The sequence below is a fragment of the Tachypleus tridentatus genome, chromosome 7, assembly GCF_004210375.1.
Source record: "Tachypleus tridentatus isolate NWPU-2018 chromosome 7, ASM421037v1, whole genome shotgun sequence".
Classification (NCBI taxonomy): Eukaryota; Metazoa; Arthropoda; class Merostomata; order Xiphosura; family Limulidae; genus Tachypleus; species Tachypleus tridentatus.
In genome coordinates, this window is record NC_134831.1 from 168,527,972 (window position 1) to 168,658,796 (window position 130,825).

Consider the following 130,825-nt stretch of genomic DNA (forward strand, 5'->3'; position numbering starts at 1 on the left):
CACAGAGAAGAAAACCTAAGACAAAGAATGTTCAGGTAAATAATCTATATTCCATTGTTTTGGGACTTTTACTGTTATATAGTGTTAGTTTAAAACTTGTCATTTAATATATAATTCGTATTATTATGATACTGTTATACAAGAAAAAATATAAAGTAGTTAATTTAGTGAATCAATTTAAGCAACAGTTTTAGTAGTTCCTCACTGGACTAACAAACGAACTGACAAAATGATAATATTATAAACACCTATATATGTAAAGAAAGAATAATAATAGTGTGACAATTAGGTATGGTTGATTTATGTATTCTATAAATTCTATGTACGATATTATAAACATATGCATCAATAAATCTGGATTGTGAGAAAAAATTAAAAACTTAAATTTGTACCAACTTAATAACAGAAATATGTTATTTAATACTTTTATTTTTGTTTGAGTCTTGTTATTTTCTTTCTATGAGTGTGTGACCGCCATAACGTCAAGAGGAAAGAACCTAGAAATTTGAAATTTGCACCCATTCTAAGTGGACCCTGAGAGTGTTCACCTGAGTATTATTATTTATGTTACGCATATGCGTGAATGCATGCGCATCTTTTTTAATGAGATCAACTAACGAATATCCGCACGGAAAAGAAGTGGTTCTTTATATTTCAAATAGAAATCACAAACAGACAGACAGACACGCACACGTCTGCGTGCGCACGTACTTGTCTGTTTATGTCAGTTGAAGTTAAGTTGGAAACATTAGAATAAAGAAGTTAATGTGAAGCAGGCTGAAAATACTAGAGTTCAGGTTTTGATAACGTCATTCGTTCTGCAGTAGTTTTCTTCTAAGATCTCATAACAAAATTAATAAGTTACGTAAGAAATTTCGATTGATATATACTCAAAATAGTATTAAACAGTCTTTATTTATACCCTACTTTACATTTATATAAGTTTTATTAGATTTACATGTGTCTTGTGTTGACACATTCTAATTTTTTAAACAAATTGTACACTCTTTATGTGTGTATTTATAACATCTAGATATGCCTGGCGTTGCCAGCTTCTAATTCCCTAGCAAAGTAACCAGTGAATACTAATGAAATTCTCACATTTAGTCGTGTCCATCGTTAAAAACTGATAATTCCGTAGTAAAGTGATTTATCAGTCAACACTGACGGAATTATTTCGTAGAGACATGTCCATCATGCACCGCTTCTGGTTTTGAACTACTGTGACGAAGCAGTATTGATGTAACTGCTTCGTAAAGCTCTGTCCATCGTGCACTGGACCATCGAGTCAAAGTAACTAGATAATACTGATGCAACTGTCTCAACATCGAGTCAAAGTAACTAAATAATACTGATGCAATTGTCTCAACATCGTGTCAAAGTGACTAGCGAATACTGAGTTAACTGTCTCAACATCGAATTAAAGTGACTAGAGAATACTGATGAAACTGTCTCGTTGAGAAATGTCCACTGCGCACTGCTCCTGGTTGCGCAATAAAGTTATTTGAATTTTCTTCTTGACCAGGTTTCGACGGAGTATCTTAACTTCGTCCTGAACGAGATATCTGAGCTGTTTAAAAGATAAATATTATTCAACTTTACTTAACTGTATCGCACATAAAATATTTATATAAAAATATTAAATGATATTAATTAGACACAATGTAAAATAAAATTAGTACAGATATATTACAGGATTTTAGTTTGGTTTTGTGTTACATTGGTCGCACTATCACTGTTCAGTAAAGAGCCAAATTATATGCAAGATATGGAAAATCTAGTTATTAGAGAATGTGTTTTACTGTGTTTATCATAATCGACTACAATATTAATAATGATGTATTAATGGTTCAGATACATCATAAAAGGCCTAGTTATTAGATAATGTGTTCACTGTGTTTGTTAGAATTGACTATAATATCAAAAAGGAGCATCAAAACAAACTGTTTATTTTTACCGCTAACAAGAACACATAACAGCAAACAATAATGTTTGTTGCTAACATAAACTCACTAAAATAAATTGTTTCTTCTTGCTCACTAAAAATAATATAATGCAACAAACATCTTCTTGACCGCTAACATTAGCACACTACAACAAATAGTATCGTATTTACCGCTAACATTAACACTCTACAACTAACAATATCGTCTTGACCAATAATCTTAGCACACTACAACGAACTGTATCTTTTTTTACCGTTAACTTTAGCACACTATAACAAGCAATATCATCTTGACTTTTAACAGAAACACGCTATAATAAACAATATCTTGACCGCTAACATTTGCATGTTACAACAAACAATATCATCTTGACTTCTAACATAAACACTGCAACAAACATCTTCTTGACCGCTAACAGAAACACACTACAATAAACAATATCTTCTTGACCGCTTACAAAAACACGCTACAACGAACAATACTGAAGGTGCCCAGTCTCTGCACATAAAATTATTGTTAAGTGTGGAAATTGACCATGAGTTTTGATAAAGAGTGGAAGTAAAATGGTGTAAATATTACATCTTTGCTATCACGCAAACATTTGTTTATATTTCACTCGATTTCCTACAAAATAATTTTCTAAAATATATTTTCAGTTTGGCTACTTACTTTAATTTCCGCTTTGTGACGGAAGTTGGTAGATTCTACTCGACTTTTAAGGTCTTCAATTTCTTGAAGAAGTCGAGCTATTGCTATTTTCGCACTTAGCTGTATAAAAAACATATACAAGTTTTAATCCTTTTTAATTCACATTTATCTCAGCACAGTCAGAGTTATGCTTTATTAACCTACAAATCTTTGAGTCTTAAATGAACTAACAAAACTGTTAAAGTAACTATTAGAGCATTAAATTTCCTGTGTGTGTTTTTCTTATAGCAAGGCCACACCTGGTTATCTGCTGTGTCCACCGAGGAGAATCGAATCCCTGATGTTAGCGTTGTAACTCCGTAGACTTACTGCTGTCCCAGCAGGGGACATATAATTTCCTAAACTTTTTTTTGAGACTAAACAATTTACTTCATTTCAGGCGTGGCCTACTATATATCATACTAGTACCATGAATCCAAGGATTCAAGGTATGAGTCCCACTGCTGCAAAAATAAGCGCTTAGCGCTTTGAGTCGGCGAGAGCGTCATAAGGATTCCTTTCAAATCGTACTATTTGATTAGAGTAGCCCAACAGTTGCCCGTGAGTGAGTTTGAATAGCTGCCTTTTCAGCCTGTTAATTCAATGTTAGAGAATACTCTTCCCTTCGTTTAACTTTGTATCTGATGACGAAACAAATTTTCTCATTAACTCTTTTCCATTAGAGAAAAGCCAATAGGATGCTCAAATGTTTACACTGTAGCAAAATAGCTACTTTTCAACTTCTTATCTATGGTTAATATAGTAATACGTTAACCTTGTAAAATCTATGAATAAAATTTCTATTTATATATAGTCTTTCACGGCCGAAAGAAACATTACACCTTGTGTAATTTTTTAATAATTACCACAGCATTAACTTTTAGACGTACAGATAGATAATCTCAATTTATTTCTGTTTTGATAATAAAATGAAAATATATACCTTCAACGAATAAAAACATATATTTCCAGTTTCAATATATTCTACAAAACGTTGTGGACAATCTAAATAAACTGAAATATTTAGAAAAATACCAAGATAGGGATCACACGGGAATTTCACAAAAATTCTAATAGAACAAAAACCATCTTAGGAAGCAACCACGTTCTTGAAACAACACTCAAGACCTTCCATGTCAATGACTAGGGCTAATGACTAATAGCAAAAAATGCTGATTTTTTGGTTGTTAGAAATAACCCATAATTCTTCCATTCATTCTTTTTATTAGTTTTGTTCCACGAGCCAATAGACGAAACGACTAAAAATATTTTATTCAAACCTACTAAAAACCTCGACACAGGTCAAAGGACTATTTCTATGCTGATTTTTAAAAGAGTTTGTTCGTAGTTAAGCGCAAAGCTACAAAATGGGCTAACTGCGACCTGCCAACCACGGGTCTCAAAACTAGGTTTCTGGCGTTGCAAGTCCGCAGATACACCGCTGTGCCACTTTAAAGAAGCGTAATAACCATCGACGAAAATAAAAATTAACAAGCGGATGTTATGTTCGATACGAAAATAAACTAGAAATGTATTTTAAAGATAGCTGGTATGGGTTTAAAACTTTAATTAAAACAGAGTACAGAACAACGTTTCGACCTTCTTAGTTCATCTTCAGGTTAACAAATAAGAGTTTGCAACTAATATTAGAGACAAGAGGATACAAAATTGTAGGGGGCGTTGCAGTTAAATGTTAAATTATTAATTTATATAGAAATGTATTTTGCTCACCTTTTTCGAAGGCAGTTCAGCTTTTCCTGTTAAAACATTGTTCCATATCCCAACTTCTAATTTCGCCAGAAGATCTCGATGGAATTTTTCTAACAAGTTTCTGTTTTTCGTACACTCACGTTCTAACTCAGTAGTTTTCTTACGTTCTTTCAAGTACTTCTCCTTCCAGATGCTTTTATCTGGAAATATAAATATCGTATTTAATGTGCTAAATAATAAAATATAAAATTCGTTTAATTCTTCTGTTTTGCTAATATGAAATTACGAATAAAATGTGAATTTCATTTCAACATTATAATAATAATAGAGATAACGGAAGGCGAGTGTATAGAGAAGTATTGTATTTTAAAAGTTCTCGAGGTTAGGTTTAACGTAAATAGTTAGCTATTAAATGTATCCTTACGCATCTTCGTCCTACCTGGGCTATTTTTCTGCCGGACAAATAGACGCTCCGACCGAAGTTGATGTGGAATCAAGTATTTCTGATCCACTGGAACAGACAGACAAAACATGAAAACTGCTGAATTAGGGGATTCATAATTCCTAAACACTTTTATTACAAAACTGTGAGTGACTAACATGAAAACTGCTGAGCTAAGGATTTTATAAACGCTACACACCACTATAACAAACTTGTGAGTGACTAAAATGAAAACTGCTGAGCTAAGGATTTTATAAACGCTACACACCACTATAACAAACTTGTGAGTGACTAAAATGAAAACTGCTGAGCTAAGGATTTTATAAACGCTACACACCACTATAACAAACTTGTGAGTGACTAAAATGAAAACTGCTGAACTAAAGATTTTATAAGTTGTAGACAAGTTAGAGTGAAAGAAATTGAAGTCATATTTTAATTTGACATTCAACTACTCGAACTGTTTATTTGTGTGAAGTTTGACATTTGCTGAAAACAGGATATATTACCATTAGTGTGCAGTAGTTACGTACGAACTATACTGGGTACACTGTGATACTTTGTTTGTTTGTTTTGGAATTTCGCACAAAGCTACTCGAGGGCTATCTGTTCTAGCCGTCCCTAATTTAGCAGTGTAAGACTAGAGGGAAGGCAGCTAGTCATCACCACCCACCGCCAACTCTTGGGCTACTCTTTTACCAACGAAAAGTGGGATTGACCGTCACATTATAACGCCCCCACGGCTGAAAGGGCGAGCATGTTTAGCGCGACGCGGGCGCGAACCCGCGACCCTCGGATTGCGAGTCGCACGCCTTACGCGCTTGGCCATGCCAGGCCTTCACTGTGATACATCAAAGTCAGTATATAAACGGCAACACTTAGAGAGTAACACTATTCCTGTTTAGAAAACGAGAAAACGTTTCAGGTAAGAAGAATGTTATGATTAAAATATAACTCTTAGAGTAGCTGTATTATAATATAATTACTTATGGCTTCAGGTTTACGTAGGGTTGAGTACGTTATATTAAAAAAAATGTTTGAAGCTCAAATACAGCTTCACAATCCATACTGTCATATCCGTTCACACTCTATCTGCCGTTATACATTTCAAGAATAATCGTGCAGCTTACTTTTCACTTCCCAAAGTTTTATCATAAGGTTGTCGTGTCCCAAACATACCACTTCTGCCAGCATGCTTTCAATAATACATCTAACGTACGAGGATGACGGTTTTTCGGTATTTGTTTGAAGAGCCTGATTGCACAAAAATCGGATGTCGTGATTTGATAGACACGTTTTCGTTTATAATAAAAATAATATCGATTTGATTCTCCAGATGCTTGAAGTATGGCTCGTTTATAGACGAAGATCCTTCTTGACTGTGCTGAATATTATTAACACCACTGTTGCCTAAGGCACGTGGAAGGCTTTTGAAACTGACTGTTATGCTTACAGGTTTTTAGCTTAAAAAAAACGCCGCAGTTTTACTTAAAATAGTTTGGGTACGACCTGTTACATATTTATTCTGAATGGTCCTGGTAGCTTAATCTGATACATATTTTTTATTTTCGAATGTCACAAGTAGACACATTTGAATTTGTGAATGATTTTACATCGAAGATAGCTGTTGCATTCCTTTCTAAAACGGTAAGTTTTCAGTTTCATCATATCATGTATGTAAATCAACTAACATCAAAACATAGTTGTTATACCTTTCACTTCACCATGATTTGAAATCCTCTGTACTTATGAGGATAAACTGTTAACTTGTTTATTTGAAACGGTTGTACTAGAACGTAGTCAACCCTGAAAGGCTTAAACATAGTTTTGTTTTTAAGGTCACTCTTCTGACATTTACCTGCCTTCTGTCAAAATTAATTATTTTGTTACAAAACTAGTACTTCTTATCAAGTTTAACATTAACTTCAACCGAAAAAAGTGTTTCAGTTAAACTTTCATCAACATAACTGGAGTAGAAAAAGGAGAAGAGATAAATAATAAGTTACAACGATCACGAAACATGACAAAAATTTTGTTTCTTTATTTGAATGTGATGAAGTTTGCTGCCTGTTCTTTTACATTAACAAGACTTTGTATGAAATAAATAACACCTAGAAGTTCCTGGCTTTACTTTATATAAATACTTTGAATATATGTGAAAAACATCTGTATTTTACTCATTATTTCTGGAAGTGTTGCGTGACTTAGGTTAAGTAAAGAGAAGAAGTAAAAAGGTAAATGCTGGGGTTTCTCTAAAAGGCCCTCTTCTGTCTACTTATGCAACTATTTTCTAGAATTTAACAACACGTTTCCGAAAAATTCAGGAACGTTTTTTTTCAAGGATTATATTTTTACTTTAACGCGCTTTACTGATCATTACTTACTTACATACTATCTTATATTCACAAATACGAAAGTCTCAAAATATTCCCTAATGAATTTTTGTGAAATAACATCATAAATTAAGCTCTCTGAAGAATAACATATTTAAAAGAACTATGTGTAGTGTAAAAAGACCAAAGTAATTTAATAAATTTAGTATCGTTATCCAGGAAAGCTTATAAATAGTAAATATATAAACCTATGATAATTATTGTTATGTAAAGCAGTGATTCACAAATATTTAGCTCGTACCCTCGTTTTTTCTGTAAAACACCCCTCGAAAAACACAACAAAAATATTGTTAAACTCATTTAAACTATGATATATATATATAAAACCATTGATGACAACGATAAACTTAACGAAAGGCAAATGGTTCTTGTTTCTTCTTCCCCCACCAAAAAGGAGGAGGAGCAACCCACAACTTAAGAACCACTGATATAAAGTATGGAAATTAGGCCTGTATGAAACTAAGTTTAAGCCTTAACTTTTATGATTCATTTACAACTAGCATTTCCACTAGGCCTAATACAACACATTTTAGTGATTAGAATCTAATTTAAGAAAATAACATACGTCAACTTAACCTGAAAATAATAATTTTTTTTTCTTGGAATAACCCCACTACGTCTTGTATGCCAAGCAAATGGTACACCAACCTATCTAAAGGGTTTACCCCAAAAGCTAGACCCAATGAGGCATTTTCTAACAAATCACAACCATATGTAAATTTTGGGATTTTCCACTAATTACAAGGATAGCAAAAGAGATTTAGTTAAATCACCAAGTTAAGTGGAACGTCTGTCAATTAAACTTATTCACTTGGGACTTGGAAACTAAAGTAATAAAACTGGATAAAAGTCGTAAAATAGAATACCAAACCCTCTCATTATACCAACAGAATCGATCATAAATTTTTCATTACCAAGATAACTTTAATATTATTCCAATTTATCTATTCGTGAATTTTGTGCATATTTTAAGAAAATTTTTTATTATAAATCAGTCAAGTAATTTTATTCTTTCATCGTGTGATTTCCCCACTAATGGTATTAATGATGTCCCACCTCATAAGGTTTAAGGCTTAGCTTCCAACTACTGATTTAACCTGCTTTGCTGATTATAACTATTACTTTTTATAATTCAGTTTTAAAAGTGACATTTTTACAATAAAGTCACATTATTTCGTGTTATAAGAAAATCGAGATTTTTGATGTTTTAATTATACTACTCCTTATTATGTAGATCCAACTAACCTGTTACTAGGAGTATACTCTTTATTTTGTTACTGGCGTCACTTTTTAAGAGAATACCTAAGATATCACTGCAAAACACTTCCTTAGCTCTTGACTGAATGTGTGAATTAATTAATTAATTAATTTGAACTTACACTGATACTTCAAAACTGTGTCTCTGGTGAGGTCAAAACTTGATGTAGCTTCCAGTTTACCCTTGAACTTGAAGGTCGATCTGTCACCACGAGTTCTGATCCGTCTTTCACTCAGTAACATATCACTATCAGAGAGAGATCGTCTCAACTGTAAGTTACCTGTAGTGATCACGTCATTAACTGGTCTTGTAGAGCTATTTAATTCAACGTGATTGTAGGTACTCTGAAGAAAATTTATTTTACTGTCTTCATTGCCATTTTTCTGCTTTTCAGCTATAGTCTCACGAGTTTTCTCTTTCATATCTCTGAAACCTGTGTTATACTTTCTAAGAGTTCCTTGTCGATATCTGTTGTATGTTTTTTCTGCCGAATTATTCTCAGTATTGGGACCACTTTTTCCTCGACAAAAGGCCTTCAATATATTTTGTTCATTCAACACATATTGTTTATCTGTTTCGACGATTCCATTCGAGTCTCTGGTTCTTGTTTCCTCAGATATTTTAATAGTACAGTCATTAGCACGTGCAACTGATGTTGTTGTTAAGCCTATGTTAAGGTGGCAGTCAATGCAAGTCTTAGGGCTGGATGTTTCGTTTTCTATCGCTTCGTTGTACTTGTCTATACGCTGCGTCAGTTTAGTGTGTTTGTGTTTTGATGTTAATTTTGTGTCCAACACACTGTATTGTTTTGTTATACTTTCTTGGATATTTGTAATGTCTTTGGTAGACGTGACTGCATCGCATAATTCACTAACATTCTTTAAGTGTCCAACAACTGTCATGATGCCCCTGTTTGATGGATAACGTGGAGTAGAGCATTGCGTTAATAATTCATTTGTATTCACTGGACCATATGTGTTATAAGAAACGTTCTGTATATTGATTATATGATTTTTCATATCTTTAAGATTTTTTTTGTTTTCCATTAGTGGTTCTGATATGTTTACATTGTTACCTGTTACTGGTTCTGCTATGATCAATTTGTTTCTTTTTTTTGGCTCTGATATGCTTACATTATTTTCCACTGTTGGTTCTGATGTGCCTACTTTGCTTCCAGTTACTGATTCTAATTTGTTTTCAGTTGCTGGTTCTCTTGTATTCACTATGTTTCCTGTCTCAGTTTCTCCTGTTTTAAGTTTGTATAATATTGCTGATTCTCCTATGTTCACTTTGTTTTCTGTTGCGGATTCGTCTTTGTTCACTTTGTTAACTGCTTCTGGTTCTCCTATTTTCAATGTATTTTTTATTGCTGATTCTTCTACGTCCATATTCTTTCCTGTTGTTGGTTCTCCTGTGCCTAATTTGTTTTCATTTACTGGTTCTGATGCATAAATTTGGTTTTCTATTGCTACTTTTCCTGTGTTTTCTTTGTTTCCTGCTTCTGATTGTCCTGTTACTAGTTTTCCTATGTCTTCTTGGTTTACTTTTGTTGGTTCTCCTACATTCATAAAATTTCCTGTTCCTGGATTTCCTGTGCCCAGTTTGTTTCCCCTTACTAGCTGTGATGCATTAATTTTGTTTCCTATTACTGGTTTTCCTGTGCTGAATTTATGTTCTGTTAATGGTTCTTCTGTGTTCTGTTTGTTTACTGTTGCTGATTCTTCTACGTTCACATTCTTTCCTCTTGTTAGTTCTCCTGTGCTAAATTTGTTTCCTTTTACTGGTTCTGGTGCATTTATTTTGTTTCCCTTTACTGCTTTTAGTGTGTTAAATTTTTTTCCTGTTGCTGGTTCTTCTATGCTATTGTTGTTTCCTAATACTTGTTCTTCTGTATTAAATGTACTTTCTATTGCTAGTTCTCGTGTGTTCAGCTTGTTTCCCCTTACTAATTGTGATGTGTTCATCTTGTTTCCTGTTGCTAGTTCTACTGAGCTCACTTTATTGCCAGTTGCTGGTTTTGGTGCAATAATTTTGTTTCCTGTTGCTGGTTCCACTGAGCTCACCTCATTGCCAGCTGCTGGTTTCAATGCAGCCATTATGTTTCCTGTTGCTGGTCCTTCTGAGCTCACTTTATTGCCAGTTGCTGGTTTTGGTGCAATACTTTTGTTTCCTATTGCTGGTTCTACCGAGCTCACCTCATTGCCAATTGTTGGTTTCGATGCAATCATCATGTTTCCTGTTACTGGTTCTTCCGTGTTCACACTTTTTCTTGTTGCCGAGTCTCCTGTGCTCATCCTGTTTCCCATTGTTGGTTTTGGTGTAGTAATTTTATTTCTTATTGATGGTTCTTCTGTGCTCAGTTTGTTTGCTATTGCTTGTTCTGCTGTACTCACCTTGTTTCTCTTGGTTGGTTTTTGTTTATCTTTTGTTGTTGATCCCATTGTGTTTATTTTACCCATTGCTGTTTTTTGTGTGGTCACTTTGTTTTCCGTTACTGACTCTCCAGTGCTTACTTTGTTTTCCGTTACTGGCTCTCCAGTGCTCACTTTGTTTCCTATTACTAATTTTAATGTGCCCATGGTCACATCAATAGGAGATTTCCTACAGGAATCTTTGCTTGTAATAGAATCAGATTTTACAACAGAAACATGACTAATTTTATCATTAATCTTACTTTCATAAATACAATTTTCTCGAAGCTTTTTGGTATATTTTTGCGTTAAGCCATTTCTTTCGATTTCTGTTTTTAAGCCGATATTCAGATGGCTATACATAATCCCATCTTTTTGCCTTTCTTCTCCGTTAAGAAGATCATTTTGAATTCGAGATTCTCTACTATTTACTAATTCACAGTTTAATTTCTTCACATCTGTATCATTACCTTTTACGCTTAGCTCGTATTCCATGATTTTATTGTTTTGGTGAAAGTTTTTTTGTTTCGTACGTTCACTTAATGCAGTAAGATTTTCTTCCTCATGCGTAGTTTCTCTTGTAGATTCACTGAGCATGTTAAAGCTTTCAGGATAACCAACTGTTGTTGCAAAACCTTTCCACTCCTCTACATCATTTCTTTTTCCTACATAATTGGAAGACGATTCATCTATTTTTACCCATGTTTCACAGTCCTGGTGTTCAGCCAGTCTTTTCCTATCATCTTTGATTAATGAAAAAGGTACGAGATGACCTTTATTGACCAGAGTTGTTTTCTTATTTTCCTCTCCAATATCAGACAACTGGACCACATGTATATTGTTATTATTGTTTACTATATCTTTCACAAAATATGGGATGTATTTATTAAATTTCCTCTTCGCAGGAAGTAAGAAACTGTTGTAAGATTTTCTGTTCACTTCAGTATCAGTTAACTCTGCCAGATGTGGACTGTTGTCACTGTGAACTACATCTCTCACAGGGAGTGGGATGTTCTTGCAAGGTTTTCGGTTCACTTCAGTATCAGTTAACTCTACCAGATGTGGACTGCTGTCACTGTGAATTACATCTCTCACAGCGAGTGAGATGTTCTTGCAAGGTTTTCGGTTCACTTCAGTATCAGTTAACTCTGCCTGATGTGGATTGCTGTCACTGTGAACTACATCTCTCACAGAGAGTGGGATGTTCTTGTAAGGTTTCCTGTTCTCTTCAGTATCACTTAACTCTGCTAGATGTGGACTGCTGTCACTATGAATTACATCTCGCACAGCGAGTGGGATGTTCTTGCAAGGTTTTCGATTCACTTCAGTATCAGTTAACTCTGCCTGATGTGGATTGTTGTCACTGTGAACTACGTCTCTCACAAGGAGTGGAATGTTCTTGTAAGGTTTCCTTTTCTCTTCAGTATCAGTTAACTCTGCTAGATGTGGACTGCTGTCACTGTAAATTACATCTCTCATAGGGAGTGAGATGTTCTTGTAAGGTTTCCTGTTCACTTTATTGGTATCAGTTAACTCTACCAGATGTGGACTGCTGTCACTGTGAATTACATCTCTCACAGCGAGTGGGATGTTCTTGCAAGGTTTTCGATTAACTTCAGTATCAGTTAACTCTGCCTGATGTGGATTGTTGTCACTGTGAACTACGTCTCTCACAAGGAGTGGGATGTTCTTGTAAGGTTTCCTTTTCTCTTCAGTATCAGTTAACTCTGCTAGATGTGGACTGCTGTCACTGTAAATTACATCTCTCATAGGGAGTGAGATGTTCTTGTAAGGTTTCCTGTTCACTTTATTGGTATCAGTTAATTCGGATTGATGTGGATTGCTGTCACTGTGAACTACATCTCTCATAGGGAGTGGGATTTTCTTGCAAGGTTTTCGGTTCACTTCAGTATCAGTTAACTCTGTCAGATGTGGACTGCTGTCACTGTGAACTACATCTCTCATAGGGAGTGGGATGTTCTTGTAAGGTTTCCAGTTCTCTTCAGTATCACTTAACTCTGCTAGATGTGGACTGCTGTCACTATGAATTACATCTCTCACAGGGAGTGGGATGTTCTTGCAAGGTTTTCGGTTCACTTCAGTATCAGTTAACTCTGCCTGATGTGGATTGTTGTCACTGTGAACTACGTCTCTCACAAGGAGTGGGATGTTCTTGTAAGGTTTCCTTTTCTCTTCAGTATTAGTTAACTCTGCTAGATGTGGACTGCTGTCACTGTAAATTACATCTCTCATAGGGAGTGGGATGTTCTTGTAAGGTTTCCAGTTCTCTTCAGTATCACTTAACTCTGCTAGATGTGGACTGCTGTCACTATGAATTACATATCTCACAGGGAGTGGGATGTTCTTGCAAGGTTTTCGGTTCACTTTATTAGTATCAGTTAATTCGGATTGATGTGGACTGCTGTCACTGTGAACTACATCTCTCACAGGGAGTGGGCATTTCTTGCAAGGTTTTCGGTTCACTTCAGTATCAACTAACTCTGCCAGATGTGGACTGCTGCCACTGTGAACTACATCTCTCACAGGGAGTGAGATGTTCTTGCAAGGTTTTCGGTTCACTTCAGTATCAGTTAATTCAGGATGACGTGGACTGTTGTCACTGTGAACTACATCTCTCACAGGGAGTGGGATGTGCTTGCAAGGTTTTCGGTTCACTTCAGTATCAGTTAATTCGGGCTGATGTGGACTGTTGTCTCTGCAAACTACATCTCTCACAGAAAATGGGATGTTCTTGTAAGGTTTCCTGTTCATTTCAGTATCAGTTAAGCCTGCGTGGTATAAGCTGTTGTCACTGCTTACAACGTATCTTTTTTGTTTGTTCTTTTCAGCAATATTTTGAAAATGTGAAAATTTTGGTGCTACAGTTAAGATATTATTGGTCAGTGAGTATTTGCCATTGGCCCACTCTAGCTGAATTGCTGTGTTGAAATCTCCTTTTATGAGAAAAGGTCTTTGAATGTTCACAGCTTTATCAGTTTGTCTCAAAATGTTTTGAAAATTTTCTATATCTCTTTCGTTTTCAATATACAAAGAAAAAACATTTTTATACTGGTCACTTCCTTTTTCTATTTTATCAGACTGATGCACGTGCATATTATCTATTTCTCTAAGATGAGCGAGGTTTTCGCAATAAGGATGTTTGTTTAGTTGAGTTTTTCTTCTACAAATTTCCTTTTTTCTGCAAGCTGTAGTTAAACGATCTATTTGTTCGCTAGTTGCTACTAATACTTCCTGATTGCTAAACTGCGGGAAGATTAATTGGCCAGACTCGATGTGCTGTATTTCATCTGAATCACCACTAGTACGGGTTAACAACTTTACATTATTAGCAAGTTGTACTATTTTGGGTAATCCTGATAACTTGACTGATTCGCTATTGCTTTCAGTAAATTTGTGACAACCTCGATTGCGGCCAGAGTTAGGCTTAACATTGTCAAAAATATATCCGATTCGGGCACAATTAGGCTTGGCTTGGAAAGTGGTATGTGCAGTTCGATAAAAGCTGGATTTGTTTTGAGTAGGGGAATTTTTAATTACTCCAGTATTAGGCCTACTTCTTCTCTCAACTGGGCTGTTTCTGTACTCATCAGTAGTATTAGGCCTAATTCTTCCCTGGACTGACCTATTTTTATATTCACCAGAAGCATTAGGCCTACTTCTTTTTTGTACTGCGTTGTTTCTATCTCCAACAGAAAATGGGCGCTTTAAACGGCCAATAGGAACAGGAAGTCGGGATTTGTAGGATGATTTAAATTTATTTGTGCAACTTTTTGCTGACTTCTTTCTCATTAATGCTAAATATCCCTGCCCGGAAACTCGAGTCTCAGTTAGCTGCTTTATTACCTTGGACAACGTTCCACACTTACTTTGTAACTCTATATTATACTCTAGAAGTTCCTCGAGTGGATTTTGGGATAAATTTCCATCTTCCGTTATTTTCTTAAAATAGCTTGTGTTCTGTCCACCCCTAAAAGAACCGAAACATTAGAAATTAACTTGTTCAATGAAAATTAATAACTTAGGTATTATAGTTCCTACAGTCAGGTATACGTCATGAAGAAATAAAATTATTTTATTCAGTTTGTTAAAATATGAAACATTTTAATATTTAATTTATATGAATTTTCTTTAAAATAATTTTAAGAATATGACATAATTTTCCTTTCCTTAAACGTCAATTATTTTTGACAAATTATTTTCTTTTTCTGTGTGTTTAACGATACTTCAGAGACCATTAATTTACAATTATGTAAAAAAATATTGTATTACCCAGTTTTTTTGAAAGAAATTTTGTACGAGATTGTGCATGGTAGAAGTGTTAGAACTAACGTATAACTATTTTGGGTATCTCTTGGTCTAAGCTGACACATTATGTCAGTCATCCAAATACATATATACGCATCTTTATTAACAAACGTATATGTATATATACGATGGTCAACAAATAATTGGGAAATATGAAAATGTTTTGTGAGTAAGAAACTCTATATTTAAAGATAACAACACTAATGTAATTGATCAAAAGTGATCATAGAGTCTTTCTCTTGTTTTAATTTTTGGTTGTAAACTCTCTGGCCTTTATATCTGTTTGATATCCCTGTGGCATAGAGTACATGAGGGACTGACTGTAGGCAGGGATGAGTTCATGATGCCACTCAGGAAGTTAGGCTTCTTGCAGTCACAAGGACCTTCTTAGTTTCTTCTCTAACATTTTTACCCATTACCTCCCAGTAGTTTCAGATACGGTTCAGATGTGGGCTGTTGCCTGGCCAGTGTAGAATCTTGATCCTTTTCTTTCAAAGTTAGTTATTCACCTGTAGTAATGAAATAAAACCTGAGATGTCTTTTCAATACACACACAGTGAAATTTCCTCTTTATTTTCACACTAGTTACATCGATTGCAAGAATATTATCAACCTTTTCAGCCCTGTGATATGGACCAGAGTTATCTCGGAATGTATATTACTCAGCTCCATCGAAGTGATACCAAATTGCTGGATTTTACCACGACCAGAAGATCTTGATCTACTTTTTAGTATTGACTGGCCCATACCCTGGCCACAGTAGCATCCTCATATCACCTGACCCCACAGATGCTCCACAGCTGCGTTTAAACATGTTGAATGAAACTCTTCTTCATATCAACATTGTACAAAGTGCTTCTCACCAGACTCATGTAGGTTGCACTTTGATTCATCTGAGATCAGTTTGTTCCACATTTCTTCAGTCCAGTCAACATTTTTTTCCCAGCTGATCTTCGTTTTTCTTATCTGCTTGGTGAGGAAGAGTTCCTATCTTGGTTGTATTGTTGGAATACTGGGTGAACAAAGGTGAAACCGGACATTGCATGCAGTGAGGGTGACTCCTGAAGCTTCCTGCCGTGATCTTTTTTAGGGATCTGTGGATAACAGTTGACACTTCAACAGACTCGTGAGTGTTGGAACACAATCATCAACTGTTGTATAAGCGTTCTTCCCACATCTTCCCTCCAGTCTCTGTATATCTCTTCACCCAGTAGCTAACACTAGATTACTTTAATTCCTCTAACAATATGCTTTCCCATAGAATTAACTCTAAACCATTAACTGTTTTAGAATCACACTCATGTTGTAGTAAATAGACTTTTAAACTGGTTTGTTTGTTTGTTTTTGGAATTTCGCACAAAGCTACTCGAGGGCTATCTGTGCTAGCCGTCCCTAATTTAGCAGTGTAAGACTAGAGGGAAGGCAGCTAGTCATCACCACCAACCGCCAACTCTTGGGCTACTCTTTTACCAACGAATAGTGGGATTGACCGTCACATTATACGCCCCCACGGCTGGGAGGGCGAGCATGTTTAGCGCGACGCGGGCGCGAACCCGCGACCCTCGGATTACGAGTCGCATGCCTTACGCGCTTGGCCATGCCAGGCCCAACTATTTAAACTGGTTCTCGGTAGGAACTTTTATTTATATCCAACGACTGACACAATAGCCAGGTAGCCTATAAGTCAGCTGATATAATAATCAGACAGTATTGCATCATCCATGAAACATATCTACACCCACATGCATTAAGGCTATAAATCAGACGATAATTCCGAAGAAATGTGGGAAAAATATTGGGTGATGCAATAGGTATTACTACATGTTATAAAATAACATAAACATAACCATAACCAGTGACAGTTATTTCGCTACAAGTTTCTGAACCTCCTTTGTTGTCCAGTCCAATGAATTCTTTTTTGTATTGTCGTATTTTCAAACAGATTTTCAATTATCTTATCTCTAGCTTTTCGAAAACTTTTACCTATCACTATGATCTGAGTTATTCCAAAAAAGGATGGACAGCCCGGATAAGTCCAGATAACGCTATCTGGTTTCAAAGTTCCAAACTAAGAAAGGTTTATATAATTCTAACATGTTTAACCTGGAATCTCCCTTCCCTCATGTTACCATAGTTATATATGCAGTATAACACGTTTTAATTTGTTACATGAAATATGTTTAACCTGAAATCCCCCTTCCCTCATGTTACCATAGTTATATATGCAGTATAACACGTTTTAATTTGTTACATGAAATATGTTTAACCTGAAATCCCCCTTCCCTCATGTTACCATAGTTATGTATGCAGTATAACACGTTTTAATTTGTTACATGAAATATGTTTAACCTGAAATCCCCCTTACTTAATACTAACATACTGCCTAAAAGCCAAGTGTGTGTGTGTTTTATCATTAATTTGTGTTTCAGATATATTTAAACATGCAAGGTGTGTAATTCATCACAAGGTAGAAATGAAGCCTGGAATATTTAAGAGAAGTAGAACCAATCATATCAATGTATAACAAACAACAACAATACTCGTTATTAGCTTCCACAGAAAGTGAAGCAGAGTCGGCTGAACTTGTAGTTGAAGTTGAAAAGTCCAGATACTCATATCCACAGTCGTATAACCGATTGGATTGTTTGGACCTCCGGCTCAAGATGTTAAATTCATTTGTTTCGTTGATCGCGTGGTTTATCCTGGAAGCTCTATCATCGCTTGTTACTCTTCTGTCTCCTTCTGGTGATATTAAATTGTTTGCTATTAGAGACTGTACGCCTCTACTAATATTGTAAGGGCTACCGTCAGCTGTCGAGAAAGACGAACAATATTAATAAAAAACTTAATGTTTAGACAGAAAAGAAAATAAGTTTTTATTAAAAAATGGCTACCATTTTAAATAATTAATAACACCTTTCAAGTTTTCTTTAGTTTCCATAATTGTAATATACAAGTATCAAAAATATAATACCTTTATATGCTTACTTCTGCCATAAAGCAAGATTGTTCATAAAAGACTTATTAGTGAAAATATCATCTCTGAAGGTGAAATCTAAATCCAGTAGTTCACCAACGTAACCATTAATATTATCAAACAAAACCTCTATTACTGTTTGATAGCAACTGTTGTCAACAAAAGCACAAGACAGCATGTAGTTAGTTGTACAATTTATTATAACTTGATTACGCATATTTCAAAATAACGTATTATAGTTGTTACATTCAACAAAGAGATAATTATGTACTATTAGCGAAATATATTGGTGCAAATACTTAATTACATGGAAGTTATTTCTTTAATATTTAAAGTGTGATAATACATGAAGGATAACAACAGGAAATGTGTATCTCCTGACATTATGGCCTGTTTATGGAAGTCTGTATGTTTTGACAGTATGGTTAGTGTACCAATGTTCCTAAGTTTTAAGATTATCATATGTTTATGGAAAGTTCTATGGTTTTACATTATATCTTATCTATGGAAATTCGTAATGTTACGATTTGAAATAGCCTGAAACTGAATTTAATGATAATTTAGATTTAGAAGAAATTAAACGTCGACAAGTATCAAATTTATGATATTTGCCAACAAGAATGATACACAGTTACCTTTCTTAAAATATATATATTTTATTATACAAACAATAATACAATTTATAATAATGGTTATTACAAATAATTATTTATATACAAAAGTTTTACAAACTTTTACAAACAATGTTGAGTCTTCTATCTGATTCAGAACTTGATATCCTGTCGAGGGTTCACGATGAGCGAATTAATTTCGAGTTGCTATTGGCGCGATTAACTCAACGGAGAGCTAGCTAGCTAATTGCTGAGAGCATGTGAGTTTTTCACAGCTGAAGTTATATAATGTCCTTGTAAAAGACCCAAGGTCCAATGTTAATCCGCTGAAGTTAAGCTGTTTGTAATGTTCGAAATCTATAAACGCTTCTGGTCAAATACCTTAAATTTCCGACTAATAAGCATTAATCACAATTACAGCTTCCGTGGTTTACAGCATACCAATTAGAGCAGACCAATAACATACTGTCTCTTGACGCGTCACGTTCGTTTATGAGCGTCAGGCGAGATTCTAGAAATTCCAGTTAAAACAACAATATTGGTTTTACATACACACATATATACATTGTTGATTTTTACATTCGAGAACTTTTTACAACTTTTGTGAATAGGTGGGAATTTCGCAATAGCAATTTAACAGTATGAGATATACGCATTTCTAAATATATAACTGAAATAAACATTGATATTAAAAAATATAAAATAGTAAATCCGTCACCGCACGTCCTGATGTTCTGGTCTGTGTACATAAGTTTCTAGGTTTCGACATTAAAGTCTCTTTATGGAAATATGTATGTTTGACGTTTTTTTCTATGTATGTTTTGGTGTTCTGGTCTATATACGGAAGTTTCTAGATTTTGACATTTCTATGGTCTGTTTATGGAAATATGTACATCCTGACGTTGTGGCCTGTGTATGGAAGCTTCTAGGTTTTGACATTATGATCTGTTTGTGGAATTATGTTTTTAGTTTCCGGCTGTGTATATAAATATATTTGTTTTGACGATCTAGACTGTATACGTTCGTGTATTTGTTTTGATGTTCTGGTCCTCGTACGAAAGTATGTATGTTTTGATGTTCTAGCCTGTGTACAGAAGTACGTGTGCTATGGTGTTGTAGGCTGTGTACGGAAGCACGTATGTTTTGTTCTTACCTTTCTGATTGGCTGAGCTTCACAGATATATGTTTTGTTGCTAGTTTCAACTGCACATTTAAGAGAATGGAGAAAAATGTACTACGAATTACCGAACTCAAAATCATTGTTTTACAATCATTGGTTAATCCTTCTTTGTTTATCTTTAATAACCTTATATAAAACTTACTACTTTCATCTTGAAATGACCGTTGTTCGTGAATGTCTACTCCACTGTCATGTTCCTGTGACCACCCAGAGCTTATTGTGTTCTGCTTTTCTTTTATGAAAATTTCTGGATCAGATGTCTAAAACAAAGGTAATAACTGGTCAGTTAACTGGGAGCTTCTAATTCTCTGAAGTAGTTAAAACACTTTGAAACATTACTGTCTGTGTAAGTCAAAGTATGTGTTAGGCATTTGTACTCAAATAACACATATAATAATATTCTTTATATTTAATGGCAAGACGTATCCTAGAGATTAGCATGCAATAATATGAATCTGAAACATGCACTCTTTGATTAACGTAGTTCAATAGTTGGCGATTGGTACTGTTGACTATATACCTTCCATCTAAATAAAATTATGGACGGTTAGCGCATACAGAGGTTGTATATAGCTTTGTACGAATATCTGAACCAATCAGTCAACCAAATTATATGTAAGTAGATACATTTAATTCAGTTCAGATTTACTTTAGTTTGTTTGAAGTTAAGTACAAAGCTACACAATGGGTTACCTGTGCTCTGCCCACCACGGGTCTCGAAACTCGGTTTATAGCAGCATTCCGCAGACATACCGCTGCGACACTAAGGGGGCCTTCAGTTCAGGAATAAAAATATTTAAAATTTAATGTATCTTTATATTAGTTACATTGCTGGAGATTTTGACGTTATTACATTGTTGGGTATTAGTTATATTACTGGAGATTTTGACGTAATTACATTGTTGGGTATCAGTTACACAACTGGAGATTTTAACGTTATTACATTGTTGGGTATTAGTTACATAACTGGAAATTTTGACGTTAGTATATTGATCGGTATTAGTTACATAACTGTAGATTTTGACGTTATTACATTGTTGGGTATTAGTTACACAACTGGAGATTTTGACGTTATTACATTGTTGGGTATTAGTTACATAACTGTAGATTTTGACGTTATTACATTGTTGGGTATTAGTTACACAACTGGAGATTTTGACGTTATTACATTGTTGGGTATTAGTTACATAACTGGAAATTTTGATGTTAGTATATTGTTGACATACCGCTGCGCCACTCAGGGGGCCTTCAGTTCAGGAATAAAAATATTTAAACTTTAATCTATCTTTGTATTAGTTACATTGCTGGAGATTTTAACGTTATTACATTTTTGAGTATTAGTTACATTACTGGCGATTTTAGACGTTATTACATTGTTGGTATGTAAACTGTGTGTGAGTACATTGCTATATATATCATATATGAGTACACTTCTTCTGATGTTCTATAATCAATTATCATCGGCATGTTACCTTTCTTGTTCCTCTCGTGCTGGTAGTACAAGTCACGTATATGCTAGTTTCCGAGAAATTTGATTCACGTATAAATGACACACGCACGACTGCTGACTTGGGAGAGACCAACATACATACACATGGGCAACAGCTGTAGATAATATTACTTTAGTAACTTTATATGTTTGTTTTTATTTCTTTTAACCTTGAAATTGTAACACAGTTCAATAATAATTTTTAATATTCTTTATGTCTGAGGACATCTGGCTTGATGTTTGAGAACATTTCACGCGATAGCTTCCAATCCTTCAAACACAATATATAAAGAAATGTGCTTACAAAGATACTTACGAAGGTGCTTACTAAGGTACTTACAAATGGTGGCAAGTAGTTTTTAACTTTTAATTCTTTCTCTTGATGATCTTTAACCTGAGAAAGAAAAAATAATATCATATATTAATAGCGTTCAAAAGATTTAAGGACATGTTTTCTTTTACATTCTGAAATATTCTTGAATATTAATCAAGCTTCTGAGTCGCGAAATATTCATTAGGTAAAAAATTAGTAAATCAAACACTTGAGCACTAAATAAACATTAGCTAAAAAATAGTAAATCAAAGTTTTGAGCGTCTCAATGAAACAGCTAGTAAATCAAACATTTTGATGATTAAACATATATCAGCTGGGCAGTTAGCAAATCAAACTCTAAAATTGCTGAATGAAAATCAGCTAAACTGTTGGGACATAAAACTATTAAGTCACTAAATGAACACCAGCTAAACAGTTAGTATATAAAACTTTTAAGAAACTAAGTGAACACCAGCTAAACAGTTAATATATAAAACGTTTAAGAAACTAAATGAACACCAGCTAAACAGTTAATATATAAAACTTTTAAGAAACTAAATGAACACCACCTAAATAGTTAGTATATAAAACGTTTAAGAAACTAAATGAACACCAGCTAAATTGTTAGTATATAAACCTTTTAAGGAACTAAATCAACACAAGCTAAATAGTTAGTATATAAAACATTTAAGCCATTAAATGAACGCCAGCTAAAATTTAGTATATAAAACTATTAATTCACGAAATGAATATCAGCTAAACAGTTAGTATACAAAATATTTAAGTGACTAAATGAACACCAGCTAAACAGTCTATAACACTTCTAAGTCAGTAAATGAACACCACTTAAATAGTTACTACATAAAACTATTAAGTCACTAAATAAATACCGGGTAAATAGTTAGTATATAAAACTGTTTAGCCACTAAATGGACATTAGCTAAACATTCAGTATATAAACTTATTAAGTCACTATGTGAACACCAGCTAAACAGTTACTATATAAAACTTTTAATTAAAAAAATCAACACCAGCTAAACGGCTAGTATATAACGCTTTTAAGTCGCTAAATTAGCACAAGCTAAACAGTTAAAATATAACACTGTTAAGTCACTAAATAAACACCAGTTAAATAGTTAGTATATAAAAGTATTAAGACACTAAATGAATACCAGTTAAACAGTTGGTAAATGAAAGTTTTAAGTCACTAAATGAATATCACATAAATAGTTACTATATAAAACTTTTAAGTCACTAATTCAACACCAGGTAAACAGTTAATATATATAACTTTTAAGTCACTAATTCAACACCACCTAAACAGTTAGTATATGAAATACTTAAGTGATTAAATCAACACCGGCTAAACTGTTAGTATCTAAAACTAATAAGTCAGTGAATCAACACCAACTAAACAGTTACTATACAAAACTATTAAGTCACTAAATAAACACAAGCTAAATAATTACTACATAAAATTATTAAGTAACTAAATCAATACCAGCTAAACAGTTAGTATATAAAACTTTTAAGAAACTAAATTAACACCAGCTGAATAGTTAGTATATAAAACTTTTAAGTCACTAAATGATATCCAGCAAAACAATTTGTATATAAAACTTTAAAGTCACTAAATGTACACCTGCTAAACTGTTAGTATATACAATATATAAGTTACTAAATGAACACCAGCTAAATGGTTAGTATATAACATTTTAAGTCACTAAATGAACACCAGCTAAACAATTAGTATCGAGACTTTAAAAGTCACTGAATGTACACCTGCTAAATTGTTAGTATATAAAATGGCTAAGTTTCTAAATGAACACCAGCTAAACAGTTATTTCCTGAAACCTTTAAGTTTGTAAATAAACGCCAGCTAAACATTTAAACTAATCAAACTTTTAAGTCACTAAACGGAAACGATCTGAGCTTTTAGGAAGTCAAACGTTTGAGTCCCCAAATTATACACTACATGAACAGGTAATAAATCAAACGTTTGAGTCTCCAGCTTATCAATCAGTAGAAATGATCTTTAGTAATTTGTTTTTGTGTTACACAATTCTTTAAAGTAAACGCAATCTTAACAAGTAAGTTGTTACGTAAGAATATTTTATTTGTAATTATACGCCAGATATAAATATGAAATTAAAACAAACGTGCCTGAAAATCTGTGAAATCAAAATCAACCTGTTACACTCAAACTTTTTGTTAAATAATACATGCAGCTCGACTGAACATTTTAAGAAACAGATATTGATCTTTTGATTCCCTATGTGCCAGGGCAGTACTACTTTATAATCTCACTTTGAAAAATTATACGTTGCATGGAGTTAAATCACAAAAACTTGCTTTAGTTCTCAGTCTAGTAATCTTTATATTGAAATACATAAAAACATTCAACCATTAAGCTAGAAACCAAAACGGTTTACAATATCGATTCCAGCCCACCTGCGTGAAGTTCCTGCCAACGTGCCGGAGAAACACATAGTGACTGGGAACTACTTCTTGTCCAAGCTGCTTCGAAAACACCTCTCTAAGGCTAGACAGCGTAATGGTTGGCTGTACCCTAAAATATTATACATATAAAAAATATCAAACTTCCTTTAAACAAATAGAATGGTCAAACGATTAAATACATTACGTTATTAAACACATTTCTGTGAACAATTATTTAAATGCACTCGTTGATATACATCAGTACAGAGTGTATGTTACATTACTGCCGAAATATTGTTTTATACAATTTCGCTAACACTCGCTGACAGAGTCTCACTGTTTCAAACAGTACAAGGATCTTGCTATTGAACTTTATGAATAAATAAAATGTTCCAAGTTGAATGGCCTTTTCACTGCACTAACAGGCTTGAAATAATTTTAAATGTGACAAACCTGCATTGTTAGCGGTTTAAAACGTTACACTTTAATTAACAGGAAGGTGTTGTTTATAAACGTCCTAAATCCCTTGCTCTCTACGATTAAAAACCTAATTTAATACATAATATAAATCTTAGGTCCCACCCATCTTAAATGTCTACTAGTGCGTAACTTATTACTGGTCTCTGTGATATGATTAACAAATCGCTTGATAGAAATACTAATGAATAAACACGATTATTTCCAATATTACTAACTAATTGTAATCCTCTCCGAAATATCCAAAACACCTTCTTATATAAACACCACTTTGAATCCTTTTTTGGCCTTCTAATTAACGAAACTTTATCTTTTGAGGTACGAAAAGCACAAACAAAATAACCATTATGCCACATTTTCAACCAAAGACTGTTAACGTGCCACAAACAAAAAAATAACTACTGCTTTACTGTTCCACATTATTAATAAAGAATTATCACTGTGTAAAAAAAACAGATATCCATTGTTGCACTTTTTCAACCAGGAAATGTTCCTATATAAAAAACAAAATATATAACCAATGTTCCATGCTGCCAATATAGAACTGTCACAGTTTAAAAAACAAGAACACATAATTACTGTTTCACATTGTTAACCAACGACTGTTATCTTGTAAAACGTCAGGTAACTAGCATTCTATACTATCAGGTAAGTAAGTGAGTAAAAACTGGATAAACACTGTTCTACACACACACATTGTCAACTAAGGATTGTTACTGTGTAAAAACTAGATTACCAGTGTTCTACATGTACACACTGCCAATTAAGAATTGTTATTGTGTGGATTACCAGTGTTCCACAAAAACACTGTCAAATAAAAACGGTACTGTGTAAAAACCGGATAACCTTTGTTCTACACACCCACACACATGCACGTTGTCAACTAAGGATTGTTACTGTGTAAAAACTAGATAACCAGTTTTCCACATAAACATTGTCAAGTAAGGTATATTACTATATGAAAATCGGATAACCAGTGTGATACACACACACTTTGTCAACTAAGCATTGTTGCTGTATAAAATCCAGATAACCAGTGTTCTACATGTACACACTGCCAATTAAGAATTGTTATTGTGTGGATTACCAGCGTTCCACAAAAACATTGTCAACTAAAAACTGTTACTGTTTAAAAACAGGATAATCTTTGTTCTACACACCCACACACACATTGTCGACTAAGGATTGTTACTGAGTAAAAACCGGATAACCAGTGTTCCACACACAGATATTATATATATATATATAAAACGGCTAGTTTGGGTTGAGAAAATTTTTTTTATGTAGAGGAGCGAACAACGTTTCGACCTTCTTCGGTCATCGTCATGTTCACAGAGATAACCAGTTTTCCAGAAAAATATTGTCGAGTAATGAGTGTTACTATATAAAAATCGGATAACCATTGTTCGACACACACACATTGTCAACTAAGCATTGTTACTTTCTAAAATCCAGATAATCAGTGTTCCACATAAACATTCTCAACTAAAACTGTTACTGTGTAAAAACCGGATAACCATTGTTCTACACACACACACACACATTGTCGACTAAGGATTATTACTGTCTAAAAACTGGATAACCAGTTTTATACCCACACACATTGTCAATTAGGAAATATTACTGTGTAAAAACTATATAACCAGTGTACTACACACACACATCGTCAAACAAAAATTATTACAATGTAAAAACCAGATGCCCAGTGTTCTACACACACATATTGACAATTAAGGATTGTTACTGTGTAAAAACAGGAAAACCAGTGTTCCACACACACGTTGTCAGCTAAGGATTGTTAGTGTGTAAAAACCGGATAACCAGAATTCTATGCAAACATATTCTCAATTAAAGATTGTTAGTGCATAAAAACTGGATAACCAGTGTTCTACACACATATATATTGTCAACTAAAAACTGTTACTGTGTAAAATCCAGATAACCAGTGTCCCAAACAAACATTGTCAACTAAAAACTGTTACTGTGTAAAAACAGGATAACCATTGTTCTACAACGCCCCCCCCCCATATTGTCAACTGAGGAATTTTACTGTGTAAAAACTGGTTTACCAATGTTCTACACACACAAATTGTTAACTAAAGATTTTTACTGTCTAAAAACCAGATAACCATTGATCTACACACATACACTGTCAACTAAAAACTGTTACTCTGTCAAAACCGCAAAAATCATTGTTCTACACACTCTCTCACACACATATTATCGATTGTTACTATGTAAAAACTGGATAACCAGTGTTTAACACAAATATTGTAAAATAAGGATTGTTACTTTTTAAAACAGGATAAACAGTGCTTTACACACACACATTGCCAAGTAAGTATTGTTCTGTATAAAAAGAGTATAACAAACGTTTTACACAGACACGTTGTCATCATAGGATTGTTACTGTGTAAAAACTGGATTACCAGTGTTCTACACAAACAACCATTCTCAACTAAAAATGCTGTGCAAAAACTGGATAACCAGTGCTCTACACACACACATTGTCAACTAAGGATTGTTACTGTGTAAAAACCGGATAACCATTATTCTACACACAGACATTCTGAATTAAGGTTAGTTAGTGCATAAACACTGGATAACCAGTGTTCTACACACATACACATCTCCAACTAAGGATTGTTACTGTGTAAAAACTGGAAATCCAGTGTTCTACACACACACATTGTTAACTAAGGATTGTTGATGTGTAAAATCCGGATAACCAGTGTTCTACACACAGACATTGTTCACTAAGGATTGTTACTGAGTAAAAACTGAGTTATCAGTATTCTAAAGACACATTGTTAACTAACAGTTGTCAGTGTGTAAATAACTGGGTAACCAGTGTTCTACACACATACACATTTTCAACTAAGGATTATTACTGTGTAAAAACTGGAAAACCAGTGTTCAACACAAACCTATTGTTATCCAAGGATTGTTAGTGTCTAAAAACTGGCTAACCAGTGTTCTACACACATTATCAACATTTAGGATTATTACTGTGTAAAAACTGTATAACCAGTGTTATACACACACACATTATTCACTAAGGATTGTTACTGAGTAAAACTGAGTTATCAGTATTCTAAAGACACATTGGTAACTAACAGTTGTCAGTGTGTAAATAACTGGGTAACCAGTGTTCTACACACATACACATTTTCAACTAAGGATTATTACTGTGTAAAAACTGGAAAACCAGTGTTCAACACAAACCTATTGTTATCCAAGGATTGTTAGTGTCTAAAAACTGGCTAACCAGTGTTCTACACACATTATCAACATTTAGGATTGTTACTGTGTAAAAACTGTATAACCAGTGTTATACACACACACATTATTCACTAAGGATTGTTACTGAGTAAAAACTGAGTTATCAGTATTCTAAAGACACATTGGTAACTAACAGTTGTCAGTGTGTAAATAACTGGGTAACCAGTGTTATACACACACACATTGTAATCGAAGGATTGTTACTGTGTAGAAACCAGATAAAGTGTTCTACACACACACACGCACGCACGCAAGCATTGTCAAATAAGTATTGTTACTGTGTAAAAACCGGATGAACAGTATTCAATATTCTACATAGACACATTTTCAACTATGGATTCTTAGTGTGTAAAATCCGAATAACCAGTATTCCATACAAACGTTGTCAACTAAAAACTGTTACTGTGTAAAACCGGATGAGCATTGTTCTGCACACCCACACACGCACGCACACTTTCTCGAATAAAGATTGATATTGTGTAAAAACTGAATAACCAGGGTTCCACACAAATATTGTTAACTAAAGATTGTTACTGTGTAAAAACTGGATGACCAGTGTTCTACACATATACACATTTCCAACTAAGGATTGTTAGTGTGTAAAAACTGGATTAGCAGTGTTTCACACAAACATTGTCAAATAAGCATTGTTAATCGCTAAAACTGGATTACCAGAGTTCTACACACACATTGTTAACTAAGGATTGTTAGTGTGTAAAAACTGTACACACAGTGTTCTACACAGACATATTCCCAAAGAACAATTGTTACTGTGTAAAAAATTAATAACCAGTGTTCCATACAAATGTTGTTAACTAAGGATTGTTACAGTGTAAAAACTGCAAAACTAGTGTTCCATATAAACATTGTGAAGTGAGGAATGTTACTATGTAAAAACCGGATAATCAGTGTTCCATAAAAATATTGTCAACTAAAAACTATTACTCTGTAAAAACCGGAAAACCATTGTTCTACACACACCCACACACACATTATCGACTAAGGATTGTTGCTGTGTAGAAACCGTATAACCAGTGTTCTATACACACACATTTTCAATTAAGGATTGTTACTGTGTGAAAACTGGAAAGCTAGTATTCCACAGACACATATTGTCAACTAATGATTCTTAGTGTCTCAAAACTGTATAACCAGCATTCCACACAAACATTGTCAAGTATGGAATGTTACTATGTAAAAACCGAATAACCAATGTTACACACAAATATTGTCAACTAAAAACTGTTACTGCGTAAAAACCGGATAACTATTGTTTTACACACCTACACAAACGCACATTGTCGACTAAGGATTGTTGCTGTGTAATAACCGGATAACCAGTGTTCTACACACACACATTGTGAATTATTGATTGTTACTGTGTAGAAACTGGTAAACCAGTGTTCGACATACACACATTGTTTTTGAGGATTGTTATTGTGTAAAAACTGGACTACCAATGTTCCACACAAACATTGTAAATAAAGATTGTTACTTTTTAAAACAGGATAAACAGTGTTCTACACATACACATTGTCAACTTGGGATTGTTCTGTGTAAAAAGTGGATAACAAGCGTTTTACACAGACACGTTGTCAATAAAGGATTGTTACTGTGTAAAAACTGGATTACAAGTGTTCTACACACACACATTGTCAACTTACGATTGTTAGTGTGCCAAAACTGGATAACCAGTGTTCCACACTAACATTGTCAAGTAAGAAATGCTACTATGTTGAAACAGGATAACCAGTTTTTTTCACACACCCATTGTCAATTAAGGATTGTTCGTGTATTAAAACTGGATAACCAATTTTCTACACACATACACATCTTCAACTGAGGATTGTTGGTGTGTAAAATCCATATAATACTGTGTTCCACACAAACATTGTCAACTAAAAACTGTTACTGTGTAAAAACCGGATAACCATTGTTCTACACTCCCAGCCATACACACGCACCCTTTGTCAACTAAGGATTGTTAGTGTGTGGAAACTGGATAACCAGTATTTTACACACCTATTGGCAGCTAGGGATTGTTAGTGTGTAAAAACCAGATAACGAGTATTCTATACACACGCAATTTCAACTAAGGATTGTTGGTGCGTAGAAACTGGATAACAATTGTTCTACATACATACAAATATTCAAGTAAGGAAGGATTGTTACTGTGTAAAAACTGGGTAACCAGTGTTCCACACACACATTGTCAACTAAGCATTGTTACTGTGTAAAATCCAGATAATCAGTATTCTACTCACACACATTGTTAACTTAGGTTTGTAATTGTGTGAAAACAACAATAATATACAATCAGTTGCTGATTTCGTCAAGTAGAAAGCTCTTTTTTATCAAGATTTCCACATAATCTTGAGTTGTACTAAGTTCAATCTAATATAGAGTTGAATAGTCTCTTTTTTATTAGATTTTGTACCTAATGTCAAGTTGAATCACAATGATAAGTGTGTTTTGTATCCTGTTGATCGAGCGTGTGGAATAGTAGAAAAGCAACTTCATCTATACAGGTGAGAAGCTGGAGAATTAGGTCTAATTCCAAACCATTATTGAAAATAGAAAACACTTTGGTTTACCCACTCTTGCTATATTAGAAGACCTGGTTTACTTAATGTGTAAAGAATTTAAAGAAAGCAAATTTTTGTACTACTTATACACCCGAAGCATTTCTGGTAATACTTGATAGGTAGGTATTTTTTTCATTTTAGGATTTGTTTTGTTTGAAACACGATACATAAAACAGGTATAAAGACATTACAAAATACACGTGTAAGCACAGAGAAAAAAAACGTGTAAAGACACTACACAAAATACATGTAAACACAGAGTACGAAACACATATAAATACAGCGCAAAAATACATGTAAATGTAATGTACACATCATACTTAAAGACGCCACACGAACACATGTAAAGATATACACAACGCATATGTAAGCAAAGAAAACTACATGTGAATACAGTGTACCAAACACAAAAGACATGCAAATACTGAGCAAAAACATATAAACAAAATATATGTAAATATACAAAATTCAAGGTGACTGACGATACTAGAAAAGCCAAACTTCTTTTGTAAAATAGTTTCACCTCTTGTGAGTGATACGACCAAACCACTGTTGTAAGTTTATGTTACCCCTAGAGTATAGTTAAGTCAAATTACTGTTGTAAATTAAAGTTACCCCTAGAGGATAGTTAAGCTAAACCACTGTTATAAATTAATGCTACCACTAGGGACTAATTACGTCAAACTACTGTTTACTACAATGCTGTTCCTATGAGTGGATAAGACCAAACTTTATCACCGCTTAACTAATTCATTGTTACGCTAATCACAGATATTTGATAGAGGTGGCGTCATGTGTTGATGAGGTTCGAGTTTGTTTGTTTGTTTGTTTTGGAATTTCGCACAAAGCTACTCGAGGGCTATCTGTGCTAGCCGTCCCTAATTTTGCAGTGTAAGACTAGAGGGAAGGCAGCTAGTCATCACCACCCACCGCCAACTCTTGGGCTACTCTTTTACCAACGAATAGTGGGATTGACCGTCACATTATACGCCCCCACGGCTGGGAGGGCGAGCATGTTTAGCGCGACGCGGGCGCGAACCCGCGACCCTCGGATTACGACTCGCACGCCTTACGCGCTTGGCCATGCCGGGCCCAAGGTTCGAGTTATCTTTGACCATTCCTCTATTTTCAATATATGTTTGGGGTCTACCGTCCATTCTTCTTGTGTCAAAGTCTCTTAAGCATGATTAAAACACTGAAATTCTTCTTTTGAGTCACTGTTAAATAATAAAGCAAGCTATAACCTCTCTTCCTTTTATACTCACTAACTAAGCCTTAGGTACAAGTCGTATAGTGACGTAACAATGGCTTGTTAGGTGGTGTTTCGTAACAGAGCGAGCAAAATTTTCGTTGTCTTGGTTACTCATGAACTAAACCTCAAGTGCAACACATAATGTGACGTAACAATATCCTGCTACATTGTGGTACTTAACAAAGCATATAATAGCCTTCCTGTTTCGTTTACTTACAAACTAAGTCGTAAGTGCAAGTCGTTAGCTAATATAATTCCTCGAATCACGTTTCTATACAGTTACAACTAACTGATCAATATGAGACGAATTAAATGGAAGTGAGTATGATAACTAGTAGAAAACAACACATCACACGGAATTTACTGATAAACAAAAAAGAATGCGTACAATGTTTCGCTAAAGATAATTCAGCATTACCAAGGATAACGTTTCATTATTTTAGTTTTCCATTAAACTCTGTGTTATATAAGTATTGTAATTATTCCTGTGATTGATAGCCTTTACAAAATTACAAATGCTGCCTTTTAACAAAAGAATAACATTTCAGTAATTTAGATCTTTAAAGTGAAATGCTTCTTTCTGTCTGGTCAAGCTTTAGTAACAGCACATGGCTAAAGTTTGAGTCAAATCTCCTGCTAACTGACAATAACCGATATGAGGATTTCACCCTACACAGGTGTTACAAACTTCACGATTCATCTTCACCTGACCTTTAAAACCTATTTTCTGACAATTTACGCCGAACTCTAGCCTTTGAAAATGATTGAGATTTTCAGGACTTACATGCAGAGAAACTCATGAAACTTTCTCTGTTACTTCGCTTAAGAAAAATGAGGTTTCTTTTGACCTAGCGAAGAAGAACAAGGAGCAGTATGTATTGGAGAGACGATGACTGATGATAACTAGACGAATGAACAGATGGTCGGACAATGGAATGGACGAAATAAAAAAACCAATCTTGAAGTGTCTTATCTAACCCTAATGTAATGAAAAAAAAAACTAGAAAATATTGTGTAATATATAGGACAGAACCATAAAATAGCAGACTTATAATCGTGTTAACTCTAATCAGTAGAACCTCAGCCAACTAAATTCTGTTCAACTCTGGCCATAACTAGAATATACACAAGAGTAATAAAGTTACTGTATGATATTATCCTTCAATATTTTGCAGTAATAAATGTAGCATACAATTTTGAAACCTATATTTCTACCGCTATAATTTTTTTCTTAACTGACCATATTAAGAATGAAATAATATTGGCAACATACCTCACAAATCCGGAAGATATGGCACAGTGTACTACTTGCGACTTGGCAAGTTTTTGACGTTCTATCCAACTTTCTCGAGGAATTAGGTAGATATGAACTTCCACTAACTGGTAAAACGAAATTCCTTTCGTTTAGACAACAATGATTACTTATTTAAAATCTATTTTAGTTTATAAAATGTTTACGAAATATTATTCCAAAAGCTTTTGTGAAAATAAAACATTTCCAAATTCATGCAAATAAACTAAAACGAATAACCTGAACCTATGATATTAAACAAATGAAATGTTATATAGTCAATAACTGGCAAATAATATACAACAGTTGGCGACATGAGTCGTACCCGGATGTCGAAACATACGAGTAATTACAATAATGTTTATTGTATTGGTTAATTCAGTCGTTTGCTATTAAAATAATAGTCTGGCGGTTTAGGCCTAGTGTAAGTCTCCCAGGCTGACCGAAACTCGGGAGATATTACTGGGATTAATTTCGTGAATATTTAATTTAATTAATGATTTAATTTTTACTTAAATGTTCCAAGTCTTTTTTCAGCAGACTTCAAATGCCACTATAAATAGGGCTGGTAGCAATATCGAATGAGAAGAAATTTATACTAAGCCTAATAATTTTAAATAAACAATGATTTTTACATTAAGCGTTTTTTGTTTTGCTTTTGAAATCATTTTGAATCTACAGGATAAATTATAAAACATATTTCAGAAATATACTCTCTCTCTCTTTGAAGTTGACTAAAAACCTATTTACAGTAAAACCTGTCTGAGGCGGAATCGTACGGGACCAAGTAAAATTTCCGGCTGAAGCAGGTTTTCCAGCTCAGACAGTGAACGCGCATTTCTGAAATTATATATAATTTTTGAGTGAACGTTATAATTGTTTGACTCATGGGAAGCAAGACGTTTGTCAATAAAGTTATTATACTGTTTATGTTATATTTGTTAGAATAAAAACAAAAATAGACATTCAAAATATACATAAGTACACAAAATATTAATCAAATTTATTTGAAAAAAGTTTCCAATTTCAACTGTTTTGTTTTTCTTAATGGGCTTTCTCATGCGGTTTAAAGAGAACACCAGTTCTATGGCCTTTTTCATGAAGTTCATTTTCCCCCTTCATTTTTGCATACAATTTGATAGCGTGAACATAACTTAACACCAGCGATGATGTAGGAATTTCTATTTCCTCACTATCCTTTCCATTTTGTTTATCTTCTGAATCTCTCACACTGTTACCATTTTGCGATTCTATTATAGATTTTATCAATTTCTGTTAAAATATTACTGTCAACGTTCACAAAACTTTTCGTGTTCACAGAATCATATCCTTTTTCTCAATCAGAGTTTGGATTTCACTAGAATCATCATAACAAACAACTTCTCCACAATCTCCGCCATTATCGAGAATAAATCCACAGTTTCGAAAGCACTTTATTACGCATTCATCTTTTATGCATTTGATTGAATGACCTAAAAATGCAATTTCATCTAATACGTCAATTTTCAAGGTCATTTCAGATGCTCTCTTATAGTCATCCATGTTTGCAATAATATGCTGAAGCATCAATTTTCTGTATTTTAGTTTTATACATTGTATAATTCCATTATCTAGTGGCTGTAGAACTGATGTTATACATGGAGGTAGAAAGACTAAACGAAGACTTGAAAGTTGAAGTTTTGGGTGACAAGTTACATTATGTAGGAAAAGTAGAATATTCCTATTTTCTCCATTCTTTTGTTTAATTTGTTCAAACATTCCTCGAATATAACACTTGTCATCCATGCTTTATTATTCGCTTTCCATTCCACAGAAAGTTGATTCTTCCTTAAATTTAATTTTTTTGAAATAGCGCGGATTTCCATTTTTACCTATTCCCTATGGTTCCTCTAGTTTTCCATCAGCAAAATGCGACAAAAAGTACAGTCAATTGTTCTTTCGAATAGCGACCTCCGGAATAATGACGGCAGAAAAAAGAACAGAATATATTTAAGCAATACTTACTGTAAGAAAATATCCGAGAATTTATTAATATTTAAAGAAATTATTAAATAAATAAGAAATTAATGTTTAATCAAAAACATTTTTTTCCGCCTTACTCAAGTTTCAATCCTACTTGTTGATAGAAGAAGTAGGTGAAAGTATTTTTCCGTCCGCGTTACGCAGTCTCCGCCATATAGAGATATTTTATAAGAGAAATCGTAAAATAATTCTGCAAAATTTTGGTATTTCCGGCTTAAACAGGTTTTACTGTATGTGCTTATCGTCAGGTTTGTCATCTGAACACCAATGTTTAGAGCATGTAGAAATATTTTTCCTTGTTAAAGATATCTTAACATTATTTTTAAAGGTCTTTCAATTCTTCGACAAGTTGCTTTTAAGGTTATGTTTCTTTTTGTTATTATTTTTTTTATATGTGGACATTTGTAGTGCTATTGCAGCTTAATGTTTAAAATATTTTAGAAAGCCGTTTGATATTCATTGTTGCTAAATAGAGGGTTACACCATAGGTATCAAAAAACCTATTTTCAGCGCCTTAAGCATGAATATTTACTGCTCAGCTACTTGGGAGTATTCTGTAGATCTTAGATACGATTTGAGCCATATCGTATTTGACTACTGTAGGTTTTATTTATTTTTGAGTATTTTAAAGTGGATGATTGGTTATTGAATTAGCATATTTAATAGTCAGTTTTTCTGCCAATATTACTCTTTTCAGTATTATTAATATTGGTTTGGTTTGCTTTGAATTTCGCGCAAAGCTACACGAGGGCTATCTGAGCTAGTTGTCCCTAATATAGTAGTGTAAGACTAGAGGGAAGGCGGTCAGTTATCACCACCCACCGTCAACTCTTGACTACTCCTTAACCAACGAATAGTGGGATTGATCGTTATGTTATAACGCCCCCATGGCTGAAAGAACGAGTATTTTTTAGTGTGACAAGGATTCGAACTCGCGATCCTTATAACATAATTTGTAATTAGTTAATTGGGGCTACTGTACTTATAACGTAATTTGTAATTAGATGGCTGGTGCTTGTGTACCTTACAACATAATGTATAAGGAGATGACTATTAGTAGTGTTCCTTAGAACGTAAATTGTAATTAGATGACTCGTGCTAGTGTTCTTTTTAACATAATATGTAATTAGCTGATTGGTGCTAATGTTCCTTACAACATAATTTGGAATGAAATGACTGGCGCTATTGTTCCTTACAAAATAATCTGTAAGGAAAGGTTCGGCATGGGCAAGTGGGTTAAGGGGTTCGACTCGTAATCTGAGAGTCGCGGGTTTGAATCCCCGTCGCACCAAACATGCTCGCCCTTTCAGCCGTGGGGGCGTTATAATGTTACGGTCAATCCCACTATACGTTGGTAAAGGAGTAGCCCAAGAGTTGGCGGTGGGTGATGATGACTAGCTGCCTTCCCTTTAGTCTTGCACTGCTAAATTAGAGACGGCTAGCGCAGATAGCCCTTGAGTAGCTTTGAGCGAAATTCAAAAACAAACAAACTGTAAGGAGATGACTGGCACTACTGTTCCTTACAACGTAATCTGTAAGGAGATAACTGGCACTACTGTTCCTTACAACATAATCTGTAGAGATGACTGGTGCTGGTGTTCCTTACAATGTCTATTTCTAGTAGGTGAATGACCTCTCTGATTTACTGACTTGTTTCTACTTTTGAAAGAGAAAGTTTTTTCTGCACAAATGTTTTTTTTTTTTATTTTGCGTGCATATTGTACACACGCAAAGATTTTAGTTGTAGTAACGTGTTTCATAAGGATCAATTTAGGTATTAATGTCTTGTTACATTACACATACCTGTTGTTTTGTAATAGGATTTGGAGAAGGTACATAAATCAATTGGAATTGTTTGTTGTTTACTCTCGTACATATAATATTTTTTACGATATTTGAGTGATGGATATGAGTGACCAGGTGAGGTAAATGTGTACTCACTGTAGAGTAAATATTTTTATCTTCATGCTTTTATTATGGTCTACTGTTGAGAAAATCTATAACAATCAAATGAAGACCGAATTCAGTGATCAGGTTTATATATGAATAAAGACCAAATTTACTGTAAGAAATACATCTTAACGAAACATAAACAGAAGGAATCGGTAACAAGTTTAGAAAAACAGGAATAATGAGTGACAACTCCTTAACTAAATGTCAACACCAGCAACTGTCCTCTCATAGAAGTAATTGGGAACTCTATGTTTGTTTGTTTGTTTTGGAATTTCGCACAAAGCTACTCGAGGGCCATCTGTGCTAGTCGTCCCTAATTTAGCAGTGTAAGACTAGAGGGAAGGCAACTAGTCATCACCACCCACCGCCAACTCTTGGGCTACTCTTTTACCACGAAAAGTGGGATTGACCGTCACATTATAACGCCCCCACGGCTGGGAGGGCGAGCATGTTTGGAGCGACTCGGGCGCGAACCCGCGACCCTCAGATTACGAAGCGCACGCCTTAACGCGCTAGGCCTTGCCAGGCCTGGGAACTCTATGGAACATTACTTAGCACTATGAGATTTCGCGTTGCGACAGGGCAACCATTTCTTTAATTGTTTTTAATTTTAATAAGAATTAAGGTCACACTTGCCTTAGAAGCTACTGGAAATCTACTTTAAAACGTAGCCATTCTCGTGCTCTACACTTATGAAATCCCATCCCTTTTACATTTCTAGCACAGCTGGGTTCCTGTCAGACAGCACTCAACTTTCCTGCTGAAAGTAACAAAAATCAACCAGACACCACGCAGACTGTCTGGCCTGTAATTATTAACTATCTTTTAAAATGTAGTATTGAATTAAGGAGACTACATAGTTTCATGATATAACTAATTACTGTTCAGTTATCTTACGAAAGTATTGATTGATTCTGTGTAGTAATAAAGAATAGTGGAAAACTGTATTATAATAAATAAAGATTGCTTTGGTGTAGTAGTACTAATGAACGCTTGTAAGTTATGATCCTATTAAGCGCGGTGCTAAAGATAATATGAAAACTATGGCCTGATTGAGCACGGTGCTAAAGATACATGAAGTATATGAACTACTTCAAAATATAAATAATACTATAGTATAGAAGAACAGGAAAGAGGGTTGCTGTAAACAGAACATTGGATGGACTGTAGTAAATACAGAATAAAGAGGGTCGTAGTAAATAAAACAAGGAGAGGACTGTAGTTATTAGATAATAAAGAGGGTTGTAATAAATAGAACACGGGAGGACTGTAGTTATTAAATAATAAAAGGGTTGTAATAAATAGAACACGGGAGGAGTGTAGTTATTAGATAATAAAGAGGGTTGTAATAAATAGAACACGGGAGGAGTGTAGTTATTAGATAATAGAGAGGGTTGTAATAAATAGAACACGGGAGGACTGTAGTTATTAAATAATAAAGAGGGTTGTAATAAATAGAACACGAGAGGAGTGTAGTTATTAGATAATAAAGAGGGTTGTAATAAATAGAACACGGGAGGAGTGTAGTTATTAGATAATAAAGAGGGTTGTAATAAATAGAACACGGGAGGACTGTAGTTATTAAATAATAAAGAGGGTTGTAATAAATAGAACACGAGAGGAGTGTAGTTATTAGATAATAAAGAGGGTTGTAATAAATAGAACACGGGAGGAGTGTAGTTATTAGATAATAAAGAGGGTTGTAATAAATAGAACATGGGAGGAGTGTAGTTATTAGATAATAAAGAGGGTTGTAATAAATAGAACACAGGAGGAGTGTAGTTATTAGATAATAAAGAGGACTGTAGTAAATGGAACACAAAGATGGTTTTATTTAATAGAACTCAGGAGGACTGTTGTAGTAAATAGATAATAAAGAGGGTTGTAGTAAATTAAACACGGGGAGGACTGTAGTAAATATATAATAAAGAGGGTTGTAGTAAATTGAACAAGGGAAGACTGTAGTAAATGGAACACAAAGATAGTTTTAGTAAATAGAACTCAGGAGGACTGTAGTAAATAGATAATAAAGAGCGTTGCTAAACAGAACATGGGAAGACTTAATAAATAAACTCAGGTAAGTGAATTATAACATGAGAATTTAACTGTTTATAAATATTACGTTACTTTCGTTTGTGTTTGTCGTAGTTTTCTTTATATATTGGTCCACACTGAATCAATCTCATTATAATCTATATAAATATTATGAAATTGTATATAACTAATTTACCTCCTGTAGATGGACCAGAATTGGTATGGAGGTTTGTTTTGTGGTTTCACGTTTTGTGTTTTTAAGTTTTTATGGACGTTTTTTTACAATTGCATGCAAGGAAAGAAAAGTTTCTTGTCCTAAGATAACCTTCTTTAAACAATGAATTTACGTAAATTCAACTATTTTTAAATATTATCCGTGAAAGCATACCCTCCCTCGAATAACCCTTTTTCTTTTATCCAAAGCTTTAGGAGCATACCAGATAAGTTTGACTGAATTTTAACCTGTTCTCTCTCCCCTCTCCATTCACGAAACTTTTGACTCTAAAAAAATGTACATTGTGAGATACAACGCCTACAGCAGCTTTTTGTATATTTAATGCACACCAAGTCTTCATTAGAAAACACAAGTATAAAAAGTTTTCATTGAAAAGTCACACACAGTGTTAATTAACCTTAATTTATTTTTATCAGTGAAAGTTTTTAACATTTAACACTGTACAAAATACAAGTGAACGTGAGAAGAAAGATAAATAAACTTAACGAGTAAATGAATCTGTAAGCCTAATCATGTAGTAACATAAATATAACCATAATACTCTCTATGTCTGTCTAAAGAAAACCTTTGGAGTCGTTGTTTCACATAAATATAACCATAATACTCTCTATGTCTGTCTAAAGAAAACCTTTGGAGTCGTTGTTTGACATAAATATAACCATAATACTCTCTATGTCTGTCTAAAGAAAACCTTTGGAGTCGTTGTTTGACATAAATATAACCATAATGCTCTCTATGTCTGTCTAAAGAAAACCTTTGGAGTCGTTGTTTGACATAAATATAACCATAATACTCTCTATGTCTGTCTAAAGAAAACCTTTGGAGTCGTTTTTGACATAAATATAACCATAATACTCTCTATGTCTGTCTATAGAAAATCTTTGGAGTCGTTGTTTGACATAAATATAACCATAATACTCTCTATGTCTGTCTAAAGAAAACCTTTGGAGTCGTTGTTTGACATAAATATAACCATAATACTCTCTATGTCTGTCTAAAGAAAACCTTTGGAGTCGTTTTTGACATAAATATAACCATAATACTCTCTATGTCTGTCTATAGAAAACCTTTGGAGTCGTTGTTTGACATAAATATAACCATAATGCTCTCTATGTCTGTCTAAAGAAAACCTTTGGAGTCGTTGTTTGACATAAATATAACCATAATACTCTCTATGTCTGTCTAAAGAAAACCTTTGGAGTCGTTGTTTGACATAAATATAACCATAATACTCTCTATGTCTGTCTAAAGAAAACCTTTGGAGTCGTTGTTTGACATAAATATAGCCACAATACTCTCTATGTCTGTCTAAAGAAAACCTTTGGAGTCGTTGTTTGACATAAATATAACCATAATGCTCTCTATGTCTGTCTATAGAAAACCTTTGGAGTCGTTGTTTGACATAAATATAACCATAATACTCTCTATGTCTGTCTAAAGAAAACCTTTGGAGTCGTTGTTTGACATAAATATAACCATAATGCTCTCTGTGTCTGTCTAAAGAAAACCTTTGGAGTCGTTGTTTGACATAAATATAGCCATAATACTCTCTATGTGTGTCTAAAGAAAACCTTTGGAGTCGTTGTTTGACATAAATATAACCATAATGCTCTCTATGTCTGTCTAAAGAAAACCTTTGGAGTCGTTGTTTGACATAAATATAACCATAATACTCTCTATGTCTGTCTATAGAAAACCTTTGGAGTCGTTGTTTGACATAAATATAACCATAATACTCTCTATGTCTGTCTAAAGAAAACCTTTGGAGTCGTTGTTTGAACAAACAAATATAAATGTACAATTTATTTTCAGGCACATTGTGTTACTATATTAAGAGTCAAAAACACAAAAACTAACGTTTTCGGCACAATGAAAGATAGAATCTTTACTTTTCTTTTCAGACGACTAGTTTTGTTACCTTCACCAGGGCTAACGTTACGGAAACTAGACTGCTGTGACAAATAGTGAAGATTTTACTTTTCATTTTGTCAAAAGCGTTGGACTTTGTGGTGTTTTACTCTTAAATAAAATATAAATACAACCATAACACTTTCTATTTTTGTCAGAAATAACCTTTAGAGATGTTCTTTCTCAACAACTATAAATACAAGCATAACTTCACAATTATCGTTTAAAATAACATTTAAAATTTCTATTCTCACCAAGAAATTGAAATACAACCAGAACATTTGGTACCATTGTTTAAAAATACCCTTTTCAGTTGTTATCCTCACCAACAGATATAAATACACAACCAATACCAATTTTCTTTCATTTTTCTAAACTTTGACTAGTCTCAAAAAAGCACACGAAATCATCTGTGAAGTAAGTTAGATCGGAAGTCTCTGTAAACAGTGTAGGTTTAGGTCGTTTAAGATAGTGAAATCGTTTGAATGTGATAGTGTCAGTACGTTTCAGATGAAAAGTCTCTTGAATGTGGTATAGCTTCAGAAAGTTACAGGTAAGGAGTATCTGGACAGACTCACAACATTAACACACCTAGTGTTCCTACTGTTTCACTCACAACATTAACACACCTAGTGTTCCAACTGTTTCACTCACAACATTAACACACCTAAGGTTTCTACAATGTAACTCATAATATTAACACACCTAATGTTTCTACTGTTTCACTCAGAATATTAATAACACACCTTTTGTTCCTACTGTTTCACTCAAAACATTAACAGACCTAATGTTTCTGCTGTTTTAATCATAACATTAACATAACTAGTGTTCCTAGTGTTTCAATCAGAACATAAACACACTTAGTGTTCCTACTGTTTCACTCACAACATTAACACACCTGTTCTTCCTACTGTTTTACTCACAACATTAACTCACCTAGTATTCCTACTGTTTCACTCAGAATATCAACACATCTAATGTTGCTACTGTTTCAATCAGAACATTAACACACCTAATGTTTCACCAAGAACATTAACACACCCGGCGTTTCTACTGTTTCACACACAACATTAAGACGCCCAATGTTTCTAGTGTTTCACTCACGAAATTAACACACATAATGATCCTGCTGTTTCAATTATAACATTAACATACCTAGTATTCCTGCTGCTTCATTCAGAACATAAACACACCTACTGTTCCTACTGTTAAACTCACAACATTAACACACCTGTTCTTCCTACTGTTTCACTCACAACATTAACGTACCTAGTGTTCCTACAGTTTCAATATATAGCATAAACACACCTAGTGTTACAATTGTTTCACTCACAACATTAACACACATAATGTTTCTACTATTTCACTCACAACATTAACACGTCTTTTGTTCCTACTGTTTCAATCAAAACATTAACAAGCATAGCATTCCTACTGTTTTAATCAGAAGATCAACACACCTAGAGTTCATGCTGTTTCACTGACAACATTAACACACCTGGGTTTCCTACTGTTTTACTCACAACATTAACTCACCTAGTGTTCCTACTGTTTCAATGTGAATATAAACACACCTCGTGTTTTTCTCTTTTAATAAAAATATAAACACACCTAGTGTTTATGCAGTTTCACTAACATCATAAAGACACCTAATGTTGCTACTTATTCAATCGAAAAATTAACACTACTAATGTTTCACTCATAACATTAACGCACTAATGTTCCTACTGTTTCAATTAGAACACAAACATACCTGGTGTTATTGCTGTTTCAATCACAATATTAATATACCTAGTGTTCATACTGTTTCAATCAAAACATTAGCACACCTAGTGTTGCTACTGTTTCACTCACAACATTATCACACCTAATGTTCCTACTGTTTCACTCACAACATTAACGCACATAGTGTTCCTACTGTTTCAGTCAGAATATAAACACACCTATTGTTCCTACTGTTTCACTTACAATTTTAACACACCTATTGTCCTACTGTTTCACTCACAAAATTGACACACTTAGTGTTTGAATTGTTTCAGTCACAAGATTAACGCAGCTAGTGTTCCTGCTGTTTTACTCAGAACATTAACACACCTGATACTGCATTCAGAACATTAACACACCTAGTACTGAATCCAGAACAGTAACACACCTGTTGTTCCTACTGTTACAATCGCAACATTAACATACTTAGTGTTCCTACTGTTTTAATGAAAACATTAGTACACCTTGTGTTGTTACTGTTTCACTCAAAACATTAACAGACCTAATGTTTCTGCTGTTTTAATCATAACATTAACATAACTAGTGTTCCTAGTGTTTAACTCACAACATTAACATAACTAGTGTTCCTACTGTTTCAATCAGAACATAAACACACTTAGTGTTCCTACTGTTTCACTCACAACATTAACACACCTGTTCTTTCTACTGTTTTACTCACAACATTAACTCACCTAGTATTCCTACTGTTTCACTCAGAATATCAACACACCTAATGTTGCTACTGTTTTACGCAGAATATAAACACACTTAATGCTTCACCGAGATTATTAACACATCTAACGTTTCTACCGTTTCACTCAGAATATAAACGCATCTAATGTTGCTACTGTTTCAATCAGAACATTAACACACCTAATGTTTCACCAAGAACATTAACACACCCGGCGTTTCTACTGTTTCACAGACAACATTAAGACGCCCAGTGTTTCTAGTGTTTCACTCACGAAATTAACACACATAATGATCCTGCTGTTTCAATTATAACATTAACATACCTAGTATTCCTGCTGCTTCATTCAGAACATAAACACACCTACTGTTCCTACTGTTTCACTCACAACATTACACCTGTTCTTCCTACTGTTTCACTCACAACATTAACGTACCTAGTGTTCCTACAGTGTTCCTACTGTTTCTGTTCTTCCTATCAACATTAACGTACCTAGTGTTCCTACAGTTTCAATATAACATAAACACACCTAGTGTTACAATTGTTTCACTCACAACATTAACACACATAATGTTTCTACTATTTCACTCACAACATTAACACATCTTTTGTTCCTACTGTTTCAATCAAAACATTAACAAGCATAGCATTCCTACTGTTTTAATCAGAAGATCAACACACCTAGAGTTCATGCTGTTTCACTCACAACATTAACACAGCTGGGTTTCCTACTGTTTTACTCACAACATTAACTCACCTAGTGTTCCTACTGTTTCAATGAGAATATAAACACACCTCGTGTTTTTCTCTTTTAATCAACATATAAACACACCTAGTGTTCCTACTGTTTCACTAATAACATTTACACACCTTGTGTTCCTATTGTTTCACTAATAACATTTACACACCTTGTGTTCCTACTGTTTTACTCAGAGCATTGACACACCTAGTGCTGCAATCAGAACATTAACACATCTGTTGTTCCTACTTTTTCACTGACAAAATTAAATCACCTAGTGTTCCTATTGTTTGACTCAGAACATTAACATACCTGGTGTTCCTATTGTTTCAATCAAAACATTAACACATTTATTGTTGCTACTGTTTCACTCACAATTTTAACACACCTTTCGTTTTTAGTTTTTCACTCAAAACATTAACACGCCCAGCATTCCTACTATTTCACTTACGACATTAACGAACCCAGTGTTCTTACTGTTTCAGTCAGAATATGAACACATCTAGTGTTTCTACTGCTTCCCTCATAACATTAACACACCTAGTGTTCATGCAGTTTCACTAACATCATAAAGACACCTAATGTTGCTACTTATTCAATCGAAAAATTAACACTACTAATGTTTCACTCATAACATTAACGCACGAATGTTCCTACTGTTTCAATTAGAACACAAACATACCTGGTGTTCTTGCTGTTTCAATCACAATATTAATATACCTAGTGTTCATACTGTTTCAATCAAAACATTAACACACCTAGTGTTGCTACTGTTTCACTCACAACATTAACACACCTAAGGTTTCTACAATGTAACTCATAATATTAACACACCTAATGTTTCTACTGTTTCACTCAGAATATTAATAACACACCTTTTGTTCCTACTGTTTCACTCAAAACATTAACAGACCTAATGTTTCTGCTGTTTTAATCATAACATTAACATAACTAATGTTCCTAGTGTTTAACTCACAACATTAACATAACTAGTGTTCCTACTGTTTCAATCAGAACATAAACACACTTAGTGTTCCTACTGTTTCACTCACAACATTAACACACCTGTTCTTCCTACTGTTTTACTCACAACATTAACTCACCTAGTATTCCTACTGTTTCACTCAGAATATCAACACATCTAATGTTGCTACTGTTTCAATCAGAACATTAACACACCTAATGTTTCACCAAGAACATTAACACACCCGGCGTTTCTACTGTTTCACACACAACATTAAGACGCCCAATGTTTCTAGTGTTTCATTCACGAAATTAACACACATAATGATCCTGCTGTTTCAATTATAACATTAACATACCTAGTATTCCTGCTGCTTCATTCAGAACATAAACACACCTACTGTTCCTACTGTTTCACTCACAACATTAACACACCTGTTCTTCCTACTGTTTCACTCACAACATTAACGTATCTAGTGTTCCTACAGTTTCAATATAACATAAACACACCTACTGTTCCTACTGTTTCACTCACAACTTTAACACACCTGTTCTTCCTACTGTTTCACTCACAACATTAACGTACCTAGTGTTCCTACAGTTTCAATATATAGCATAAACACACCTAGTGTTACAATTGTTTCACTCACAACATTAACACACATAATGTTTCTACTATTTCACTCACAACATTAACACGTCTTTTGTTCCTACTGTTTCAATCAAAACATTAACAAGCATAGCATTCCTACTGTTTTAATCAGAAGATCAACACACCTAGAGTTCATGCTGTTTCACTCACAACATTAACACACCTGGGTTTCCTACTGTTTTACTCACAACATTAACTCATCTAGTGTTCCTACTGTTTCAATGAGAATATAAGCACACCTCGTGTTTTTCTCTTTTAATAAAAATATAAACACACCTAGTGTTTATGCAGTTTCACTAACATCATAAAGACACCTAATGTTGCTACTTATTCAATCGAAAAATTAACACTACTAATGTTTCACTCATAACATTAACGCACGAATGTTCCTACTGTTTCAATTAGAACACAAATATACCTAGTGTTCTTGCTGTTTCAATCAAAACATTAGCACACCTAGTGTTGCTACTGTTTCACTCACAACATTATCACACCTAATGTTCCTACTGTTTCATTCACAACATTAACGCACATAGTGTTCCTACTGTTTCAGTCAGAATATAAACACACCTAGTGTTCCTACTGTTTCACTTACAATTTTAACACACCTATTGTTCCTACTGTTTCACTCACAAAATTGACACACTTAGTGTTTGAACTGTTTCAGTCACAAGATTAATGCAGCTAGTGTTCCTGCTGTTTTACTCAGAACATTAACACACCTAATACTGCATCCAGAACATTAACACACCTAGTACTGAATCCAGAACAGTAACACACCTGTTGTTCCTACTGTTTCACTCAAAACATTAACAGACCTAATGTTTCTGCTGTTTTAATCATAACATTAACATAACTAGTGTTCCTAGTGTTTAACTCACAACATTAACATAACTAGTGTTCCTACTGTTTCAATCAGAACATAAACACACTTAGTGTTCCTACTGTTTCACTCACAACATTAACACACCTGTTCTTCCTACTGTTTTACTCACAACATTAACTCACCTAGTATTCCTACTGTTTCACTCAGAATATCAACACACCTAATGTTGCTACTGTTTTACGCAGAATATAAACACACTTAATGCTTCACCGAGATTATTAACACATCTAACGTTTCTACCGTTTCACTCAGAATATAAACACATCTAATGTTGCTACTGTTTCAATCAGAACGTTAACACACCTAATGTTTCACCAAGAACATTAACACACCCGGCGTTTCTACTGTTTCACACACAACATTAAGACGCCCAGTGTTTCTAGTGTTTCACTCACGAAATTAACACACATAATGATCCTGCTGTTTCATTATAACATTAACATACCTAGTAACATTCAGAACATAAAACACCTACCTGTTTCACTCACAACATTAACACACCTGTTCTTCCTACTGTTTCTCTCACAACATTAACGTACCTATTCCACGGTTTCAATATAACATAAACACACCTACTGTTCCTACTGTTTCACTCACAACATTAACACACCTGTTCTTCCTACTGTTTCACTATAACATTAACGTACCTAGTGTTCCTACAGTTTCAATATAACATAAACACACCTAGTGTTACAATTGTTTCACTCACAACATTAACACACATAATGTTTCTACTATTTCACTCACAACATTAACACATCTTTTGTTCCTACTGTTTCAATCAAAACATTAACAAGCATAGCATTCCTACTGTTTTAATCAGAAGATCAACACACCTAGAGTTCATGCTGTTTCACTCACAACATTAACACACCTGGGTTTCCTACTGTTTTACTCACAACATTAACTCACCTAGTGTTCCTACTGTTTCAATGAGAATATAAACACACCTCGTGTTTTTCTCTTTTAATCAAAATATAAACACACCTAGTGTTCCTACTGTTTCACTAATAACATTTACACACCTTGTGTTCCTACTGTTTCACTCACAAGATTAACAGACCTAGTGTTCCTAATGTTTTACTCAGAGCATTGACACACCTAGTGCTGCAATCAGAACATTAACACATCTGTTGTTCCTACTTTTTCACTCACAAAATTAAATCACCTAGTGTTCCTATTGTTTGACTCAGAACATTAACATACCTGGTGTTCCTATTGTTTCAATCAAAACATTAACACATTTATTGTTGCTACTGTTTCACTCGCAATTTTAACACACCTTTCGTTTTTAGTTTTTCGCTCAAAACATTAACACGCCCAGCATTCCTACTATTTCACTTACGACATTAACGAACCCCTTGTTCTTACTGTTTCAGTCAGAATATGAACACATCTAGTGTTTCTACTGCTTCCCTTCATAACATTAACACACCTAGTGTTCATGCAGTTTCACTAACATCATAAAGACACCTAATGTTGCTACTTATTCAATCGAAAAATTAACACTACTAATGTTTCACTCATAACATTAACGCACGAATGTTCCTACTGTTTCAATTAGAACACAAACATACCTGGTGTTCTTGCTGTTTCAATCACAATATTAATATACCTAGTGTTCATACTGTTTCAATCAAAACATTAACACACCTAGTGTTGCTACTGTTTCACTCACAACATTATCACACCTAATGTTCCTACTGTTTCATTCACAACATTAACGCACATAGTGTTCCTACTGTTTCAGTCAGAATATAAACACACCTAGTGTTCCTACTGTTTCACTTACAATTTTAACACACCTATTGTTCCTACTGTTTCATTCACAAAATTGACACACTTAGTGTTTGAACTGTTTCAGTCACAAGATTAACGCAGCTAGTGTTCCTGCTGTTTTACTCAGAACATTAACACACCTAGAATAATACTGAATCCAGAACAGTAACACACCTGTTGTTCCTACTGTTACAATCGCAACATTAACATACTTAGTGTTCCTACTGTTTTAATGAAAACATTAGTACACCTTGTGTTGTTACTGTTATACTCACAACATTAACACATCTTTTGTTCGTTCTGTGTCACTCAAAACATTGACACCCATAGTGATGCTACTGTTTCACTCACAACATTAATGCACCTAGTGTTCCTACTGTTTCAATCAGAACAGAAACACACCTAGTGTTCCTGCTATCTCAATCACAACATTAACATACCTAGTATTCCAATTGTTTCACTCACAACATTAATGTACCTAGTGTTTCTACTGTTTCAATCAGAATATAAATACATCTGGTGTTCCTGCTGTTTCAATCAGAACATTAACACACCTTGTCCTGCACGCAGAACATTAACACACGTGTTGTTCCCACTGTTTAACTCACAACATTAACGCACCTGGTGTTCCTACTGTTTCAGTCAGAACATAAACACACTTAGTGTTTCTGATGTTTCAGTCACAACATTAACGCACCTAGTGTTCTTACTGTTTTACTCAGAGCATTAACACACCTAGTGCTGCACTCAGAACATTAACACACCTAGTGTTTCTACTGTTTCAATCAGAACATAGACACACCTCGTATTCCTGCAGTTTCAATCAGAATATAAAAACACCTACTGTTCTTACTGTTTCACTCACAACATTGGCTCACCATGTGTTCCTACTGTTTCATTTACAACATCAACGCACCTAGTGTTCCTACTGTTTCATTTACAAAATTAACACACCAAGGGTTTGAACTGTTTCAGCCACAACATTAACGCTCCTAGTGTTCCTTCTGTTTTACTCAGAACATTAACACACCTGGTACTGCACCCATAACATTAACACACTTGTTGTTCTTACTGTTTCACACACAAATTTAACTTATCTAGAGTTCCTACTGTTTCACTCACAACATTAACGCACCTAGTGTTCCTACTGTTTCAATGAGCAAATAAAAAACCCAGTGTTGTTACTGTTTTACTCACAATTTTAACACTCCTAATGTTTCTACTGTTTCACTCACAACATTAACGCACCTTGTGTTCCTACTGTTTTACTTAGAGTATTAAAACACCTAGTGCTGCACGCAGAACAATAACACACCTGCTGTTCCTACTGTTTTACTTACAACATTAACACACCAATGTTCCTACTGTTTCATTCACAGCATTAACGCACCTAGTGTTTCTACTGTTTCAATCAGAACATAAATACACCTCATGTTCCTGCTGTTTCAATCAGAATATAAAAACACCTAGTATTTCTATTGTTCACTCATAACATTTATACACCTATTGTTCCTACTTTTTCACTCACAACATTAACTCACCTTGTGTTCCTACAGTTTCACTCACAACATTAACTCAACTAGTGTTCCTACTGTTTCAGTCAGAACGTAAACACACCTAGTGTTCCTACTGCTTTACTCAGAACATTGATACACCTAATGTTCCTACTGTTTCACCAAGAACAAGAATACACCTAGTGTTCCTACAATTTCACTGAAAAGATTAACACATCTAGTGTTTCTGCTGTTTCTCTGAGTCATCCTGCCCCTGTAGCATGTATTACAAAGGACCAGTAAATAGTAATAATTTTGTTAAGGTTAATGTATAAAGACATCTTCCTGATTAACAAACATACTCACCTCGGCACTGGAAGGTCGAGAAGTTAGTGTATCTTCGACAACATTTTCATTTACATTGAGAGAATTCATTTTTTGAATGTTTCTCACTGCTCTGTTTACCTCACCTTAGCTCTATATGTGTCGATACCTTGTACTATCGACCTTCCACGACAGAACGTCAGTGACAAGTACAACGGTATATCGTTGAAGATCTCAAGACGCTAACATCGCACTCTGCTGTCTGTTTCTTGTACTAGTAGTTGATAATAGTAATGTATGGCCCCCAGAACATTCGTTACCTTGAAAGCATAGTTCTGCGTAATTGAACAGTACATTACTCACGGTTGATGATCAGTAATATTAATGAATCCGTCCATATGCCTACTGATAACACGAAGTGCATGTTGTTGTGCTAACTTAAAATAAAAATTAGTTACTGCTAAACTAGACTTAATTGTTGCACGCATGGAGTTATAACGAATAAAATTATGCAATGCACGTGATAAGTCTCAGTAGACCATGTAACTACTTCGCTGGTGTGGATGGATTTTCACCAGAATTGGTATAGAGGGTCATTAAGTCAATGTAAGAATACATACAAATTTTAATTTTTGCGTTTTTCGGTTTTTATATGCATGTTTTGCCACTATTTCGTCCCATGTTGGTGAATTTTCACTACAAGTGGAATGGAAATTCAATGAGTCCATGGAGAGATACATAAAAATTCTTAGTTTTTCATTTTTTGCAAACACGTATAAGGGAAGAAACATCTCATGTCTTAAGTTAACATTTCATTAACCATGAATTTACATAACTTCCTCCAGGGGACTGGAACTAGAGATATTAAGTAATGTGATTTTCACATAATAGGTTGAATTAAATATTATATGTGATGGTTCTTACCCTTTTGATTACTATTAACAGAACACGCTGTATATTATATGTGATAGTTATTAATATTTTCATTGTAAGTTCACACAACTGTTACAACAACTATGCTAGTATTTCTGTCTCCATGGTTAAGGCACTCGACTCGTAATCCGAGGGTTGCGAGTTCGAATCTCCACCACACCAAATATACACGCTCTATCAGCTTTTGGTGCGTTATAATGTGACGGTCAATCCCACTATTCGTTGGTTAAAGAGTAGCCCTTGAGTTGGTGATGAGTGGTGATGACTTGTTGCCTTACCTCTAGTCTTACACTGCTAAATTAGGGACGGCTAGCACAGATAGCCCTCGAGTAGCTTTGTACGAAATTCTAAAAACAAACAGAACGTGGATTTTTTTTTTATTTTACGCCTAGGATGATCAATCATAAAATGATCAAACTTCTTACTGTTTGTTAAGCACGAAAAATTTAATGTCGTACGTGATCATATCACTCCCGTCGTGTGCTCTGCTAGTGACATCATAGTAAGGGTTTACGGCTTTTCGTAAATCACTTTTGTCGCTTGTGTTAGTAATACGTGTCAGTCATGTTATCTCTCTCTCTTTTTTTTTATAGTAAGTCGATGAAAACATAAACAGATTATTAAAGTTTAGACCAACGTTTTCACTGAAAGGAATAGTGTGAGTTTTGTTTCTTTCTGACTTGCGTTTTAACTTTTGTCTAAGTTTGGTATTACCCTTTAACAAGTATGTCTTAAGTAATATAAACTAGTTGATATGTCTTCAGTTTTACACTGCAGCAGGTGTATGTTCATATATATGTAAAAATGGCTGGTATGGATAGAGTAAGCACTATGTAGAGGAGCGAACAACGTTGTTCGCTTCTTTACATAGTGCTTTCTCAATCCATACCAGCCATTTTTACATATATATATATTTCTCTACAAATGATTTTTCTCGTCATCAAGGTGTATATTCAGTATCACGCTTATGACATTACACTGTAACAGTTATACATTTAGTGTTACACTAATAGGTATGTTTTCGGTATTACATTGTAACAGCTGTATCTTCTTCAATACCCTTAACAGATATATGTTTTTATAATTAAATATTTAGTTTTACAATTATGCTTTTCTGTGCTATTTAGAAGTAAATTGTACACAATCCTAATCCTAATAGCGTATAAACAATTATACATGAGACAGCGCCGTCGCTACACGATACATAAACATCATTTCGAAATAAAACCACGACCTTTTTATTTTTCGAAGGTGGTGGTAACCTTTTTGCTCATTATTTAATCCCCGTGTTAAAATAATATGTGATAGATATTTACAGATCCGCACTTATTCTGTAATATAAAAATTTAGTTAAAACACGAAACTTAAATGCTTTAGTAAAAAGCTTAAGCTTGGCTTGTTTTGGCTACTCAAGTGTTATCTGCGCTAGCTGTCCCTAATTTAGCAGTGTAAGGCTAGAGGGAAGATGACTAGTTACTTTCCTAGGATCGTGGGTTCGAATTCACGTCACACCAAACATGCTCGCCCTTTCAGCCGTGTGGGCGTTATAATGTGACGGGAATTCGAACCCGCGACCCTCAGATTACGAGTCGAGCGCCTTAATCATCTGGCCGAAAAGCATACGATTGCTGAATATCATAATTTTTTTATTTTAGTTTTATCCATTTTTTATATTACATAATAATTAATTTTATAATATAAATAATACTTTAGAATGATGTAGAAAGTAAAACAACTTGCAGTGATAAATCACAAAGTGGAAAATGTTTAAACAATAATATAAAGAAAACACGTGAGGACTTGTTTCTTGAGAAGAGAATTTGTAGTTTATTAGTAAAAACAACTACATAAATATATTGATTTATACTTTCGACTGGTAAGAGGCCTTCAATTTAATTTGCTAGTTTGTATATCCATATTACATTTTGGGGATCTCGGCTATATTTTTTCCAAAAACACTTTTAAGACATGATTCCCAGTATGTTCAGAAATTCCCCGTTGCCTATTTCCTGTCCAGGTTTAATTGCTAATTTTTGAATATTTATATCTTCTGTTCGCTTAACTTTCCTACATAGTCGATCAATATAGAACCAGCACACATTCTAAGTTTTAGAATGAGGTATGAAATAAAAGGAATTTAACTGCAAGTTTCCTCATAAAATTAAAATTTCTAAGAGTGTGTTTGTGTGTGTTTTTCTTTTAGCAAAGCCACAAAGGCTATCTGCTCAGCCCACCGAGGGGAATAGAACCCCTGATTTTAGCGTTGTAAATCCGGAGACATACCGCTGTACTAGCGGGGGGCAAATTTCTAAGAAAGATAACATTAGCCAGAGAATTAGGTTATATTCATTAAGACTCGCACATACAAACATAACTATAATAGATATTTATATCACTGTGGTATTTTGATGGTTCAGGTTTATGGAATACTTGTTAGGTGATAACTACTGATTTGACAAGGAAATGTGACATACGTTTACTGTTTTAATTATTAACTTCTCATGTGACAAAGAAAGTGTTACATATGTATACGCTCTTAATTATTAACTACTGCGACATATAAAAGTAAAATTTAATGAAGCTTAAGCTTCTATTGGATATGACCTGCTTTCTGTGTAAAAATAATATAAACATAGGGGGTGTTCATTTCACTATCACCTGAGAAGTTTAAAAATATCTTGGACATCTAAAGGGCTACTTTTTTTAAACAGTCTTATAATTGTGACACAGAACTTATGTTTGGATAACAAATACTTCAGAAGCAGATGCATGATGCCCTAGGAAGTTAAAATAGATGTTAAATTCACATCATATTGTATTGCGACTGGATCTTATTAAGTTATATTTTATAATCTAGTGTCGGTGAACATATGATGGTGCTTGTTATTTTGCATAACACTTTATTATAAATCTGATTTATAATTAAAATGAAACATCAACAAAAAACATTATATTTTGTTTACTACTGTCCTGACTGTGTTACACACGATACAAAATTTGTGTTGCAATTAACTAAAGTACAATTCTTATTCGTAACTAATATAAAAACAAAATAATTATTTCAATCAGTAATACACATTGTGAAGCTTGGAAGTGCATGTATAGATTGTATATAATAACAATTTATGAACATTTTAGTTTTCTTACATAATTTAGTTTGCTTGTACAATAACTTGACACAACACTGACGTATTAATGTTTTTGTACACATTGTTTAAATAGCTCAGGAAAATAATCCTATTGTTAATTTGGAATGATGATAAAAGTGCAATTTGGAATGACCTGAGAACAAGCAATGATCCGTGAAAAAAAAAATCCATTGAAATAAACAGAAGAAAGATAACTATTGAACAAATTATTCTTACATTAAAATGTTATAAATTATTAAGAATTTACTGCCACAAAATAACCAACTTATTTAAATCAACAAATACTTATATTACTGCACATTTATGGGCAACATTTTAACACTATACACCATACCAATCACACCAAAATAACTATGTATGACAAATAAAGTATAATATGCTACTTTTGAGACTAGACTAATACTTGTATATTGTTTTATAACCATTTAATCAAAACTAACTGTTGTTCTTTTACAGTGCACGAAAATGATAAACTTTGTGAGAACTGCCAATTTTACCAAGATAACATCAGGTTAACTGTCTCAGCTCATTAATTGCTATTGTAGTATTCTGAACTAGATTTTAATTATGTTTTGTGTAGAATACTTCAAGATAATAAATATTTTTGATCTGATACAAAAATTGAAATTAATCTTTTACCAATCTTGTTCAAATATTACTTACTACTTACCAAAAAATTATTATATATTTAACAACATTTAATTAAGATACTAATTTGAGAACTCTACAGTCCTGTAAAAATAACATATGAAAAACAGACAATTTTATAGTACATATAGAAATAAGAAAAACTATTTCCTCGAAAGAACCAGTAGTCTATTATTTAAAACCTGACTGTACATGCATTGTTATACAGGTCTGTAGCCTCAGAATTATAGGCTTAATTCCTATTTATTCTGGTTCTTAGTTTGGGTATGATAGCTTTAATTCCTGTTTGTACAGGTCCATGGCCACTAGCTAGGGAACAGTAAGTTTAATTCCTGTTTGTACAGCGACATATGATTTTATGTGGGTATGTTGAACCCCATAAGGGTATCATAAAAAAGAAATATAACTAATTTGAATGATAAAATTTAGGTACAAAGTTGCTCAAAGAGTAATCTTTAATGCTGTCATTATTCCAATAGAGTAATAATAGATTTTTATCAGTATTAAGTAAGTAACAATGTTACTATAAATAACCATAAAAACTAGAAATCATAGTTGAATGGTGAAAAATCACCAAATTTAGTGACCTTTCTTTGCCAGAGGTATTGGACCTGACTGTATATGTCTGTAATATACTTTTAACCAACATGTTTTGGCTACATACACAAGTTATTTATTTTGAAATTTTTTTTAATGTTTCTGATTGATTGCAAATAATAATTTCTAGACTTTGATCACAGATAATATCTTTAGATAAATCAGTTTTAAAACACCCAAATTAAATCAATAGTTCATTATAATGAAGAGCTATACAAGTCCACAGAGCTGTCTTCGTTTTAGTGTTGTGTATCTTCACAACAAAATGACCATTCTCTTAATCACTATCAGATACAACATCTGACATAAGCTGTTTACGTTTATTCTCAAAGCTTTTCACTGGCTCTTGACTGCTTCCATCCTCTTCTGTAAGAAAAGATGAATTATTATAAACAGTAAAGACTATTATATTAACGATAATCAGTCAGAACATACTGTCTAAAGATGTACAATTAAGTGTACTGTGTGTAAAGGTATAACAACACAGTGTATACTATATGTAAACACATGATGTTTCAGTATATTCTGTTGAGAGTTGTTCAAAGTGAGAGTATAATATTTAAAGGGTTGTGAAGAAAAAACTAGTGATTATAGAGTGTGATGAGATAACCACAAGAACATGTTGTTAGGATAGAGGAAAGGGAATACCACAGGAACTTCTTGTTAGGATGGAGGAAAAGGGATAACCAGAGGAACTTGTTGTTGGGATGGAGGAAAAGGGATAGCCAGAGGAACTTGTTGTTAGGATGGAGTAGGATGGAGGAAAAGGGATAACCAGAGGAACTTGTTGTTAGGATGGAGTAAAAGGGATAGCCAGAGGAACTTCTTGTTAGGATGGAGGAAAAGGGATAGCCAGAGGAACTTGTTGTTAGGATGGAGGAAAAGGGATAACCAGAGAAACTTGTTGTTAGGATGGAGGAAAAGGGATAACCAGAGGAACTTGTTGTTGGGGTGGTGAGAAGAATAACTGTAGGAACTTGTTTTTTATGGTGGTGTGAGAAATAAACATATTAGTTTTTCTACATTATTTTTCTCTAATAACTTACCATCTGAGCTAGAAGAAGGGGCAACAGAGGGTGCTGATGATAGTTGTCTTTGTTTAGGAGCCTCAACTTTCTTTCTTCTCTCAGCTAAAATGGACTTTAGTTCTTCACCACTCACTGTTTTATACTAGGAACAAATACCACAAAATTAGTTTTGTACTAGTGATAAACACCATAAAACAAGTCAAACAGACAGAAGTACCTGGTGAACATTAATAACATTACAGACAGAAGTACCCAGTAAACATTCATAACATTACAGACAGAAGTACTCAATAAACACTAATAATATTACAGACAGAAGTACCCTGTATACACTAATAACATTACAGACAGAAGTACTGAGGAAACCTTAATAACATTAATAATATTTTTATTAATTAAATGTATAATGCAGTTCTGGAATTATGAAACAAACAACCATAAACACAAGACATTATGCTATTTTTAACAAATCTATATGAAGCAATATCCTTACACCACTCATGTTCTTCTGAACGGTGATGTGGCTGTGGAGACGACTTCCGACTTCCAAACCCAAGACCTCCTCAAGACGTCCCCTGGTGAGTTTAAATAACATTTTTCCAGTCATGTCCCTAAAAAGCTGACGGACTCTAAAAAAAATATGTTTAGATTTCAATTATACACACTTCTTTATAGTAAATCATATATGTGTACTATATATTTTTGAATAAACTATAAAATAATATGAGGCAATAACAAACAATACAATAATACACTCAATGACCACTTCACATATTTTATGAAGTACATTGATTATGTGTCAGGTGGTTGGTAGGTCCTACATATTGTGGTTAGTCTGCATGAGAATGGAGTATAGAGTTTATCTCTCATTTTTCAAAAATCATTTCATGTTTTATTGGCACATGTGATAAGATTAATATATTACCAGAAATAATTTAAGCAGAAGAAAGCAATCGATGGAAACACATTCTTATCTCTAACCTCTGAAAAAGAAGAAAGGTGGTATGGATTTGTAAGGAAGTAGCCAATAATAGTTTAGTACTATGATTCTGAACATGTACTTAACTCTAATCAACAAATGTATCTGTTATTATATACTATCCAATAAATGGTGTTACCAACTTCCACATATAATTGTAATAATATTTAGTTAGCTAACTAGGCCTTTCCTTGTTCAACATCATATTTTGTCACAGACATTTATTCACTAACATTGTTTAGGGTAGGACTTATAATTTATCTAAATAATTTTTATTACACTACACATGGCTGTGTAACTTGACAAGTACAGCTGAATCAACATGAAATATGTCAAAGTTTAAATATGGTTGTAAATCCAATTATTTTAATTTTAAACGTTTATTAGAAGAACAAAATACTGTTTTATTTTGAGGTTTGCTACTTGGTTCATCACCGTACACATGCTTAGCTCTACCATTCCATCTGAGAAAAGCTGGACAGTTTTTACCTATACTTGATTTCTCACCATACAGATATTTAGCTTTACCATTCCATCTGAGGAAAGGTTGACACTTTTTACCTATACTTGATTTCTCACCATACAGATATTTAGCTTTACCATTCCATCTGAGGAAAGGTTGACAGTTTTTACCTATACTTGATTTCTCACCATACAGGTGTTCAACTCCATCAATCCATCTGAGGAAAGGTGGAGAGTTGTTACCTATACTTGATTCCTCACCATACAGATATTCAACTCTACCGTTCTGTCTGAGAAAAGGTGGACAGATGTTACCTCTACTTGATTCAGTACCATAGAGATGGTTGGCTCTACCATTCCATATGAGAAAAGGTGGACAGTTGTTACCTCTACTTGGTTTTCCACCTTACAGGCATTCATCTCTACCATTCCATCTGGGGAAAAGTGGAGAGTTCTTATATATATTTGGTTCCCTACCATAAGAATGTTCAGCTCTAACATTCCATCTGAGGAAAAGTGAACAATTATTGACTCTACTTGGTTCAGCACCATAGAGATGGTCAGCTCTACCATTCCATCTAAGGAAAGGTGGACAGTTGTACCTCTACTTGGTTATTTGACCTTACTTATGTACATTAAGGATGTTTTCTACCTGTTTGTATCATAATAACATCTTGTGGATGACTTTTTTAAATGTGTTGACAGTGGCTATCTGTTTATAGTGTAGCTGCCATCTTTTTGAATTGTAGCAATCTTATCAGAAAATTTCTTAAACAAAAAATGTTCGTAACAGTGACTTTCAAAGATTTTCATACATTATCTTGTAATTCTTGAACACCATTCTTCATATCAACAGGAAGAATAAACATCACTGTTTTAATATATTTTTGGACTAATCCAGCAATTTCCAAATATGAACGAAAACATTTTAATATCATTCTTTATATCATCATAATTATTACAAGTTTGGGACAATAGACATCACAGTTTTAATGTTTATTCAATTCATTTAAACAGAACCTCCCAATTTTATAGTTTTAATGAGACTGACAAAATTTCCATCAACACTATTTTTGTGTTAGAAACACTTAATTAAGGAATTCAGTTTAGTTATTTTAGAACTGAAAATTCATTAAATTGGTAAGCCAACAGGATTTTGATACCTTGATTAACACAATGTAACTTCAATATTGCTAAGCCAACCTATTTGTGTTACCTAAACTAAAAATATCATAAATTCAGTACGTTGGTAAACCAATAGGTTTTTGATACCTTGATTAAAACAACAAAACTTCAGTGTTGTTAAACTAACCTGTATGTGTTACCTAGACTAAAAACAACATAAACTCAGTACACTGATAAACCAACCAGAAAACCCTTACTAGAATGAAACCAAGTGTGTAAAGAGAAAGCCAAAGATGAGAAATAAGACAACATGGAGGTAATAAAGAATCACAGAAAAGCAGAGAACTGGATAAATATAATAAATCTGAGAAATCATGTAAAAAATGCCAAATTAGGCCTAGTTGATTCTGCAAGAGGAGCAGCAGAATCTGGTGTGAAAAGGTTATAAAATCTATGTTAAGCTGAACAGGTTTAGCTTGTTTTTTAAGAATTAGAGGGGTAAGTTCAGGAGAAGAATGTTGAGCCATATAATGGTCAATCTCATATTGGATAATAGCAGAGAAATCCAACAATAGTTCTTCTTCACCTGCAGCTTGTTAAAATACTGCTATAATGCTCCAAGTGGGAACATGAACCTCAGAATTTATTGAGAAATATGTAAATCAAACAAAAGTGTGTGATGTAAAATATGCAAATTTCAGAAATTATAAAGATTGGGAAATTAAATGATTTCTTGAATGTAAAGAAAAATTAATAATGAAGAAGTCTCACTTCAGAAATTAAAACATTAAAATCACAACTCACACAAAAGGTATCAAAAGAAAATAACGTCTGAATATGAGTACTGCAAAACAAAAAGTGACAGATAAAGCAAAATGTAATAGAGGGAGTTGTGCATTATTACAGCATGTCCTGCTCCTATTGGTAGAAAGTTGATACACGATAACTGGTATGAGAAACACAGTGGAATCGATCAATTTCAAATGGAAGGGTGATAGAAGTCTTGGGGCATGCAAAAATTTTTATTTTGCACATAGAAGGCACTGAACTATGTGACAGGCAATGCATACTGGAATAAAACAGTATATACTTCAGTGTTGTTAAACCAACCTCTTTGTGATAGCTAGACTAAAAAATAAATTTCACTATTTGTGTCTACATGTCAGTCATCTAATGTTCATTTTTATTGGCTTTTAATTCCTGTTTCACCCTGTACTTAAGTTTTTTTAAAGGAACACCATATATTTGTATTAATGTTAAATTAAAGGGGTAATGATAACATTGTTTACCCTATGAATGTTTATAGCTTATATAAAATACATAAAAACAAATCAAATTTTCAATACCCCTGTGATTTTCACAGTACTTTAATTAATATTATATAAAAGGTATGGGTGCAATGTACCAATAATTTTTGTTGTAGGGTGGCAAGAGAATACTAATAAAATTCACAAACAGACCATTGTGAACATATGTACACCTTTTCTGTGCATTTTTATATGTGTACAGCCTCAGCAGTCAATAGTAAAAGTTTTAAAGTGTTGGCTGAACTGAACAGTTGTTTTTTGCAATGTAAAAGTTATATTATGGTTCATGATATCTTAGTTTGATGAGGGAAAGTTGAACAATATACATCATTATAAACTGCAATGTTTAACTTACTCTGGGCTGAAAACTTTAGCTGCCAACCATTCCTGCACTTCTCCTGGTGTTGACTCTGCTGTTATATAAACTGCCGCAAGGTTGCTCTGTTGTATAATACCCCACTTCTTCTTTGCTTTGTGTCCTAAAGTAACTCTCTCTCTCAGTTCTTCCTGAAACAAATCTTGTGCATTTTGTACTTTAGGAAGGATTTGCTCTTTCTTTTTCAGTATTGAGCCTAAACAAGAATATTTATGATTATATGATGATGCTCCTCTGGTAATACTAATCATGGTAGATGTACACAATAAATAAAAGATAAACAGGAGTAATGAAATTTAAAGTTCTATTAAGTGTTGAAGTATCTCTTTCAAAATCTAAATACATATGAGTAGAATCAGTTAAAGTTTATTCTCTAGTTTAAAAAGTGAGTAGAATAGGGAAAACTTCAAGTGATTTATTTCATATTTTTGTTAATCTAGGTGAAAGCTAAAGATGAAAATATTTATGTCTGAACTGTACAATTTATTGTTGTGTTTACTATATGATGAATGTAAGTTTATTTTTGTGTTTACTCTATTGCATTAGACAGGTATGAACTAGTATAATTACAACTTTGTATTAATTCCTACGTAATAATAGCAACTATGTTTCTACAGAACTCTGAACTGTTAATATCAGAAAGGTACATGTTATTGCCGAAGATATGTGATTTTAATAGCGAGTTAAGTCTCTGTTAATTTTCCTGACAAACAAATAGCAATACATAGCGAACTTAATGTCTCAGAAAACATTTCATTTTGAAAAATCTTTATGAACTAGTTGCAATACATAGAGCACTAAATCCCTGAGAAAACACTACATAATGAAACATCTCTGTAAACAAGTAGCAATACACAGAGAACTGAATCTCATAGAAAACATTAAATACTGACAAATCTCTATAAACAAATAGCAATGTGTAAGGCACTTATTCTCTCAGAAAATACTGCACTTACATTTTGGTGTGTCTGGATTAGTTGCTTGTGGTGGTGGTGGAGGGGGTGGAGGAATAGGGGCAGCCATTGGTTCTGGCTGAGGGGGTGAAACACTAGGCCATTGTGGGGAAGGAAGCCCACGATCTTGCTGTCCTTTGGCCAATGAAAATACACAAATATATCATAACAAATCAACAGGTACAGATGATGTCAACTTCAGTTTTGCTCTCTTCAGGTAGTGTTAAAAAACAGAAATAAATTATTTCTCTTATTACAAGTTATAAAATGGAATGAAAGCTTATAAGTACTTAGCTTTACAATAAAAGTACCAAAAAATGAAATCAACATGTTTATATACTTACAAAGTCCTTGAAACAGAAATGAGATTTTTAAGTAATTTGTCTTACAACATAAAGCTTAAGAAAAAATTTAAATAATTAATTATACAATATAATGCCATAGAAATGTACATAGAATGTTTTGTTTTAAAAATGGAGTTCCGATGACCAGTCTTATGTTTTTGGAAATACCTTTAATTTTCAAGGTATTGTACATTTCTACTTATTTGTATTAAAGACTGCAAGAACTGAATTATGGATATTTAAATAGAATAATAGACTGCAAATTTAATATTATTTGTGTCAAACTCTAATATCACCAAATTTTTCCAATTTTTCTATAATCTTCCTATTTACATCAAAATGATACACGTTCAGGGTAATGTTAAACAAGCCACAGATAGGACTACTGCACTATAAGAATACTAAAACCTAGATTTACAAGGAATAGACTCCTAGTTCTCTGCAGGGGTAGACACATCTCATAGCCACTTTGACAACAATTAGTCATTCTTTACTGTTTACAGTCATATAATTAATTAATTACAGAAGTTACAAACTCCTGGATTCTTCTAGTATTACAGCCTCATATATCATATGATCTTTTGAGGACCTAGCAAAGATCAGACTCCTTGCTTAATAAGCTCTTGGTTTGATTCCAAAAACCTTCACCATGAATCATGCCAAGTGGATTCCTTTAGTGTTTGTACTCTGAAAGTCACAAGTATTTCTATACTTTGATCCTTGTGTTTATACATGCATTCTAAAACACTATATTCTGGTTTACATTTGGTTTCATCCTAAAATTTAGGTTAATTTCTTTGCAAGTTAATAAAAAGCATTAAAATAGATTATTAACAAAAACCTCCCATGCATTACTAGCTACACATAGACAAGTAAAAGTTTCCAAACATTGATCTACATGTTTAAGAAAATGGAATCAAAATATTTGTATAAAACATAATCTCTTCCAATTGACATGACTATATATTATGTTTTCGTTTTGTAAGAGATTATTTCTCTTTTAAAGAATATACATAATAAACAAAAACTTGCTGCTGTAAGAAACATTGTTAATAATAAAAATATAAAACAACTATTACAGAATATACATTAACAATTCCAACAGTGATTCTCAAACTTTATCATTAGACGGGTTTTTAAAATCTTTCTAAAATTCTTAGAGATTGTTAGGACTACATGTCTTTACCAAGTATATAAAACTTTCAAATATAAAGTATACAGAATGTAAAAACATACAAGAGCTATAAAAATAACTGTGAAAAGATTTATAATTTTAACAATATTTAAAAATAAACATTTAGATTCAGTAGAAGTTTCTTCACATGAGTGGTTTTCAATCAGTGATTTAAAATATCCACATTTAGTATACGACAATAGTAACAAAATGTAATAGTTATGTTTCGTTTTGAGCTTTAACACAGACTAATCTATGGTAGATCTGAAGAAAATAGATATTTTTGAGGCAGGTTTTATTTTACCACTTTTAGTGGATCTGTAAGACAGTGAATATTTTTGATACAAGTTTAATTCACATTTGATTTTACTGTGCTATCTGAATTTACTTTATTTAAAATACAACCACATTAAGCCAGAATTTCTGTATTGTATAAAATACATTAATGGTTAGTCTTCAGTCATGCTATCCAATTCTACAATATTTAATAAATATATGAACTGCTTCAGTTTGATCTTGGATACTGTTTTGGGATATTAAACCATGTCATGGATGTGCAAATCTTTGTGATATTAGAATTGTTGTTGCATTTTAAAGTTTTTAAGCACTCCTGAAGGCATGTTTGGAATGTCATTTATAAGGCTAAAACCCCTGAAAGTATATTTGGTGTAATTTTTAAGGCCAACAGTTCTGAATGCATGTTGAGAAGTTACATTTTAGTTGTTAATGTTCTCTATCTTAATTTTCATTCTGTAAGAAACATTTTCCTTTGGTGAAGCCATGAATAAAAGCACCAAAATTAATAAGTACACTTTTCCTGTAGCAATTTATCTTTTAGTAGGATAATGAGTTAATTTCTTTAACACAGCAACTAAGACAATCTAAGATGAATTAACACACTTCTTTGAAATAAGAACAATCACATGGTGAAACACAGAAGAACAAACACAGGAGAAGCAAGAAAGTCACAGGGGTTTTCGAGGTAACCAGAAGTAGCAAAATTCACCTTTCTTGCCCATCATTTCGTTTTGAATCCAATCACCTGGGAGTGGGTGCTGTTGAGGACCTCGATAAGATGATAAATCAGAACCACCATAGTCTCTCCTGCCTTGAACTGGTAAAGATCCATTCTGAAAATTGGAAATATTATACATTACAGGGGTGGACATTTTATATAATAGAACAACTTCCACAGTAAGGTACTCATCAAATCTAGTATGTTTTTATATTATACACAACAGGGGTGGATATTATATATAATAGAACAACTTCCACAGTAAAGTACTCATCAAATCTAGTATGTTTTTATATTATACATTACAGGAATGGACATTTTGTATAATAGAACAACTTCCACACTCAAACCTAGTATGTTTTTATATTATACATTACAGGGGTGGACATTTTATATAATAGAACAACTTCCACAGTAAAGTACTCATCAAATCCAGTATGTTTTTATATTCCTAAATTCCTGACTGATATACATCCATAATTGAAAATATACAAACATAATCTGTTCCACCATGACACTACTATTTGAAATACACAGTAACTCCGGTGTTAGTCACACTCCATATGTAAAGTATAATGTACTGTTCATCGTGACTTGTATATGGAATGAACAACTGCATAAAAGACTAAAACATACAATACTGTAGTAATTAAATATTTACTGTTTCCACTTGTAATTACTTTCAGATACTAGATAAATTGTGACTTACAGAATTGTAGTAACTATTTTGACTTGGTCCAGGGTGTGAATATGGTGGGTTGTTAAAGGTCTCCTCATCAGGAGGTGGTCCCTGATAATGTGTTACAATAGTACTTGGAACATATCCAATCTGTCCATTCACATTTCTTGTTTTCCACCATTTTCTGCTGTCATCTAGGAGCTGAAAGACCCATAAAGCAGAACATCAGCTATATTAAATCCTAGTTAAACAGCAGACTTCAAGTTACAAAACCTAGTAAAGATATACATTGCTTTACTATTATTGCTAAGATATTTTAAAAACTTGTAGGTGTGTGTTTACAAAAGGACTTCTAAGGTGCTTTAAAGACTAGCATTTATGTATTAACAAAGGACTGTTAAGGTACTTTAAAGACTAGCAGTTGTGTGTGTTGTTTGTAAACTTAATATAGTATTTTAAAAACCACCTGCAGTCAGTAGCCAACCTTAAAAACTATGTTCTACCAATCTTCGTGTCATACAATAACTTATAACAGTAAATAAGGGTGTAAAAATTTACAAGTAATTTACTGGATGTGGACACTGATCAAGCACACACACACACCTCACACTGCTATTATGTAGAGCAAATCAGTGTGATTGTTTATTTGAGAATATATACTCTGAAGAAATAAGAACTTTAAGACTTAAACCAATGTAAAATGCTTATATTTACGAAGCATCCTTAGCAGAACATAAATGTAATGTTAATATTTTCTCAAACTGAAAAACTATTTCTTACAGATACTTACCTTCAATCACAAAAAAAAGCTCTATTTGAATTATGTTGCCCTTTATTTGTACATGTTTCATGTAGCACTAATATAAGTGAAACTACTACTATCATAACTCTTGATCTTTCTAATCCTGCAGCTGTTAATCACTTTGAGATTGGTCAGATCACACAAAAGAGAAGTTGAACTCCAAAATTAATTTACAAAACCATACAAAATTTGTAAAATGAATGGTTGAGAAACAAAACTATAAACTTTGGCAATTTAGTGAAAAAGATCTATAAGTCTGTCAATAGTTAACATGCATAAATGGGGAGAGCACCAGTAATGATAGGGGTACTGTCACATTCTTATTGGTGAAGTGTTACTCGATAACCACTTGCATGTGAGTAAGCATGTATCACATGTTAACATATGTGAGGGTAAGTAATAGTGATTATCAAGGCTAGTGTGCCAACAGATGACAGTTAAAATATTGTAGGGAAGTTTTCTTTATTATCTAATCTGGATTATCTTACATGTAAATTTACAATGCTTAAACTGTTCAGCATTCCTCAGCACAATTTAAATTTATCAAGTAGTTGCTCACAGTTTATTGTTTCATTATTTTGTGATCCAAATATAACAATGTTTTAAACTTAATGTTTTTTTTTTAATTGTCTGATATCATATGAGACATTGTTTATTAGTATTTACATAATTCTATAAACTTTCAGGTAAATAAAACTATTTATAAAATTGGTATAAGTACAAAAGATTGCAAATTCATATAACTTTAAAAAAGTTAGAGATGTGTTTTAAACCTAAGTTAATGTAGATGTATGCATCAGTAGAAATGTTTGCTAGCATCAGTCAACCTTTTCTATGGATACTACAAACCTACCTCCAGTAATTCTCCTTTCACAATGCTTAATTCTTTGTCATTGCTTGCATTTCTTGAGTGCACTACTACAATACACCTGTTACCATGTGCTCGTATATCATCAAACCATGGTTGCTGTTGTTGTTGAAATTGCCCGAGAGGTTGGTGTTCAGTTGAACCAGTTCTTACGTCAGATCTTGCATCTCTGAAGTCTTGCTCATAAGGAGTATTGGCACCAGATCTATTTCAATGAAATATCCTCAATACTTATTTTGTCAGGAAAAAATATAGTAATTCAATTAACTCAAAAATCCATTTTCTTTTTACAACAGAATGTGATCACCAAATATTAAATTTATTAGTTGAAAAAGAATAGAATTTTTGTGTGAAAGTAATCAATAAATATCTTATAGACTGATCCTAATAACGCTATCATTAGAAGCAGAGCTGATGATTGTAACAATAGATATTGTATAAAATTGTTAGAAAATAATTATATTTATGCTCCAGATAATTAGAAAATATTTTTTTAGTTTAATCAATGTATTACCTTTGCAGCTTCTTCAGGATGAGTGTATACTATGGTTTAAAGAAAGAGTTATTTTAAAATTATTTGGACTGTAAAGGTCGTTCTTTTCTAACCTTTTTATCAAAATGTATAAATCCTTCCAGTATGCATTACAAAGTTTGAAAGACAAAAAATAAATACAGGAACAATGGGTTATAATGATGTAACAATGAAAATGGAACAGTGAGTTGTTAAGATTATAATAATAAAAAATGTAACAGCAGGTTGTAATGATGTAATAATAAAAAAACACTGGAACAGTTGATTGTTATGATGTTACAATAAACAACAGATTGTTCAATAAATGTTTTGTTATTAACTGTGTAGTTTAAGAGGTACAATGACTATGAAAATAGTAGCAGATATCTAACTTGAATAAAACCACAATGTTTCTGGTAAGTCAGTCTATATCTGATGTTTTTATTTCTATCAAGTATAAGTATGACATACAAGTTTTCCATAAAGAAATAACACATCAGTACATCATTCCTACTTTTCCATGTATGGAACTCTCCTTGGTATGTCTCCGGGAGGAGTGTTGTTATAACTTGTAGAATGTTGTTCTGATGTATCAACTCTGTCATAGTAACCATTTCCATTATGGCTGTCCCTCTGAGGCTGAAAATTTGAAAATCGTTGGTATTCCTCATTTCGTAAGTCAGCCTAGATGGTCAATAAAATGATCTAGTTACAGTTTTCATTTTCAACTGAATTATTCATTTATCAAACAAAGAAACTGAATTGTTACTTAAAAACAACAGAATCAAGGTTTTCCAATACAGTTCAGTTACTTCCAGCAATATTTTGATAAACTGATTACACTATACACGACAAATTCATCAGTCACTTTCAGGAAGTTCTTAAAATTTGAGTATATAGGATAAATAAATAGGATAGTGATTTCTAGAAAATTTGGATAAAATTGTGAATCTGTCTATAAAGATAATCCATTATATGTGTTTTAACATACATCACTTACAGTTGGCTAATTTGATTACCATATTGTATGGTATGGTAATTGCAAACTGATTGTGTACAAAGGTTATTGTGTTTTAGGATTTTTGCTCAAGAAGTGGAGGTAAAGAGAAAAATCCCTGAAATAAGGCACATTTCCACTTCTATATAAATTTTTTTTATTTGAATTCAAAGACAGAAGTACTTAGTGACTTATAAAAGTCAATTATTACCTTCCACAAAGCAAAGTGTGCAATTAACATCTAATGAGGTAATTAGATATTTAATAACCAAAGAAAGGATTTAATATTAGAAACAGAGAACTCTTAAGAGTACAAGGGTAGCAGCTTCATCAAAACAATCCCTCACTATGTTGTCTATAAATGAAACAAAATTATTATTTACTTGTATAAATAACAAGAAGTAGTTTTTTTACTAATCTGTTGACTCTGTTACTAAGATCTTTATATCAGTTTCAGAAGTAGTTAAACAGCTAAAATAAATGTTATCACTTTTATTATACTCATATCAATAAAATACTATTCTGAATAATATTCTTCTTCGACTGTATATTTAAAGTGTGCTATTAACTATTCTTATACCACTTACCAACCACAATGTGCTTTAGACATATATAAGATCTGTAAAGAACTCAGTGCCTTACATTTGGTATATAATATACTGTGTAATAAAAACTGTTACTGACTTGAAACATGTATGACAGTTCTACTCTCCAAAAACATTGTAAACCCTGGTGTGTTTCTCTATCACAATGTGTGTTTATGCACTGATTTCATGTTGAATAATTTTAAAATATTTTAATAGGACAATTGAACCCTGTGCCACTACAAACCTCTTCTTGGGCTCTTCGGAGATTATCCCGTCTAAATCGTTGAGCTGCTGATGCTGCTGCTGCTGCAGTCAATTCGGCTCTTTCCCGATCTTCAGAGAAAGGATAATCAGGTGCCCAACCGTTGGAGAAAACGGGATGGTAAGTACCTTGTGGTCCTCTCCATTTATCCCTTTGTGGCAATACATAGTTTACAATAGCAATTTTTAGACAATAGTGAATTTGTACTCCTCTGGCCTTAGTAATAGAAGAAATTTGACTCTCAAAATACATTAACCAACACTTGCATACATACTGTGTAACATATAACACTCCTGAACATTTCATTCCCCGGTATTTTGCTACTTCACACAATCTGAAAGCAATTTCATCAAAGCTGTGCCCATCACAAGATGGTTAGTGAGCAATGATGCATGCTACAGTCTGAAAAAATCAACAAAACTTGCGTTCGATGGAAGAAACTTCACATATCTCCATCAAGACGAATTTTGGATACATTTTATATCACCAGTAAATGCTTACAGAATAACGTTATAAAAATAGAGACTGTTGCCAGACTATGATATTATTTTCAAGTGAAATACCCTGGTAATGAAAAGATTGGTAATGAATTGACTGATAATAAAATGTTTAATAGCAACCTGTCCTAGAACTCTTTCAGCTATTCAGTGTATCTTACCTTGGTATGACCCACGATTCACCAAGACTGTACCATATGTCTCTTTCATTTGGAGAGCAGCAACTGTCCAGCAGATTTACAGCACCAGCAGTCATGAGTGGTGTGACAACTTGTGGAGGGAGATTGGACCATGTCTGATGAACAGCTTCCACAACAATTTTCAAAGGGGTGAATAAAAAGAGAGTCAGTTCTGGTGCACTAGGATCATGAATGTGGTTCTTCAGTTTTGCCTGTATGATTAAGAAGTAAATCAGTTCTCAAGAATTAGGATTTTAGATATGGTTCTTGTTTATTATTTTGTTAAAAGCACCAAGAAATATGAAAATCCATTAAATGGCTCTTTGGGCTATAAGGTCTTCTTGTGCTTTACAGATGAGGGCATTACTCTGGAATGTTGTTGTTTTGTTTTTTAGTTCTACATCATTTAGAAATCTTATACAAATTTTCCTTTTAAAGGTGTTTGACAATTACTTTAACCATAATTCTACCTCCAGTTATATTGCATTATTAAATGGTAGGAAAGTGAACTGTACTGATGAAAATCATGTTGCTGATGGAGCAAACACTTGCCATTATATGAGCATATACATAAAATTATTATAAAGTGTGATTAAATTTAGTGTTTCTTCATATCTGTTGTATTCAAAATTTTACAGGTCAGTTTTAGTTTAAACAGTAGTAGTACTGGTTACATTATGTTACTTTAATTTAAAATTTACATTCGATTGTTATTAATAAGAGTATGGCCATGCAAAACCAAATATATTGTGAACAATGACAAACAACATTCCCACCTTAGACAATTTAAAACTATCTAGCCTTCAGTGTTGTTACTGTCAATTGTTAGAACATACAATTTTCAGTCAATATTTAAATATTTGAATAGTTATAACTAAGATGATATGAATAAAAAAACTTAGAATGTCACATACCAGCAGATTGAAGGAAAATTTGAATTTTTGTAGAACCTCAAAAAATTCTCGTTCTGTTGGAGGCTTGGCACGCATGCTCAGCATTCCATCTGGAATGTTTAATATGGGTTATGAAAATTCATGTCATACAATTTTAAAAAGTATGTTTATATTTCATGAATAAAAACTAGTTGTTTTTTATTATTTCTAACGTCAGTTACTGATAACTGAATGAAAAGAGTGCAGATCAGTATAATAATAGTTCAGTTTTGAGCTGTTTTCTGTTATTCTACAGAGTTGATTTGTACATTGATGCAAACACAAGATCACATTAAATAATGTGTATAGATTTGTAGATTTTTCTTAATATAGAATTATAAATGGTAGAGATGGATTTGCTCTTAAAATAGAACATAAAACATTGCGGATAAGTTTGTCCTTAAAATAACAGGTGTTTTCTTGATACACATATGTCAGTTTTAAAGGAATATGAAAAGTGAAGAAAAGTGAACAGATAATGTATTTGAATTTGAAAACTAAATTACTTAGTACTATTGCTTAACTTATTTTGCTCTTTTTTAAAAATAAAATTGTGCAAACTTTATGTATTTCTTATGTTCAACACAATGACCTATAACAGTTTTAAATTATTTCTTTAAAACCACATACGAAAGAGAAATAACTCTCAAATATGAACACACATATAGAGAAATGTTTAAGTAAACTATCTTTGTCAAGTCTTTGTTAATTCACAACGAACAAAATTCCTTTTGGTGATATTAGTTTAGTTATTTTTTGAAGCTCTAATTACCAACACAATCGTTTTCTCTACACTTCACACATTTTGTGCCTAAAATTAAGATTTACATGCTACTCTTTTATATACTACACAAACACAAATGTTTGATTTTGTGTCCTGGAAACATTTGTGGTCTAAAAAAATCCTTAAAAAACCCCAAATATATATTTTGCCAATATTCACCACCAAAGTCTTTATTTTTGTTTTTTCGTCTTTTACGCCGTCGTTCTAGTTCTTGGTAGGCCGCTGCTGCATGCTGAATTCGACCAACAAAAAGTTCAATGTCGTCGAAGCAACAGTTTAACATCATCTGGAAGATAAGGAGTTCTGGATGACTATTTATACACTTAGCCAGATAGTATTTAACAACTTGAAGGTATGAACCTGTTGTCATTTTTACACACACATTCAAATTTATTAAAATAAAGATAGCATTATGTCATGTCATAGCTGGTATAAACATTGATTTTATTAAAATATATAATTTGAGTTGTTTTGTTTTATTATTTTTTCTTAGTTTTGTTTGTCTTTCAAAAAATTTCTTATTTCAGGTAATGTGTTTAATGAAATTCTGTTTACCACTTCTTTTTCATATCGTTCACTTCTGACTGAGTTGGGTTTTTCAGTAGTATCGTAATAATGCTGAAATGATGACCTCATCTGTTCCTGTCTTTCTTGAGAGCCAGATATTACTAGAAAATGAAGGTATACATTATTATTACTAACTCCGTGATGTAGGTAACAAAGTTAGTGTTAACAACTTACTTGTGTACATATTTCTTTTCAAAAGTTAATGTATCAACATCTCTTAAACTACCTCTCCTATACAATTAATAAATGTAAGCAGTCTGGTACATGAGAAAACAACAAAAACATTTCTTAAGTAGGCCTAATTCACTTGTTGTATCATATTCATAGTAATTTATTGATTTACTTGTACTCATTGGTCTTACAAACATTCAACTTATATTGCTCAGATAGATATGTTATGAAGTACTCAATCAAAATGGATACTTATTTTAATATTCAAAACTTGTATTACAAATTATGTAAGTGAGGAAAAAATTCCAACAATTTTTTCCAAAACTATAATTAAAATTCAAAGCAAGACAGAATGTAGAACAATGTGTTTTTTAAATTGAATTTTGCAAAATGATGAGAATTTTCAGGTGAAATATAATTTTCTCTGGAAAATAATAGTTCTAATAGTTTTAAAAAAGTGTTTGACTCTGTAAGATTTGTAGACACAGAACATTACCTTGAGGCATTACATTTTCAGCTGCTGCATTGAAATGGCTGATGTAGTCCCTTACTTTTTCACTGGGGGGAGGTTCAGGAGCATGGACACTGGGGGGAGGTTCAGGAGCACGGACACTGGGGGGAGAAGGAACAGGCTGAGATGAAGTCCTGTAGATCATAAAAAATTACATGTAAGTGAAAGCTGTTTTTTAGGGATCAAAATTTTTGTATTTAATAAAATAATAACCATAATAAAAAAACTTTATCAAATTTACTGCACAAAAAGCTCAAGATAACTGTAATTCTTCCTGCTTTAAAGGTAAAAATATTTAAATAAATATTATGCTATTAAAAACCTAACTTCCAAAAAAAACAAAATCAATGGTATAAAACCAAATAAACTTATTGAAGGTAAAACTGCTAAAAATGCAGAAAAACTCACTCTGGTTTCCATTTTCCATCCATAAAGAGTTTTATATCATCCACCACATCCTGAGCCTGAGCAGAAGTAATCAGTTCATTAAAAGATATAAAGCCTGAGCAGAAGTAATCAACTCATTAAAAGATATAAAGTCTGAGTAGAAATAAACAATTCGTTACAGACTGTAAGCAGTTTTAAAGAAATTTCCTTCTGAAGAAATAAATCAACAAGAAATTTATCTTCCTTTACTCTAACTTTAAACTTGTTTATATTAAAGTGAAACTTTTTAAATTTTCTTTTATTTACACTAAATGAAAATTTGTAATTTTGCATAAATATCTTTTTTATCAAATTAATTTAGCTGTTTGGTTAAATAGTGTTAACATTAAGTTTTCATATTTCTATGTTTATCAAATTCTACTGCTATAATTAACATGAAACTTGATAACAGAAATCCTTAGTGAAAACCAAGTCTTACTGAAACTTGAGTACACTGGAAAATATGCATTTCTCCATACAGTTTAGAATTCTTTTTTAAATTTTCTCGAACACTGAAAACTAGAACATTGTTATACAGGTCTCTTGGATTATTGCTCACAAAACATGTTGGATCACGGATCAGATTCATTGGAAACTTTTCTACCACATCCTAGATGAAGAGACATAAAACACATTATCATAACATACAGTTTCTACCCAATCTTACTTTCAAGTGATTAATTTTTCATATTTAGTGGAAATTATTTGAATAACTGATACCAATTTTTATATTTTACTATACTTAAAACAGAATTTTAGCTGAAAAATTAAAGTTGTCGATATTAAGAACATAAATGTGGTTTAAATCTATGCCATCTTATACAAAAGGACAATACGCGAAAATTACTTTAGTACTTCTCATTTTACCCCATTCTCATAGTCCATTATAATAATCCATCTTTGATCCAGTTTTAAATACATTTTTTGAGTCCATATTCCATTAGTTTTTTCCATTTGAAGCAGTTTGCGAAGTCCATCTCTAGATGACTCTACCCCTATGAAAAGGGAGAGAATATAAAATCATTGGAAGCTACTATTAATATATATTAATGAAAGACATATGTATGAAATGATGTTAGGTGCAGATGAATTTAATATTATGAAGATAAATTCAGATGTTAGAGTACAGATAAATTAGACGTTGAAAGATAATCCAGTGTTATACACAGTGAAATGAACAGGTAGAGTTAACATTATAGTTTATTTGTACAAAAAACATTGGGTCTTGGTGGAGACACTGTTATACCTCTATGTTTTGTGTTGCAGTTATACTTTATACTGATATTAAAATAATCTTGAAGAATTGTGTGTTTTATTGAGTAAACAAGATTTATAATGCACTGCTGGTTTTTCTCCTATCAAACTATAAGTTATCCTGATATATGTAGTATAGAAGTAGACAGATATTACTGAACAAAAACTCATTTTAAATGATATTGCAAAGATAATCGTGTATGATCAATAAAATACAGAATTTTTGTCAGTATCAAAACAGTATAATGAGTTATAGAGACAATCATTTATTATATACAATAATAAGACACAAAATACAAAGCAACTTACAACTTACAAACATTAAAATTCAAATAGTGAGTTAACCCTTAAATGGTGACCATCATCAATCAATTAACGTTTTCCGAGAAAAAGGCAGCCATGCTCAATTGATGATTTTGTGCTTTGCACTCAGTACAGCTATCATCAATTGATGATACAGTCTAAAAACATTAGTTTACAACCCCTTCACATTGTAGTGACTCTACCCACTCAAACCATTGTGTCTGAGTCATTTTCTCAATGTAAGTCATGCTGCAGAAAAGGAAGGGTGTGTCAGCTAAGGGATTGAAGTGAAAACATATTTCATTAAAAGACAAAAGTGAAGTATTAGCACGTGATAATTATTACAATGAAGAAAACTTTTCAGATTTTTAGTTGTTTAAAGATCTGAATGTGATTTAGGCAGTGAATCAGAATACATTGGTTCCAAATGGGTGCCAATCATGTCATGATTTTGATCCATTTATTCATTCTTTTGATAATAGAAATGCTGGACTCAATATATTTAGGCTCATGATCAATCTGATGAATATGAATTTTTTATAATTATATTTCATCAAAGTATCAATGAGTCATATTGTGTGAAAACAAACAGATATTATGAGTTTTGTAAATCCTTGAATTTTGAAGAAAATAAAAGTAACACTCTCTCTACTTCATGAAGTAAGAAATGTGAAGATACAACTATTGAGGAAATGTACACTTTTTTTGCTTATGCCACATGTAAAAAAGTATGTATTGGCTGTTTACTGAAAGAAAGATCCCTTTATAGAAACTCCAGTTTTTTTCCAACAGTTTTTTTTTTTGAGGGAGATTCTTAGATATTTGCACTTTGCAAATAATGAATAAACCCAATGCAAGCAACTGATTATTGAAAGTTTGAGAAGTGATTACAATGGTGACGAATAAAGCTAAGAAACCTTCTTCTCCATTTCAAAAAGCAGTGATCATTAAGCATCAGGTAGACCTAGCCTTATAGTGATCAAAAGTTATAAATTTTCTAAACTTTTCTTTACTTTACTTTCCTTTACTTTACTCACAAGGTTTGCTTTCCCTAATTTGTGCTGCCCTCTATATGGAAACGTTTTTTATAATGAATGCCAGAAGTTTTCCACTACCCCTCTATTGGAATGATATATTCCAATATGTCTCTCATGCAAATTAATGTGCATTATCTCTTCACTAATAGGAGAGTATCACATGATGCACGTGACTCTCTGTGGGCCACTACCAAACAATTACTTTGAAGTTTGGCAGAAAGTGTAAGAACTAAGATTGAGAGGAATAGAATGGAAAGTATCTATAAGAAATAATTTTCAGTAAAATTATATTTTCCAATACTGTACTTCCTTCTTCTCACAAGATTAGCTAGAATCTGACGTTGAAAAGGAGGAGGAACTGGTGTAAGGGAAGAAGAGTCATACCCTCGAAAGCATCAGAAGGATACCTTTGTGTGTGAAAGAAACACATCAGGTAATCTGAGGAGAGGCACCACACCACTTTGGAACCAGGTAGCTTCATACCATGAGCAGTTATGAACAAACATAGCATAAAAGGAAGGGAGCACATCTGAATAGGAGAGGAATGTTATCCCAATCAGATAAATAAATAATTCAATTCCACAGAAGGAAAGTGGGTAAAGGATGATGTGTCCAATGGTGTAGAATGGCTAAAGACTGGTGGACTGTACTTGATAAGTCAGCCACATCCAAAACCTCCTCATTGGATATTGACATCCATGAGAGAGTAGGATCAGGATCAAGATCATACCATCTTCATCTCAAGGCATACAGTTGTGAATGAGAGAAAATGACCACCTCCAGGGTATGACACACAAGTGACATTGAGCCAGGGTCCAGGAAGGTAGGTAAGTCCATTGCATGCAATCAAGACCATTGTCAAGATAAATATTATCACTGTCACAAGACAAACAAGGGAATGCCAAGAACAGAGATGACAACAACTTACACATATCCTCTGTGGCTCATGACACAGAGAGAAAAATTGAGGGAGAAAGATGTGTGAGGACTTACATTAATTGATTCTCTCAATATTTAAAACAAGCCTGTTAGATACTGACATTTATGAGAGGGTAGTGTGTGGGCACCCAGTCAAAGTGTTGAACTGCTTGGAGATGTCTTACTCTGCCATATGTGTGATTAAATCCAGAGGATGGTATGCCTTCTACACTGGCAGAACACCACCACCCTACTCTGAAGTGGCTATAGCCACTTGTGTGGAACCACTCCACCAAGATGCTTTCATGGTCAATCACTACAGTGGCTTGGCACTTACCAGTTCCAGGGGAAAAAGAGTGTTCGGATGGACAGCTATATCCAAGACAGTGTAATGGGTTATCACAAAACTCTATTTTGAAAAGCAGGCTATAATGATTTATTCAGTTAAGGCATAGCAGGGATGGATAGCTATCATCTTGTGCTTTACTCGTGCTGTCCATGGGCAATATGGTCTAGGACAAGCCTATTTATTTAACATGTATATCACAAGGCTATTGAGCCACCAGTGATCTTGTGAAGCACCCCACCTCAAAGGTGAGTGTGCAGAGCAATTGAAGTAGAACAATAATTAACATGGCATGAAGTGCAGATCTGTGTAGAAAGAATACCTGGTTATACATCACTTCACACAGAGTGAGATCTAATAGACAAAATTTGAAGCACAATCTTGGAAAGAAAAGAAAACAACAATAAAAGGTTACCTGGTGTCATAGCCATAATGAATTTTCTAGTAAAGACACAGGTGGTAAGTAATACCCCAAGGATTTAGAAACCATGACATGATGGAGATAATGGGAGATGAACATCTGAGGGGTAGTCTATATGTCAGACTGCAAAATCTCATCCAAAGGCCAACCGAGACAAGAAGTAAGAGAAAAGGTGAGGTGGGGGGTTTGATGGGAGGTAACATGGAATAACATACATTGGAAAGGGGACTAAGAGGAATGTTGAAACCAACTGGTAAGAGTAAAGAAATGTTGGGTGGTACAGTATGCAATTGACATCAGTAGCAAATATATCCAATCGATACTGTCTGAAAGCCAAGAGGAGAAGAAAATACACTTTAAGGGTTACGTGAAACAAAAAAAATGAGGAAAGTAAGGGAAAGAAGTAAAACATTAATTTCTCAATTTAGAAGTACTAGACACCTAGATAACTGACATATCTGGAAAGAATGGATGAAAAGGGTAAGAACATGGGAAAGAAAGATCCTGTTGTAATGAGAAAATTGGTAAGTATGTGATAGGGCTGCCTGATATCCATATATTGAGAAGACTGAAGACTTCTTCTCAAAAAGCCATGGAAAAAAGAAACTTGGAGATACTAGCAACCATTGGAAGAGAAGATGAAACACCCTGAGCTAAGAATCCAGGTGCAAAAAAAAACACAAAACATTCCATTTAAGTTAATACACAGGCTTGGATGAAGGATGAATGGAATAAGCTAAGTGAAATGCCACATGATGTGAGAAACTGGAAACTGGATCTCCTCACCAGGGACCTGACAAAAGCCAGGAATGAAGATGGAGGATGTGAAGTGTGGGATGCAGAACCAGCAAGTGTGGTTAATGAAGGAAGTTGGAGAATAAGAGAAAGAAGGATGGGAGGGAACAATTGTAACTGAAGTAAACAAGAAGACCACAGTTGAGCAGACCAGTAAGAAGCAATCAAAAGGACTTTGCATGGAGTATTAGGGATGATGGAGACCACCAAGTGAAGTAGTTGGATAGGAGGATAAACATAAAGAAGCTTGTTTAGCAATCCTGGCTGAAGGCATCTATAGCTAAGGCTCAAGAATGGGGAACAACAGACCAAAACAAAGGTAAATAGTGATGGAAGGAGGTGTCAAATGCATTACTATAAGGGGTAACCCACTGATTACAAAACCACAGAAGAACAAGTGGATGAAAACACCACTCCATTGGGTAAACCCAGTGTGGTTGGAAAACACCAGGAACATAACATCTTATCAAATGAATGTGATGATTGTGGGCCCAAAAGAGAATATTCAAGTTGAGAAAACACAGGACTCATGACTGGGTGCACCCTTGGTGATTGATATGACCAATCACTGTTGAACTGTCAGAGTAGATCATGACCAACTGAAACCTGGAGAGAGGAAGAAAATGATTCAAAGCATGAGAAACAGTGAGGAGTTTGAGCATGCTTATATGAAGAGAACATTTCTCCACAGACCAATAATTCAATGGTCAATTCATGCATCCATCCATGAAGTAAATCTAACTGCAGAGGAAAAGTGAGATGCTTGCCAAACTATGAGTCTTTTTTTAACCACTATTAGAGAGATCATTCATAATGTTGGAAGAAAGAGTGATGGGAGAATCTAAAGGATCCTGAGCAAAGTTCCATTGGTCATAGAAGACATATTGAAAGACTGCATAGGAACATGACTGAGAGGTATGAGAGGAATCATCAAGTAATACATCCTAGAAAGCAATAGCACCTCACAAGCAGAAAATTAAGGAGAAGACACAGCATTCTGGACAAACAGTTCCACAGAACAAAGCTGGAAAGGATAATGTTGGGCCTGATTGAGATAGATGTTGAAGGAAACGGAAACACCCCTGAATGAATGAGTTGCTGGGTAAGATGAAGGAAGGACTCACCAATTTAATCAACTATCCCACCCAAGCAGCTTCAAGAAGGAGTTGATGCATATGACGGGCCAAATCATGTTCATAATGAAGAGAAAAAGCCAGTTATCTATGTAGAAATGAAAGTGCAACTCCAAAGTATGAAAATGTAGAGCAAAGGTTTGCACCACCCGACAAAAGACGTACAACACCAAGACCAGCCGAAAATGTAGGGTACAAAATTGGTACATGAACCCATGATGGACAAACTGAAGATAAGGATGAGTTTGATTGATTGATTTAGTGTTTTATGGCACAAAGCAGCGAGGCTATCTGCGCCAAACATCCGGTAAAAATGTAAAAATAAAGTAAATGTAGTAAAAGACAGAAATGGAAACGAAGGTAAAACAAAAAAGTATAAAACCAATGTTGACACCTAGTCTACAATGTTAAGAGAGAAAGCAGAGTATAAGAAGTTGTAAGGTATTTATTCTAGCAAAATGGTAATGATCATAACCCGCCAGGAAGACTAACAGGTAAGTTCAAGAACCACCGTCAGTCACCTGAAGTTGGTCTTTCCAGTACTGGTTCCGGGTTATGTGTCATAGCAGCCAGTATCAAAATGTAATAGAATAGAAGTTTTAAAAGACACAGAGCAAAATCGCAATAATGAGTAGCCAAATGTCCAGTAAAAAGATAAAAGTCAAGTAAATGGAGTAAAATTTGTAAAAGTAAATGAAGGCAAAAACAAAATAGCAATTAAAACAGAAAATGGCGTAAAAACCAATGGTGACATCCAGTCTTCAAAGTTGTAAAATATTTACTCTAGCAAAATGGTAATGATCATAACCCGCCAGGAAGACTAACAGGTAAGTTCAAGAACCACCGTCAATCACCTGAAGTTGGCCTTTCCAGTCCTGGTTCCGGGTTATGTGTCATAGCAGCTATTATCAAAATGTAAAAGAATAGGAGTTTTAAAAGACACATAGCAAAATCGTAATAATGAGTAGCCAAATGTCCAGTAAAAAGATAAAAGTCAAGTAAATGGAGTAAAATTTGTAAAACTAATTGAAGATAAAAGCAAAACGGCAATTTAAACAGAAAATGGCGCAAAAACCAATGTTGACATCCAGTCAACAAAGTTGTAAAGGACTACCTGTAGCAGAATGGTAATGATCATAACCCGCCAGGAAGACTAACAGGTAAGTATAAAAACCACCGTCAGTCACCTGAAGTTGGTCTTTCCAGTCCTGGTTCCGGGTTATGAGTCAATATGGCCAGTACTAAAAGGTAAAGTAGTAAAAGTGTGAAATGATATGCAGCAAAAGTATAATAACAACTCGCCAGGACGACTAACGAGTAGTTCAAACGGATAGTTCAAACAGTAGCGTTAGTCACCTGAAGTTGGCCTTTCCAGTCCTGGTGTCGAGTTATTTAATGTTCTGGCCATTGTCCAATGTCAAATTGAATGAGAGAGATTAAAACTGTAAAAAAGGAACCACAATTAAAAAGGTGTAATGAATAAATATGCAACACTTAAATGAGATTAAAAAGATTAATGGCCATTAAAAAATTAAAAACGTTATCAAGGTGGACAGAGTCACCATTACCAATAACACTGTCCAATGTTACAGATTGACCCTGGGAAAAATATGTTTAAAATATTGCCGTCGTTGAGAATTGTAACGATGGCAAGAAAGTAAAACGTGGCTGATAGTGATTTGAGTGTTACACAAACTACACATTAGTGCATCAGTTCCAGATAAAAGAAAAATGATGAGTTAAAAAACTGTGACCAATGCGTAGCCTAGTGAGAACAACTTTCTCCTTCCGAACTTTACGGAAGCTAGATGGCCAAAGTCCAATATAGGGTTTGATTTGAAAAAGTTTGTTGTCGCGTTGCTCACTCCAAGTGACTGCCAGCTGGCACAGAGCCGAGCCTTGAAGACAAGACCATAGTCCATGTACGGAATAGGCACAGGGGTGATAGTGATGGAGCAGACAGATTTAGTTGCCATGTCTGCAAGCTCATTCCCGCGAATACCAACATGGCCTGGTATCCAGAAAAACTGGTTAGAAGTAGATGTTAATGAAAAAAGGGCCAGTCAGTTTCGAATATCAGCGAGAATAAGATGTGAGCTAACGTGTAGCGATTCCAGGGCCAGTATAGAACTAAGCGAATCAGTATAAATAGTGCAGTCGGAGTACTGCTCAACTGCAATATGATCCAGGGCAAGAGATATGGCATACAGTTCAGCAGTAAACACAGAAGCTGTAGAGGGGATTCTGCGTGCAACTACTGAACCACAGCAAACCATAGCAGAGCCCACTGAATTACCTGATTTGGAACCATCTGTATAAATGGGAACTGAATGATTGTTTGAAAGATATTCATTGAATAAAAGACGGTACTTCCAATCTGGAGTATCTGCCTTTTTTACGTGACTGAAAGAAAAGTCACATTTGGGGGCTGTAATAAGCCATGGTGGGATGGGCCGACCTGTGGAATCTGCAATGTTATCCAAGGACAGACCCAATTCATCCAATTGCGCCCGGATGCAAAGGCCAAACGGAGCAATGACAGATCGTCTGTTCTGAAAAAGTATGCCCACCGAGGAAGGAAAACACATTCCCAGGTGGGATGTTTTGGTAAGGAACGAAGTTTCGAAGTATATTGTAAAGACAGTCGCAAACGGCGAAGGTGTAGAGAAGGTTCATGAGATTCAATGTATATACTTTGAACTGGAAAGGTACGGAAAGCCCCAGTGCAGAGTCGAAGTCCTTGGTGATGAATGGGGTCCAGCATCTTTTAGGTCGAGGTTCTGGAAGAGCCATAGACCATTGATCCATAGTCGAGTTTCGATCGAATAAGAGCACGATATACCTTTAACATTGAACAGCGATCTGCCCCCCAACTGGTACAAGAGAGGACACGGAGGATGTTCAGTGCTTTTGTGCATTTGACCCGAAGCTGCTTTAAGTGTGGTATAAAGGTCAGTTTACGATCAAAGATAAGCCCCAAGAACTTGGTCTCCGAGACCACTGGCAGCAAAACTTCACCGATATGAAGTTCAGGATCAGGGTGAATACCCCGTCGACGGCAAAATTCCATGCATACGGTTTTAGAGAGAAATTAAAGCCGTTCGCCAGAGTCCACTTCCGTACACGACTGAGGGCAGTTTGTAGTTGCCGCTCAATATATCTCATGTTTGATGACTGACATGAGATGTGAAAGTCGTCGACATACAGCCCATTCGCAACAGTGAGAGGGAGTTGTTCAGTGATGGCATTTATCTTTATACTGAAAAGTGTGACACACAATACACAGCCTTGAGGGACTCCAAGTTCCTGTACAAAAGAACGGGAAAGTGTCGAACCCACACGAACTTGGAATCTCCTGTCCATTAAAATTTTTTAATAAACATGGGTAGATGGCCACGTAACCCATATGTATGGAGGTCTCGCAAAACGCCATACCTCCATGTTGTGTCGTAAGCCTTCTCTATGTCAAAGAATATTGATACAAGATGTTGGCGGTTGAGAAAGGCTTCTCTGATAGATGTTTCAAGACGAATTAGGTGGTCTGTGGTGGAGTGCTGTCGACGGAACACACACTGGGTGGGCGAGAGGAGGTTGTTTGATTCAAGGAACCAAACAAGACAAGCATTAACCATCCTTTCTAAGGTCTTACAGAGACAGCTCGTCGAAGCAATTGGACGGTAGTTTGAAGGAATCTTGGGATCTTTCCCTGGCTTAGAGAAAGGTAAAATAATAGCCTGGCGCCAGGCATCAGGAAAAACATTCTCCTGCCAGATCCGGTTGAAGACAATCAGAAGGACATCAAGAGAAGCAGGAGATAGATGGTGCAGCATGACATAATGAATATCATCAGGTCCAACAGACGTACTGGCAGACCGATGAAGGACCATTTTCAGTTCCACCAGGGTAAAGGGAAAATTATAGTCAAAGAAACAGTCACTTCGAAAGGAAAGAGGTGATTGCTCTGCCCGAGTCTTAATGGCCAGGAAGGTGGAGGAACAAGCAGAAGTGCTAGATACCCGGCAAAAGCTTTCACCTAGAGTGTCAGCGATGCTCCGGACATCAGTCACCTCCTGACCATCAGAGAGTAAGATCGAGAGGGGAACAGAATTGTAGTGCCCATTAACCTTTCGAATCCTGTCCCATATGATCTTGGAACTGGTGGTAGAAGATATGCTAGTTGTGAACTTAATCCAAGATTCCTTCTGGCTTTGACGTCTTACCAACCTACCATGTGCACGGGCCCGTTGGAAAGCAACACGGTTTGAAAATGTGGGATATCTACGAAAAGTATCCCAGGCCCGTTTTTGAGCCTTCCGTGCTAAATGGCAAGCAGGATTCCACCACGGACGAGGATATCGTGGAAAACGTGTCGAGGTTTTAGGAATACACTGAGCAGCTACTTGTATGATACAGTCAGTTACCGCTGCTACACAGTCGTCTATTGATGGCTGATTTACGATGGCAGGATCAAGTTCTGCGAGAGCAGTGAAAGTGGACCAGTCTGCCTGATTTAGCTTCTACCGGGGCACGCGGATAGGGTGGCATCGACCACGGCCAGTCTCTCTCAAAAGGATCGGAAAATGATCACTGCCTAGTGGATTACTGTCAACCCTCCATGAAAAATGGGAGAATAATGAAGGAGAGCAAACCGAGAGATCAATAGTGGTAAAGGACTGACTAGGTGCATGAAAGTAAGTGGAAGAACCAGTATTGAAAAGAGAAAGATTGTGATCAGAGAGCATCCGCTCTACAGATCGACCCCTCCCATCAGTAACAGCATTTTCCCAGAGGGGATGATGTCCATTAAAATCCCTCAGGATTAGAAATGGAGACGGCAACTGTTCAACGAGAGCATCAAGGTCTGATTGATCATATGTCTCTGCAGGGGACAGCTACAGAGAACAAACAGTAATGGTATGACCCAAGGAAACACGGATGGCTACGGCCTCCAAGGGTGTGTTGAGTGACAAAGACAGGGTAGGCACATGCTGATCAACCAACAGTGCCACCCCTCCATGTACTCGACCATCACACAACCTGTCATTTCTGTACAGAGGAAACTGCCGAATGGAGACTGTATCAGCAGATTTGAGAAATGTTTCTTGTAAAGAAAGACAAACAGGATGGTAGGAAGCAATCAGCGTTTTGATATCATCCAGATTAGAACGTAAACCTCGACAGTTCCATTGTATCAAGGTGGCCATTTTTAAGAACGGGTAGGTGAAGTGGCTGGGGAACCCTTCGGTTTACGACCACGTCTTTTTTCTTTACTGTCTTTAGTCGGAGGAGGTCTATCAACCTCCATGGATCCTGCCCTGGGTCGAGTGGGCAGGTTTTTGTTATTGGAAGGGGAATCCAGTGACTGAGGACGCGAACGAATAATTGTTTTGTCTCTTGTGGTGGGAGAAAAAGATGTACCAGAAGAAATGCCTGTATTTGAAACTGAAGGACGTGGATCTTGAGGTTTGTTGGAAGGTATGGGAGGAACAGAGATTGGTGTGGAAGCCGATTCATCAACCTTTTTAACCACGGAGGTCAAAAGGCTTTTCATTTGTTTTGAAAACGATTCTCTTGGAGGCACAGAGAGATCTGTCTGTACTCCCACTGTAGTTGTGGAATGAAGTGCATATGTTCGAGATGGAGTGGTGGACAGCAATTTCCGAGCCTCAGGATAATTAATGTTATGTATCGTTTTCAAACGCTGCATCTCTTTTTCCTCCAACCATTTTGGGCAAGAATGAAAGTAAGAGGGGTGAGAACCATTGCAGTTGACGCAATGTGGGTTCATGTCACAGTCATAGGCATCGTGGTCCTTGCCTCCACAACGAGCACATGTCAGGGAGCCACGACAAATGTCTTTGAGTGGCCGAATCTCTGACATTGGAAACATCGAAGAGGGTTTGGAATGTATGGGCGAACCCTGCAAATGAGTTAACCTGCCTTGATGGTGGCAGGTGCACGTGGTGAAGTAATGTTAAAACGAGGGTATTTGTTGGCAGTGTAACTCCATCTTTGCGAGTGGAGATGCGCCTCACTGCAGAAACTCCTTAAGTGGAGAGACCAGCGAGAATCTCTGACTCGGGAACGTTCTTCAAATCCCTTTCAACAATAACTCCTCGTGAAGAATTCAAAGTAGCATGAGGTGTAACCTCAATAGGTATATCCCCAATTGCCTTTGAATTCAAGAGGAGTTCACTGTGTTGGGATGTGGATGTTTCAACCAATATGTCACCAGATCGAAGCTTCTTTACTGACTTTGGAGAACCAGCAAGTCCCTCTAGTCCCTTCTGAATAAAAAAAGGGGACATTTGCCCTAAAGGATTTTCCGAAAGAGAATGTAATATAAGAAAATGAGGAACGTGTGTTACTGATGTTGAAGATGGCTGTTCAGAGTCTTCAAGACGTGGTCGCTTACCCATTGACTGTTTTTTAACAATTTTATTTAATTTTTTTGGAGGATCCATAGGAAAAAGGAAAAATTTCGGTACCCACTGACCCCACCCACCATGGAGCCATACAAGGGGACGCACTACAAAGTCATGCAAGGACAATGCAGCAACGCCAGGGTTTCGTGAGCACTATACCCAAACACTAGCATTAGGTACAATGTCCACAACACCCGTTGAGAACTTCCAACACTGGTACTTGGTTGACTCTAGCCCAAGTGGACCAGCCGATTGACCCAAGGGGGCCACCCAAAGGCCGCCCGTCTACAGGAATTCGAGGCCAAAGTGGTGTGTTAGGGTTGGACCCCTCAACCACCAGGATCCTCTCCTCCCCTTCATGGGTCGTCACGTCAGAGAAGGTAACCAGACAGAACAGAACCTTCCCTGGGAGGTCCTCTCACCATGTACAGGAATCCATACCGAGGGGATAAGGATGAGAATGCCCTAAGATTGGAATAAGCAGATAAGCATTGGAGCCGTCCATCTTGGTCACCCAAAGACTTGGAAAAGAGGTAATCAAAGTGTTTGGTAGGATTCCACAGTGAATTGTGGGAAGTGAATGTAGTAATTGATATGAGACAAGTAAATTACTGGCCTCCAGTTTCTTGTCTTTTTAGGAACTACAAACAGGCAGGATTACCCCCACAGAACCATATGGGGCAGATTTGATAGCCTGTTGTGTGAAGAGGTCTTGTTCTCTCTCAGAAAAACACTGGTATGAGGAGGAGTACAAAGTGGGATAATGAAATATCCTGACAATATTCTGTGAACCCAAAAAATTGAATATGAAGTGGCTGTACTGATGAATGAAGGCTGTCAGATGAGTTCCCACCAGGTAGTCACTGGAAACGTTGTGTTGTCATGAAAAATAATGAACAGTGGCACCACAGGCAAGGACTAGGAAAGGGTGGATAATGGGTTGGAATTGATGTCGTTCTTGGCTTTGACTAATACCCTTGACTCCAAATACACTGGAATAATGTCAAACACATAACGTCTCAAAATCATGGTCATATGAAGGTCCTATAAATAAGGAGCTTAGAGACAGGTGTGTGACAATATGGTGTTATGATCCAGTGTGTCTCAACAACAAATAAACCAAGTTTATAGGGCAAGAGCTGAAGACAACAAGCAGTTTAATGTGGAAGTGAGGAGGGAGAGGATGCCCCCATAAAGTACCTGAGACATGAGATGGATCAAAGAAAGGTACATCAACAGAGTTATCATGAGAAGATGAAGACAGAATGTTGGGCATTTGTTAGATGAATGGAAAATTCAAGAGCTGCCCCCCAAACATGCAGAACTGAATCCAGCAATTATTGGTCCAGATAAGGACAACCTGCGCTTTGGTAAGAGAGAACAGACTTGTCATAAGCCCATGGTGGATGAGGCATATTAATGCTGTCACCCAAATGGGAGGAGAAGCACTCAGTGTGAACCTGAATATCAGGCAGAATCATTTAAAAGAAAAAACTTGGTTCATAAGAAATAAAAGCAACAGACAAAACATTATATACCTGAGATATAAAATCTGAAAACAACTGATGAGAACTAAACAGAATTTTAAGTATGGTGGGGCAAAACTATCCACAATCATTGTCAGTGTGGGCAGGATTGAAATATTCAGAAGAAGGAAAGGCAATGGGAAGAGACAAAGGTTTTCTGTATAATGCTCAACCTCCCTTTAAATAAATGCCAATAAATCCCTTCATGCATCACCTGGACCTGTGACCTAAAGTATGGCATCAGACAAATAAGGTAGTCTCAAAGTGGTAATGTTAACTTCAAAATTTATGGTTGACATTGATTTGGCAATAAAATACAGGTAAATAAATTCTTTTAAAATGAAAGTCAAAATTTCTTGATAAAAATGAGATAAAGAAATAAAATGCAAGTTAAACTTATATAAACCTCTCCATAGCAGAAATGGAACAAAGAAAGACATCTGAACTTAACACTGTCAAACTACAAATGATGGTTCAGTTGTGGTGCATAGAAGAAATCACCTGCATCATGTGATAGAGGTACCTCCTACTGGTGGTGAGATGATGTATGTTGATTTATATGAGAGATATTTTGGAGATTTTTCATTTCAATAGGGAGATGATGAAAAGCTTGTAGCATGTATCATAAAAACATTTATATAGAGAGGACAGCACAAAAACTCACAGATACCAGATACAGTCATTACGTACCACATATTGAGGTAGAGATATTCTTACAGTCATTAAATACCAAATATTGAAGTAGATATACTCACACAGGCATTACGTACCTAATACTCAGTTAGAGATACTCTTACAGCTATTAAGTTCCAAATGTTGAGGTAGAGATATTCATAGTCATTAGGTACTTAATATTCAGGTAGAGATACTCTTACAGTCATTAGGTACTTAATATTCAGGTAGAGATACTCTTACAGTCATTAAGTACTTAATATTAAGGTAGAGATACTTTTACAGTCATTAAGTACCTAATATTGAGATAAAGATACTCTTACAGCCATAAAGTACCAAATGTTAAGGTGGAGATACTTTTACAGTCATTAGGTACCTAATATTGAGATAAAGATACTCTTACAGCCATAAAGTACCAAGTGTTAAGGTAGAGACACTCTTACAGTCATTAAGTACCTAATATTCAGGTAGAAATACTCTTACAGTCATTAAGTACCTAATATCAAGATAGAAATACTCTTACAGCCAATTAGTACCAAATGTGAAGGTAGAGATACTTTTACAGTCAATAAGTACCTAATATTGAGGTAGAGATACTCTCACAGTCATTAAGTACCAAATGTTAAAGTAGGGATACTCTTACAGTGATCAACAAATTCTATCTAACTGAAAACATGTTTAACTTACCAAATTTTTGGCCTACTGAAAAGGTGGCTAAATGTTCCAATAGATAAAGAGGTCCATCAGCCATGTTGTGATCTGAAAAAAAATTTAAAAAGCCAACTATCTAAACTTAATAATCATTATATATTGTAACCTGGACTTTTAATCTTTAAATATATCTGCACTATTTTGTATTTGTAACTAAAATTGATACTGTTATTGCATATGGTTACTAGGCTTTGAATTCCTTCTGTTACTTATATTGATGTTCAACCTGCAGTGGCACAGCTAGGGGGGACAAGGGGGTACATCTGTTCCTTGGCACAGCATTGGGTGTGGGGGGTGCCAAATTGATGTTACATAATTAGGAATTATGGCTTACATTTTGTCACGAGGGGCCTGAAAACTGACTTTGTCCCCGGGCACTGAAAACCCTAGCTACGCAACTGTCAACCTGGCTTTGTAAATGTAACAAGTGAATGCCATCACATGAAAATCTAGTTGTTGTTAAACAATGTTCTAAGTAGCAAAAGTCAATGTTACGAATATATCTAAACACAAATTACTGTAAGTAGCAGAATTCAGTGTTTACATTATACTAACAGATCTAAACACTCATTACTACAAGTAACAGATGTCAGTGCTTACGTCATACTAATAAATCTAAACACACATTACTGTAAGTAACAGATGTGAATGTTTACATCTTACTAGCAGATCTAAACACACATTACTGTAAGAAGCAGATGTCAATGTTAACATGTTATAAACACACCGAAACATGCAATGTTGTGACAATGGTTATACTTATTCAGTATGTTCCCAAGGTCAAAATAAATATCAGTTTTGCCAGCCTTGTTAACAGAACAATGTGTGTGTGGAAAACTTTAAAGGTTGTATCTTTACTGACCAGGTTATCTTCAAGGAAGGACCTTGTGTACAACTACAGCCATATTGATTATCCATCTACTAAAGTTTATCTCCAGCCATTGGTAAAATTGGATTTAAATATACAATTAGTTTTTGGTGTGTGTGTGTAAAGTTGTTATTAAGTCTTAACTCTGATCAAATTGGTGATCGATGAATATATTGTAAATTATAGTTTATCTATGGGAAATTAATTACATTAACAGAAATTAAAGAACATGTGACATTACTAAAACATTGTAGGAGGACAATGTTAATAACAGGTATTTATGAGAGTTCTAACAAAAACATGTATAAAGTCTTTTCAGGGATTTAACAGCAACTATTAACTTACTTCATTCTACTTCAATTATTTTAAGTAAATCAGAAATTAGAATATTTAATATGAATTTAAAAAATACAGAAAAACAATGAATTAAATATTTATCATTCACAACATGCCTTGTAAAAAAGTGTTTATACATTTGTGCTTTTCACTTATGTGACACTGTAAACATGAAACACATCAAAGATCTGAAATATTTGGTATCACGGTTGTTACTATGTAAACAGTGATAAGGAGTTTGAATAAAATGATTAAGAGAACTTTGATCACTCAACATAACAACATTGGTACTTCTAAAGTTTACTGTTGTGAAAGGCCATAAATAGTTTCAGTGCCACATGTCACTGAAGTACACACTCATCCAGTATGATAAACACTATTGAAATTGAGCCTTTTAAAAGTAAGTAAAGAGCTCAATAATGAACATGGGATCCTTATGCTGTTAAAAATAAAACTTTTCAAAATTGCTTTAAACGTGTATACTACTGATACAAGCAAACACAGAATTACTAGGTTTTGCTTTTTTATATAAGTTGTACAATGTAATGTATTTTTCTAATGAAAGTATAGTCTATACTGTTCAGTATGAATAAGAGTTACTTTAGTTTCACTGTAGCTGTGACAAAACTAAATCATAATAATTTATTTAAGAAATCATGAAACATGGTAGTGTTTCATTACAGGGATTGTCCGTTTGTTTTTCTTTATTATTATTTAATATTATTCTACTAGCCTATAACAAAAATGCCTGTAATTATTGTAATAAAAACTTGGTATTATTACTAAATACATCATTGTGTATTTTGTAGGGGTAGCTTTTATATCCATTTTACTATGTAGAAAATAACAGTGATTGTATAAATAATCACACCCAGTAATTTTAATGTATTTTGTGGTTTATATGTAACCTTGTAATATATGCTTGTGTATATATCTGCATGCCAACCATGGATGATATTTAATATTTATATGGCAAGCATGACACATGATGTACAGATTATTAACTTATTGTTGCAACTGTACTGATATTGCATATAATTTGTATATGTATAGGGTTTCTTCTCTTTGGGTCACAACGTTGCTGACAGGGTCAGTTTTTTTACCACTGCATAATCAACTTCGGCCATGTGACACCAATGTCTTAAACATTATATAAACATTTAGGCTGTCTCAAACAACAGAAATCTTTAAGTCATAGTTTGAAAGATATCACCTATCATAGTTTTGAGCAACAAATTGGCAATTATGGTGACAACAAGTAGTAAGTGTCAAATTATAACCAACACTGTGATTGTGAATTTTGTAGATACTGCTGAGTAGCCATCCTTGAAGTTGACTGTAACAAGTGAGAAGAATTATGATGGCAATTCTAGGTGAAAGTGAGACAGAAATTTATATTTTATTTAAAAAAAATATGTATTTTCAGGTAAAGTATGAAGCAATGAAGCCCACCAGAGTTTGGGGTCGTCACATGGAATATGGTCAAAGAAGTATCATGACTCAAACTTCATTATAAATGAAGAGGGGAAGGTATATTAATATAATCAATTCATAATTGTTTATTAACATGTTTTCAACCTTGTAGAGTGTGCAGAATGTCATGGCAAGAGGACATCTGAATAGCTGCAGCCAAACTATGACCAGCTTTACTATTGCCAGTAGAGAGAAAGAGAAAGCTGTAACAACTATAAGAAATATTAAAAGTATATATTTGTATAAATGAGCTATTATATTATGACACAGTCGTATTTGCATTGAATACATATATGCATGCATCAATACAATGTGAAAAATTCATATGGCTATCTATATATATAAAAATATTATAAAGGCTGCATGTATAAGTATATATTTATATACATAAAGATTTAAATACCAGCCAACTTCTAAAGCATGTATCTGCATGTATAAAACTCGTATGATTACAAAATCTAGTTCATGCACCATTCCAGTATTTACACAGGCTCTCTACATAGCTACAAGGTATAAATATCATAGCTACATATATTGTCGAAGCATATCCACAATATGTAGTATGTTACTTACCACATATCACAGTGATAATACATGTAGTACCACCATCAATGATAACACTGTGGTACTGGCATCAGGAGCAATAGCCAAGACAGCATCATACAACAACTGCATATTTCAATAAACTAAACTATTCCAAGTGGGTTAATTTTGATATTATACATATTTATGTCCATGATGGACAAAAATACTAAAAAAACAAGATTATTAAAAACTGTTATTTTAGAAAGAAGGAATATGGATTGATAAAACAACAAAAACAAAATAGGTATCTTAAAGTTAAAATACAATCACCTAAAATTAAACAAACAAACTTAAAGTTTGAGATATAGTGTTGACAATATTTCCTCAGACAATAATCCCTATTGTGACTCTTCTAAATATTACAGCTGTCAGACACAGATTTTTCTAAAATGGACTTGTAACTTCAGGAAGTAATGTGAACACTACATCTCTAACTTTAATTTGTTTGCATACTTTTTAGCAATTGTACCTTCACTTTAAACTACCTATTTTGTTTCTGTGGGTTTTTTTTTGAAGATCCCTATTCCCTCTTCTCAAATTTACAATTTTTTAATAATCCTGTAATATATAAACCAAGTATGTAAAACCAGTTGCACCTAATGTAGACAAACCACATTTTCCACACAGGGTGTTAGGTTGGTTTTAAATTCTTAGATAATTAAATAACACTATGTAACACAAATTTTGTTCCTGGATACTATGTGTTGTTTCTTAATTGCTTATGTTCTAAAAGTACAGAAAATGGCCATTATTTCCTTCAAACTTTGCTTTTGTGGCCTGGATAATGAAATTTAGAAATTAACCTATTTTCTATGTAAAAACAGACAAATTTGCACATTTTCATTTACATAAGGTCTGAATAATAAACATATGAATCAAGATTTACATGTATTTATACTAAAGTTATACAAAAATGTTTAGAAGTGAGTGGTTTTCAAGATGTGCAACTGTAATGTAAATTGCTTTTAAGTATCAGCCCCCAAATATAGTCCCCTATAATGTTTTCATTATATGCTCCTTGGTAGCGGTATTCAAAGTCCAGTATATTTTGGTGGAGGAAGCACTCGCCTTACTTCTCTGAGTATGCTCCCATGTTCTCTTTGAATCTATCAAGATGAGCGTCAAGGATATGGACTTTCAGGGACATCCTTCAGCCCATTTTGCCATAGTTCTTCACAAGAATCTCAACCAATTTAACATAATGTTCAGTCTTGTGATTGCCCAAGAAGCCCCGAACTACTGCGACAAAGCTGCCCCCAGCTTCTTTTTCCTTCCTACTGAGCTTTTGGGGAATTCTCTGCACACCAGGATCTTTTTTATTTGTGTTCCAACAAAGACACCAGCTTTGACCTTTGCCTCAGACAGCTTAGGGACAAAGTCTCGAAGGTACTTGAAGGTTGCAGACTCCTTATCAAGGGGTGTGACAAATTGTTTCATAAGACCCAATTTTATGAGCAATGGTGGGAATAACACCTTCTGGAGGTCCACTAGTGGCTCACACTTGACATTGTGCCTCCCTACAGATAACTTGGTCTGTTGTGGCCAGTGCTTCCTGTTGTAGTGTGCTGCAGTGTCCCTGCTGTCTCAAAGACAAAGATAATAGGGAAATTTAGTAAAGCTTTCTTGGATAGGTCTATGTGTTCACTTAGGCAGCTAGAACTAAACTGAAGTGGTGAGTGGTGAGCCCCTGTAAGTTCTAAAAAATTCTAAAAGGCTCTTGAAAATTCTCATAAGTTCTACAACATTCCAGAAAGTTCTTCAAAATTCTTGTAAGTTCTTCAAAATTCTCTATCAGCTAGTCAGTACTGAATTTACCTGGAATGTTCTGGAAAATGGGTAAATTTGAAAATTTCATTACCCAGGTCTTTTCCATGTACTTTAGGCATAAGCAACTGAGAAATTACACTTTCTGCCCAGAAACAAAAAGAAGTAAAAATTTTGTTATATAGTGTAATTTATAACCATTTTTAATAATAACTAGCATCTTTATAAAAAAAATATTGATAATACAAGTATGTCTTGAGAGATTTGCATATACGTTACATGATAAACAGGAAATAAAACCCACAAACCCTCTAGAAATGAACACTTGAGAAACAACAAGAAAGGAAGAGTGTCACCAACCTTGAACAAAATTAATCACCAGTTGACAAGCACCAAGAAAGGAAGAGTGTCACCAACCCTGAACAAAGTAATGACCAGTGGACAAGCACCAAGAAAGGAAGAGTGTCGCCAGCCCTTAATAAAGTAATGACTAGTTGACAAGCACCAAGAAAGGAAAAGTGTCACCAGCCCTAAACAAAGTAATAACCAGTGGACAGCACCAAGAAAGGAAGAGTGTCGCCAGCCCTTAATAAAGTAATGACCAGTTGACAAGCACCAAGAAAGGAAAAGTGTCACCAACCCTGAACAAAGTAATGACCAGTAGACAAGCATCAAGAAAGGAAAAGTGTCACCAACTCTAAACAAAGTAATAACCAGTGGACAGCACCAAGAAAGGAAGAGTGTCGCCAGCCCTTAATAAAGTAATGACCAGTGGACAAGCACCAAGAAAGGAAGAGTGTCGCCAGCCCTTAATAAAGTAATGACCAGTGGACAAGCACCAATAAAGGAAGAGTGTCGCCAGCCCTTAATAAAGTAATGACTAGTTGACAAGCATCAAGAAAGAAACAGTGTCACCAACCCTAAACAAAGTAATAACCAGTGGACAGCACCAAGAAAGGAAGAGTGTCGCCAGCCCTTAATAAAGTAATGACCAGTTGACAAGCACCAAGAAAGGAAAAGTGTCACCAGCCCTAAACAAAGTAATAACCAGTGGACAGCACCAAGAAAGGAAGAGTGTCGCCAGCCCTTAATAAAGTAATGACCAGTTGACAAGCACCAAGAAAGGAAAAGTGTCACCAACCCTGAACAAAGTAATGACCAGTAGACAAGCATCAAGAAAGGAAAAGTGTCACCAACCCTAAACAAAGTAATAACCAGTGGACAGCACCAAGAAAGGAAGAGTGTCGCCAGCCCTTAATAAAGTAATGACTAGTTGACAAGCATCAAGAAAGGAAAAGTGTCACCAACCCTAAACAAAGTAATAACCAGTGGACAGCACCAAGAAAGGAAGAGTGTCGCCAGCCCTTAATAAAGTAATGACCAGTTGACAAGCATCAAGAAAGAAAGAGTGTCACCAGTTATAAATACAAAGCTAGTGTACTTTAGTAGCTGTTAAAGTGTGCTATTACTGATTACTCTATTATTATTATTAATAAAACTATTCTTAACATAACAGCTTCAACCCATGGTGTCTGCTTGATAATGTTTTTATTCTATTTTAAACTAATTTTTAATTAATCTTAGTTCTACGAATGATATATTAAGTATCTTAGGGATTACAAGGACCTACTATAGGTATTAAAAGCTCCCAGGTCACTAACTGGTTAAAGTAAATGGAAAATATGCATATATCTTAAACAAAATGAAACATTTCATTATTAGCATCTCAAGCAATGTAAATATTAATAATTTTTGCATAAGATAGACAATGAAAATCCATAAAGAGCGTTCTATTTTTCTGAATACTGGTTCTGTGTAAAGAATATTCTGAAATTTCATTTCTTCTGGAAATCATATGTTTATCCATTCAAACAGTTACTAGTTAAAGCCTTGTTGGAAAATGCTAACCTTTAAGACTTTATAGTTGATTATGTAATTTTCTTAGATGAATATTCTAACTTCTTAATTGGGTATAACATACAATTTTTGAACATGTATATTGGATATAAACGTCTCTAAAGAAAAGCTTCTTACCCGAACCATAACCATTAGCATACGAAGATCTCATGTCTCTTCTGTCTGGGTCCTGATGGTGTGGAGACATCTCTTGTCCGTTGCAAGGCCGTTCAAACTCCCTGCAGAAACAATTTTAATAACTGTTGTCAAGATAACACTTCTAAAGTATCAATATCTTATACCATTCATTTATTTGCAAAATAACACTCTTAAAATATCTCATTCTTTTACATATTTCCTTTATGTACCAAAATGTCACTTCTACCCATATGTATTAAAATGGTATTGAAAACCACTGCAGTGTTTGTAACCAGTTTGCTAACACATCAAGTACTTAAATTAAGTCATCATAAACATTTAGGTTAGAAACTTTTAGTGCTAAGTGGTTAAGTTTTTTAGTTCTAGATCATCATGAATGGCATTCTGACTTTCTTATCTAATTATATACTGCTACCATTTTTCCTTACGTGAACTTATTTTTCCTATAGATATACATATCTTTTGTATATTGTAGTTATTCCTCACACATCCATTTTTTTGAGATTTTAGGAATGCCATTAGCCTTCAGTTATCAAGTGTTTTGATCTGAACTGTGTGACTACATGGTGTTACCATCACGTGACAAAACCCTCTATCAATAGGAGGACAGCAGATTCTCCACGTAGATCCCTATAACTATTTGCACTGAAAATTAACTTCAGTATTAGATGAGGTAAGAATAGTAGGTTGGAAGGGGTGTAAAGAGGTATCTATCGATTGGAAATACATTTTCAGGCCAGGAAGACATTAACTTCTATACCAATACAATTACTTTTTTCACACAGTAACTAGAATTCCTCACTGAGGTGATGGAGAGGCTGGAGCGAAAGAGAAAATCTGAATATGTTATCATCAAAAGTGAGAAGCCCATGAACCAGAAAACCCAACATCTGGGACTCGCTGGAGGAGCAACTTTCATGAGAAATTGCATCCTATTAAGACAGAGTATATTCTTCACACAAATGGAAGTGTGAAAAGGAGGAAAAAATGTGGCAGTGTATTGCAAAGATGGGCAGAAAAGCATATGACCAACCAAGTACACAATATGTCAAATGAATATGAGATGTAGTGTGGCAAAAGAATAGTTACACTGTAGAGTTTGGTTGTGTGTTATATTGTATAAATTACTCATCATAAATGTAGGAATGAGGCAATAAAGTTGCTTCTTGCCTTTCAAGGAGAAAACTTTGTCCCATCTGGCTGGTCAAAGTTACCAGGAAATTGGCATATAATACAATAGGGGATGATCTTCATTATGCCATACGTTTGTTTGTCTTCATAACAACAGACAAGAAAATTAAATAATGATTATCTTAATAATATGGGGTTTTAGATAAAAGTATAAGATGTCCATGGAAGGTACTAATTAGCATGTGCAAGTCACCAGCATACAAACTTAACAGTATACACATCATCAATGTACAGCTACTTGACAGGAAAGTTCAAGGGCTATTTTATAAACAATTTTACTTGCTGTCTCTTTGAAGTATTTTTTTATTGGATACTTTTACTTCCCTTATTAATAAATATTTAATACATGTATGTATGTATGATGTTCAGCATTTAATGAAATTGTTAGGTGTAATGTAGGTTTTAAGTTGGTTTATTAGATTCAAATCATCATTTGTTATAACTGTCATCTACTTAAATGTTAGGCTGATCAGCTACAATAACAGAAAAAACACAACAAAAGAGAAATATTATTAAACTTGTATTTTGTAGGAGCAGCAACAGTTCAATCTTTTCATCTAAATTACAATGCTTAGCCTAACACATTTACATTATTTTTTTTAAAAGTTAACTGAAATATTCAAAACATTGGTTGTTTTAACAAATATATCAATGACAATTTTTATTAGTGTTCTACTTGGCTAATGAAATAAGTTTTATTTCCCCACCAAACACTTTGTTGAAAGCAAGAAGACATACTTTCAGTGTACCAACTAATTACAATAAGAAATTTATTTTATTATTTTACACTTGTGACTGTTTTTCATCTAGTTCTGGTTATAGTTTACCCTTTAGCTTGTTATATTGGATTCTAGTTGTGATCTGAACTTAAGTTTTATAGTTGCAACCTGTCAGTGAGTTCCATTTCTAGTCATCTCTTAGGTTTTATAGTTTCAACCTGTGTCATTGAGTTCTAGTTCTAGCTATCTCTTTGGTTTTATAATTGTAACCTGTCATTATGTTTGGGTTCTAGTTATCTTTTAGGTTTTATAGTTGAAACATGTGTTATTGAGTTCTGACTGTAACTATAAACAGAGAATATGATTATCAGGCATGTTATGCTAAATGTTTACTACCTGCAGTCTAGTTAGGCCTACTTGGGCTTAATATTGCTATTAGTGACAGAAGTAATATTTAAATCTGCAGATAATACTGATACTTAACAGATATATGCTGTATATTTTAGTTATTGTTATTTATCATATACATTTATTACTCATCTTGTATATTTAAATGACACAGTGTCACACTAAGAACTGACCTATCAGTTCAAGTTCTTTTAATATCATTCTTAAAAAAAATTTAGGAATTCCTGATAGTCGTGAACAGATACTTTTTAAAGTATTAAATACTACATAGTAGAAATGGCTTCAAGTTTTCAAGTCTATATACTTAAACAATTAACAACTTATTCAAGAATCTCCTCTCTATAATACTTAATGGTTATCTATGCACTGAACTCTAACCCCCCACTCAAAATGTAAGGGACCATTTCAATATACCATAGTGCCCTAAGTGAGTAAGCACTATCTTTCTAAGCCTTCCCCTGTTATTTTAACATTTGGTAACATTCATTCAACTGTAAAGAAGTGGGTATGATTCAGCAGTATTATAGGAAACCAAAACATGGTACATACCTTGTCCTACTTACAGAAGAAACATCTGAAAACTGGGATTTGGACTTCTTTCTCCAAAAACTCATTTATAAGATACTCAGGTTGGATTTTCCTGAGAGGTTATTTCTACTAACACAGAAGAAATACTGTTACTTTTTCTCTAATTTTATTTTAGGAGTTTTGATTCTATTGAGACACCACTACACAATACCTGCATTACCTGTTCTTATCAAAAACATTGTACTTAGAAATCAAGCAGTTCCAAAGTACACTCCCACATTGAGGATAACTGACACTCTTATCTGGAAGATACTGAAAAATGTATGAGTTTGCGAGCATAGATAAAACATGACTGTAACGTTTAAAACACCTTTAATTACTTTAGGATCATTATATTATGAACTTAACTAATTTTGAAAAACTTCTTTTCTGAATTAAAGAAACATCTTCTTCTGAAAGATTACAGTAATTGTTTCTAACCTTTATTGATATATACTAGTTTATAAAATCAGTAGATGTAACAGAAGAATAGATTACTTTTACCAAAATTAAATAAATACTATGTAAACAAAGTGAATTCCAGTTATTACACAAGATGTTAGTCACTTATCATAATTATTTGACTTAAAACACTACACATCTAGAAATATTTACATCACTCTCTCTCACTACACTGAATAGAAGTTGATTCATCACCTACAGGTTCACATGTTGTAAAAGTTGAATAGTTATCTTTAGGCTGAACCTACTTAACAAGATAACATTTAAACAAAGGTAAGAGTAATTTGCAAAACTATAAACTATATGAATGCTGATATATGTGTGGTCTACAAAGATATTTATTCTGTAGTTTAAGTAAATTTAAGGCACTCTTTTGGAACACAACACACAGCTTATTAAATTATTTTTATTTGGAACACAACACACAGCTTATTAAATTATTTTTATTTGGAACACAACACACAGCTTATTAAATTATTTTTATTTGGAACACAACACACAGCTTATTAAATTATTTTTATTTGGAACACAACACACAGCTTATTAAATTATTTTTATTTGCTGATTTTTATTTGGAACACAAAAACATGAATAGATATAACTCAAGAAATTATGTTTCAGTGTATTTTTAAAACAGTTGTGATGACAGTATCTCTGTAGACTGCACACTATAGTAGCACCAACTTTGTGTTTATAAAGTTGTGTGAACAAGTTACATAAAATAAATATGTACTTCCTCATACATGTTTCAGCTGAAATATATTAATTGTTTTTAGAAACAGTCAACAGAACAGCTCAGAATCATTAAATAGCACAGAAATGTAAGGGTTAATAACAAATTATATATTTATTCTAACAGGAAACTTAAGACTTAAATTATGTTTCTATTTCTGATTCTATAGTTAGTATTTAAATATGATCATTGTGAAATGTTCTATTTAACTCTCTTGCTATTAAAACTGCATACTGTTTTATTGATTCTCTAATTTATGTTGATTTCTTTGGAATTTAACAGTAGTTCTGGGTTGTTTGAGTTGTGCAAAGAACATACAGAAGATAGCATGGAAGTGATTACAAAATTTCAAAAAGAAATGTAATATTTACTTAAAGTCTGGCTTTTACAGTAGTTCTCTTTTGAGAAATTAAGTTTTCATTTGTTGGTATATAGCCACAACATATTACAAATGTATTAAATTACAACACATATCTTCTGATAGATTAACAATATATGTTTTACTCAAAAGTCACTTATGTTATAGTGTTATGTTAATTACTGTAAACCTGTGACAGTAACATCTGTAGTATAATGTTAATTATTGTAAAGCTGTGACACCAAAGTGGTTGTTCATGATTAGCTTGTGTTATACTTACGTTAATTGTTGTGTGTTACATTACGATATTAGTTTTGATTGGCTTGTGACACAGTATTATGTTAATCATTGTAAATATGTGACACTACAGTGGTTATTGTTGATTGGCTTGTGTTATAATTATGTTAATTATTCTAAACATGTGACATTACTGTGGTTACTGTTGATTGGTCTGTGTTGTAATTATGCTAGTTATTATAAACATGTGACATCACTGTGGTCACTGTTGAATGACTTCTGATGTAGGGTTATGTTCATCATTGTAAACACGTGACATTACTGTGGTTACTGTTGATTGGCTTTTGATGTATGCTTATGTTAATTATTGTAAACATGTGACATTACAGTAATTACTGTTGATTGGCTTCTGATGTATGCTTATGTTAATTATTATAAACATGTGACATCACTGTGGTTACTGTTGATTGGTTTCTGATGTAAAGTTATGTTAATTATAGTAAACATGTGACACTGATGCATGCTGAACTGTAGTAAATAAATACATAACTGTTGAGTCATGTGAAACAGAAGGTGGTTAGTAGGTTTTTTTACTATCACACAGGTTTTTAAACATACCAGAACATAATTGGATTTGCCACTTCAACATCAATTGTCCAGTGTTTATGAATCATTTTCTGTCATTTGATTTGAATACAGAATATTCATGATTATGTGTCATTTGTTGTTATGGAGCAAATCAAGACTATTATCCATCACCTGGTTATATATACATGTGAAATAAGATTGTCACACTCTATAACATATTCTCTAGTACTTTGTTTAGGTGTGTTCTCTGAGTTATTCAATATCAATATCTGTAACTTGTTAATCTGAATTATTAGTGATAAACAACTGACCGATTTAGAAACTTGAAACAATGTTTCTTTGTTTTATACACACAAAAAACTGATTAAGAAACAACTGATATAAATTGAGTGTTTTATTTATAATTAATAATGGGGAACCTCCTGCTAGTACAGCAGTATGTCTCTGGATTTATAACTCTAAAATCAGGGGTTAGATTCCCCTTGGTGGACTCGGCAGATAGCCCAATGTGGCTTTGCTATAAGAAAACACACACACACCAATAATGGGGAAATTATCAAATAATATCAGTTTTCTTGAATAAAATTTTAAAATAACTTTTTAAACAGACATTTTCATGTAGCAAAACTCTACCACATTTAATGTAGCCTAACAAACTCTAAGTTCAGTTTGTTTTTTATATAGTTCAGACTTGATTGATCATTTGGATAGATATTTTTGAAGAATGTATCTAATTAAATAGATTACGACATTCTGAGTCTTAAAAACTACAAATGACAAAGTTTTGTTTTGAAAGCTTTCAGAAATCCTGTGATTTTTATTTATTTTCTGTTTGAAATTATAGTTGTTCCCAATATCAGAAGATCCAGTCACATCAGGAATTGGTGAGTACTGTTGAACTATAAAAGGACAGGGTAAAAGAGCACTTACTGTATTATTATTAGTGGGTAACTATAATACGTTAAAATTAAAATGCCTTTTACTAGTTTTAACAAAAGAGGTAGAATGACATTAAATTAAATTTTAATATTTGTTCCTTGCAAACAGATTTTTAAAGTATGTTATTTATAGAAATCTAATGGGCCCGGCATGGCCAAGCGCGTAAGGCGTGCGACTCGTAATCCGAGGGTCGCGGGTTTGCGCCTCCGTCGCGCTAAACATGCTCACCCTCTCAGCCGTGGGGGTGTATAATGTGACGGTCAATCCCACTATTCGTTGGTAAAAGAGTAGCCCTAGAGTTGGCGGTGGGTGGTGATGACTAGCTGCCTTCCCTCTAGTCTTACACTGCTAAATTAGGGACGGCTAGCACAGATAGCCCTCGAGTAGCTTTGTGCGAAATTCCAAAACAAACAAAGAAATCTAATTTCCATTTCTTGAAAACCACTAAAAGAATTAAGCAATGAAAAAATACAATTTTTTCAAAAACTAATACATCCTAATTTAACTTGAAAATCATGAAAACAAATTCTACGTTTTAGTGAGTTTCTTTAAAAAATATTAACTGTTTGAAAACCCTAGATGTTTTATTGAACAAAAATGTAATAACTTTTAGGAGAAAGTAACAAACAGTGAAGTTTAGATTACAATGCACAGCAAAGATAGATTCCATACAAATGTAAATATTCCAAATGTACTGTTATAATCAATTGTTCTATCAAGAAACATCTTATTACAACTTCAAATTGTTCTGCTTAAGTTCAGTCTTAACTTTAACTCCTCAGATTTAATGTAATAAAGTTGATTACACACTCATTAAACTGAGCTCTTAGTAAAAGCTCCAACAGTTTATTTTCTGGTGTTTGGATTGAATAGCAGACTTCTTCAATTATTTGAAGAAAGTAATTATTTAATTGGTTATTATACAATGCCTCTTGCCTCAATGAGAACATTAAAATCCTAGTTTCTTGAACTGGCATATACTTTAAACGGCAAAAAATTTGACTCATAAATACTCTTGAAAAGTGAATGCTTAACACATTAATATGAAAATAATTTTAAGAATTTCTTGTTTGAAACTGTATGTTTGCATGAAATTAAAAGTATTGATATGTTTCAAGGAAAGATATTCATTAACACAGTTTTAATTTCATGGTAAAATGGAAACAGAATGTCAGCTATGATCAATTAATACTAACTTCAAAATGGATACTGATAATGTCTGTTTAATTTAATAGATGCATAAATTAATATAAAATACAATATATAAAATAATTAATTGATTTGTATCCACAAATATTAATCCACATCTTAAATGTATCATGCTAGTAACTAAGAATCTTATCCCTTGAATCATACACATGAATTTCGCTGGATTTTTAACCTTTTTCTTCTTTCTTCAATGCACCAAATGGTTTGTGATTCCATGACTTTGTTGGCTTTAAGGTGATTACAGTGAAATACCAAAAAATTTGATTATCAATATTGTAATTAACTTCAATAATTATTACTTGGGTTATCCAGATATTTTCAGTAATTTCATCATTTTTTTTTCTCATTTCTTCATACTTAGTGCTGTAATAGACAAAAACAAAATTACTCGCTATAATGTGCTTTTAATAGTATTACAACGATAAATTCTATCTTGAATAAGAATGGGCTCAGATACGAAAGTTTAAAATTAACATACAGAGAAATCACACAGTAACATTTTACAGTGATTTGAAGTTCAGTGCAAAGTCTAGTTAAGTGTTGTTTTTTTTCAGTGGCGGCGCCAGGATATTTTCGTTGGGGGGCTGAGGTAAACGGTGGAGGGGCTTCCCAAAATGCCATCAATATGAAGTATAGATGGTAAATTATAATAATTAAATACCAAGGTACATTTCAGAAAGGTGTGCTATTTTGAACTGCGTTTTCAATGTAGTTTTCATTGGAAACTCATACTCTGATTAATAATTCATTATTACAAATAGGACATGTTGTAAAACTGTGGGTAGCTAATGGAAGTGAGCGGGGAGTGGTGTGCGGCTGGCATCTGGATCTCGATCGGGCTGAGCCGATCGTTAGCCGTACGTAGAGCGTACACCTCATACGCTTAAGGCGTTCGAGGCGGGAATCGCGAGCTCGAACAAAGCAAACCTGCGGCCTGGATATTGAATGGTCATAGTAGCACCAAAACAAAATGTCTAAATTGCAGTTGACCTTCACAGAAAGGCTGGTTTCTTCATAAGTTCACATTATTCATACAGGCCAAACTGTGATTGTGATATTGTTTTTATTATCATAAGTGTGACAAGCACCTGCTACAATAATGTAACTACTACATTACATTAAATTAGGCACTTCTAAATCGCCCAATGACAATGTCAAAATTCATTCTAGAATTGTTTAGAAATATTATTTAGTTAGTTAACATGTAAGGTTGTTATCTAGTCATAAGTATAACATTAATTGGATTGCAAGTCACAATCTTAAGTGTATTTCACAATCATCAGTACAATTTTGGATGGCTAATACACAATGAAAAATGATCTCACAGAGCACACAACACCAGCTAAATGCTTCATAGTTTTGACCTATACACAATACACATGCATGCTCTGTTTTACTTTTCAATAAAAGATAAATGAAATTAATGGGTAAATATCTGTGAAATCTTTGGTTTATCAAGTAAAATCCCAAATGATCTGTTGTAACTTGAAATCAACGTGGTTGTCTAAGCTTCGTCAAAGCTCAAGATAGAATAGCATTACACAGGGAGCGGCATACAGCGCATGAGTTTCAGTGCATTCAGTACTTTTCTATGGGATGCATGACACATACTTCCGTCTTAATGAAGACGTTGAGTTCTACAGATCTATGTCTCTTTGATGTTAATTGTTAAGCAACAACGGTGATTGTGTTTTCCATATTTTATGAATATATGTAGGTAACAATATTGGGGGCTGAGGGGTAGCTTGGCACATTTGAGGGGACTCAAGCCCCCTTGGCACTGCCACTGGCTTTTTTAATTTGTTTTAAGGTTTATAATGGACCATGGCAGGAAACATTTTCAAGAAGTGGATCTTTGAAGAAAGACCTATAATTGATTTACGTCCTGGAACATGTACCAATACCATTTCAAGTGTTAATGTTATTATCTTGTACATCTTAGACACAATATTTGATTTACAGAGAACCATACTTTAGTATTCACCTAATATATTTTAAGCTACAAGTTAATTAGAAATGGCTCGTCATTGATTCTTTATTCTTATTTGGTTTACCTAAAACTTAACAAGTAATTTCTTGCCATAATTTCACTACTACACTAGAGTCCTCTTTAGGCTTTAAACGTAACTAAAATTAGTGTAATGATGATTTTTGCTAGATGCTCATAGACTCCAAACCTTCCTTCAAGAAAAACTATATATTTTTAAATATATACCAGAACCTGAACGTAAAATTTTCAAGTGAAGCTCCGTTTCACAACTCTTACGAAGCGTGGGCTACGAGACTGTCTTATTTTGATTAGTTGATGATGTCACAATGTATGTTGACAAAGAAAAAAAAACAACAGAAAAGGTAGAAGAAAAGCATGTGGTAAAGTCCAGTGAAGTCGGCCTGCATAACCGATATTGACCAATCAGATTGTGATAATGTATCCTTAAATTTACAAGTGCCCTTAGTCATTATACAATAGGAACGTTTTCATAAACAAATTCTAATAAGGGGAGAGTTTTCACAAAAATTTCTTACAAGTCCGGTTTGATCAACTCAAGCCCTGAAATATATCAATGTGTATTATTGTATTCAAAAGTTTCCATTAACACAACGAGAACATAAAACTCTCAGTACTATTACAATTTTTTTAAACAAAATAAAATTACTTGAATTGTTTTTTTGAATTTCGTGCAAAGCTACATGAGGGCTATATGTATATATACTCTTCAAAAAAAGAATTGCAAAAGGCAAAATTTGAGACAAATTGTTAACAAGTTTATTCCGGGTAGTTCTGTATGACATGTGTGAAACTTTGCACATTCACTGCTGAACATCCAAAGTCTGCAAAGGCGAAGTCCGCGCTCACTAGTTGAAGTTTAACGTCACTCAACGTCAATAACGAGTATGCCTCCTGTGAGTATCAATAACTGCTTGGCATCTCCTGCCCATGGAAGCGATGAGATGACGAATCACCTCCTGTGGAATGGCTGTCCACTCAGCCTGCAAAGCTGCTGCAAGCTGAGGTAGAGTCTGTGGTTGAGGTTGTTGCCGTCGCAGATGTCGGTCCAACTCGTCCCAAAGATGTTCAATGGGGTTTAAATATGGTGATCTGGAGGGCCAGGGAAGAACGTTGATGTTGTGATGTCTCAAGAAAACAGTGGTGAGTCAGGCTGTGTAAGGACGGGCATTGTCATGTTGAAAAACGTGGTTGACGTTCACCATGATGGGGCCTAAGAATCTCGTCGACGTATCGTTGAGCCGTAAGATTTCCTCGAATGTGCAAAAGGTCTGTTTTGGCATTGTAGGCGATGGCAGCCCACATCATGACGCTGCCACCACCAAATCTGTCAACTTCCTGCACACAGTTTGCTGCAAAACGTTCACCTCGGCGACGATAAACACGGTTCCTTCCATCCTGCCTACGAAGCATAAAACGTGATTTATCGCTGAATCAAACATGCCTCCATCGTCGATGAGGCCATACCCGATGGGCCCGAGTCCACTGCAGCCGTGCTTGACGATGTTGCTGGGTGAGGATGATGCCTCTGACTGGACGTCGAGATCGGATTCCTGCATCACGTAGACGGTTGCGTACGGTCTGATCGGAAATTATACGCAGCCCTGGTATGGTGGAGGCAGTAGACGTCGCAGTGGTGGTCCTATCCCGAAGATGATGTAACCGGATGTTGCGATCTTGTGCGGGCGTGGTCACACGAGGTTTGCCAGATCGTGGACGGTCACGAGTTGATCCATGTTGTTGGTGACGATTCCATAGCCTTGTGATGGTGATTGGGTGGACATTCACAGCTCTGGCAACATCTGATCGAGATTCGCCTGCTTCCAAAAGATTAATGGCGTTGTTGCATTGTGCTTCAGTCAGTCTTGGCGTAACTGTATTGCGTGTCGGTGGCTTAACACTGAGCTATGGAAACCGAGAACCCGTCACTTTTATAGGGATTTTGCACATGTTGCACTTGCAGAACATGCAGATCTCTCAAACAAATTTGTTGGACACGAATGCGTTTTGGCAAAAAATACGATGTTTTCCTCCGTTTTTAAAGTGCACAACTTTTATTGTCATTTTGGTCTGACAATCAGTGCCTTAACACGTGTAACATCACATACTCTGAGCTTGTAACGTTATTACATATATTTCTCTTTAAAATAAAAATATATCCCTTTTGCGTTTCTTGTTTTGAAGAGTATATCTCAATCACATCAATGTTCTTTTGTCTGTCAGTAGTAAGCTTACAGACTTACAGCATTAAAATTTGAGGTTCAAATGAACAAATATTTTCAGAGGACTTTTCAAAGGAAAAGTCATAACCAAACGGCCCGGCATGGCCAGGTGGGTAGGGCGCTTGACTCATAGTCTGAGGGTCGCAGGTTTGATTCCCCGTCGCACCAAACATGCTCGCCCTTTCAGCCGTGGGAGCATCATAATGTGATGGTCAATCCCACTATTTGTTGGCGGTGGGTGGTGATGATTAGCTGCCTTCCCTCTAGTCTTACACTGCTGAATTAGGGAGGGCTAGCGCAGATAGCCCTCGAGTAGCTTTGCACAAAATTCAAAATAAACCAAACCAATGTAAGTATCAAATACCATTAAGTGAATAGGATATTTTTTCAGCTACGGACACTCTCTACCAGACCTACTCACTACTTCGACTACAGTGATTAATATCTAGAGATGTGTACTTCATGATAACTAATAAAGTTGTTGTCGAATGTTATCGTTGATGTTTAGATGTGGCTCGTTATAAAATTTCACATGTTTTATACTGAGGAGGAAAGGGTTTCCAACTGTGGGAAAAGTGATAGAATAAAGATAACCTTACAACTGACAAACTTTTATTGTATGTATAATAATGTTAGGAGGAGACAGTTTCCACATTTATTGTGTTTCCATATTTATTATATGTATATTAATCGAAAGAAGAGACAATTTTCACTTGCACACTTATTGTATATATGTTGGTCACAAGAAGATACAGTTTCGACACCGGTAACATGTATTTTGATGATAAGAGAAGATAGTTTCCACACCTATTACATGTATAACTTTCATAGGAACAGAATTATCCACGTCCATTATATGTTTTCTACTTTCTGAGATGCTGTCGTATCTTCCTCTGCTGGATAAATAACACACCAAGGACGATAATAGTGGATGTTTGCAAAACACAGGTCGTTACCCATGTTAACTTGTTCTTATCGAATGGATTCGATCTACGACAGCAGTTAAGGATTTAAACATGCATAGAGCTTTGATGAAATTATTTCTATAATTAAATATTTGTATGGTCTTATGTGACGTGATTTAAAGTAAACATTATAGAAGCTATGCGACGCTGTAATGTTATTAAATTATACAATATTGTCATGTACAGCTTCAGTTAGAGGAATTTAACTTCGGACGTTTTCCCTCAAACAACTTAATTACGAACACAAAAGTAATCTCTAAAGAAAAACAAAAAAATATGTTTTGAAAATATTCCGAAGAATATGGACGTTCTTCAGATAATGTTCAAAACTGTGAGAATACGACATTATAAAAACATCCCTCTCAAAGCGCAGACGCTGACCACGTCACCGATTATCCCAAGTGAAAGTAGAGAAAGTTTAACCGCTAGGTTCTTCTAAATGTTACTGAAGTAAACAAATGGAAGATATAAATAACGCTCACACATTTTGACGTCTAAAAGTACATGAGTGGAACAAACTCCCTGACCTTTACTACGAGGTAAGCAAAATGAGGTCGTTACTATAAAAAATTTTTGTAGGTGAAGGTCTGTAAGCTCTATAACACAGCGTATATTTAATAATGTTATCGGTTGTCACAACGAATTACAGTTATATTGTTTTATTTTTCAAGGATAAATTTAAAGAGCAGCTGTAATACCATAGAACTAGTTATTCTGCTTTATTATTATTCAAGGCTCAGCGTGAATGTTGGTATTCTAGTGACAGCTAGCGGTTACTGGTTTTACCAATAGAAAATGCTGAGTTTGGTGGACATTCTAATATATTTACTTCCATAATTGTATGAAATGACATATAAAAAATGAACATGTATTAGGCAAACTTTACTCTAAAACTAACACAGGTTGTGAAACAATAATAATCACAATGAAGTACGAAACAGAAACAAAAAAAGAATGTTGCATTTGACACCTCTAGTGTAAATGGTATTGTCATGGAGTATAATTTCGTTCAGCCAAAGTACAAAGGGTGCATCCTATAACTTGATTATGCTCGTGTATATCGCAATGACTACAGTTCTTTCATTCCGTTTTTCTAACTGACATAAACTAGATTGCTAAGTTATTGTTTCGTTTATGCCGGTTGTTTCTACACTTTGAAACAAGACAGGCTTAATAGGTAATTATTATCTCGTGAATTTTGGACTCACCAGCCTTTTTACGATACGCTTATGTATCAGGTCATTCCTTAAGTAATGCCCGATTTTAGGTTCAGAAAAAATAGAAAGGATTTCAAATGTTTTTAATGTTACTTAATCAATAATGTATGTTCCATTATTATTAATTACGTCCTGCCAACGATTCACAAGCTTCTGAATGCCAGTTCTATAAAATTCTTGGAGTTTGGAGGAAAAGAATGTAAAGAGAGTAGTTTTGATATCTTCATGTGTTCCAAGCTCTTTTACATCAAGATAGTTCTGCAAACTTCGGAATAGATGATAATCAGATGGGACAAGGTCTGGAGAATAAGGAGGATGTGGAAGTTTTTTCCCATTCTAGCTCTTTAATCTTCAATCTTCTTGCTGTATGGGGCTATGCATTATCCTGGTATAGCACAACACCTTTACGATTGATCAAAGCAGGCCTCCTTTCTTTCAGTGCAACATTCAAGCGCTCTAACTATTGACAATAGAAGTCTGATGTAATCGTTACATTGAGTGGCAGCAACTCAAAGTAGATCACACCAACAATATTCCAACAAACACTTAACAAGACTTTCCAAGGGTTGAGGTCCAGTTTGGGCTGTGCTTTAGCTAGTTTACCTGCGCTTAACCATTGTCTGCGGTGCTTAACATTCTTATAAAATATCTATTTTTCATCACCATCACTAACCTGTCCAAAAAAATGAGTTACATTCACAAGAGTGCAGAGAAGTGCAAATGTCCACTCTTGCTCCAAGGTTGGCTTCTTTCACATCATGGGGGACCCATTTTCCAAGTTTTTACACCTTTCCAAACTGTTACAGATGACAGTTTGGTTGAATTAAGCTTCAGTGCTAGTTCTTCAACTGTTACAGCACAATCTTCATCAAGTGCAGCCAGCAGCAAGTCATCATTAAATTCAACAGAACGATCTGAAAGTGGCACATCACTTAAGCTGTAATCACCTGATCTGAACTTCTGAAACCACCTTCAAAATTTTCTTTCATTCAGAGACTCTGCACCATAAACACCTTGAATGTTTCATGTAGTTTCTGCTGCACTATTGCCTTTTTTAAACTCATAAAGCACTGTATGCTCAAAGTGCTTCTCAGACACATCCATCTTCAAAAGGGTTTTTTGATTAATTATTTGAAAAAGTGGAGTTTGGTTAGTTTCTTTTACTTGTCTGAATATTTTTACACATGTTCTACTACATATTTTAGTCATTAAAGCTTTCTATAAAGACAGAAATGATGACGTACTTTTTGTATTAAATTTTCGGACATTACATATTGGATGACCTGATATAAGAAAACCACATTTTCAGTAAATTATCTGAAAAAATGTAACTATTATACTAAGTGTACTTCTGCAGGATCCCTGAAAGTGTTCTGCTTCAAGAGTAAATAAAATCAAAAGTCGGAGTAACAAATATTTTTATTTCTTGTCATGAAGTTCATACGTCATGCTGCGTTGTAGTCTACAGGGTACATAATTCTTCTCGTGATTCATGGCACTCGTACATTTTACTGACGTCACGACAGTACAAATTGCAATGTTAAGCGTTCTTCACGTGGTGTCATTTTAGTGTCTACTGACTGACTGATAAACAACACATTACACTATAGTAGTTAAAATAGGTGATTAATTCAGTCTGCCTTTGGTCTTCTGTTGGAGAAATTATTAATAAATACAATTATTGGTACTACACAAATCGCTTTGGTTGAACCGGATATTCAAGAACGCAAGTTCAATAACTGTTGTAGTGAATGACAAAATTGCAACAATAGGAAGAAATCATATCTCTAGTCAGCAACAGTATATAGAAAGTTTATATTGGGTTTATCAAATCCTAATTACTTAAACGTAGTCATGGATTATAACTAATCTATATTATTTTGGCACATAAGATAGATTCTAGGTGGGAACACCTGCGAACGTGAGAATGAAAAGGAGGTTACTTGTATTCATAACAGTGTAAGTTGAGGAAGGAATATATTTTTTTGGTAGAAGCCCTTATGTTACGAATTGTGTACAGGTCTTAAAAGTAGATCATATTTCTCAATTTGAGAGGGGTGGGTTTGACAAATATCTAAGTTTTCACAGTTCAATCCAGATTCACACATAATATGTTTGTCTCTCTTGAAACTCTGTTGATCTCACAATACTGCAATGTCAAACTTCAGCAACAGACTAGTGGATCAATAGCTAGATCTTTTCTTCTGATACACATACCAAACTTTCTTGATTTGTCAGTAATATAACGCTGTCCACTTTAACAACAGAGTAGTGGACCAACAGATAGATCTGTTCTCCTGATACACATACCAGATTTTCTTGATTTATCAGTAATATAATGTTGTCCACTTTAACAACAGAGTAGTAGACCAACGGAAAAATCTGTTCCCCGAACCATCATACCCGAATTTTTTTTTATCAGTAATATAGCATTTACTTCAACAAGAAACTAGTGGTTCAATAGATAAGTCTATTCCTTTGATACACATACCCAAATGATTTGATATATTCGTACTGTAAAGTGTACTTTAACAACAGCTCAGATAGATAGTATTTCTATATCTGACGTAAAGTTAAGTGAATAACAATATACGATATTTATTAATATGTCATAATACTATGTGACCAATTTATAAAAACAGAATATCAGCTGAACAAGTTTCCTCGGATAATGTTTACAATTATTTTTGGCAATAAATTTCCTACCTTTTTTCGCACCCCCCGTTAGTACAACGGTAAGCCTACGGATTTACAACGCTATAATCAGGGGTTCGATTCTCCTCGGTGGGTTTAGCAGATGGCTCGATGTGGTCTTGCAATAAGAAAACACACAAACACCCTACTTTTTGCACTGTTAACACTATCTAAAGGGTAGAGGTTTTCCAAGAGTCTCGTTCTTGATCTCGTGCACGAGACTCATTTAATTTGTTAGGAAGGCAAACAAAACGTGTGTAAACATTCAAACAGCCAGGTGTATGATTTGAGTAGATATTTTCACTTCCAAGAAACACGAGATCGAACACATGATTCAACAAACTAACCCTGAAATCGTTATAATAATTGAAACACTTCGGTGTAAAAAGTCCCCCGCTGGTACAGTGGTAAGTCTACGGATTTACAACGCTAAAATCAGAGGTTCGATTACCCTCGGTGGACTCAGCAGATAGCTCCATGTGGCTTTACACACACGGTATGTAAAAGTAACAGATTTAAAATACATGGCTACTCAACTATCTAAAAAGATAGAATTAATAATATCAATAAAAACAGGTGAATAGCCCTGTTACATAAATCAAATCTATCAGTAATAGAAATTCAAATGAGTAGTAATAATAAATACATAATAACCGATATTCTTTTAAATAATCAATCAAGTGTTACCATAGCTGGAATATATTGTTCACCAAATAAACGACTAGACTTAAATTTACTGAACAACATATTTTACTACAATCAAAATGCCATCTTAATACGAGATTTAAATAGGAAACATACTAATTTTAGGTGCAACTCTACAAATGCTAACGGAAGACAACTATCACAATTTATAGACAAAAACAATATAGCCTTGTTAAACGATGCCACACTGACGTATACCAAGTATGCCTCAATTAGCTGTGACACTAGATTTATGCCTGAGCTCATACAACATGAGCTAAAAATTAGAAAATTTTAATGTGGGAAAAGATGTTGATAGTGCTCACCTACCAATCTGGTGTGTCTTCGATTTCACCCCCTATAAAAATATAACCCACACAAAAGAAAATTTCAGTTACAAAAAGCAAATTTGTAAGAATACCAAAAAGTACTAGACGATTTACTTACCACCCATCAAAATTATTCAAACAGCCAAAAACCAATCCGAAATAGATAACTACTGTTAAATAATCACGGAGTGCCTTCAAAAAGCGGCCATACAAACAATACCATTACAACAATACAAAACAATAACCAAAGGTTGGAAACCACACACCCAACTAATAATACTAATTAAGTAAATAAGACAAGTAAGAAGAAAATTTATGGAAACAAGAGACAGAGAAATAAAAGCACAACTAAACGTAATAAGAAATAAAATTCTAACGGAAGTTAAATTATTAAAACAAGAAAAATGGGACAATTTTTGCTCCCAATTAAATGAAAAAACAGATCCTAAAAATTCTGGTCACACCTAAAAATATTCACAAATGCAGACAATGCAACAAGAAGATTCCCAACACTAAAACACAACAACGCCATAACACACATAAATGTAGAAAAAGTAGAGGCCTTCAAACAATACTTACAAAACTCATAATGACCCAGACATGATTACACATTTCTATAGTAAAGTAAAGAACTACATAATGAATAATATAGAATTATTTAAACCGTACTTCTAGCTAACATAAATGAGAGAAACGTCAACACAGTAAACGACTCCACAATCACGATGTTGACAAAGAAAATAACTGAAATGGAACTCAGAGAAACAATAAAAAAGACTTAACAAAACTACGAGAGAAGATGGCATACAAGCCATCCTCCATTAAAAAAAGGCACTTCGAAATTATTTCAACACATTATGGCAATTTTCAACCTGTCATTAATATCTGGATATATTCCAGTTTTGTTGGAAGCACACAAACGTATTAATGTCCCGTAAAGAAGGAAAGCCAGTTAACGAATCAAATAGCGACCGTCTACTTAGCCTGACCAGCTGTGTAGGCAAAATTCTCTAACCAATAACCAGCAAGAGACTCTCCACATTCCTGGAGATAACATCAAAGTTACCTGAAGTGCAGAATGGATTCAGAAAATTCAGACAAACAACCGATCACTTAGTTAGACTAACTGAATCAATAGTAGATAGCTTTAATAAAAAATACTGCACTGTCACATGCTTTCTTTATATTGAGAAAACTTTCGACACTGCATGACACAATGGTCTCTGGTTCCGAACAACAGAAATAGAATTACCGCGTGGAATTATTCGCTGGCTCTCAACAAAACAGAAAATGTAGAATAAATATTGAGGGAATCTTCTCAAAGTTATTTACTTCAGTGGCAGGTGTCCCTCAGGGAAGGGTGGTTAGCCCTATACCCTTCATCATGTATGCTAACAATATGCTTCTGATCGATCCAAATCATGGACATTCGTCTTTGTTCGCTGAGGTTGCAGTTTGATGAAGTACCCCATGCCATCAATAGCAGCTACAAATATGCAACCCAAATAAAACATAATAAGTGAATAGGGTCAAAAATATAGAATTAAAATAAACATAAAATCCTAACTAGTGGTTTTCATAAAATTAACCAAATACAAAAACCTGAGTCATATATGAACGGAATACTTTTCAGACTGCTACATCTAGTATTAACGTAAGACTCAAAATTAACATGGATAAACCACTTAAATAATATTAGAAACAAAATATGGCGAAGAACAAACTGTGCTAGGAACCTAACTGGTAAAAACAGTGGAGCAACAACTGACAACATATTAAAAATTTACAAAACATATATCCAACTTGTAATTGACTACGCAGACCCAGCATATATAAACGTAACAAAAAAATTAGTACAAACCAAATTACAAACAACACAAAACACACTACTCACAAGAGCATATAAAGTCCCTAGAACAACTTCCTCTGTAAACAGTAACAGATAGACTCCTACATAGTACACTAAATTATTTCGAATAAAATTGGAGAAAAAAATGGCTTATTATATGAACTAGACAGATTCTGTATACGTGATGAAGACAGTCCTTAACACCTTTTCCCAATATATATAAGAAATAAAAATAGGCCACCAAATTACTAAACTAAAGCCTACAAAGTTTCAGACTTAATTAACCTGTTCAGTGCCGTAGACGAGATAACTCGTCCAAGCCGATCGGAAACACAGTGCCACGGACGAGTTAATTGGTTCTCAATAATACCTAACTTCAACGCTAGATGTCAGCACCATACATGCATTTGACCTACTTACAAATTATTTCACTTTGGATCCAAAATGGCGTCACGAAAAAGGTTACAAAATGAATAAGCATTAGAGTTGTAGTGTAGCAGGTGAAATACTTGGCAGTCAACAGGTTAAAAAGGTTGTAGGGTATTTATCTCAATATTCTTGATTTAAGCCTATAACAATTGAAAGTGTAAAGGATTACGAAACTTTGAGAAGTTTACACAAATTTATATGTAGATAATATTTGCACATTGTTCTGAGAGGGGCCGAAGTAAATGCGGGTTACTCTGGCCCTCATGTAGTATTTATAAATGTGTTTATCAGAAACTGTAGTAACTCACTGGTAAGTCTACGGATTTACAACGCTAAAATCAGAGGCTCGATTCTCCTCACTAGACTCAGCAGATAGCCTAATATGGCATTGTTATAAAAAACAACATAGAAACTGTATATCAACGCAAAGGAGAGAGAAAGAGGTCAAAAGAACCTGACTCTCACGGGTCTTTATACCTAAATACTGACAAAGAAGAAGTAGATATTTTCAACTAGCCAGGTATACTGTAGTATGTGTTGTTACTAGTCACAGTTAGACACCGAAATGTTGTCTTACAACAGTGTTATTGTAAAGTGTGCTGTCACAGTTGGATACCACAATGTTGTCTAACACCAGTATCATAATATAATGGAATTCTTGCTTATATGATACTGGAAAAACGTTTTTATTAAGCAATGTACAACCCGCGATCTCACTAAATGTTTATGTTGTTTGCATGTAGATTTGCAAGAGGTGTCAAGATTTTCTCGTTTTGCCTCTGTTTCCCATCATAATCATTCAACTGTATAAAACTGTTTATTTCCCGATTTAAATGTACACATACAGTAAAGGTGGTATTTATATATAATAGTGGTATTCACTACGGTAAAGGTGACATTTACATATTATAGAGGTATTCATTACAGTAAAGGTAATATTTACATATTACAGAGGTATTCTATACAGTAAGGGTGATATTTACATATTATAGTGATATTCACTAAAGTAAATGCAATATTTACATATTATAATGGTATTCATTACAGTAAAGGCGATATTTACATATTATAGTGGTATTCACTAGTGTAAAGGGGATATTTACATATTATAATTGTATTCACTACAGTAAAGGTGATATTTACATATTTCGATGATATACACTACAGTAAAGGTGACATTTACATATTATAGTGGTATTCACTACAGTAAAGGCAATATTTACATATTATAGTGGTATCTGTGCTTTCTGAGTTCCCTTACGTAGTTGTGAAAATTGTGGCACATGTAAAAAAACTCCCTCTCGTGTTCCATCATTCTTTACAGATGTTATACAAGAGAACATTTAATTTCTATTTAAGTTTTCACTGGTAGTATGGCGGTAGTTTTAAATAGTGTGTTCTTTACCTGCTTGTAAATAAAACATTCCACTCATGATGTTGCTGATAATTTCCATGTTCAACAAGTGTGTGATTAAAGATCTCTTCATTTTCTGGATTATTGAATAATTCTATTTTAAGACTCCTAATGAATAACGTGAGGTGACATAACAAAACAATATTAAATGTTTTATCAAACGTGTTATAGAAGATGCACTGGACAGATATGGACAATAGTTTAAAATTGTGTGTCGTAGGATGCTGTTTACTAACTATCTTCCCTCTGATCAACAGTTTAAAATTGTGAGTGATAGAATGTTGTTGATCGACTGTCTTTCCTCTGGCCAGTAATTTAACACTGGTAGGATGTCATTGATTGACTATCTTCCCTCTGGCCAATAGTTTGGCACTGGGGGTGGTGGAATGCTGTTGATTAAATGTCTTCCTTCTTCAGCATTTGTTTTTGTCTGCAACGATCTTCCTGTTTAAGAACTTCCCAGATTGAGAATTAACGAAGAAGCGAACAAGTTCTACAAATATTTCAAAGTAAATGTACATGAACCGTTAAATTTGAGTTGTGTTTTGAAGTCGTTAATTTTAAATGTAGGAGCTGTGATAGAACACGTGTTTGTAGATAATCGTGCAGGATATTGGATATGCTACACACGTTGTTAAAGTTTCGAAGACGACGTTTTGACAACTCCACATGCAAAAAATAAATACTATACAAATAACGTTTGATTCTGTGTGAATAATATGTAAGTCAGCATTAATCCCATTCATATAAGGCAACAAATTCACAGTCAAAAAAAAAAAAAAAAAACGCAAAAAAAAACAATATTGTGAAGATAGAAAACATTACAATATATTTTTAAAGGAATAAAAGTATTTCAAAACGTCCGCCGGTGGGACAACGGTAAGTCGTAGACTTCCAACGCTGAAAGCCAGGATTCGATTCCTGGCGGTGCATGTAGGAAATGATGGTCCTATGTGACTTTTTTCTAAAACATAAATAATTTCTAATATTCACCCGACTGTTTCTAATATACAGAATATAAATAAGAAATCAACGATAAACAACATAAAATGTTTCTTTAATTCATCTGAAATGTCCACTTATAAGAAATCTTATTGACCCTACATATATGCACCGACAGAATATAAAATACAAAACTGCTTGATAAACAGTTGTCTGCCCCTTGTTTACAGGAGTAATACATTATCTGTAAATACCCGAAACCTTTCTTGGTGTTTAACTTAACAATGAACTAACAGTGCACCAGATTAACGTTCATACCAGCTCACCTGATCGACTCCTTCACTAATATTGTTTCATTCTCTATGGAGAACAGTCGCCAAAAGAAACATCAACGTACTGCACACAGTCTCCTAACTTGTTTAAAAAAGACCAAGAACGCTACTACACAGACTCAGCTTTCTAATATTGTTTCTAACTTGTTGGTATAGTAATTCACACTTTTGCATACACAGGTTGGTATCCAGTCCTGTACTTGACTTGTTATCAGGCTTGAAGCAGCTGCTCAGTGACGTCACCAGAGATGGAGCCACCTTTCGCTATGACTATTCAGACTAGAAAGCTAACCAGTCTACAATGAGTTGTAATGTTAGCTTTGCGTAATTGGAGAACTTCCTCTGCAACCTCGAATAACGAGATGAGAACTACAGAGAAAAAGATGTTAGAAACCTTTTAACCTAAGTTAGAGCCTGTTTGAGTGAGTCAACTTTACACTAGGGCTTCAAAACAACTAGATAGTTGTGACCAAATAAAAGTATGTCATTAAAGACGAGAAATGCGCGGAATATGAAATGTATATAGAAGAGACTGATCTTTTGTAGAGAACAAAATAACAGTAATCATGATCTTAAAGTGAAGCCAGCTATTAGTAACTTTGGAAGAGTTCCACTAATTAAACCGGCCTCTACTGCAACTTTTGAACACTAGAACCATCACGACAATATTGCACGTGTTCTCCAGTGGAACTAATGTGTTAAGTTTCTTGGATTATTGTAACAATAGCTTACTTCATTCAACTGCGTTATAACCAAACACTTTAATATATGTCTCAGTGATATCTATATTTGTCAAATCCATAATCCGTATTCTTCAGAATTTCAGAATTCCACACATTTTTAACATGCTTGATATGACTTAAATTTGTTCTATAGAGAAGCTTCACTTTCAAGCGAGAGAAGAGCCATGCTTATACAAGGCATAGAAACCCAAATGTTACCGTATTTTCATTTCTCCTGCCAACAACAAGTGACAAACGGTACCAACTGGTCTGGTCACTCAGCCCTAAGTACACCTCTGTATCTATGTACAATCATGTGAAAAAGTTAGGACACCTTATGAAAGCCTGTGTATTTTTGTAACATTTTTGGATATATAGATATTTAATCTCAATTTCAAAAATACTGAGAGGTTATAGGAATATAACTAAACAATTAAAACTGAAGAAAAGACTTTTCAAGATCTTCTGTAAATGTAATTCTACAAAAATGCATCTTCTAACTGAGGAAAAGGTTAGGACACCCTACCCCCTAATAGCTAGTGTTACCCCCTTTGGCTGAAATAACTGCAGTGAGACGCTTCTTGTAGCCATCTACCAGTTTCTGACATCGGTCTGAAGGAAGTTTGTCCCACTCCTCAATGCAGAATTCTGTCAGCTGTGAGATGTTTGAGGGGTTTCTAGTATGTGCAGCACGTTTCAAGTCACCCCACAGCATCTCAATGGGATTAAGATCTGGGCTTTGACTCGGCCACTCTAGAACTCTCCATTTCTTAGTTTTCAGCCAGTCCTTGGTGGATTTACTGGTATGTTTTGGGTCATTGTCGTGTTGCAGGGTCCAGTTCCGCTTCAGATTTAATTTTCTTACAGATGTTCTCACATGATCCTCAAGTACCCTCTGATACACAGTAGAATTCATGGTGGATTCTACGATTGTGAGCTGTCCAGGTCCTGCTGCAGCAAAGCAGCCCCAAACCATGACACTTCTACCTCCATGCTTCACAGTTGGTATGAGGTTCTTTTCCTGGAATGCTGTATTTGGTTTACGCCAAACATGTTCTCTGTTCTGGTGTCCAAATAATTCAATTTTGGACTCATTTGTCCAAAGAACATTATTCCAGAAGTCCTGGTCTTTGTTTACATTCTCTCTGGCAAACTTCAGCCTGGCCTTGATGTTTCTCTTAGAGAGCAAAGGTTTCCTCCTTGCACACCTCCCATGCAAGTTAAACTTGTGCAGTCTCTTTCTGATTGTAGAGGCATCAACTTTCACATCAACAGTAGCCAGAACCTGCTGTAGGTCCCATGATGACGTGTTAGGGTGTTTGGAGACCTCTTTTAGCATCTTCTGGTCTACTTTCGGGATGAACTTGCTTGGACGACCAGACCTGGGCATGTTGGCAGTTGTTTTGAAAGCCCTCCACTTCTTGACTATTTTCCGGACAGTGAAATGGCTGATTTCAAAATATTTTGTGATTTTTTAAAATCCTTTACCAGACTTATAAGCTGCTACAATTTTCTTTCTGAAGTCCTCAGACAGCTCTTTTGCTCTCACCATGGTGCTCACTCTCACTTCAACAGTCAGGAGCACATCAAACAAAATGTCTGAGGTTCAAATAGGGCAAGCCTCATTCAAAATGCTGAGTAACGATCTTCTAATCATGTGCACCTGGTGTGATACACCTGTGTGTGAGTTGAACCATTTTAAGTGGGAATAAATGTGGGGGTGTCCTAACTTTTTCCTGAGTTAGAATATGCATTTTTGTAGAATTACATTTACAGAAGATCTTGAAAAGTCTTTTCTTCAGTTTTAATTGTTTAGTTATACTCCTATAATATCTCAGTATTGTTAAAATTGAGATTAAATATCTATATATTCAAAAATGTTACAAAAATACACAGGCTTTCACAGGGTGTCCTAACTTTTTCACATGACTGTACATACTGGTCACTTAGCCCTAAGTACATCTCTGTGATCTATATACGTATTGTTGATCACAGCTTTCGGAACATTCCTGTGGTTTAAGTACCTATTTTTACTTAGTCCTAGGTACACTTCTGTTTTTGATATAAATAGTGTTCAACTAAACAGAAAAGCCCTGATCCATTAGCTGGGAAAATTTATTCACGTCGATTCATGTTAACAGTTTTTATGTCTAGCCTCTTGACTGCTTGATTCAAAGGTTAACAATAAGTTCTTTCCAAGCGTGAACGTGTGTTACAAAAACAAAGAATTAACAAGAGTTGTGAACTGGAAGACAGATTCTTCGTTGTTGTTGCAGAACATGAGTTTGTGGGGTGTAAGAAAAATACGGGTGCACTAAAGGTTGATCAAATTCTTTAAAATCATTCGTAATTAAATGTTTTTAAAGCTTTACGCTGCTTTACTCTATACAGATACAGCAATCAGTTGAAGCTGAAATGTAATTATTATTATTCTTGATTAGGAGAAACCCACTTGAAATAAAAATGTATCTCAGAATGGCTGGTATGGGTATTAACACTGTTACTGATAAGGAGAGAACAACGTTTCGACGTTCTTCGGTCATCTTCAAGTTAAGTAAGACAGTTTGAATGTGAACGTTGATGGACATATGTCTTAGGAACGAGAGTATAAACGGGTACGGGGCTGTAGGAGGCGTTGCAGGTGGATGTTAGGTAATTAATTAGTATAGGTATAAAGGTGTTCATTTATATTGGTTTTAGTTATTGTATAAATAGGGCTTCTTTGATTTTGCGTTTATTTCCCTACTTAGTATCTGGGAGTTTTCTATGGCTATATTGTGTTTATTTGATTTGCAGTGTTCAAAAACGTGTGAAGGTTGTTTTTTTTTGTTCTTTGAATCTGGTTTCCATTTTTCTGCTTGTTTCTCCAATATACAAGTCGTGGCAGTTGTTGTATTGTATTTTGTAAATAATGTTGGTGCTTTGTCTGTCATTGTAGTTTTTTACATAGTATGGACTTTAGTTTTGTATCTGTTTTTAGAATAAGTTTGTTTACTGGAATGTTGTGTTTTGTTGTAAGATTTCTTTCAAATGTTCGTTATCTTTTCACTGATGTCAGGAACATATGGTATGCAGCAATGTAAGTTTTTGCAGTTTGTTGTGTCTTGGGATTTATTGTTGTTTTTTGTTATTGGTCTAGGTGTGTGCGTATAACTTTTTCAGGAAAATATTTTTAGAGGAAATTTGTTAAAGTGTTGTTTTATTTTGTTTATTTCATCGTTAATTTTATCGGGTGAGCAGAGTTTTTGGCTGTGTTTATTTGGTTTCTTAATATGTTGAGTTTTTTTGTTTCATTTGCTGAGTCGCAGGGAATGTATAATCCAGTATGGGTGATTTTTCTGTGGATTTCTTTTTTGAATTGTGTATCAGTTCTGGTGATTTTGAGGTTAAGAAATGATATTTGGTTAGTTTCCTGTTCACAGGTGAACTTAATGTTGGGGTGTATTGTATTAACATGACTGAAAAAACTAAGTGTGTATTCTGTAGATGTGAATCCAGTAATTGTATCATTAACATACCTGTACCAGTATAGACTGTAAGGCTAAATTGATTGCTTGTGATTCAATCTGTGTCATAAAAATGTTGGCTAGAACTGGTGACACAGGATTCCCCATATTTAGGCCATTTATTTGTAGGTAGTTTTGGTTATTGAGCATAAAGTTAGTTTTGGTGGTAGTGAATTCAATAAGAGTCGCTTATTGGGGATGTGTATCAATGGGTTGGGTTCTTAGATATAAAGTTCTATTATTATTATTTTTTTAGCTAAATAACGTTTAGATGGACATAAATAAGTAAAACAAATGTAGTTCTTGAATTTTTACGTGACTTTCGAACGTTGTATAAAACATTATCGATTTGGTTCTTTGATCATTTCAGCTAATGTATTTAGGAAATTATAATTTAAAGCGAATCAAATGTCAGATGTATAGTCACCTAGCAACCAACAATCCGTATCTGCTTGTCGCCAAGATGTTTCGCCATCTTACCAGGATGCATTTTAGGGCGACGTTGTTACACCAGAATAAAAACAAAGAAAAGAAACCTCGTATTTTATACAAATTAGGAAATCCCCTTTATTTCGGTGAATGTTACGGTAATTAAACATATTTTATTTCGTCTTCGTAACCTTCATAACAGTCATATCATGTTACCTTAAGCTTAATATATAGATTGTGCCTATTAAAAATAAAATAATAAAACTATTTGGAAAAAATGTTATAGCGGTTTTTATTTTTATTATCACAAAGTTCACGTCAAGGATTATTATAAATAGTATAAAGCTAATAAGCAATGACGTTCTTTAAAAGGTTAATAGAAACCATAAAATTTCACTATATTTTCTTCTTTTTATGTGTAGAAAGGTTAAGGTAATATGTTTACGTCACAATATGTCATAAATTACAAAGGATTGAGTGCAAAATATTTTAACGATGTTGGAGCTGCACCATGTCGTTACAGTCCAAGTCGCCAATTTCCATCACACTCTTGTTTGACGACTGTGCATCTGGATAATAATCCTGTAACTCCTTTGTAAAAGGTAATGTCCAAAGTATTCTGTATATCCTTCATTCTCTCAATAATCCATGTAGTATACGAGGATGAAGGGTTTCCCAGCGCCAGTTTTCGAGAGTTTGATCGCACAAAATTCCATAGAGACTGCATCCAGTATTTCACCAGTGTGTCCTCGTATGAAATATCACTAATACGTATTTCATTTTACAAGCACTTGAAAATGTGCAATGGTTAAACGGTAGCCATTGAAGCAAGTTGTGTACACGTGACCTGTTACAGTTTTATGGAGATCCTGTTCGTTCATATCGCTTACTGTTTCCTGGGACACATGAACGGCTTTTTTTTTTCCCGACTTTGGTGTTCCTAGATTCTCACCTACTACAAGAAAATTGCTTCCCATGCTTAAGGTACGACTTGCTGTGAGCCTCGTAATAGATTATCATGGTTCAGACGCTGATCTAATATTTCTTTGTTCTTCAATGCGATTAAACAAAAACTTATAAAGTATAAGTGGCGTCTCACTACTGACAAACAATGTTAAAATATGATTCCGATACACGTCATTCCGTCCTAACTTTAAATAGGCTGTGCTAGTAACGTGGCTTACTTATATGCACGTTCAAAATCGTTTAAATATAACGCACTGAACCCTATGCTGTATATATACAGGGTCGAATAAGATAATTTCAAGGGTATAAAAAGGTGCAAACAAGTTTACTCATATCTTACACTTAGAAATGGATGGGAAACTATTTTTGTAACTCATAGAATGTATGTTTTTCTTATAACAAAACCACATTGAGCTATCTACTGTGTTCATCTAGGGGAAGGGAAAACCAGTAGAGGGAAACAGTAACTGATTAATATAACGAGTCTATTATATTCAGTTATTGAGAGTTCATGTCATTATTGTAAGTTAATTAATAACTTGTGCATGATTTAATCAGTTTTTTTTTATTGTGAGTAAGTTTTAGTTAAGTGAAAAATAGATAAGAAGTGACAAATTATCTGAAATTTCTGTTATATGTAGTTCATAAGTAAAGCTAGACCTATTAGAACGTGGAACTTGATGAAATGAAACGCCTGTGTTGTCATTAACTATGAAACTATTACCATTACAACACTCTTGCCATGGGAGGAATTATTTTGGTCAATATAATTTATATTTGCATCTTCAAATGCACGCACTGAAAGTGATATTTAAAATTTGATAAAATGGTAAAACAGTGGAAAAAAACAGGAACAAAGAGATAAATATATTAAGAGAAATAAAAAAGATAAAATATGAAAAAAGACAGAAAATTAAACGAAATATATCATAAAAAATTTACAAAAATTAAAAGACGAGAAATTTAACACGGAGAACAAATAAACCGAAAATTCACAAAATTACATAATTTTTAAAATAAAAAGTTGAAAAAATTAAACAAACTGCATTTATTTACAAACTCTTGTTTCAAACTATTGAAATAGAACTCATCTGATGTACACCTGTCACCAGTACTGCTGTTACATTTGCATTTGCCGGATCATCATGGACTACTCCTAATATCTCGGTAATTCATTAAGTTATGGAGTATAGCAGCTCAATTAAACATCACCTACAGAAACACTTACATACTTTGTTTGGAAAATATGCTCTGAAGTATATCACGTGCACTTTCAAATAATAATAGAAGTAGACGAAATGTACAACAAGCTATTCATCTTGTTGAATGTTTAAAAGGACCAGTTTAACAACATTAAGCAACATTCCAACTGACAGCCCCAACAATTACCAGGCATTTTCAAACACCTTCTCAAACAAATCTGGAGTAATTGATAGTCGTGATATCTCAGTTAACTGTTGAATAGTTTAAAACTATTGGAACTGCTTAAAATTACTATTTTACTAATCAAAAAGATTTCGATCACTAAAACTTGAATCCAAATTTGGAAAGTTACATCAAAAGGAATTTTCTAAAGCAAAGGACAGACAAGACTGTAGTCAAGCTTGCTGGTTTTGTGTCCAGTATGTTACATTCTCACAGTACTTACTAAATAGTAGACTGAGATGAAATGTAATAAAAACCTTCATGTTATTTTTGTTAAACACAGATACCGGGTTCATACTCAGAATGAGCTAAGTAAATTTTCTCAAAATAGTTCGGTTACGATTGCTATAAAATCGTTTGATTACCATTATAATGACATGTCGAATTTGTGTTTAATTGTGACATGCCAATTATCTGTTCAAATTACACAATGAACACTGTTGCTAAACAATTATTATGAACGAACTGAAGTGTGCCAGGCTAAGAAAAATTATTTGAAATGCTTAGACGATGGACTAAATTCTATTAGTCCAAATTAGTATTTGCACTTCTAAATAAACAACATAGAACACCTCACGAAAGCGGATATATTTGTAAACAACCGTCATAAAATGTAACCTGATGCAATCTTCATATTAATGGCTGACTAGTATGCCACGTAGATTTTGTGCTCAATGTAAAGTTTATATTAAAGTTGGTGATAAAGCCCTTCATTGCTCTGGTGAGTGTCAAAAATGGTATCATTTAAGATGTAAGAACTTAACTGAACAGGATTTGGAATATTTAAATGAAATTGGGAAAAGTTATGAATGTGATTTTTGTATGAGAAAAAGAAAGTTAAGCCTAAATAGTGAAACTCCATTAAGAAGGACTGTGTCCATTTCGTTAGAGGGGAGACAGTTAATCTTGTTGAGAATAGTGAGCTTGATTTAAATATGGGGAGGCAGATATGAAGTGGCTTAAGACAAAAGTTACTGAAATTTTGTCAAGACTTGATGACTTTCACTTAATTAAAGTAAAGGTCGAAGAATTAGTGACTTCCTTTCAATATTATTCAGAGAAGGTAGAAACTATGAGTGAGGATATCACAACTTTGAGAGCTGAAGTTAAGGAGTGTAAACAGGAAAATAAAACATTAAAGCATGAAAGTGAAGAATTGTGGAAGGAGATGGCAAGTTTTCGGAGGAAGATGTGTGAAGCGGAACAATATTCTTATAACTATAATGTTTTGATTGGAGGTATTCAGAGAAGCCTGATGAGAATTTGCAAGAAGTTGTTGAGAAGATTACAACTACTTTTGGGGTTGACTGTGCTCCTACAGATATTGACACTGTTCATCGTATAGGAAAGAAAACAACTGAAAATAAGAGTCCGAGACAGATTGTTGTTAAGTTTTGTCGTAAGCAAATTAAATTTGATCTGCTTAAACTTAAGAAAACTAAATTTCGCTCTCTTAATACTAATGATATTAAGGTCTGTAATGAATCTTATCCAGTTTATGTTAACGAACATCTCTCCCCATATTATCGTGATATTTTCATGCAAGCAAAACGAAAACAGAAAGATCTTGGCTATAAATTTCTTTGGGTATCGAATGGTAATATTCTTATTAGGAAATCAGAAACTACTCAGCCCATTGTTTTACGTTGCTTGATTGATCTTAATAATTTATAAATACTGCAATGGCTGATGATTTTGATGATATTGTTGGTGTTACACCAACTTTGTCTTCTCTTTCTGATTTACCAAATGTTTTTCTGTTGGTCATTTAAATTTAATACATGTTAATATTCGAAGTCTTACTCAAAATTTTGACCAATTTCTTGTTTTTTTACAATCAAGCATTGTTAAATTTCATATAATAGCTTTTTCTGAAACTTGGTTTGTTGAGGATGGATTTGTTTCCTTTTCGATTCCAGGTTACTCCTTTTATTCTTCATCTTCTGGTCTAAATAAGGCTAGTGGAGTGGCAGTTTTGTTAAATTTGAGATACTGACTATGATAAAAAAAGTGCAGTACATTAAGTCTGATGCTTTAATTTTATTTTGTATGATTCAAAATAAGAAATTTAATCTCTTTGTTGTTTATCGATCTCCTAGATTGCCTGTATTGAAATTTATTGATGAGCTTTCATTAGAATTGAATTTATACAAATATGATATTAATATACTTGTTGGTGATTTTAATATAGATGTTTTGGCATTTGATGATGTTTGTTATAAAAATGCATATTTTAAGTTTTTGTCTGAGAACAATCTTCGTATTATTATTTCTTCTCCTACACGGATAACCAATGTTACTAATTCTTGTATTGATCATTTTTAATTAGTGGAAATACTATTAAAATTGTTATTCTTATATTGTTGAGAGTTTTTTGACCGATCATTTTCCAATTGTTTTATGTATAGACATTTTATCGGATCTAGAACATGTCTCAAATGTTCAAAAGATTAAGTTTAATGAATTGAGTTCTTGTTTGAATTTTTCAGATTGGTCCTGTGTTATGAATTGTTCTGATGTTAATGTTGCTTATGATAATTTTGCTGAAGTGTTAACTGATTGTATTCAAAGTTGTACTACTACTGTTTCTGTGTCACGAAAGTTTAGAAAAAATTAAGCCATGGATTACCAGTGAATTGGTTTTGTTAATGATTAAAAGAGATAAGTTAAAAAAAGAAAGTACATCAATTTCCTGATGATATTTATCTAAAGATTAGATTTAAGTGTTTAAGGAATTATGTTGTTAGCTTGACCCGTAAGACTAAATGGACTTATTATCATAACCTGTTTAAGAATGCTAAAACTATTAAACAGAATTGGAATATTGTTAACTCTATTATTGATGTTAAAAAAAAAAATAAGAAATTTTGTAATTTTGGTACTACTGATTTATCTGATTTGAATTATTTTTTTGTTAATGTTGCTAAATCTACTTGCTCCAATCCTAAATTTTGTTCTCAGGGCATGCCTCCTGCTCCTTCTTCTTCTTGTTACCTATATCCTGTTACTGTATCTGAAACTATGAATAATATTTTCTCCTTATCAAATTCAGCTTCTAATGGTGTAGATGGTGTTTCGGTTAAGATTTTGAAAGCTAATGCTAATCTTTTTGCACCAATTTTGACTTTTTTAATTAATTTATCTTTTACTCAAGGGAAGTTTCCTAATGCTTTAAAGTTATCATTGGTCATTCCTATTTATAAATCTGGTAATATTTCTGATTTTACGAATTATAGACCTATTTCCTTATTAATACATTTCTCTAAACTATTTGAAAAATCTATGAAGATTAGAATTTTATCATTTCTTGATAGACATTCAGTTTTGTCTCCTTCTCAATTTGGCTTTCGCCTGGGCTTGGAACGGAGGTTGCTGTTGCTAAACTTGTGGGAAGTATTACAGAAGCTTTAGATTCTGATCTTCATCCAATTGCTGTTTTTCTTGACTTAGCCAAAGCTTTTGATTCTGTTAATCATAAAATATTGTTAAATAAATTATCTTATTATGGTTTTAGAGGCATTGTTTTTGATTGGTTTTTTTCTTACTTTCACAATAGAAAGCAATCAGTTTGTATCCATAATAATTATAGTGATTGGCTTACAATTAATGTTGGAGTACCACAAGGTTCTGTTCTGGGTCCTTTATTATTTCTCATTTATATAAATGATATTCTTTACCAACAGTTTTTGGAGATATCCAAGCCTATGCCGATGATATTGCTGTTGTTTATAGTAAGCCAAATCTAATTAATGAAGCCATTATTTCTAGTGATCTTAATAAAATTAAAATTGGCTTTTCTGTAATGACTTATCCTTAAATATATCTAAATCTTTTCTTCTTCAGTTTAACCTTTATGGTGTCATTCCAGCTTTTCCTTCTATTTTTTATCATTCTAGTGATTGTTATACTTACCCTAATTGTAAGTGTCCCAAATTGACTCAAGTTTCCTCTGTTAAATATTTAGGAATTATTTTAGATCGAAAATTAAATTGGCAATTTCATATTAATTCTTTAGTTAATAAATTAAAATATAGTTCTATGCTAATTTTTGAACTTAGTCATTGTGCTCCTTATCATATTTTGTTAAGTGTATATTATGCTCTCTTTCAATCTTTCTTACAATATTGTATTTCAATTTGGGGTGGCACATATAAGACTTTTTTAATTCCTATTCACAAGTTGCAAAAAAGTGTTTTCTCTCTTATTTTTACTCATAGGCTTGATACTGATTTCAGTAAATTTAACTCCCCTCTTTCATATGATAAACTTTATTTATATTTTTTAGCTTTATCTACATTGCATGTTTCTTTTAATAGGCCTTTTAAAGTCACTTCATATTTTACACGACTTCAATCTTTTTTTCCAATTAATGTACCCACACCACGTAAAACAGTTACACTTCATCAATATCTTTATTTGGCACCTCGTATTCATAATTTTATTCCTTATAGTATAAGATCTTCTATTAATCGTGTTAATCAAAAGAAATACTTAAAACAATGGATCTTAAATACTGATGATAATATTCTGGGAACTTTATATTGATTTTGCAAGTTTTGATTTTACATTATTATGTGTTTAACCATCACAGGACGAGTTAACTCTTTGTTGATGGTTTTATATTGATATTTGATTTTTTGTGTCTAATTTATTGCTTAATAAATTTATTATTATTATTATTATTATTATTGTTAAAAGTGCAAATAAACCATATTTGTCTGAATGAGCAAAGCCGGAAATCGCTTGCTGATCTGTAGAATTCAGATTTGCATTTCAGTGACTAAAAATTCTAAGGGCCTAATTCTGAGTAACCATGCCATAATAATAAGATCAATGTGTTTCGTACTAGACTTTGATTTACATGAATGATTATCCAACTAATTTACCCATACACAACTTGTCTATTTACTCATATTATGTTATCATATTCTTCTAACAATTTCTCTTTTGGCGGTAGAAAATACAAAATTCAATCCACTTAATAATATCAAAAATGTATTCTTCAGTAGCCCAACTAACTCTTAGTGATATTTTAAATTCACAGTAGATTCCAACCTGATAATTTCACTTACATTCTAATTTCTTGAGTTATACATAGTTTATAATGTATCCCCGTATTACTTCATTGAGATCACAAATTTTGTATTCGAAAACTGAGCTGAATGACTAACAGACACAACCTTCAGAGACAGTGCATATTACTCACAGACTAAAAGATTAATAAACTCTTTACTCTTGCTTAATTCGTTTCTTACAGTCCTCAGACTATTCTAAAACAATTCCA

At 34.1% G+C, this 130,825-nt stretch overlaps 2 protein-coding genes across 13 annotated transcripts; both read right to left on the bottom strand.

Annotated features, from left to right (window-relative positions):
* Positions 1-914: 914 nt before the first annotated feature.
* LOC143257173 (uncharacterized) lies at positions 915-50,975 on the bottom strand. 2 transcript variants are annotated; one of them, XM_076515520.1, is made up of 12 exons: positions 50,555-50,581; positions 33,052-33,158; positions 32,563-32,757; positions 24,195-24,312; positions 21,771-21,824; positions 20,084-20,201; positions 17,714-17,984; positions 8,558-14,835; positions 4,783-4,854; positions 4,365-4,543; positions 2,616-2,714; positions 915-1,570 (listed from the first exon to the last, which is right to left on the bottom strand). In XM_076515520.1, coding segments are annotated over exons 3-12 (7,332 nt in total). In that variant the 5' UTR covers positions 32,565-32,757; positions 33,052-33,158; positions 50,555-50,581; the 3' UTR covers positions 915-1,429. The 2 variants fall into 2 exon arrangements, with proteins under 2 accessions (XP_076371635.1, XP_076371634.1); XM_076515519.1 differs by lacking the exon at positions 32,563-32,757 and having other exon boundaries at positions 50,555-50,975.
* A 3,416-nt stretch (positions 50,976-54,391) lies between these two features.
* LOC143257174 (epidermal growth factor receptor kinase substrate 8-like protein 2) lies at positions 54,392-118,636 on the bottom strand. Of its 11 annotated transcripts, none has more exons than XM_076515524.1 (23): positions 118,488-118,636; positions 103,708-103,771; positions 98,865-98,969; positions 95,977-96,077; positions 88,893-88,964; positions 74,243-74,370; positions 73,815-73,985; positions 73,358-73,413; positions 72,935-73,083; positions 72,256-72,368; positions 71,860-71,986; positions 70,899-70,987; positions 69,967-70,196; positions 69,291-69,459; positions 67,977-68,146; positions 66,937-67,156; positions 65,312-65,482; positions 64,594-64,717; positions 62,073-62,204; positions 61,096-61,312; positions 57,361-57,496; positions 56,886-57,009; positions 54,392-56,205 (listed from the first exon to the last, which is right to left on the bottom strand). In XM_076515524.1, exons 3-23 carry the CDS (start codon positions 98,927-98,929, stop codon positions 56,117-56,119), a joined length of 2,853 nt encoding a protein of 950 aa, XP_076371639.1. In that variant the 5' UTR covers positions 98,930-98,969; positions 103,708-103,771; positions 118,488-118,636; the 3' UTR covers positions 54,392-56,116. The 11 variants fall into 11 exon arrangements, with proteins under 11 accessions (XP_076371639.1, XP_076371638.1, XP_076371637.1 ...); XM_076515523.1 differs by having other exon boundaries at positions 98,865-98,972; XM_076515522.1 differs by lacking the exon at positions 118,488-118,636 and adding an exon at positions 112,527-112,683.
* Positions 118,637-130,825: the final 12,189 nt, after the last annotated feature.

Coding starts and splice junctions, on each gene's coding strand:
- LOC143257174 (XM_076515524.1), bottom strand. CDS start 98,929: ATGAGTTTTTGGAGAAAGAAGTCCAAATCCCAGTTTTCAGATGTTTCT. Junction 73,414..73,814: donor TCCAGTGTACTCAAGTTTCA/GTAAGACTTGGT, acceptor ACTTCTGCTCAG/GCTCAGGATGTGGTGGATGA. Junction 65,483..66,936: donor TGAAAGGAGAATTACTGGAG/GTAGGTTTGTAG, acceptor TGGGTCTTTCAG/CTCCTAGATGACAGCAGAAA.
- LOC143257173 (XM_076515519.1), bottom strand. CDS start 50,623: ATGAATTCTCTCAATGTAAATGAAAATGTTGTCGAAGATACACTAACT. Junction 33,159..50,554: donor CTCGACCTTCCAGTGCCGAG/GTGAGTATGTTT, acceptor TCGTTTTACCAG/TTAGTGGAAGTTCATATCTA. Junction 4,855..8,557: donor CACAGTTTTGAAGTATCAGT/GTAAGTTCAAAT, acceptor TGTCTGTTCCAG/TGGATCAGAAATACTTGATT.